Source organism: Dermacentor variabilis, chromosome 3 (assembly GCF_050947875.1).
Source record: "Dermacentor variabilis isolate Ectoservices chromosome 3, ASM5094787v1, whole genome shotgun sequence".
NCBI lineage: Eukaryota > Metazoa > Arthropoda > Arachnida > Ixodida > Ixodidae > Dermacentor > Dermacentor variabilis.
The window spans coordinates 171435616-171579794 of NC_134570.1; the positions used below are offsets into that span (position 1 = coordinate 171435616).

Below are 144179 nucleotides of genomic sequence, written 5' to 3' on the forward strand. Positions count from 1 at the left end.
AGCTGCTGGCCGTGCCGCGAGCGATGCAAGCGCTCCACGTGGTTGAGCGCCCGCCCCTCGGCACGGAGAGAGATGGGCGTCTCCCCCGCCTCGGCGAGAGTGGCGCCGCTCTGTGAAGACCGTGGGAGGCACAGGAACTGGCGTACGACGGCTCGGTGATCCGCGTCCGTCACCTTCCATTGCGTCGGCTGCAGGTCCGCCAGGGGCAGCGCGTATAGGATCCGCGCCGAGGCCACGGAATTGTAGAGGCGCAGCGCGAGGGTCGGCGAGCAGCCTTGGCCACGAGCGAGTAGGGAGCGCGCGGCGCCCGCCACCTGCGCGGCACCTTTCCGCAAGTCAGCCACTGCAGAACACCAGTTCAGCCGTCGGTCGATCACAAGGCCAAGGTAACGTACACGCTTCTCCCACGGAAGCAGCACTCCATGGAGGGTGAAGCCCGGCGTGTTGCACTGCCCCTCGTACTTTGGGTGTACGATGAGCGCCTTGGTCTTGGATGCCGAGAGGGTGAGGCCGATGCCGCTGATGTAAGCATCGACCCCATCCAGCGCGCGCTGCACACACGCACGCACCGCATAGCCGACGCTGGTGGGGCCGCTCGCAAACAACGCGATATCGTCCGCGTACACTGCGACGCGAACCTCATGCGCGGGGAGCTGGGGAATGTAGTCGGGGATGCGTGCCAGCGCGAGGTTGAACAGGAATGGGCTAAGCACACTGCCCTGCGGCACTCCTGTCACAACCGCACGCGGTCGACTGTACGCTCCCCCCACGCGCACCCGCATCGTCCGGCCGCCGAGAAACGCCGCAACGTAACTCCGCATTCGTCCGCACACTCCCAGCGCATCGAGTGCGTCCATGATGGTGGCGTGTGGCAGCCGGTCGAAGGCACTCTCAACGTCAAGGAGGATGAGGTAGCCTGCCTCGCCCCGGCGCTTCGCTGTCTCCAGCGTCGCGATGACGTCGGCCAGGCAGTCCGCAGTGGCCCGGAGTCGCCGGAAGCCGCTCTGCTCCGCCGCAAAGGTGTCGAGCGCCGCCGCAATCCACTCGAGCCGCCGCAGCGCCATGGCCTCGAGGACCTTGCCAGCCGCGGAGGTGAGCGAAACGGGCCGGTACGAAGCAGGGTTGTTGGCTGCCTTGCCAGCCTTGAGAAGCGGGACGACCACCGCCTCGTTCCACTCGTCCGGGATGCTGCCGGTCCGCCATACTCCGTTGAAGTCGTCGAGCAGCAGCAGGAGCTGTTCGCCGTCCAGGTTCCGAAGCATCTGATACGTGACGCCATCGGAACCCGGAGCTGAACGGCGCTTCCGCGACGCGAGCACTGTGCGAAGCTCACTGAGAGTGAAGTCAGTCTCGCACAGTGCCCTGATGTCCTCGAGGATCCCGGCCGTTGGGAAATACCGCTCCGGCGCAAGCAGCTCGCGCCTTGGATGCGGTTGCGGCTGCAGCACGTACGGCGCTGGTGCACGGATGGTGGGAGGCGGGCAGAAAGTCTCTGCGAGCAGCTCGGCCAGCTGCCCGTTGGTGATGCCGCGCGCCACGGCGATGGAGAGGGCGGGGCAGCGCGGCACGCGGGGCCGCAGGATCGCTCCCAGGATTCGCCACGGGCTTGATCGCACACTCGCCCGTTCCAGCGACGAGCAGAGGCTGGACCAGCTGGCGTTGCGGCGCTGCTTCGCGTGGCGACGGCATACCGCGTCGAGCCGGTTGTATAGCGTCCAATGCTCGCGTTTACCCGAGCGCAGCGCGGATGTTCAACTGTTTCATGTCGGGAACGGGCGTCCCGGCCGGCACAACACAGCGAGTCGACGCGGCTCGCGCGCACCGCGCGATGTGTTCGAAAAAGAGGCCGCCCTCAGAGACTGGCACTGTAGCACACAGTTCCCGGAATCGCGGCCAATTCACAACACTGCGCGCGTCGGTAGGAGGGCGGCGTGGCGGGGCTCGAGGTGGATTGGGTAGTGGTCGGACCCTCGCATGTCGGGGCTGCGGCGCCAGGTGTAATGGCAGCGCTCCGACACTAGCGAGAGGTCCAACACACTTCCCTCGGAACCACGACGGGTGAAAGTAACGCAGCCCGTGTTGGCTACGAGCAGAGCCGCCCGCTGGATGGCGTCAAGCAGGTCGCGGCAGCTACTGTCCGTGTGGCTTGAACCCCACGCGGTGTTGTGGGAATTAAAATCCCCGCACACAACGAGATCACCGCGCACCCGTTGCGACAGCCGGACGATCAGCTCCTTGTCCCAGCGGCCGCCGCAGCACGCGTAAACACTCGCGACGCACGTGTCGGTTGTTCCGATTCGCACGGTCACCGCCACGCACTCGACGCCCGTGCACGGCAAATCGTCCACACTCGCCACGGCTTGAGGGAGCTCAGAGCGTACATAAAGTGACGCGCGAGATCGCCCAGCCGGATGAGCAGAATCGGTACACGGAATGGCCGTGCATGACGCCTGCTCGCAGCTAGCAGCACTGTGGTAGCTGACGAAGCCTCGCAGATTGAGCTCTCCCGGGCGAACGTGGGTTTCTTGCAAAGCAAGCACGTCGCATCCGTCCGAAAGAGCCCCATCCGCCAGCTCTGGGTGACGGCGGCGCATCGAACGAACGTTCCATTGAACGATGCGCGGCCGTTGCTCCACTGGTCTGCTAGCCATGCTGGATCAGAGCGTCATGCATTTCCAGTGCTGCCACACACATGTGACGCGCTGGGGAGTCGGCAGGTACCGATTCCAGAAGTGCACGCAATGCCGACGCGAGCGTCGTTATAACGAGGTCACGTGCATCGGGTGTTGTCGCGCTGCGGGGTTGGGCAAGGCTGCTCTCGGCGACTGGCTGCGGCGCCTGCGATGTTCGTGGCTCGGTGGCGCGTTGTCCGGTAGTGGCGGCCGGCTGCTGGTTCCGTGCTGCAGGGGCACTGCTCCTCGCGAGAACCAAGGCTTGTCGGCGCGTGATGCGCGGAACGGTTCTCGCGAGTATGCTCGCCACCCGCCGCTCGAGCTGCCAGTTCGGGCAGCGTCGCTCTGTTGACTCGTGCGGGCCCCGGCAGTTAATGCAGCGGGTCCGCTTTGAAGTGCACGCGCTCGTCGCGTGCGACCCCGCGCAATGAAGACAACGAGGGTCGCGTGAGCAAGTTGCCGTGGCGTGCCCGAAGAGCCCGCATCGACCGCACTGCAACGGCCGTGGCAGCTGCGGACGTACGACGCGGCGCTGTCGGAAGAGGTGTACTTCCTCCGGGACGTCTCTGCCAGCGAAGCGGAGGGTTGCCACATCGCCGCTCCTGGTGACGGCGAGAACGGGCACCCGCGACTCGAGCCCCTCAAGTATGGAAGGCCCATCGATCGCCGGGTCCACGTTGAAGAGTGTGCCCGTGCAGGAGTCGGCGATGAGTGCCTTCGCCTTGACAGGCACGTCGCATATCACCCGGACGGCGAGTAGTGCGGAGAGGTCCGCGCCGGGCAGCGCGTCGACGGCTACGACATTCCGCCGAAGGTTCGGCCGCACTCGATGGGTGCCTGGAACACCGGCAAGAAAAGCGGCAATCGCGTCGCGCGATGCCGTAAGAAAGTGGGCCTTTCTTGCCAGTGGTCTGTAGAGGACAGTTTCCCGTCCCTCAGCGGCCGGTGCGGTGTCATCTGCTGTCGCAGGGGCGCTTGATCGTACGCCACCGGTAGCGACGGTGGTGATCGTCACCGAGCGCATGTTGCGGCGCTTACGCCATAGAGAAAGAAATTTCAACAAGCGCGGACACTCCCATAGAGCCCAGCGGCCGAATTGACTGTAGCACACCAAGCGGATGTTGTTGACTCCTTCCGGTTTCGGGCGCGCGCGTTTTGACCACCACTTGGTACACGCCGCGCCGGCTCCGCTGCTCGGCGCGGCATTCATTTTTTCTTTCTTTTCGCTTCTGCTGAGCCTCGCGTGGCCTTGGCGTGGAATCGTTTCATTATTAAGTAGAAATGATTCCGATTGACCTTTACAAGACTGCACCGAATCTGTCAGGTGCAATTTCATAAAGAAAACGAAAGACGCCTTCTGAAATGATGAAATATTTATTTTGCTCTATATAAATGCTCGTTCCGGGCTTCTGCATTCATCCAAAGTTGTGGCACCAGGTAAGCAGCAGTCGTTGCCGTACGATGCTCCACCGGATGCCATCAGCTGAAAGAAAGTACATTACAAGCATGTATCATTTTGGTATATTGACCTAACAGGAGTATTTCGCGTAGAGGCGAAACGTGCGTAAGTGGTGAATGAGCGGCATTACAGATAAATTCACTTTTACGTATATTTCGCACAAAAGACTCCTCCCAAACAATGCTACAAAATTTTCAAGCAGCCCTCCTTTCCCGGGCATTATTTCCTGCACTTCAAGTGCACAAATACACGGGTGACTGCGCGTTTCCAAAGCAACTTGGCCTCAGTCGACACGATGGTACGCCAAGTACACAAAGGTGGCTACAACACAGGCTCAGCCAGACCATGTTACACGCTCGCAGAATGCCTTCTAATCGCACTGAAGTCAGACTCGTGGGTGCATAGCCTGTTTTCAGTCGCTCAGAATACATAAATGTCATGTTCTTGAGCTCCTCCTCGTTATCTTTTACGCGTCCTGCCGGCGCATGCAACACTCCCGTGTTATCACTCTCGGCAATCGCTCGTCGCGTTTTCGAGAAGCGTGAGTACCGAAATAAGGTATATGTTGTTGCAGGGCTATAAAATGCGTCACAAACTTGTACCACTAAAATTCAGTACACGCAAAACCAACTCGCTATGGCCGGCTTGCTTTTTTGCTAACACCTTCACAACCCCAGACGCGGCGAGCAAGCCTCAAGATATCCTAAAGAGTTACCAAATAAATTACAATACTTTTTCGGGTCAGAGAATGCGTAACGAACTTCTACCAGTAAGATTCAGTACACGCGAAACTGCGGCACACAGCCGAGCTGCTTTTCGCTAACTGCGTCAATAAGCCGGGCGCGGCAACCGTGCTTCTAAATTACCCCAAATATAACGACGTTAGTTACAATAATGTTGGGGGCCACAGAATGCGCGAAAACTTGTCTGTCTTAGGCGCTACGACGTAGTACACGCATGTACACGCGCAAATGCGTCACACGGCCGAGCCGGTTTTCGCTTACTGCGTCAATAAGCCGGGTGCGGCAAGCGTGCTCCAAAACTACCGAAATAAGTTACAGTAATGTTGGCGCTCATAGAAAGCGTCGCAAACATCTCCCAGGACGAGGCATTAACTCAAATTAACTGCGCCAGGACGGCGGAGCTGTTTTTCGCTAACTGCGCCACTCGAACTAAGCCTAAATGTGCTTAAAATGCGCCGCACACTGTCAAACACAATTTCTCACCTTGCCGTAGTCCGGTAGTGCAGTGGTGCCGTGTCGAAATGCAGACGATACGCAAGAAAAGCATAGCGAAGGCCGGGAGCCCAAAAACATGGGCTATATCCAAAACAGACGGGTCGGCGAGCACGCGAGCTTCGTACGTACGACCAGCCTCGCTCAGTCCTGCGGCTTGTCTGGCGCATGACGTATGCACGCGCGTCTGGCGTGCCGCTAGCTTGTTGCTAGGCAACGAAACAAAAAGTTGCAAAGTATAAGTTCATTTACACGCAAAACTTTTTCACTTTTAGTGGGAAGGAATAAAAAAAATAAAACGTTGTCTGGAAGTTTATTTCACATTCTTTTTTTTCTGATGCTCGCGTTAACTGACGGTTGTTGTTGAAACTAGGCGTGACGTGTTTCCTGTTGCCAGTTTTTGAAGAGTGTCCCCTCTTGTTGAATTTCTTTACGCCGGCTGTGTTGTTTTTTCTTGCCAGCTGCTTCGCGCCGGGGTGAGGAGGCTCCACGGGTGGCGGCTGCTTCGCGCCGGGGCGAGGAGGCTCCGCGGGTGGAGGCGGGGCTTCGCTTCGCGTGTCCGTGACGTCATTTGGCGGCGCATGCGCTGTGGGGCAGCTCTCGGGAGCGTCGCTCGCGACCGCGTTTGTGCTCGCCTCGGCGAGGGGACCGCGGGTACCGTGGGTCCTGCGGCGCTCGAGTAAGCACGGCATCAGTGGGGATGGCGACACTTTCTCCTTGCGCGCTGGGTGATGGGGAACGGCTTCTAATAGAATCCGTGGCCACGGTCATCTGGCTGTCTTCGCTGCTGCTTGACGAGTACGAGCAGGAAGGCGGGCAGCTGCTAGAGCGGCGCGAGCTGGCAGTCTCGCCGTCGTCGACGTTGTCCGGGGCAGCACGGCCGCGTCGTCGTCGCGGCCGCAAATGAAAGACATTCGCTTCTTGGCGTGACGCAGCTCTCTGAAAAAGACGGCCGATCGGACGAGCCCGCGCACGCCGTTGTAATCGACGCCGTTCGCATCGAGGCCCGTCACGTACTGGGGACCGTTCTCCGCTCGCGAATTGCGCGGTGCGAAACAGATATTGAACGGGCGCAACGTCCAGTGCGGACACTTGGTGCGGAATCACGAGACACGAGTTATCCTCCCCCGCATCCAGATACACTCGCGAGACGAGCGATCGACCCGATCGCGGAGCGTAATTTTGAAAGAAAGACCTGCGATGGGTGTAAAGAATGTCTGCGTTAACAAACGCCAACTTGGAATAATCCCTGATAAAGTGCGTGCGCGACGCCAAGTCAGCGGCGAATGCCACCGTAGACGTCATGGCCGTCGGATTGTAAAGAGACATTGTGTGTGTATATTTGTGTGTAGTGGGAAACAATAATAATAATAAAAGAATTAAAAAAAATTGACACACACTCACGTTATTTTTCTTTTCTTTGGTCTCCCTATTTTTTTATTTCATCATTCATTCATTCATTCAATAGTGTCTACCACCACTACCTACTACTCTCCCACCGTCAAACTGCTGCCGTTGGTGCCGCTGCTTGGACATGAGACTCTCCATCAAAGGAGTGCAGATGCGCACCCAGGCAGAGGCATACCACTTGAGAATGTCGGTGGGCACCTTCTTGTCGATGTAATGATTTTGCAGGTCTCGGTTGAACACGATTCGGTTGACGTAGACGGTGGGCGCCTCGTTTCGTTTGTACTGCTCCGTCTCGTAATAATCGTAGAGCACGAGAATAAAATTAATGATGTGATCCAATTCGAACATCGTTTCGATATGAATGTGCCTCTCGTCGCGACCCATGTCCTCGCCCTCTTGATCGACGAGCATGGAGCGTCGTTTACGCATGTACTCCTGCATGCTCTTTAGTTCGCGCACCGTGCATATGCATCGCATAAACATGTTTGCCAACATGTACTAGCCGAACCCCTGGGTGACCCTGGTTTCCGTGTGGGTCATCCACTTTTGCATGTTAAGGAGGGTATACTCGTCCGAGCGAATTTTGCTGTACGGCTTGGTGCGGTGGGGCTGTGGCAGCGGCTGCTCTCGGTACCTGCTGCTGTCGTTGTGGTGGTGGTGGTAATGGTGGTGGTTGCGGCGGCGTTGCTGCGGCTGCTGCTGCTGATGATGATCGCCGCGAGAGGAATGGTAATAGTAGTAGGACGACCTGTGTCCGTAATTGCTGTTGCGATGGTGACGACGCTCGTTGTCGTAGTCGTCATCATCATCGTTTCGGTACGTCTCGTAAGACGGCACCGCCGCCGCCGCGTTGTTGTCGTCGCCCGTCGCTGCTGCTGCTGCTGCTGCTGCTCCTTGTTCGACCACGGTGCTCCAACAGCGACGGGGTGGCACCGGCGGTACCGGCTCGTCGTCGTCGTCAATGTCCAGCTCCCCGTCTTGGTGTTCTTCGTTTAACATGATAACGTCTTCTTTTTCTTCAGTAGTAGACATTTTTTTTTGGCGTGGTGTGTATGTGTGCGTATGTGAGAGAGAAAGAAATAAAGAGTGTTGTTGTTGTTGTTGTTTGTTGTTGTTAAACAGAGTTTTTCTCTCTTTTTTTTTCAAAAGCGTCTAATTAGGCGCTGGTTTAAAACGTTACGTGCTGAAACCGATCTGTTATTGGGTACATCGTCGTACCCGTCGTCGTCATCATTATCGTATTCTCCTCGTTGTTGCGCCGCTTCTATAACTTTTGTAACACTGCTTCCGAAACCCGCAATGGTACCCAATTCAGATTCGTATTGCTGTTGCTGTTGCCGCTCGGTCTCACCATCGCTCGTTAACGCACCACCGCTTTCGGCCCAGTGGTTGAGGTGCTGCTGCTGCTGCTGCTGCTGCTGGTGGTGGTGGTGGTGGTGGCGGCGACGGCTGCCACTAGCGGTGGTTGCAGTGCTGCTGCTGCTGCTGCTACTGCTGCTGCTGCTGTGGCTACTGCCGCCACTGCCGACGCCGCCGCCGCCGCTAAACACGCTACTGACCACGCTACCCTCGTCCGCGCTACCCTCGCCCAACACACTGCTGTCGCCGCTGAGTACGCTGATCGCGCTACTCGCGCTGCTACCTCCCCCACTGCTGTTGCTGCTGCTGCGGCCGCTGCTAAGCACGCTGCCTGCAGTGATGTCTGAAGGCGGTGGTGGTGGCATCGCAATCTTCTCCTCCTCGTCCTCATCCTTATTCGTAAAAACGCCCCCCAATTGCCCCGACGACGACGAGCCCTTATGAAAATTAGTGTTGAATTTTAGTAGATATTCCATTGTCGTCTTATTGCTCAATCAACAAAATTTGAGTTGAAATATCATTGTTCCACTATTGCAGATTTGTTGACCAGCATTGAAAAGTGGCCACCGTGAAACCATTGTAATTTCATTGACCAATTATTCTCTTGATATCCTATGGAATTCCCATGGACGAACAATTGTATTTCCATGAAATGTAATGTGGAATACAACAATAAGTTCATGGATTGTAAAGTGGAATGCAACAATAAGTTAATGGAGTGTAAAGTGTAATGCAACAATAAGTTTATGGATTGTAAAGTGGAATGCAGTATTAAATTTATGGATTGTAAGGTGCAATGCAACATGAAATTAACTAATGTTGATATTCGCCACTGAGGCATTGCTTGGCCTTGGGCCATTTTCAAGGTGCATTTTTTAGTTTTCCACTGCAAGGCCTCTTTTCCTGTAATGTCATGGAAAAGAAACTTACAACTTCGTGATTAGGAAAAAGCATGTGAATCATTCATTTTATAGAATATCAAAAGTTTATTGGACTTCGGGTTCCTTCAGCTCCCTCGCAAGCATGGATGACAGGCTATTCTTTATGTAGCCGAGGCTCGCTGACGGAAATTTGGAGCATGTGTAGTCTGGAAAAGATATACAGCATAAGATTACCAATGCATACAGAATTTTCAGACTTTCTAGTAAAAGAATAACACATTGAAGTCCTATGCTATGTCTAAGTGCAAGCCACACTGCTAGTGGAAGTCATAAACCCTCATCACACAGTAATTTAGCTATACGTTGTGTACTTAGCCAGGGTCTGCAGTTATCAGGTGTGCACCACGATGTTGTAAAGAGTAGAGACAGAATGAAAAAATTATGGGGTTTTACGTGCCAAAACCACTTTCTGATTATGAGGCACGCCGTAGTGGAGGACTCTGGAAATTTCGACCACCTGGGGTTCTTTAACGTGCGACAGAATGAAGATAAACATCTCAGTACTGGTGCCAAGCTCTTTGGCATGCATAAAGACAGGTCAGAGTGTTAGCAGCTATTCAGTGGAATTTTATAATTCATTTGCACGTACAGTTAAGCCTGTGTGACGAAGCCGGTAAAATCAGCCCTTTACTTCATTGCATAAAAATGTTTTTGACTGAAAATTTCACTTTTTGTGAATTTAATTTTCGCCACCGTCAAATTTTTTTACCCAAAAGAGCACGTAAACCTTATCAAATTATCGGGCAATCGGATAAAACGAATTTCAATGACAAAGAAAGTTGAAGTTTCCCCCAAAAGTGGTAGCAGTGCAAGCAACACCAAAGTATCACTCAACTACATGAAGGCTAACAGGCGTTGACATGCAGCCTTGTTGGTAAGGCACACTTAAAGGGTCCCTGAAACAGTCTAGTAAAGCATTGCACAACAAGCTGTGTAAAGAGTCTCACATTAAAGGGACCCTGAAACGAGTTTGATGATTTTGTACAAACATACTGAACCGTTCGAGTATAGGTCCTTCTGATCATTAATTGACGCATCTAAGTGCTCGGGGTAAAGCACGTAATTTATTATAAGGTTTCAAAAATTTATACCACTGCTGATCACAGCACACCACGCGACTGAATATTCAGCTGCCCTTAACCATTTGATGTAAATTGCCCTAATGATGCTAGTAGGGTGAGCTATCCGACTGGCTGCCCAGGGTGCTTCATCAATAATTTTTCTAACTTTATGTTGAACAAATGTTTGCAATAGTAGGAATGTTAGTTAATTTGTTTCTATAAAAAGAAAGTAACAAAGAATGCACACGAACAATTTCTCACTACACTTAAGCACTTCCGGCACACAGCAAGTGTCGTCTGCTTGTATTACAATATGCTCCATTTTGACGAGAGCTCCACGGGCAGTGTCAGTCTGTCTTTTCGCGAGAACCGTGATTCGCCTCTGTTGCATTGAGGGCTGCAAACGTAGCAAATGGCAATATGTCAAGCTGCAACATTGTGTCCCTCTGCAAGGCAGAAGACAAGTGGAGCGGCTGCAGCGTATCGGACTGTCGCTATCCAATTGGTGAAAGGATGTGCGAGTTTGTAGCCGTCACTTTGCACAGGAGGATTACTACTACAATAGCATTTCACGAGTCCGGTATTCAAATAAATGCAAGCACATGGAGACAGGGCCTGGCTGTTTGACTGCCGTTTCACAGGATGAGCAGAAGCGCAAACTGCATGGTGCAGTCACCTTGTGGCACAGAGCTCAACCAAACACAGTAGCAGTAACGAAGTGTATTGTTCTATGCTACTGGTGTAAATGTTTAAAATGCTTTACACTGGGTTATAGCAATATTAGCTCTTTGTTTGGCTGGTTAAGCTCTGCGCCAACAGGTGGCTAGACCGTGCAGACCAATCAGTTCACTCATGTACGTCTACGCTAAAGTTCCTTCATCAGCTTGAGTTTATACCTCCAGCCATCTGTCGAAATGCCCAGCTCACCTGTGGTTACCGGAATACCAGACACGTTCGGCGCTGCGACAGAATGCTCACAATGCATGCTGCTTCAATAGCTCTCGCTTGGGGTGGAGTACCAAACAGCTGGTGGAGAGGTTGGAGAGGCTGTGCAGGCTCGATCCTAGAGAACCAGAAGTAGACGACATGTGCCATCCTGATGCAGAGCCAGCGAAGGCAGAGCTTATATCGCCCCGATCACTTGGCAAACGAGTTGAGGAGGAAATGCATGGCTATGGAGGAGGGTAACTTGTAATCGTCCGTAGCTCTCTTAATATGCAACGCTTCACACAAATTGTGGTCTGAATGATTAACTTTAGCGGTATCCTACGTGTCTACAAAATTTGTCCGAACCGTTTCGGGGGCCCTTTAAGAGAGCTTTGGCCAATTACAAGTTACCCTCCTCCGTAGCCATGCTTTTTTTTCCAATTCGCCAGACTAAGCTCCGCCTTCGCTGGCTATGCATTGTGATGGGACATCGTGTCGTCTCCTTCCGGTTGTCTTGTAGCCGGCATACCAAGCCTCTCAAACCTCTCTGCCAGCCGCCTGTCAAAGCAGCATTTGTTGCAAGCATTCTGTTGCAGTACCAAGCGTGTCTGGTACTCCAGTAACCTGAGGCAAGCTTTCGACATTTTGACAGATAGTTGGAGGTGTAAACTAAACCATCTCCATACTACTATTGCTGTGACAAGGAGCTTTAGCGTAGACATCCGTGAGCGGCCTGATCGCTCTGTATGGTCGAGCTACCTGGTGGTGCCGAGCTTAACCAGTCAAACTAAGAGCTAATATTGTTGTAACCAAGTGCAAAACTTTTTAGACATTTAAAAAAACAACATGTTCATGATTACACTCCTGCCAAAATTTTACACCAGCAGCAAAGTAAAATACACTTCGTTACTGATATACCAGTTCTGCGTTTGGCTGAGCAATATACTACTAGATGGCTGCACTATGCCGGCCACTTCACTCGCATGTTGGCCTTGCAGAAGGACACAATGTTGCACCTGGACATGTCGCTGATTGCTACGTTGCAGTCCACAAGGCAATGACGAACCATGGTGCTTGCGAAATGACATATTAAGATCAATGCAGACCACGCAGCTTGCGTCAACACGAAGTACACTGTAACACAAGCAAATGACACTTCCTGTGTGCCAGAAGTGCTTTAGTCTAGTGATAGATTCAAGCACTTCTGGAGCATTCAGGTCCTTGAGCATTCTTTTTCTGTTAGATAATTTGTTTTATAAAAAAATAAATGTAACATTCCAACTATAGTGAACATTTGTGCACCATAAAGTTGGAAAAATTATAAATGTCGCACCCTTGGCAGCCAATCAGATAGCTTGCCCTACTGACGTCATATGGTCATTGTGCGTGACTTAGTCAGGGGTGGCTGAAAACTCAGACTGGTGCCACTGCAATAGGGAGCGATGCACATACTTCAAACCTTATAATAAATTACACAGTTTACACGGACTGCTTAAATGCTTCATTTAAGGATCAGAAGGGCCAACCCTAACTCGTTACATTTGTACAAGATCGTCAATCCATTTCAGGGTCCCGTTAAGATTGCAGGTTGAATTGTGAAGTGTGTGAGCATGCATTGTTTGTCAAGAAAAGAACTATTTTCTGAACGTGATTTACATTCATACAAAATTGTGCACCTGTTGTTAATAAGGCACTGGTTGAAGCAGGCGCTTGTACTCGTCTACTTGCTTGTCCCTGTGATCAATGTGCTCAAACAATCTTAACTAAGAAATTTCATAGTTTTACCGGCCATATAAATTGCAGGAAATATTCGCTTATCAATTAAATGAGCAAGCATCATGTCACATGTGCACACACAGGCAAACATCAGCAGATCTCACTCAATGACCGTGCCCCTACTGTAGCAACACTGCAAACAGAGGGGAGAAAATGCTATGACCTCTTCATTCAATGCGTTTCTACTACATATGCGCAAGGACTGCAGATATGCGTGGCTGTGCACTGTCAGTGTATGCACCGCCACGGCTTCACACCCTTGATAATGTTACCGTGCTGAGTTAGCTAAAGAACACGTGCAGAGGTTTATCGGCCATACACCACAATAATTGAAAAAGTGCAAATATTCGAAAGATGTCTGCATGCACTGGGGCATGATTTGTGCAGCATTTCAGCAGGTAGCATGTGCTATGAACAGTTGCTGCTTATGTTAATGTAAGGAATGAACAATGTTGAGAAGATAGCACAAAGACAATACACATGCCAAACTGCAAAAATCAAATCAGCCACGTATAGACACCAAGAGGGCTTCCCACCTATGCTGGCGCATAGACTGCAATTTGCAGTTGTACCACTAGGATTGACATACATACCAATCACAGCTTGGACACGAACAGGGTCCAAGGCCTCTTTTAGTGGTTGGTTGAGGTGCAGATTGCTTTTTCCGCCCAGGAGTATTTTGCCCCTTAATTCTTCTGCCGTGAAGACATTTCGCAAAAGAGCCCTCGCAAATTTGCCAGGGCCACTTTCACAAGCTCGGCAAAGTTTGTCGAGGGTGCCTTGCTCGACGCTTACGCCATGCCCAATGTCCACCTGGGAACATAAAAATAATCATTTGGGAGCTGTATAGCCAATTAACTTTTGCAGAGTAAGAGATTTAGAATTTGCTGGTAATGACATATCTAAAAAAAAATTAAATTGTGCTGTTTTACGTGCCAAAACCACGATCTGATTATGAGGCATGCTGTAGCAGGGGACTCCTGAATAATCTGGACCACCTAGGGTTCTTTAACGTGCACCTAAATCTAAGTACACGGGTGCTTTTGTATTTCATCCCCATCGAAATGCGGTAGCTGTGGCCGGGATTTGATCCCGCGACCTCGTGCTTAGCAGCCCAACACCATAACCACTAAGCAACCACTGCGGGTGACATATCTAGGAACAAATAGCAAAGCTTAAAGGAGAAAAACAATGTGGTAATCTGCAGCAGTTACTGACATGACTTGCAGCAGCAAGTTGTTTTCATCCAGAATCATTTTGCTTTATCATTTCTACACTTAAATAAAAAAATACAAATAACTTTCCCTATGCTTTCCTTGGCTTATCTGTTGGTTTCACATGACTGTGTTTAACAAAATCAGGCCCCTCAGTGCTCTTTGCCGTTAATTTCATAGTGAAGGTCTTGAATCAGGCAGGTTTGATGTCTTCAAGTAGCACACAAGTTTATTGGTCAGCTGCCTACTCATAAAGTTCATGTACTATGCGTCGCCATTGGCCAAAAGGATGGTCCACATCCAATGGATTGGCCTAAGTAGCGCTGGCTAACACTCCGAGGGTTACACATACATAAATACGCAAGAATCTACTAGCACAATTTGTAGTGCAGAGGTTGTAGGTTCGGCTCCCACCGGAGGCCAGTTTGGTTTTTCTGGCACTTTCATATCCATTTATCATTTCTACAAACAGCATAAAGGCAGGGGAAAAGCTCAAGTGCATAATACTCTGATGACCACCATAGCCCTCAATATCGGGTCACTTTTTTTTCTCATGGAACACCAAAGTGACATGTATCAAGTGAAATTGTGCAGTCTCATGACATTAATGTTACTGTCTGGTGATCGTGTAAGTTATCAGTGGCTTAAAAAGGTTTGAACGCTAGCTCATTGCCACAAATTCATCAAACAGTGCTAAAAAACACGGATGAGAAAGGAAGACAGGATGAGTGCTTTTTGGCAATAGTAAGTATAGGTTCAGACATGGATGCTACACAGCACATATTATATTAGGACTATACGTGATGTTTCTAGCCAGAAAGAAAAGTGCATAATTACAGTGAAGACAGTGACAAGTTTTCTCAGGGGTCAATCCTAATGTGTGCTTTCACAGACAAAATTGATCATGAAAAATGCAGCCTAGCAAAGAGAGGTCATCCTGCTCCCTCACTTTTTAAATAAACAGCAATTGCTGATGATGCACTGCTATACCGATGTGCATGTTCTTGCCTTCAACACAACTTGAAGAGACTTGGTGCTTGTAAAGAACAAGTTTAAGGATAGGGCAAAAATTCACTTTTCTGACAGTATCATTTCATGCATTTATGACGTTAGCCAAGACAGAGGATACAATAGATATATGTACCTTTGGGCAAGCAACAACGGCTCCAGCCGTCTGGTCGGCTTGGTTCTCAACTTTTCCAAGAACTCTTTTTAATCTTTTCACTAATGTGGCAGCCTCTGCAAAATAAATTGGTTACAAAATTATGGAAGCAATCACTTCTGGTTCTTCAGTATATCACAACAGACGGGTGCTTTTGGTTTTGCCAGTCAAAATGCAGCCACTGAGGCATGGCAGCATGTGAAATGAAATTGGAAATGGATAAACGCACAAGTTACCTAGAATGAACAAGCGACCACTTGCTACTTTGTTCATTTTATGGTGCTTTCTGCTGTCCCTTTCCAAGTCTTCGCGCGAGTGGATGCATGCACATTTTATTGCTTTTCTCTCATCCTTTGATCTCGTTATATATTGAGCCTGTAGTACTAAACACGAGCGTTACTGCGCCATAAGTAGAGGGTAGTGCAAACAGATTTTATGTTGATTCTTTCAGTGCTGGGATGGTACGAGCCACTTCAGTCAAGCAGAGCTGCTAATTATATCTATTTACCAGCACGTTGCTGTCTACTAATTGCCGGCTCGTCATCCTTACACAGTACTGGGCAGCATAATCACACCAACTTGTTTGATATTTAGGAGACTATAATGCAATTATTATTTTTGTTAATTATTGCATTCTGCCCAATTCTAACTAGTTTGGCACAGGTAGTCAGGTAGCAAACACGCCGGTATCAATGCAGTGCCCAATGCTGTGTAAGGGCACCAACCAGGAAATTAGCAGACAGTGACATGCGGGTAAACACATATAATCTAGCAGCTCTGCTTGACTGAAGAGGGTCATAACCACCCTAGCAATGAAGCATCACCTTGGACTAACCTCTCTTTATTGCTACAGGAGTGCCTGTATCCATGCACTCTGTCTTTGGTGCCAAGAGGCTTCTTGAAGTGATGAGATGTATTGTAAATTTCGAGACCGGTTGAAGAGCACTTGAAAATTCTTTTTTCCCCATTTAAACAAAAAATTATTCTATTAAAGCTTTTCAGTTTATTAAAAATGCAATGAGCTATCACATGAGGCAGTGTTTTGCATATTTTTTGTCCCATTCAATGTTAAATTAGCAGACCGTTACAGCTCTCTTGAGTGGTCGTCACCTGTGTGCACTGTTGTACCATATTTCATCCAAGCCTATTTTTTTTTTTTTTCACTGTACAGGTCCTGACCACTTGGCTGATGCAAGCTTTAAGCTTTTGCAGGAAAAAATAATAAATACACACCATTTTAATGCCTTTTGATGGCTTATAAAAATTCTATAAATGAAAGATAATCAGCGAATGCATTACGGTGTAAAGCTTCTTTCTCTTCACTATCCTGAAAAATTTTGGTGTGCTCTCACAACAAAGAAAAAGTGTTCTTGCCAGCGCCCTAAAAAAATTATGGGGTTTTACGTGCGAAAATCACTTTCTGATTATGAGGCACGCCGTAGTGGAGGATTCCGGAAATCTCGACCACCTGGGGTTCTTTAACGTGCACCTATATCTAAGCACACGGGTGTTTTCGCATTTTGCCCCCATCGAAATGCGGCTGCCGTGGCCGGGATTCGATCCTGCGACCTCGTGCTCAGCAGCTTAATAGCCACTGAGCAACCACGGCCGGTTTGCCAGCGCCTTTTATGACATATAGTTTGGCACTTTAGGACCAAATTCACATGGTAATAACGGAAGTAAAAACCTTTTCGTTGAAAAACATGTTCCATGAAATTAATTTTTTCTTATTTTGAAGGGTCTCCAACTTCTTTAAAAGCAATGGCAAGTGGTTAAGCACCAAGGTTAGGACAGCTGCCATGGGGTGACTGTATACACTGTAAGAAAAGTTTACACCTTTTGGAGTGCCCCTTCTACCACATAATAATAATCATCATCTGCCTTGATGTGTTTCCTTCCTTTAACGCTGCGAGCCCGGTACTTTCCAGTAACAAACGGCATGCGTGTTATCAGCATGATAGCCTTCCCGACAGGAAAGTAGCGCGCGGCGTTTACAAAAAAGGAAGAAACGCATCAAGGCAGATGACGATTATTGTTGTGTGGCAGAAGGGGCACTCCGAAGGGTGTAAGCTTTTCTTAGAGTGTATACCGTCACCCCATGGCAGCTGTCCCAACCTTGGTGCTTGACCACTTGCCATTGCTTTTAAAGAAGTTGGGGACCCTTCAAAATAAGAAAAAAATCAATTTCATGAAACATGTTGTTGTGTGGCAGAAGGGGCACTCCAAAGGGTGTAAACGTTCCCTAGGGTGTAATGTTATGGCAACATATGTTGAAAGGCTTTTTACCAGAAATGTAATCATGCTCTTCTGCCACCCGCTTCAGCCGCTCCACTTCATCTTTTAATTCTTTGTTCTCTTCTTGCAGTGCCTTTATTTGAAAAGCACAGGTGCTGCATGGGTTGATCTGAAATTAAGAAAAAGCATCTATTTTTTAAAGACAGAAGGAACAATTGGTTTAGCGGCAGCACGCACACAAAAATTATCTGCGGGCAGTGCATTTTCACAGACTTTCTTTGAAGTTATCCACATGAAACCTTTTACAAACACCACTTAATTCAATATTGCCAATGGTAGTTGACAAACTACTGAAGCACCATCAAATCAGGCCTTTGGCAATACCAGTTATTCGGTTGCTTGATTCACAAGTTATTCAAAGCCTAAAACTGGACAACCAGTGATTGGTTAGCCTGCATGGTTGTTTGATGAATAATATGTCAATGTTAGGATGTCCCAATTCTTTTTTTGTTTACTCCACACCGTTTCAATGGCAACCAACCGTTTCAAACAGTTTCAATGGCAACCTTACTTATTATTTAAATGTCTAAAGAAAAAGACAATGATCCCTTGCGTATGCTGTGTCAGGTCCTGTACATACTTGAGCGAATTTTTATTTGTACAAGGGTTGATCCAGAAATAAGGTTCCTAAAGAGCTCCAGCCACACAGGAAGGTGCGAGGCGAAATCCGGCCACACTGGTGCATGCGGCTGTTCCCCCACTCTCGATTCCCCCCAGCCGCGCTTCGCTGCACCGCTCATTCTTAACTCAGCAGCCGTACGATATGGAGGTTCTCATTGTTGATCCCGCCAAGTGCGAGATTCATTCCATAATTCGCTTTTTGCACGCCAAAGGAACTCCACCCATGGATATTCATTGTCAGTTGACAGAGGTGTATGGTGACAAGTGTATGTCCAAACACATCCGCAAGTGGGGCAGGCAGTTTAGTGCCGGTCAGAAAGAAGTCCGCAATGAAGAACGGAATCGGAAGACCGTCAGTTTCGAAGGTGGTTATTGAGATGGTCCAACGCGAAGTGCTTCAAAACAGGAGGATGACCGTCCGTGAACTTGTTGCTCAGATTCCTGGGAGTTCTTATGGTACAGTGGAAAAAGCTTTGACTGAGAAATTGGGGTATCACGAGTGCTGTGCTCGATGGGTACCGTGGCTATTGACATCAGAGCGCAAGGAGAAACCCCTTGACTGTGCTCGCCAATTTCTTCAACAGTGTCAAGATAACGAAGGGTGGTTGGACTCCATTGTTACAGGAGACAAAATGTGGGTGCATTTCACTCCCGAAATGAAACAAAAATCCAAATACTGGTGTCATCCAGTCACCAGTTGCAAAAAAGTTCAAACAAACTCCTTCTGCTGGCAAAGTCAAGACCAGTGTTTTTTGGGATCATAAGGGGATAGTGCTGAACGATTTCATGGAACGTGGGACAACAATCAACTCAGACAGTTATTGTACAACACTAAGAAGACTAGGGCAAGCTATCCAGAACTGCCTGCGAGGATGACTGGCAGCCGTTGCAATGCTGCATCACGGCAACACCCCACCTCACGTCTCCCGCCAAACCCAGGAACTTTTGACAAAGTTTGGTTTGACTGTCATGCCTCACCCACCATACAGTTCAGGCCTCACACCTAGTGATTATCACTTGTCCCCTAAGTTAAAGGAACATTTGAGTAGCCAGTGCTTCCGGAGCGACGATGAAGTCAAAGAGGTGAAACGCTTCTTCAACGGGTTGGTGGCAGAGTTCTACGACATTGGGATATAGAAATTTGACCAGTCTACAAAAATGCATAGAAAAACATGGCGATTATGTAGCAAGATAGAGCAAGGTTTGATCTTTCCAATGATGTAAATTTCTATGAGAATGAACAATGTTGTCCATTTCTAAAATTGATGGGAACCTTACTCCTGGATCAACCCTTGTATTTACTTATACAGAAAGAAGTGACGAGCATGGCCGGTATTTTGTAACGACGCCTTTTCTCGATGCCAATGTCTTTAGTGCATATCGCGTTTATGAGTGGCCTCTTTCAATGCTCCGCCCGGTACATAGCCTCGCTTGACCACTCACAAAGGCAAAAAGCACTGAAAGGCAATGTCATCGGGAAAAGGTACGGAGGAAGGAAAGCGTGGGAGAGGCGCTGGCCAACACAGTCTGTGTTGGGGGAAGTGTGGCAGAAATCGCAGCTGTTTTTCGCAATGCAGCAATGGGAATGGTACCCAAACGTAAACATTGACATAGCAACCATGCTCCAGAAGCTCTTGCTGCTGCTCTAGGCCTCTGAAAAGCGAGATAAGTTTTTTTCTACCTGTGTCTTTCTCGCAACACATTATGTTCACGAGACAAGCTGACCTCGGAGCGAGGTGTGTAAGCTTGAAAATGTTTTGGGTCTGTGAGTGCAAGTGTCAGTCAGCAACAGACACACTCAAGTAATCAAAGTGCAGGCCTTCATCATCTTCTTCAATGTGCCACGGAAGAGCACAGGATCGCGACGGCTTCACTAAAACTGTTACAAAAGTTTCATAGGCTTTGTTCTGATGCATGTCAGCAGCCCACACTTCTGGCAGCTCGTAGCAATGAAAGTTCAAAGCTTGTGCCTAACTGCTTCGGCGAGCTGATTGGAGGCACAAAGGGAGATGGCACACCAACGTGGCTGTATTTCCGGCTTCAAAAATGTGACGTCAAGGCCTCTTCTATTTTGTTTCTTTCCTCCATGGGAAAAGGCATTGCTACAAAAACCAGCCCGTGCTTGTCTTGACTAAATAGATCTGGTTAAGTACCAACCTAGCTTACATAATGAGCTTATTCGCAACCAGTCATAAATGAGGATTACTTTTTTTAATTTACAAACATCTTTTTTGGTAATAGTGTAAAGAACAGCCAGCTATGTCATCTAACCTTTCAATCTCCCTCCTGTACTATATATACAGGTTGTCCCACATAACCTGAGCCAAAGTTTTAAAAATGAAAGGCACTCTGGACGCGAGTTTAATCGAATGCATAATGTTGGCACTGGCCTAGACTTACTCAGGCTATTTTTAGTTTTCTCCTGAACTAATGGATTAGTTATGTTTAATTATTCAACTTTTTAAGTATTGGCTGCAGATGCCAAGTGTGATATGCTAAGTTGTAGAGCACCTTGAGAAACCTCTCAATAAATTGTTTCCAACACTATATATCTCATGTGCTCCTTTTTTCCGCGTTCCAATGAAAGCCCGCGAAATATGAAAAAATGGCATACGCACATTTTCTGTTGGCACATCAGGTAATGCTGCAGTAGCCTCCGACACGAGACGTGCTCTCTTTTTTTCCAGTTGTGATGGGTTCCCTGTTAAGGAAATGGTAGATGCCAATATTTGAAGAAGAAAGGAAACCGAGATGCCCAATTTTTGTTAGTCATATCACAAGAAGCCAACAAACAAAGAGACCATTTGGTAAGAGGATTGCATACGTAATGCAAGGTTGTGGGTTTGTATCCCATATGCAACCAGTTTATTCTTCATCCACTTTCATTTCCAATAATTAATCATTTGTTTAATTCATTTAATAAGTACAAGTAATTTCCCTTATGCTGTCTTTGTTCGTCGGTTTCTTATGATATGATTATTTAAAGAAGTATTTCATTAATGCATGTAGATATTAGCTGCCCAACGAAATGCCACTGAGATAAAAAAAATAATCAATATCTTTCAACAATAGCGCAACCAAGTGTTTGTTGTTAAAGGCACCTGTGCTAACAATAGTATTTCCATGTTATCAAATGAGCTAAAAAAAAGAAAATTACTTAACCACACTTTCATAAAGTTTTGGTAACCGCTCTAGAGCGCGCGCGCAAACACACACACACACACACAAATGCATGCATGCATGCACTCACAACAAATGCCAAAAAAGGACAACCACCCTTCCTTCCCTCCCTATCGCACAAAGGGGGTCCCTTGTTTGGTGTGTGTATGCGTGAGTGCATGCACGTATGCGAGTGTTTTCGTTGCTCTGGAGCTGTTGCCATGCCTACCGAGGCAATCAGAATCAATGTCGTGTTGCGGCAGTTTTGCAGAGATGTTTAAATAAAATTGACGTCTAAGAAATTTTCTTATTTTACCTAAAAGGCGTTCTCCAGGCCTAATATGGCTGATTAGTACATTTTCTTCCGGTCTTCATCAGCGGGAAATATATGCCGGACACGTCGCGAAGCTCGATCGTCATATTGATGTCTTTCAAAGACTACCTACTGTCAACTTTTTCTGTGTATGTGTCAGTGCGAAGGAGTCTATGTGGTAATGCGCAATTTGCATGTTCTTACCATAAGCAACAAGTGTCTAAGGGAGCACAATCATTAAGAGAGCACAAATTAACTCAAATGAAAGAATGTTATGCGACGTTGAAATATCGGCGAATTTCTGACTGGTGTTGCAGAAGTCGCGGTAGCCTTGCCGAAATATCGAGCAGAATGACTGATAGCCGGGCACGCTAGCACGAATTTATGGCTAGGCTGTGTTACATCGCGTTGCTCGGGCATACGTATGAAAAATATCAAGGTCTAGCACAGAAACTGGTCGTGTCGATCATATTCGCTACGTTCTTTTTTTCCCCGTATCTTAGCGATCGACCGATGGTACGTGCAGCACGCTACACCGGCAACCTGTACAGCGCATAAACTTTTCCGAGACAGGTTCCGTGCAACGTGGATGAATCCAGCAGGCCTTAAGTTGGGACAGCCGTAAAAAACACGAGATGTACTCACCGAAGGCAAGAAGTACAGCCGGGGCCGGTGGCGCTCCTTCTTTCCAACTCGCGCGCTGGACGCTTCCTCTTAACTGTTTGATCGACCCTTGCTGTGATAGCAGACGGAAGGCCACATCCGTGGCCTTCACATCCGCGTCCTTGCGGATGCATCCGCATCCGCGTCAAACCGTTCCTTGCCACCGCACGGATACAGACGGGACGAACACTCGACGACGTCCGCCGTTTCCGCTTTGACTTTAAATTCCATGACCAAGCAGCGATCCAGAACGGCTTCGCAGCCGCGCACGTAGACTTCCAGCGTTAGGTCCGCCTTTGTTTTTCTCGATTTGAGCGCCTTCATAAACACGGCGTTCCTGTTGCAGCAAAACACTTGCAGCCTGGAAACCTTGGTCCGTCTGATCAGGCGAGTCAGAACGTTAATGTGCAGGGCCCTTTTCGGCAACAGGACGTACGGGATGGACGATTCTTGAAGGACGGACACAAACACTATCCTCTCGTAGTGTCCGTTCTCCATGTCGCTCAAATCCAAACATTGCAGATGCGTCCCGTTGAGATTGAGCAATGCGGTGACGAGCCGGTCTCTCATTTTGTTCACGTCGTCGTTGGGCAGCCAGTCTGTGATGGAGAGTTTGGCCAGGGGCTTCTCTCTCGGCAACAGCAGGCTTTCCACATACAGGACCATGCTATCGAACGTCTGCTCGTTAGAAGCGCGAAACGTGACCCGTTCCAAGTTTGGATTGGCAATCAGGCTCTCTGCGATGGCGGTAGACGATCGTCGCATGACGCACATGCCGCTGAGGTCGACTTCTCTGACGTGGCGCAGCGTTTTGGTCACGAACAAGGACAGTTTACTTTCTAGCCGAGTGTTTTTCTTCATACACTTTGACGGAAGGGTCATCTCGTCTTTCATTATCAACCGAGTGAGGTTGTCAAACGACATAAACAGATGAATTCCTTGCCTGAACGGATCCTCGTATCCGCAGTCGAACTCCAAGTCGGTCACCCGGTTGCACCCACCCTCACAGATGGAGTTGCAGAGGTTCGAGTCGACTAAAATTGAAGTCGTCACTTGAAGTTTGGTCACGCAGCAACCGCCGTGTTGTTGCAGGATCCGCAGCAACAGGTAGGCAGAGTCCGTTAGTGGGTCTGTTCTTCTGTAATACGAATACCTGTGGCGGTACACGATGCAGTTGTCTGCCGTCTTGAGCAAGTGGAACGAGTCTCCAACTCCATCGAAGACGCGCGCTATCCTCACTCGGAGAGGATGTAGCTGCGGGGACAAGTCCGGCACGGCTAACCGAAACTCGGTGCAATCGGTCGGAACCATTGCCGCGGCGATGGCCCGTGTGGTTGTAACTGCACGCGTTGCATATTATTTATATACATGCGTGTCGTCCGCCCTCCTTTCCTGTTTTTTTCTTCTCTCTTCTAACCACCACCCTCCTCATCCGGCTTCCTCTCGTCTCGCGCGTTTCCTTTCGCTCGTTACCCAATCCCACCCCGTTTTTCTTATTATTCTTACATCCTCTCGCTCGCTCTCTACCATTACGGAAGGATGCGCCGGCTCGGCAACTCAATAACACACGCACACACCCACAGTTTTTTGTTCTCTTTTTTTCCTCTCTCTTCCTCCGTCTCATTATTTCTAGGAGGAAGGATTGGCATTTATTATTCACATATATATATACACAGAGAGAGAAAGAAATAAAAAAATATAATATATATTATATACAGCAAGCATATGATACACACAGACTCAAAAAAAAGAAGTCATGATTAATAGTCTTTAACGCCGGGTAGCACAACGAATGGCCTGGCGGCCGCCACCGCTCTCTTCTTCTTCTGTTCGTTTATTTTTATTTCTTGTCCAAAATTGACCGGTGGTTGCTGCACGTCAAACACGCTGAGAAACCTGGCGACGTGTGCCCAACACTGCTCGTTGAGTTGAGTTATGTGCAACTTGCCTCCGTCGTCGTTGCGCCGCTCCGCATTATTCTTCACCACGCCGGCCGCTCGCATGAACCAATCGAGCGTGTAATTCCCGACGCGCCTCTTTGCGAGTTTTGCGATTTCTCTGCGCCGCTTGGAACCGTGGTGGAAGTAGTCGTGCGAGCACTCGTAGTCCCGCACCGCCCAAGCCCGATCGCCGAGCTTGTCCAGCGCTCGCTCCACGCCGCTCAGCGTCGGATATTTCAAGAGCACTTGCATGGCAGATTCGGCTCGCTGGAGCATCAACACGTGCTCGTCGTATCGGCGCCACGCTCGCAGGAGCGACTCTCTGTCGTGCCACAACGATCGAGTGATCACGTGCGAGTGTTTGCACGGCACGCTGATCGGCACGGGGTAAGGCAATGCCGCCACGCGGTCGATGAAGGCTGCCACTTGATTTTGGCGCAGATAAATCTCTATCACGTCGACCATGCTGTTCGCAGCGCAAATCAGATTGCTCGCCACGGTAAGTCGATCCATGACTTCCACCGGATCCAGGACGGTTTCCTCGTTAAGCGTGGCCATGTGCACCGCAACGTTCTGTTCGAAAACCGTGTGCATGCACACGCAGGTGGCTCGGTATCGGTTCCCTCTCAGCGGAGACACGATGACGCGACGCAGCAACACCGGTTGTCGTCGTCCGTCGTCGTTCGGCGTCAGCAGGCGGTCGACGATGACTTGCGCCGCGGCACTGTTTCCCGGGGCCATGGTGCTCATGAGCAGTCGACGCGACTTGTGGCGGTAGAGTAAGATGTCGGAATAGGTCCTGGCCTCCGGGTCGATCGTTCGCTTCTCCTTTGCGTTGAGCACGACGATCTCGTCGTTGTCCTGCAGTATGCGCTGGTCCATGAAGCACGGATTCAGTTGCGTTCCGGTGATGAGGGTCCACTTGCTTATGGTGTTCCAATGCATCATCATCTGGATGCCGTACTCTTTCCTCGTCACGACAATTTGGGTGCTCTTGACGTTATTTTCGCCCTCGGTAGAAATCACTTCGGCACCGACGCCGAACACCTTGGTGTTCGTTTCGTTTGTCGACACGAAACCTTCGGGCCATCGCACGTGCGAACGGTTCTTGTTCACGACGATTCTGGTGTTTCCAGTGTCCTCGACGCTCACTCCGTAATCGTCCACCGCGAGGCGAGCACCGCCGACGCGACCCGCGAGCACGATCGACGTGCCGCCGCTCATACCGTTGTTCACGTAGATGCGAGTGCTGCTGCTGCTGTTGAGTGGACTGTGGCTGCTGTCGTTGTCTTCTCCTTCTCCGAATCCGCCGTTTTCGGTAGAATCCGAGGCGATGTCGTAGTCGAAGCCGTCGGCGTGATGAACCACCTCGTACTGCGGATGGGGCACCCGCATCTCAAAGTTTGGGGCGGCGCGCATCTGAGAGCGGCACGTAATGCCGCTGCCGTCCTTCTTCATGGACATGGTCACCGTGAAGTCGCGGTCCAATTCAAAGGACGAAGCCAGGGTGAGGTGGAGCGTCGCGCCGCTGAGCACGACGCCGTTCATGGGCGGCCTGCATACGGTGACGTCGATGTCGGTCATGTCCACGCAAACGTGAATCTCGGAGATGGTCGTCTTGGCCATGCACTCGGCCACCCAGAAACACTCGGTGACGCTTTCCACGGGAGGCAGCCTGAATTCCACGATGTTGGAACTCTGCAGCATGTGTGCGATCAGATACGAGTGGTCTCGAACGTCGGTGCGACTCATGTCCACGCAGCGCACGTTTTCGCGCTTCAGACCGAGCAACATCTGGCGCACGCGGTAGTCGTAAAACGAAGTGCCCGCGTCGTATCTGTCTCTGATCGCCAGCACGTCCAGGTATTTGGTGGCGCAGGTGCCGTTGGCGATGTGCTCTACGAACAGTATGATCATGGGCAGCAGGTCGCCGTTCATCAGACTGAACGTCAGGTGTCGCAGGTTTGGATTCTTGGAGAGTCCGTCGTAAATGAGCAGGTTGGGCGAGTAGGGCGCGGTGCACATTCCGCTGAGGTCCGCTTCTCGCACCCAGGAAAGCGTGGTCTGCCAGAAAGAGAGGTAGTGCAAGTCGTCCCGTCGTCGTATCACGGCGTCGCTTATGACGATGCGAGACAGTCGCCCGAAGGCCGAGATCAGCATCATCGCGTTGCCGAACGGGTCCTTGCAATCGCACGCAAACTCCAAGTCTGGCACGTTGTTGGGTCGTATGGTGGTCATCTGTATGCAGAACTGATCGCACAGAAGCATCGGAACCGTTATCTGAAACTTTCCAATGCAACAGCCTGCGTGTCGGCGCATGACTCCCAGCAGCAGTGCGTAGTCCCGGGATAAGATTTTGTAGTGAGGATACATCTTGTGCCACGTGGTTCGATCCACTGCGAAAGAGTCTGCGATTCGGAGTACGTGCACGGTGTCAAACGCCGCCAGCCTCACTCCCAGGTGACATAGTCGGTCGGATATCGGTGACAAGTGCTCGCGAAACTCTCGGCAATCCACCGGCACCGGCATCTCTCTCTCTTTCTATGTTCGGTGCGCGACTAACTCCTCCGTCGCGTCGCCCCGCCGCCGAGTTATTTGTTACTTATATTCTCGAAGCGAGGAGGAGAAATAAAAAAAAGGAGAGGAGGAGGAGAGGGCAAGGCGCTCCTTCTTTCTTTTCTGTCAGTCTACCTCTATATATATACAATACACACCCCTTTTTTTTCCACCCCCCCTTCCTTCTCCTGTTTACTCCAGTGACACACACACCTAACTTCACCCTATTATCATCATTGGGGCGTGACACTAACGTCCATCAATCAACGACGGCGCGTATGTAAACAGACTGGATGCTTTCGACTACTGTGTGTGTGGAATGAGGTAGGGGGCAATTGGTAACATTTTTTTTATTTCCGACAACAGAAAGGGTGGGGGGGGGGTTAATTTACCGTTGGCATATTTTTTTTCTCTATCCTCTCTGATCGAGAGGAGTGGGGAGGAGCAGCAGCTCAATCAACCATCACTCAATTGTAACGAGAGAGAAATAGAAATATCAACCAAGGCCAGAGCCATTGGGAAATGAGAAGGTGTAATTGTCAGTGTCACTGTCAATGACAACAAAAGTAGAGTGACCTAGAATTTGAGAGTGCCCGGAACGAGGTTCCAAAAGTGAAGCCAAACGACCGTAACGCCGCTGGGGGCGCTGCGATCGGTAGCACTCACGCGGCCTGGTGCAGAGGTAGAATGTCTGCTTCCCACGCAAAAGACCTGGGTTCGAATCTCAGCAAGGCGTAGTATTTTAGAGCGCAGCTCTTTGGCGTCCGTTCCTGGGTTTCGCGTCGTCGTCGGCCTCGTAACCAGCTCCGCCCCCCTTTCATCCCCCCAGCGCTAGCAGCGACCGACTGATACCGCTGGATGCCGCTGACGCCGCTAGAGAGTCAAGATAACGTGACTGCATAGAACACCGTCGCCGCCATGCAGAAAGAGGAGGAAAGGGTCCCCCCCCTGTATCGGCGTCAGCGGCATCAGTCAGTCGCTGCTATCTCTTCCCTCCTCCCTTTATCGTGTTGTCCGCTTGCTGCGCGCGCTTCTGCCCCCATCGTTTGCCGCTGGGTGTACACGCCGCCCCCCACCCCCCTCTTCCTGCGAGTCTCCGGTTGTCAAAGCGCCGGCTCGAACTTAATTCCTTTCTTCGCTCTTCCTCCAATGCAACCCCTGTGCGGTGGCAATCAGAGAGCCAGATCGGTGGCGGCGGATCTGTATATGTGCACCGCCCGAGCCGAAATTGCCGCTGCCGTTCGCCCTGTGCGGTGGCAATCAGAGAGCCAGATCGGTGGCGGCGGATCTGTATATGTGCACCGCCCGAGCCGAAATTGCCGCTGCCGTTCGCCACTGCGAAATTATCTGCCAGTTCTTTCTGAGCCATGAGCGAGACGACCGATGGAAGTCCTCCGTCTGCTGCTGCGGCTGCTGCTGCTAAACGAGCTGCCAGAGCAGAGGCCCAGCGACGTCGCCGTCAGAATCCAGAGGTGCGTGCCGCCGAAGCAGAAGCTTACCGTCGCCGCCGTCGAGATGATCCAGGAGTACGGGAAATATAAAAAAAAAATTCTGTGATAGCGCATACATGTGTTGCTCGATTTCTTTGCCTCAATCTATCGAAAAGGTGAAACAGCTTATTTGCTGCGCTCAAATTTCGCATTAGGAAGTAACGTAATCGTCGGTAATTTTTCTCTTTTTTTTTAATACCTCATGCGTTGATGTTTATATTATCTATACGGCTGCTTAATTCTTGCTTCCGTTGCCATCTAATGCAACAAAGAGCCAACCATAACATGCAGGAATAACAAAATAATTTTTTTTAACGTTGAACGATAATTACTGTAGCGCCACCTCACGGGAATGGACAAAACTATCTCAAATAAAACATAGCCTCCGAGACCCGTACGCATACACAAGCCTGCCGACGCCGGCTCCATAGAGTTTCCTACAAAATTACTAGAGGGAACTCTGGCGCTAGTGTCTACGTGAGCTACAATGGGAGCGGTTGTCCCAGCATGGGAATTATGGATTTGCCTAAACTTCGTCCTTTTTGGCTTCAAACGGCTTTGTGACTTAGTAAACTCGTCATTTTCAACAGTTTATTGCGTAATAAATAATTAAATAAACATTAAAATTGCCCGACTGCAGGATTCGAACACAGGGACTCTAGTACAGAAGCCTGATATTGAAACCATTAAGCCACGGATGCATGTATCGACAAGCGAATGAAACGCACTTATGAATTTATCGCGGGCATGCCAGTGCTTTGAGACGCTTGGTGCGTTTCGATTTGGGCACATAAACAAGCTCAATCATTGCAACTAATAGCAATTGTACGCGTTCCCCGGCGTCTTCTACACTTCGAAGAATATAGATTGCGCTGAAATATACGACAATAAGATTTATATAGCGTAATATACAAAGTCACAAGAACGTCTGAATCCACAAGCACGAAGATCAGACAAATCCATGTACTTCCCATCATTCCCATGGTAGGACAACGACTGCAGCGCCAGAGTTCCCTCTAGTAATTTTGTAGGAAACTCTATGGCAGGCTCGACGGGCTCCGCTTGCTTCGCTGGCTGTGCTACCCGAAGCCATCGACGCAAAAGGGAGAAACGGGCTGTAGTAGCCGACGTTCGGTGACCGCGAAACGGCGCAGGTTCGAATACCACTAAAGAAGCGATATTGTGCCTGTGCTTTCATTCTTGCCAACTGTAAACAAAACTGTGGACATGGTAGTTTTCATTAGCAAAGTGCATGTAAATGAGATCTATACGTAGAGCTAGGTTTAATTAAATAACAAGAGAAGACTACATTTCTTGAACAACCTTCTTTATTGGCGTAATACTTTGTCTTTTCAAGATATTTACCGGAGTGAATGCTTCTTGCATACCATCAGCGATGGGAGACTTCTCTTGGGGTGCATACAGTGTATGTACGTATGAGAACGCGCGTTGACGCAGCATATGAAGTGGCTGTTGAAAGCACTGCGGTGGATGCAAGAATGAGCGCTCTAAGCAGAGAGACCGGAAACTTCAGCATATCAAGAGACAGGCATGGATGAAGAAGTTAAGCAAGCGGAAAACAGGCTGGAAATGTTTCGCCGGTGCTTGATGTGTTGCCAAAGGTCAATATATAGTTGATTCGTGTCCCCGCGCACAGGCGCGCGTGTGGTTGAGAGCGTGTCCCAAAGAGAATGAATTAGCGCAGTCTGAATGGAAAGAAATCGCGATCAAATGAATGGAAAGCTGGCGCGCAACTAGAAACACTGCCGACGGAGCTCAAGGAAACAGACATTTGCTTTATCTGCATTTGCGTCAGACTTGTACGTAACTAGTTACACTTAAGTAATTAATTGTAGTAATTAATTATAATCAATGAAATTTCTGGTAAATTTGTAATTTCATGATTACTTTGTATATACTTAGTAAATCTCACTGTAAATTAATAATCAATAGTAAAGAGTCATTTTACTGACAAGACAAGCTAGCTCTGACATGTGACGCGACATTGAGAATTAGCCTGAGCAAATTTGCCGGGAAATGCAGTAGAATTCAGACCTAGAGCGTGCGCATCTGCCTCTCGGATGTGAATGTTCAGGTACGGAAACCCGGGAGCTCATGAAGTATTTGTTTCCTCATCTGAACACTCTACCAGATATTCAACCGATGTTGGTGAGCGACGATCGAACACTTGTATAGGATATGTCGCCTAATTAAATTATACCCGGAAATCGCATAAGGGCGAGTTTTGTCAACGTTTCTTTGGGCTAACCAGGCGCGTCTTTTCTAAGTCACATCAGCAATGAAGCGCTACCATTCATTGATTGGAATCGAGATGCTGGATCCAGTATAACGATCAATCTTGTGCGTAAGTTATCCCTTCATTACAACTTTACCGCCCTGCCTTCCCGTGCGCACATCGAATGAGTTTTCAACGTCGCTGTACATGCCTTCACTACAAAAACAAGAAACGATGACCGGCGAAATTTTCGAAAATCAATATTGCTAAGTTACCCAATGTGTGTCAATGAGCCGCAGAGGACGCACTGAAACTGGCAAGCCAGCTGGTCGGTTTGTTTAGTATATAATAAAAGTTCGAAGGAAAGTAGTGTAGAGGCAATCAATTGTGACACGTGTGCTCATTTATCCTTATCTCGGAGACTGCATTTCACCCGCTAACAAATTAATGTTGTCGCTCAGCGTTAGACGCGCCTGCGCGAAGTCGAACTTACACGAATGTTAGCGTGGATTCTATCTGCTGTGCGTGTTCTCGCCAAGCCTTGTATAAGCAGACTGCATGCGCGACACGAATTGTGTAGCACTTTTTGGAAGGCACGTGGACACCAGCAATTACGGCCTTAATTTTCGACGCGTCATATGTAAAAGCCGACGCGCTTGACTCGCAGATTAGATTTCGATGATCGCCGAATGTGCTCACCGCTGTCTTTGTGCTTTGAGTGCCACTTGTTTTGCTGGGCACAGGTTCGCCCAATAAAGCATTAATGTTTTGATGTCAGGATTTTTGAGTATATGTTATTATACGTCGTCACGACAACGCGACATTATTTTGAGTAATTCCTCAATAACTTTTGTGGGGCCGTAATTGGTAACCGCGATCAATACCATTTTCGAATGAAGTAATTGTGATCGATGAATTTTCTTCTGGGATATGTGCAAGTCTGATTTGCATACTGCATGAATTAATGATATAGAGCCAGGGCTGGCTCAATTATGAGCACCTGCTCTGCTTTCTCTCTTGCGCCGATCTACGCCTAGACGGTCGTGCACGGTTCAAGGCTTTGACGTAGAAGCGCAACCTCGTTAGCAGATAGAAACCCATGATCCGCTCAGTCAGCTGAACGCAGTGGTCTTCACACCCCACTAGCTTGACTTTGTTGCCTTTTAGAATTTCCACCAAATCAAGAATACTGTTGTAGTGCACGCGGCGTGCGCTAAAACAGTCTGTGAACGTGTCCTCCAAAAAGGCTATAAATTCAAACAAACTTGACGACGGGTACAAAAGGCCACCGTAATCGCACTGCAGGGTGAGCTCGGCGACGGTGCTGCCTGCGTCTTCTTGAGAAACGAGCAAGTGCCTTTCACAAGCGGTACACTTCACTGGCAAGACGCATTTTCGTGCCACATACCCGCCGATGTAGTGCACCAGCCTGCGGTCACTCCTGGCTGAGATATAAGCTGCATGGTCGTTCTCGTCTTCTAACAAATCGTTGAGCAGTTCTTCGTTGCCTACAAATGGAATGCTTGCAAGTTCATGTGCGATGCTCGGCTTCTGAGGCGAGGATCGAGGGCGCATTTTGGGAGACAAGAGAGCTTGAACCGTGTTGGGCCCTACATTGCCCTTGTCTGGCGAGCGCAGAAGGTTGGAGAAGCTGATGCAGGACATTGTGTCTAGGAACTGCTGCGGTGTAGGGTGGTCATTATTGCCGCTGCACTGCCGCACTATACCAAAAGTGCTCTCCAGCGGGTCTTGGTTGAGCCTGGAAGTCATAAGGTATTTGTAACCTATTTTCAAAGTCAGGTACTCTAACAGCAGCAGTGCGCTTTTGATCGTGACCCGTAAACCTGCTGCTGTTGACTGACTCATGAAGCCCCGTGTTCCTTTCGTGTGTGTCTCCCACTCAGTCACGTACGCAAGGAAGGCAGTCGACGGCGGTTGAGTTCATCCGTAACGCACTTCTGGGGTGCCGAGACGACATAATGGTAATGATGCTGTGGACCATCCTGCATATATAAAAGAGAAAGAAAATATTAAAAAAAGATGCATCGCGTTATTGTTCTTTTTTTTAATTTGTGCCGTTACTACGCGTGGTCTAATTTTCTAAAATAACGCACAATGCATAGATACTGCCTGCAATGCGCGGAACCACGTGTTTCATTCCATTATTTAGTTTCACGACCATCTCGTATAATTTCGTTCTAGAAAAATACATACACCGTAATTTGTACACAGATGATCAAAGGCGCGGAAAGTTGCAAAATTGCCACAAAATAAACCCAGCAACTATAAAATGAGACAGAATGTGTGTAAACAAAATTGCCCTTTCACTCGATGAACGCGATGCTTCTGGACACGCCGCTCTACTTTCGAAACTGCGTATATTCAGGCGTGCTAACAAGCGCAGCCAGCTCGTTCCCGGTCAATGCGGGAGGGGAACGAAAGGTCTTGGCGATGAGGTGTCCGCGGTGCCTACCATAACACTGCGCAGTTCTAATGGTTAGATTCAGCCGGCTGAAGTGTCCAAGTGGAAGCACTGCAGGGTGACGTACTGAATAAAATGCCTTAGCGACCGCCTGCACTTGCCTGTCGTCCCTTATGACAACAAGCAGGGCTCTGTAAAGTGATACACGTCGAGACCTTACAGACTTGTTAATTGCGATATGTGCGCTACACTCACACTACAGCATACGCTCGTCCGAGTGCCTTGTGTAAAAACCCAGCTCGGCGCCATCTACACGATTCCGTTCGTTTTCCTATCTTAGCTATCACCTCGTTCGCTTTGCCCTTGTGGCCACCTCTAATACTGGGCAAACTCACTCAAAAAACCGCAGCGTTGGCTCTATGCAACTGCCCGTTCCTTGCTCCACATCTTGCTGGAAAAAACGCAGGCCACGGATTACTTGGCGACCGAACAGCTGGTAGGCGTACGTGACGCGCATTTTCTCGAAGTTGTTTGGGTTCAGGTGGGCCTCGCGTGTCCCATGCATCACGCGAAGTGTCACGGCGCTTCCATCCATGGCGTAGACATTTTTGACGGTGTCTAAGGATACCTGAAACGAAAAAAAAAAAAGTATATTACTTGATTAATGTTGCCCTGTATTGACGAAAAGTGCATAGCCAAGCGATAAAGTGACAAAAATAGCAAGATTCATTTGAGTACTTGTGCGCCATTTGTTTTGTCAGAGGCCATTTCATGACATATGTGAGTTATGTATGCTTTTAATTTTTTGAGTGGACTCTTCGGGACACTTGAAACACTAAATGAGGGGCACAAGCGGCAATTTTCAACTAAATTAAGTTTACTTCAAGACGCTGTTACGGTGTTACGTAGAAAACGTACCAGGCCATCAGGAGTCTCAAAGTCGTGACAGAGCAGGTTGTTGCGCAGACACTTCACCAAGTGCGGAAAGTCTGAAAGGAAATGGAGGTAGCGACTAGCGTCTTTCGGATGCCTCATTCTGCACTTAGTAGAGGCTGAAGTCGCTCCAATTCCCAGCACTTTCCGCATCTTGCGGTTCCACGTGGCACCGTCGCACGTCACGAAGTCAAGGAAAGGGCCTGCATCTTCTGCGAGTAATACGGCCTCGACCAGCAGCTTTGCAAGCAACTCGCCTTTCACGTTTCCATGTGTTGCGAACACTGCAAGAACCTGCGTCCACTTGCCTGTGAATGGCGCAAACATAATTACCATGCCGTGGTCGCATGGCTCATATTTTTCTCTTGGCGGTGTAAACCGGCCCAGGTCTACCAAACCTTCAATTGTGGCTGCAGATGTGACTGACAAGTGCTCCGACAATTTCAGTTCGTCGACTAGAAGGCCTCCGTGCCTCTTAAAGGAGTCCATCCCTCTGGTTTGTTCTTTCAGGGCCCTGAGGACTCTTGTGCAAAAACCGAAGCCTGTCTTATACGAGCTTAAATATTTCCTTAAAGTATCTTCACTAGGTAAAACTAGAATTTTGTTCTTCCTCATGTAGTTGTACAGCTTTGGGCTCTTCATCTTCATGAGCAGACACTCTAGAATCCAATCCTGTGTGAATTCCATGCCCCGGGTGCTTTTTCGCTTGGAAGCACGGAAAAAATGGAGTGCTGCTTCTCTTTGCTTTTGAGGCATGCCTTCAATACTTTCTTCAAACGTGGCTTGCTTCACCCCTTTACACTGTTTCGTCATCGCCTGCAGCTTTTCTTTCAGGTTCGATAGTCTAGTTTTTAGTCGCCGGTGCTGCTGTCTCAAGTTCTTCTGTTGGCGGTAGCGACTGCGTTTTGTAGCGCCGGAACGGCTCAGCTCATACTTCCTCCTCATGATGGACAGCCTTCCTTTGGCACACGGTCGGCATTTTCCACCTGCAAATCATTACCAGTAATGAACCTTAGTATACCTTATTGTCATTAACAGAATATATTCAACCCGCCGTTGTTGCTCAGTGGCTATGGTACGTGTTGGGCTGCTGAGCACGAGGTCGCGGCATCGAATCCCAGCCACGGCGGCCGCATTTCAATGGGGGCGAAATGCGAAAGCGCCCGTGTACTTAGACGTAGGTGCAAGTTAAAGAACCCCAGGTGGTCGAAATTTACGGAGTCCTCCACTACGGCGTGCCTCGTAATCAGAAAGTGGTTTTGGCGCGTACAACCCCATAATTTTTTTTCAATAATATTTTCCTCCGCAATTCCTGCTTATTTGTGTGTTAAAACATTAACGTTAAGACAAAGGCGCACATTCCTCATGGCTGCTGATTGCACAACCTACTTGGACTAGACAACGCACGCGTAGTTTCTCGCTTTCTGGATAACGTACGCACGTACAAGTGTGTGCGTGACTGGCTACAATTTATCGCTTTAATGGAATATGTATATAGTGTATTATTTTGCTCAAGCATCCAATATTCATGCGTGTGGCCCGACACTTTCTACTCCTGTGGAAAACCAGAACAAACTAATGCAAATAAAAGCACACATTAATAATGCTGTAAGTTTCGCTATGTTTGCGCTTCCGGTTGCTCAACCACATATATTTTATCGAAGTATGCGCGCACTCCTTTATTTAGAGACCCTTCTCCATCTGACTCGTATGCAATCGGCTCACCTTTGTCAGGTACCGTGCACTGGCAGCTTGTACTGTGGAAGACTTCTCCACGGCACCTGAGATTGAGATCGAGACCTGAGGCTGTAATCCTGACATGGCTTTCAGCAAGCTCATTCTTCCCTGTGGCGCCTCGGCAAACTGACATTGCATCAACTTTCTTTATATGTTCTTCCGCATCTGCCAGGGAAAGACCTTTCCTTTCATCGTAAAGAATGCCGTTAATGTGTGTCCGGCACAGCAGTGCCGGACACACATACGTCCTCATACGTCAGGAATACAACTCGTTCATGATATATTTCTGCTGGTGGTGCCAGTCTAGAGGTCACGTAGAACACACCACCAACGTTCGGGAACTGAAGAACTGTCCATCTGGATGTTGAAGGCGTCATCAGAGACAGGAGGGTCGGCGTGTTTTTTTGGTCATTGCTGTCTACACAGTCTATCTCCAGATTACCGTCATTCATGGAGTGATCTGCTTTGTTATACTTCATTAGCAGATTTTCCGTAAGGCTCGAAGCGCTGGATGTCCTTTTTCTCTTTTCGCACTGGGCCGTTGATGGCTCACGGGTCTCTTGAGTGTCATCCAAGGTTGCTGTGCCGAACAGTTTGGTGTGATCAGGATGCGTCGGCTGCTTGGTATCTTCCCCTCCATCGCCCTGCAGTCGATGCCCTGCGCTGACTCCGACAGGCACCGCTCCAACGGCTAGCTTTGGCCGCTCACGGGGCAGCCTGACTTCTTTGCCGTGTATGGTGTGGACAAAGTCTCGGATAACATGACGTGGCTCGAAATGTGCCTCGCACACCGCACTCATGATTGTCAAGCTTCCTTTGCGCAGTTGCAAGTTGTCTTCCCATTTCTCTCTCAGGGTAGGGCTCTTAGGGACAACAAACAGGGAACGTTTCCGATCTTCGGATACTCTCCTGGAGTTTGCCGCGCACCCGGGAACAGAGCAGAAGTTCCGCCTCTTTGGTTTCATTGCCTGGAAATATGTATAAAACTTATCACTGTCGTGTACACTGCAAGCGAAGAGGCTTGAGTTAAATACCCAGTAAATAGTGGCAAACGCTCGATCGAAAACAATCTGTTCAATCTGCTCCAGATCATACAAAATTGGCAATTAGGGCTCACAAGGATATATATATATATATATATATATATATATATATATATATATATATATATATATATATATATATATATATATATATATATAGGCGAATGCACGCATGTTTTCATCTAGGTGAAATATTATGGCTATTAAAGAAACAACGAAGTAGCACATATTTCTCCACGTTTGTTACACTCTCACTGATCTGCTATCGTATCACTTTAACTGCCCTAACAATGTTTTTCTGACACTTCTCACAACATAATTGCATACAATATATAACCAGTACATTCGCAATACATACTACGCAACTCCGATGGTAGGTATTTATTAGTATTAAGTAAAAAAAGTAAATAAATTAGTAGGTAGCTAGGTAAATAACTAAATAAATAAATAAGTAAATAAATATTTTCTACCAAATCTTAGCGGAAGGTGGTTACCGTCTGGGTTTAATTGAGGGATTACCACAGTCATGCAAGTGCTACCGAAATGTAAAGCTTCTTGGAGTTATACATATTGCTCCTAGGACACAAACCACACGAGACATTTACTGGGCTAGCTGTGCAACACAACGGGCAAAAGGCTACGGTAGAGCAATATATCTTAATACCAAACAGGAAAAAAATATATTAAATGTTTGCTTATGCTCATTTGGAACACTAAATGGTCCGAATTGCACTGATCTACTTAAGATAATGTAATCACTTGCACGGCTATTGCCATGTTCTGCCCACCTTCAAGTAAACGTACATTATAGCTCATATATAAAGCATCGTCAACGAGCACACCTTTCCCTGTTCTTTCGAAACACTTCGTCACGTTCGCAAACACCTAATTTAACCTGCAAAGTTTTAGAAAGCTATCGTACTCACGTTAAACAATTCCGTGTTTGAACGTTACCGACAACGGTGGAGCCGTGTGTTGCTATCTGTCATATTCGATGTCACATACTACAAAATATGCTACAACACTTTATTGTGGTTAGCGCTTTTCTAATTCAGCATGTTATAATTACGAGTTCCACTTACCTCTTTAGGGGGCAAGCTGGATCTGTGAACATTAAAAGCACAGCAAGCGGAGGAGCCTTGGACGCCTTTTTCTGTTTCGCTGCCGTTGAAATCGAAGCAGACGGCAAAAAGATGAAAAAAGTGCGCCTACAACGAGGCGGCCGTTGACGAATAATTAACACACATAAATTAATTTCCATAATTTATTTTACTTTGCTTCAGCTGTAACATAGAGTAAAGAAATAGTACATTTTTGTTTTCTTTATTTCTTTTCTCAAACGCCTGTTTCGCAGAGAATTTTACATGACGTCTGCGCACAATCGCACGAGTGTCGCCGCTCCTAGCAGACGACAAGTCAAGAGCGCGCAATGATCGCACGGCGGAGCCCGTCGAGCCGGAGTCGGCAGGCTTGTGTATGCGTACGGGTCTCGGAGGCTATGTTTTATTTGAGATAGTTTTGTCCATTCCCGTGAGGTGGCGCTGCAGTAATTATCGTTCAACGTTAAAAAAAATTTTGTTATTATTCCTGCATGTTATGGTTGGCTCTTTGTTGCATTAGATGGCAACGGAAGCAAGAATTAAGCAGCCGTGTAGATAATATAAACATCAACGCATGAAGTATTAAAAAAAAAGAGAAAAACACTACCCCTTGCTGAGATTCGAACCCAGGTCTTTTGCGCGGGAAGCACACATTCTACCTCGGCACCACGCCGCGTGAGTGCTACCGATCGCAGCGCCCCCAGCGGCGTTACGGTCGTTTGGCTTCACTTTGAATGCATTGAAAGAGCGGCCGTTCCGGACACTCTCCATGTTCTAGTACACTCTACTATTGCTGTTGTTGCTATTGTAGTTGTCGCAACGCTCGGCATTGCTGCCAATCTTCTTCTACTTTTTTCGACCGCAACGCTGCAAGCAGGATTCCCGTTAGACGAAGAAGAAATAAGAAGAGGAACAAGAAAAAGAAGAAGAGAAATAATAATAAAAAAAGAGAGAAGAGCCTTGAATAATAAAAAAAGAAAGATTTTTTATTAATCTTTCAAAAAAAGTTGTTGTTGTTGTTGTTGGTTCTCGGAGGTGCTTGCTGCTTGTATTTGTGTTGCCTTGTTGGTTGCTGTTGCCTGCTTGGTTGCTTCTTCACAGAGACACGAACATGTCGTTGTTGCTGGCGCCGCCACTGCCGCTGCCGCTCTTGTGCAGCAGATGACGGCGCTTCTTGACCTCGTCGCCGCTGCTGCCGCTATCGTCACCGTCTCTTTTTTTTATTCCTCCATCTCTGCTGCGGTGCCTCTTGACGCTGCCGTCGCTCTCGGCACCATCGTCGTCCTCGCCGTCGTTTCCTTCTTCGGCTGATGCTGCTGTGGCTGATGCTGCTGCGGCTGCTGCTGCTGGTGGTGATGCTGCTACGATGCGCACAATGTCAAAGTTGTTTGTTCTCACCATGTCGATGATGTCGCCCGCCACGTCGACCACCTGCACCACAAACGGTTTCCTTGAGGTCGTCCAGACGTCCTTCAGGTGCCACCGCAGTTCTCCCGCGACCATCTCCCGACCCCAGCGCATGATCGTGTCGGCAGACACGCGTTTTCTGGGAGTCTCGCCGGCCATAAACTTGCGCGCCCGGTAGGCCGCGAGCAAGTCGTCGAGGCGGCCGACGCGTTCGTATCGCCGGTCTATGGTGATGCAACTCGGGTGCGCCCCAAACTCGTAACCCTCCACTCTGCGGGACACGGAGTAGCCCCAGCGGACGTCGGGATCTTGGACCGTTTGGACGATGAGGTCGTCGATCGCCCGATCGTTCGTGGCAAGCATGCCAAGGGTGGAGTGCGACACGTAGCGCATGTTACCGGTGAAGGCAATCTTGAGCCTCCACCCTGTAGCAACGAGGCACAAGTTGCCGTCGTCGTCCGTGTTGAGCCTGGCGGAGCGCACCCGCCTCCCGATCCATGTGCGCGCCATGCGCATCCACTCGGCGGCCGTCGCATGCAGCTCTGCGCGCAGCTCGTCCACAATGTCTGCCTCCTCGCTGTAGTCGATCGCCAATGCCAAGTGAGACGGGTACACCTTGCCCATGACTATCCATCCGTCGGGACGAACGCACCTCTCGCACCTCCTGGTGCGAGAGGAGGTATAGTGGGCGAGGAGGGTCGACTCGCAGTGCCCTCTTGGACGCCTGCAGTCCAAGAGGGCACTGCAGGCGTCGTTGTCTGTGGTGCAAAGTTAGAGACACCGGAAAAGCCGAGGCTGAAAATGTCCATCATTGTAGGGGCAGCCAGGTGCAGGTGGCGACCGGAATGCAGCTACAGGGAGGATGGGAACGAGAGAGGATGTCAGGGTCTTGACGTACTAGAACCACTTGTGAGGCCAAGACTGAACAAGCTGCCAAGCGCTTTATTCTAAAAAGGAAATGCGCCAGCTCAAGCCTGAAGAAGCAGAAGATCAGGGATGATGATGGCTGTGTACGTATGAAAACAAAGAACATTAATAGTGCTTACAATATACAATTACTGCTTTCAGCAGTGGAGCTGGATAAAGAAAGGTATGCCTCTTTTACAGGTACCAGAGAAGCTGGAAGCTAGGTTAAAAAAAAGCTATATAACATAAACGCTGCCACATAATGGGGCTGTACTATATATACAGTAGCTTATAGCAGGGGGACCACAGAAAACATACATTGGTCAAGCAGCTTGGAAAAAAAAATCTTGTTGACAGGCTTTGGTAGCTGCCACCTGGTTGCTCAAAGATAATATCATTTATCAAAACATAGGCCAGCCTTTCAGAGGTTTTTTATGCCTGTTAAGATAACTTCTATACCACCATCAGTTGTGACCAGTTAGCTCCCAAATAGTGAAAAGGGATGCAATGTCATTCTTACATTCTTGCATAAGAAATAAATAAAAATAAATCCTACAGGTGCCTGCGTTGAGCACAGCTCTGGTTGGTGCAGCTTTGGCATAGTCTGTCTCATCTATAGCATGGATGTAACAGTTGTAAGAAAAAGGCACAGACAGGAAAAGAGAAATAGTGCAAAAACAAGACAAGAACACAAGGAGCAACAAACACTAGTCCTTCAATGTGTGCCATCCTCTGTTATCTTGTTGCACTATTACTCCTTGGTGAGCTGCAACAGGAGGGTCAAAAGCAACAAAGTTCACGATGGTCAAGGCCGTGGGTGATTTCTACTCTTCATTAGACGAAGTGCTGGACCTTAAAGTGCTCACCGTGGGTCCCTGCACAAGTGGTGATGTCCAGATAAGCGCATGCAGGAATGCGAGGGGTAATGTGTCCAGCACATCTCTCTGGGCCTAAGAGTAAAGACCAGCCATGGCCTCAACAGTTGTGAACAACCAGCCAGAGCCTTCAGGTCCAAAATTTCACTTTAATGCGCATTCTCATGCCACACCAAGCATGTGCGAGCCATGATAAGGTGCAGCTTTATTGCCTTCAACCTTCATGTTGTGGCTCACCACACTTTCATTTGTTTGCAGCTCACTGCCGCTGTACATTGCCAATTTTTTGCATCAAGTGCTTGCGGACCATCTTCATCCTCTGTCTGACACCTGCTTTGGCACATCACCCATTTAGATAGCGAACAAAGCTTCATAGAAAGTGAAATAAGCTCATAAAAGAAACAGAACTAAGCACAGTTCTTTATTACTTCATGTGTACATTTAGAAGTCACTGAAGTGCAATATGTCGGCAAAGACAAATTTGATTTGCAGGGAACTTATTACGGGCCTTGAACACAAATTGATTTCATATAAGAAAATAACTACTCTATAATTGTTCTGCATAATGCTGTTGTTCCCTTGCATGGTCATGGGTAATAGTGCTGTGCTTAAATACTTTATATTTACTATGAAGCATTTATATAACATAGTACATCACTGGCAGTATTTGTAATTGCTGTTTTACTCAATATGACTTGCAATGCAAGTGCACTGTAACACGTGGTCATAATGAGCATATTAATAAACTTATAACTCATGAGAAATAGACATATGGCTATCTGAGTTCAGCAAGGTGCTGCACTTCAGTAATGCACTTGTTATGGCAACTTGTGTTCTGCAAAATTATGCTAGAACACTTAGCAACAGCAAAATACGGAACGCAGTTGCCACACAAGTACTGTCTGCTGAGAGACAAGTATGCGGCCTGTAGGGTGAGCAGCTCAGCAACAAAGAACGCCAAGCAGAAAGTCAGAGGCTGAAATAATCTCATGGGTGGCGGCAGTGGAAAAGAAACCTGCCATGAGTAACTACTTAAGAGGAAAAAGAAATCGGGAAAGGAACAATTTACGATAAAAGGAAGCTCCTTACTTATTGAAGCAAGACCAGGATGCCTTAGAATGTGTAGTTATATAGCAACGTACACCAACGAGGTAATGACATCTTAGTTGAAATCAAGAAAAAGAAATGAGCATGGGCAGGACATGTAATGAGGTAAGATAACTGATGGTCATTAAGGGTTACGGACTGGATTCCAAGGGAAGGGAAGCGCAGCAGGGGACAGCAGAAAGTTAGGTGGGCGGATGAGATTAAGAAGTTTGCAGGAACAACATGGCCACAATTAGTACATCACCGGAGTAGTTGGAGAAGTATGGAAGAGGCCTTTGCCCTGCAGTGGGCGTAACCAAACTGATGGTGATGACGATAACACCAACGAAGAAGCACATGCCTGCTGCAGTAAAGCTAGAGAAACAATGGGATATGTTTTATTAGAATGTGAAGATGTCTGTCCAGCTGTCGGTTAGGCTCCTCTGGCCTCCTTGAAGCCCTTATGTTCCAGGATTGCAGGTGGAAAGTAAACATGTCTGCAATAGAGATTAGTAAGAGGCGATTGGTGGTTTGGTGGCAGAAAAGTAGGGAGACCACAAACAACGGAGGCGCACAAAAGCAAAGTTCCCAGTAGTGGTTCAGGAAGTTTAATGCGGGAATTTGTGTGTGTGTATCTCGAAAAAAAATACATAGGACATAAGGCAAAATAAGACAAGCTTGGTCGTGCAACCCCCCACCTGTTTGAAAGGGGAAGCTCATAGCATCCATCTATCCATCCAGTAGCTGCTGGCAGAATTTTTTGCAATGCCCGTATTGCACTCACACTGTGTATTGGTTGCCTTTCGTGGGTGTAAACTATGTTAACATTCACGAACAATATTGCCCTTTCACATTATTCACCTGTAACGCTGGACAACCTCCAACTGCGGCATCAGCACGAATCTTATGCCAGTAAAATAATCCAGCCATAATGCAAGCATTCTTCGATAAAACGTGCTTTGAAGATACATTTTCATTGAAATTGTTACAAATTCAAAATGATGTCCACATATACGATTTATCAACGTAGTAGCCCGAAGTCCAGCTTGATGGTACCTTTCGTCAATATTTTATTTTCATTGCTCCGAAATTACCGTGCGTCAAAATGCGAGGCATTTATAATGTCTCTTACTATGGCAGTGACTCCCTATTCAAAAATGCTATTTTCTAATAGTTTCCATCAAATAGAACTGTGGAACGGGACTCCGTCCATTCCAGATCCAGTTTGTGCCCGTTTGATCAGGAGGACTATTCAGTCCTGTCCTGTTTATCCCAGGCCTGTTTGATCTTGTTGAGTCCCGTTCCGTTTACCCCTGTTTGGACCTCTCTATTCCTCCATTTGGGCCAGTTTCGTATAGTATGGTTTCATGTTTAAAATAATTTGCTCTTTGAGCCTATTTGGTCCATTTATGGATTTGCAATCAGCTCGAAGACAGGTAGATCTGCAATATGTTTACTCTAAGGATGTCACTGTCACATACATTCGAACCCACTTATAAGAATAAAGTGCCACGAAAATTTCATTCTTATAACAGATAGTTGGCATAACCGGGCTGCATGAAAAAATCTAAATAGGGGGATGCCAGAGCTGCTGTGAAAAAACTATAATGGCGGATAGTCCAGAGCCCCTTCCCACCACCTTCCTCCATCTGGCTGCTGATTGTGTTCACTCGTTTAACTGCTTGCTTGGTGCTCCGATCATGTGTACAAGCTCTGGCTGTCTGTCAAAGAATGGCACTGCTATAACAACTGCAAAGAGGGGTCATGGGCGGCAAGTGATATGCGAGCTCTGCCGAGGCATCGCTTTAGTGGCGCCAAAAGGCGCCTTTTAAGAATTTGCTGATCCCATGCACTGTGGGGCACGATCCCACGCACAAGTGGTGCAGGCCAGACATCAGCTCTGCCATCCCCCTATTTAGGTTTTTTTCATGCAGCCCGGTTATACCAACTATCACTTATAACAATGAAATTTTCGTGGCACTTGATGATTCTTATAAGTGGGTTCGAATGTATGTGACAGTGACATTCTTAGACATTCTTTGCCTGCACCACTCGTGCTTGTTTTTCTTGCTCAGCGGGTAACGAAGCAGCTGATCGATATGCATTGAAGGCAGCACACAAAGACATTACAAACACAACACTCCCATATAGAGATAGCATCCGCGCAATTAGAAAAGCCTTAACGGTAAAATGGCAACGCGAATGGGACCGTTGTACCGACAACAAGCTACATCTCACGAAACCCGTAGTTGGGGAGTGGAAGTCATGCTACCATCAGGAGCGGTTCATCGAAGTAGTTTTATGCCGACTACGCATCGGGCACACACACCTCACACACAATTACCTACTTAGGAAAGAAGATACACCAACATGCGAGAAATGTCAACAGCCACTAACAGTTATACACATATTACTCACATGCACGCAGATTGAAACACATAGACGAACACTTTTGCACAAATTATACCGGGTGTCCCAGCTAACTTGAACCAAGGGTTTAAAAATGAAATATTGGGGTCAGGAGAGTGAAACTACCTGCATATTGGTGACAGGCATTTGGCGCACCACAGGAAATTTTTTGTATTGCAATTACTTAACTAGTAATTAAAATAATTTTTTTTAAATTTTTAATATTGACTTTAGACACTAAGTGTGATTCGCAAAGTTGGAGAGCACTTTCAGAAACCCCCATTCCATTATTCGCCATAAAGAAAACCTTACGTGTACCTCTTTTTTCGAGCTCGAAAGAAAGCCCGCGAAATACAAAAAAAACCACGTGACGAGCGCATTCGCGCGCCGCGATCGTGCTGCTCTCAACCGTGCTTTCAGTGAACGAAATCAGCTCCGGTATTCATTCGGCGGCCCCGTTTCAGAGGCAGGCCGATATCTTGGTGGTGGTTTCTTCGGCCGTGTCAGCCAGTTCGCGCGTGACGGTGTAAATTGCAGCGAGTGCGCTGCGCTTTGCAGTCGCGATAAAGACTGCCAAGCTCGAAGTTTTCAAATGAGAGGAGTTTTATTTGCCAGTTGCAAAGAAAATAAAAGTGGCGGTTTATGGCTTGGCTGTGCGGCGATGACAGCCGTGGCATGCGGTTGTCCTGACTCCATTTCATTTCGGTTTCTTACCAATTATAAAAAGTGCTCGAATAGGTCACCTTGTGCGACGATACAGCTATGGCATCTTGTAACCAAATCAGCCGTTGCATTTCGTATGACAGCCTCAGGCATGTTTAAACAGACTTCCGTTATTTTGTCTTTAAGGTCTTGCGGTGTGGAAGTTGGTGTGCTGTACACCTTGTCCTTGATATGACCCCACAAAAAGTAGTCCAGAGGTGTCATATCAGGAGACCTGGCTGGCCAGTTCACGGGACCTAGTCGTCCTATCCATTTCTGCGGGAACGCTGCGTCGAGCCAGGTCCGAGCCTTGGCGCTGCTGTGCGCGGGGGCGCCATCGTGTTGAAACCACACATTTGTGGCCCTGGCGAGCGGTAGATCCGAAAGGAAGTCGTCAACGGGTCCTCTGAGGATATCATTGGTGTAGCGATCTGCTGTCAGCGTCTGGTCGAAAAACACAGGCCCGATCAAACTACCGTCGAAAAGTCCACACCAAACACTAAATGACCACTGGTACTGGTGCTGCGTCTGTAAAACCCAGTAGGGATTTGAATCGCTCCAGTAATGAGCATTGTGCAGGTTCACCTGTGAATTGCGCGAAAAACTAGCTTCGTCACTCCATATCACTTTGTTCAAAAAATCCGGGTCGTCCTGCATCTTTATCAGAATCCAATTAGCAAAATCGGTCCTGTTTTGGAAGTCCCGTGGCAACAGATTTTGATGAAGCTGTACGTGGTACGGATGCAGGCGGTGTTTGCGCAGTATTCGCCAAACTGATGACCTGGAGACTCCGGTATCCTCGCTCACGCTGCGCACGCTTGCTTGGGGTTCCAGAGCGAACAGCGATAAAATATGCGTCTCGAAGTCCTCGTCAAAAACAGGTGCTCTGTGTCGTGTGGACGTAAAACTGCCCATCCGTCGCAGCGTCTCGAAGGCACGCAGGATCGTTACTGAACTTGGCCGCCTGCCTGGGTGCCATTGTTGCATAAGGTCTGCAGCGCGCCTTCTGTTCCCATGACATGCACCTAGAGCCAGAACCATGTCTGCTTTCTCTTCATTTGTAAACGGCATGTCTGCAGTGCTAGTAATCACTACACCAAAGATTCAGTCTCGCATGAGAGTGGCATAAGAAGAGCACACGACAAACTGTGCTTCACCGCTGCTTCCAGCTTTCAAAATCCTCATTAGGAAACTGCAACACACAGCCGCCAACACCTCGCGGCGAAGCATTATTCCCTGTATTTCTCTTTTGCTTCTGAGTGACAAAGCAGACTCGCCATCTCAGTATCTTATCAGATTGGGACTAAGTCGTCGTCGCCGGGTGCCAACTAGCTGACGCGGACGAAAAACCCCCGCCAAGATATCGGCCTGCCGCTGCAACGGGGCCGTCGAATAAAGGCCGGAGCTGATTTCGTTCACTGAAAGCACGGTTGAGAGCAGCACGATCGCGACGCGCAAATGTGCTCGTCACGTGATTTTTTTTGTATTTCGCGGGCTTTCTTTCGAGCTCGGAAAAAGAGGTACACGTAAGGTTTTCTTTATGGCGAATAATGGAATGCGGGTTTCTGAAAGTGCTCTCCAACTTTGCGAATCACATTTAGTGTCTAAAGTCAATATTAAAAAATTTAAAAAAATTATCTTAATTACTAGTTAAGTAATTGCGATACAAAAAATTTCCCGTGGTGCGCCAAATGCCTATCACCAATATGCAGTTAGTTTCACTCTCCTGACTCCAATATTTCATTTTTAAACCCTTGGTTCAAGTTAGCTGGGACACCCGGTATAAACTACACATACCGTTACACCCTGCTCTAATTTTAGGTGATGATCCGCTAGTCCCATTATGTGACGTCCGTAAATTTCTAGAAGACACTGGATTTTTACATAAAATATAGGTTCTTAACATAGTCTTTCACTTTATAAACTGTATTTTAGAACACCTCGTGTTTGGCGCAGCATAGCCTTAGCCGCTTTTGCGCCATTAAACCCCCATTTAACTAACCAATTTTCTTGCTCAGCTAGATGCTTTTGCGAGCCTCTGTCTCCTCGGCACTAAGTGCGCGCTTCGGCACCATTCTGGGAGCAGCGCAGTTAGTGCAGTCTTTTCGTGTTCAAAGAGGTGTAAGGGCAATGAGAGAGAGGCACGCAGCGGCTGTTGGGCCACTGTGCAACACTCAAATTTCTTTTTTTTTCCTTCAAGGATTTCACGTTTTACTGCCATATTTACACGACTGCAAATCGACTCGAATGTAGGTCGACCCCCCCACAATCACATGCCTCAAAAAAAAAGTGCGTCTGCATTTCACACAAGAGAAATTTATTGACGTGATTGATGACTACTCGTCCTCACTGGTGCTGCTGCCGTCATAGCTGCTGCGGTCCCACAGCACTTCGTCATCAAGTGTGAGTCCACATTTGGCGAACGACCGCACCACAACACCGCGCGGGCGTTGCCCACACAGAGAGGACCCACCCGCACACAGTAGCCAAGGAGGTGCTCTTCACACGCCCGCTTGGGGTAAGGTTGGGGTTCCCTCTGGATATCCAGTCGTTGTATTCGCGGCGCAGCAGGTCCTTAAAAGGCTTGTTGACCCCCACGTCGAGAGGCTCAAGCTGCCCTGTCAAGCCACCGGGGATTACAAGCAGGTCAGTGTGCTCCTTGTGAAGCACCGCTTTCACCTTGTCGGTGAGGTGGCCCCGGAAAGAGTCCAACACTTGCAGGTTGCGGATGTCTCTCTTGAGGGATGCCCCAGGCCTCAGGAGCCACACCAGACGGTACCATTCCACTACCATATCAATCGTCATAAATCCGTTTGCATTCACCCGTACCACAATGCCTTTGGGAAGTACTTCTTTAGGCATCGTCTTCCTCTTAAACACGATTTACGGGCGAAGCTTGGTGCCATCCGCCAAGCATGACAACATGACCGTAAAATGCAGCTTTTCGTTGCCCGTTGTTAGTACGTTTACATCGCGTACTCCCTTAACACTCACTGTTGTGTTACTGGTCATATCAAAGTATACGGGAGTCTGGTCGGCATTGCCAATCTGGCTGAGCAAATACCGTCGGAAGTTGTGAAGTTTTAGGAAGTGCCCATGGAAGGCAAGGACCTTATACTCGTATGCTGCCGGCAACTTCTGGCACACGCTGGTGCGTCTACGTAGGGAGAAGCCAGCCCTCTTCATAAATTTGGAGGCCCAGGCCCTGCTAGCTTTGAAGTGAGTCCTCAGTATCCCTGCTTCCGAAGCGAAGACACGGGCTTGTTGCGTGATCATTTCCCACATGACCAACAGTGATCAATCGCGTAGATCAGTCACGTACACCGCAAGCTTAGTCTCCGGCTCCAGAAAGCGTCCGGACTTAGGCCCGCGAAAATCGCGGCACTCGGAGTTGCATGAAAAAATTCCCACGCGCTGAAGCCACCACTGCCGCACGACACGTTCACTCACTCCAAACTTGCGTCCTGCAGCAGAGTTGTTAGTTTCCTCGGCATGGAGGATAGCAGCCCATTTGAATGCTGCTGTGAACGAGCGCCGGCAGTTCTTTGGGGCACTCATGACAGGCATGACGATTCGACACAACAGAAGCAGAGAAATTACAATCACGTGGCCGTCGAAAAAAAAAATCGTATCTCAAAGAGAAGCTCTTCCATTAACTACTAATACCCCTCAAAGGGTGACTTTTCCATCAATGATTGATGCTCCCATAAGAGCCTTGCGCTCGCGGTGCACGCAGTAAATGTTTCTTTAAAGAAAAAAAAGAAAAGCTTCTATTCAAGCTCATGAAATAACCATACGCTGTGGGTTGAGTGTGAAACTTTATTCGCAAGAACAACACATTCGCTGCGAAATGACGACCATCCAAGCAACCGGAAGCGGCCACTGCCACACTGCGCGATACCAAAACAAACTACATGGGACTGACGAAAGCGGCCGCATGCGATGTCCTTTACCCCATGAGTATGTTACTCAGATTCAAGGAGTGTTCTGTTGGTCTCTAATAATAAAATAAGTATTAGCGAATTGCTCGATTCAATTCGCGGTGCTAACATAGCCACGATCATATAACATTGTTCAATACATTTCTGAACTCAATGGTGGGAGGTTTGTCGCTTTATGTACGGTGGCCAATGGGCACAGATTGGGAGTGCCAACTTTGAAAGTGGGCATCGCCTGTATTGACATCAAAATGCATGCAATACGGTAAATTAATGCGCTATGCTTCTACCGTAACCATGGAAACGTAGGTACAAAGTTGTAACCACGCCGTAGCATCCTTGATTTCTCGTTTCTCTTGCCGTTACTAGTGGTTCATGGTTCGGTTTCGATTCTAAGTCGCCCCCCAACATTGGATTGTCAAATTTGATAAAATGGGTCGACCTACAATCGTGTAAATACGGTACCTTTCCGCACAGACACCCAGCTGCCAGACTTCATTATAACTGATAATGCGGCATCGAGGCATTGTAATAAGCAGGTTATTTTACCATGGAAAACATACTAAAGGTGTAGCAGCTTCTCATTGTTATAACCGATATATCGTTATAAGTGCGTTCGACTTTATGCACTCATCAAAAAGTTTGCACCCTTTGAGACTTACCTTGACCTGCAACAATAATTCTCATCTGCCTTGCTTGCATTTCCTTACTTGAAAACTCGACACTCGCTACTTTCCCTTCGAGAATGCTGTGTCACACTGATAACATGCAAGCCATTTGTGACTTGGAAGTACTGGGCTTACGGTGTTAAAGAAAGAAAAGAAAGACGACAGTTATTGTAGGACAAAATACAATCCAAGACATTTGAACTTTTAATGAGTGTAGATTTGCCCAGTATGTTGCTTGACACCAAGATGAGCATAACTTTTGGCATAAATTGATTAGCAGAATCCGCGCTGATGAATGAGTTTTGTATCACCTGAGTGTATTCACTACGTATGACCTACGAGAGTATGCACCCTGAAAAAAATTGGTTTCTCATTTTCATATTTACTGTAATCAAGTGTAATTCTTGTAAGTGTACCACATGCACTATCACTTGCACTGACCTTATTGCAGTGCTGTGTTGCTGCAATTGTTTGCTCACATGTATACAGTAAAGCGTAATTTTGTGGTGCAAAATGTCAGGTGACATAATGGCTTGCACTTGTAAATGAAAGAGATAAGTATACTTTACATAGGTATTTTGTACACCCATTTCAGCTTTTATTAATACTGAAGTCCTTTGCTTTAAGCAAAAGCATGTCGTGCATCTCAGAAGCATTGTTTATTGGACCTTCTAATGGTACTTCGATTCACCCTGTCTGCTGACAGAAGACCATTGGAATGTGTTGGTTGTGTGAGAGCTTACAGGACACCTGAAAAAGTAAACAAATGCCAAAAATTTCTTTTCACTAATACAATAGGTTAACATATAGGCAAAACTGTTTCACACAGATAACAATGGTTTAGCATTAAAAACATGAGAATACTGAACAAATCTTATTAAAAAATAACTGATTTCCTGCAATGCTTCTGATTCCTAAATAAACGTACATTACTGTGGTAAAATAAGCTGCCACAATTAGCAGGCCTTTGGCGAAACTGCTCGAATCCTGAAAAATGTACTCAACCGGCAATACTGCCCGAGGGTCGAGATTTTCTAGCGATGTCTTTTGCTCGATTACTTGCGACTCAACCACCATTTTTGTCTGGTCTATCCTACTGATAATGCAGCTGAAGCAGCACATGACCACTGACAAAGTGTGATAAAAAACATCGGAAAAGACATTGCTAGAAAATCACGGCCGTGAACTGGTTAGTTAAGCACTTGCCAGAAACATACCAAACATTCGTGCAGCTACCATAACGTGTGGCAGATCCACATAGAAACACAGAGCACAGCGAGAAAGCAAGCTGATGACTCTGCATACACGTGAGCATGCATGTTGACGAGGGCACATGTACCCTCGCATGCTTTGTCAGGGGTCAAAGGAACACTACCCCCAGATTATTAATGAGAGTGCAGCCGGTCGTGAACATTGGAGGTACGAGTTATGTAGAATGAAGCAGAATTTACTACAAACTTGCGGTCTTGTCGCTTTTTGCTAGGGGTGTGCAAATATTCGAAACTTTCGAATAACGAATCGAATAGTGTTTTACTTGATTCGGCCTTCAAATCGAATAGCCACTACGTATTTGTAAATGGGAATATTTTTCAGATACCTTTAGAATATTTCAAATATGAACTGCACCCGCTTAAGTAAAAGTATGGTAAATTTTCACCTCTGCAGAGATACTATACACATAAAATGTGAGAACTCGTAGCCTGCCCTACTAGACATCTCTTGGGTAGCCGCATGGTAACGGCTATATACAGCAATCATTTGCACTCTCTGAAGAGTCCTGTGCATGTGAAGAAATTGTTTGCTCCTAATTCATTTGTGTTTTAATGCGTAAGCATAATTTGGCAAGTACCCCAGCAAGATCTGTCACGCGAAAAGCGTAATGCCGTGTATCTGCACAAAAATGCATTATTTACGAAGTTAGGACATTTGATCATTATAATAATGTAAATATGGATGATTGGTAGTTTTATGAGCAATAAAGAACAATAGAACACCCCCCCCCCCCAAAGAAGATGTCGCAGGCCTGCGCAGCACACACAGCACAGTCACAGTGTAAGCTGGAGGAGCAGCTACATAGAAATTCAATTTTCGGCACTACTCAGTGCAGGTCTTCGCGGCAAAGTATCTTCACATCGTCTTCTCGAGAATGATCTGTACTTTCCACTTGGTGTCAACGACGAGCTGCGGCTTGTCCTGCTATCTGCACAGCGGCCTGCTGAGCCCGATGTTGCTTGGGGTGCTATTCTGCAAGAGTCCACCCAGTGGACAAATCCACTTCTGCCTGACATCATCAGAGCGCATTCTGTTGTTCTGAACATCAGCGGGTGCTCACGTCATCAGAAGGGAATGCGAACTTGCACAAAAATGAACTGGAAGACCTCATACACGAAGAACATAGTGCCTGGTGCATCCTGGAAGTCACCCGTAACAATATAAATCGAATAAAATGCCGTTTAGCCGTTTGCTGTTAGTTTCTGTTGTGGTTTATCGAGTGAAGATGGGAAACGAGCTTGGCCGGGTGGCTTGTAACAATATAATGCGTCTAAAAACCTTATTTGCATCATCTTTGTATACAGTAGAGCGGCGTTTCACTTTTTTCCGGTATTGTAATGGCTGCAATTGTTAGTGTGTCACTAGAGGGCCACTTTAGCGAACCGAAATGCAAAATGGCAGCTGTTTCAAATGTATGAAACAGCTGACCACACATTGTCGGCTACCGAGCATCCCCGTAAACTGACGGCAACAGTATGTCAAGTTGACAGTTACTGTTATGGTGCATTCTCTAACACTAGTCTTGAAACTGAAATGCAAAATGACAGCCTCTACGCTTGCAACGAATAGCTGATGCAGGATCGTCGGCTACTGAGCATGGGTAATCTCTGTAAGCAGGCAGCCGCAGTATGTCTTGTTGATGGTTGCTGTCTCGGTGCATTCTCCGATCATACTGCTGAAATTGTTCTCAGTGATCGTGCACCAGGCGATGTATGACTGGTCGTCACGACTGCAATGCTTCAAGAGAACATACCACACCGACAACAAGAGTACCACACCGACAACTGCATTGTCTGCTGTGTCGACGAAATATGACATGCAACGGTAAGTTGCGGCATTGAACAGATGGCAGTGATGTTGACTGCGCATAATAATCTTCATGCAGGCACACAAGTTGAAGAAGAGTATACTGCAAAGCAGTTATTCACATTGCTTAATAAAAGAGTCCAGTGGCGGTCTGTACGTTTTCCTGAATATTTTCTACTCGTCTGCGATCCAGCTTCCAGATCACCGTGTTTGTCCATCACAACGCCATTGCACCATGGGACATTGGTCCCCATATAAACCATCAGCAACAAGAAATTATAGTAAGCTTTATGGAAAATAATCCACGCTTAGTTAAACCATGGGGAGATCGGGACGCAAAATTCACCGCTAAAGAAAAAAAAACGCATATGTCGGAAGAGCTCGCAAACTTGCTGAATGATGCCGGGCCTCCCACAAAGCCTGTGGTGCAGTGGCGTTGTTGCTGGAATAAATTCATCAATCGTGCCAGGGCTGATGCAGGCCACCTCTCCGCTGAGATGAAGTAAGTAAAAGAGGTGTACATGCTTTACGGTAACGTCTGTTTCGAGTCTTTACACAAACCACATTGCAGGTCTACTGGCGGTGGGCTTCTCCGGGGTGTGAAGGGCTGAGGGCTCGCCTTGCTTGGCCCAGTGAGCACCATACCGGAGAGACCTGCGCCTTTCATGAGCAGCGACTGCGAAGTGAGAATTTGCTTTATTTGTATTCCTTTAGAAAGACCGGGATTGGGAGTCGGAAACTGTCACCTGTCCTGATGTCTTGTGCAACAAAGCAGCAAGGAAGGGCTATAATCAGATATTGTAAATAAAACTTGTAGGCAATAAACAATGCTGGACCACTAGTTGACATTGCAAATGAAGGCTTTGGAGGCAGTGCTGTACCTAAAAGAGCAAAGCCTTACTGCATTGCAAAATATGCTTCACCTTTTGTAGCTATTGTGACCTGTGTCTGCTTCTTTTATTCTTAACAATTTGTGTTTCATAAACACAGTGACTTGCAGCAGCACCTCAGCTTTGGCTCAAGCATTGCAACCAGGCAACAGGAACGGTACCTTGTGTCTGTCCAGCGACACTGCAGGAAGCAGAAGTGCTGTCAGCCGTAAGTGTGTGATGTATGAACGTAATTGTGACCTCAAGCGAAAAATGTGCATGCAATCTCAACGTAGCAGTAATAGTGAAATAGAAGTTCCTCGCGCTGGTCACAATGGATGAAAGGCACCTTGCTGTACTTTATGCATGTCAAGTGAAAAAAGAAAGGAAACCACACAGAGAAGATATACTCAAGAGAGGTGCTACTACCAACTGATTTTTATTGCTGCTTGGTCAGTACCAGTGTATACTCAGAGACACAGCAAGGCAAAAAAAAGTAAGCGTGAAAACCCTGCAGATCACCAAATAAGCTAACGTGGCATTTCGTGTACATGTTGACATTTGTTTTTCTAGCTAGGAACCTATATGTCATGACACATTTCAATTATGCAAAGGTACTATGTGTACCGTAAGTGCACAGTCAATGTGTACTGGTTAATTGTATGATAAAAAATACAGTAACCTTCATAGCGGTGTTGTGATGAAGACTATGCAAAACCTCTTTCTTTAACTCAGAACACTTTAGATTGAATGTAATGCCCTGAAATAAAAAATGTAATCATTACAATAATGAAAAAGCTGAAAAATGTAATGCGACATTTTAAAATTTTCACAGTTCGGCAGCAGTGCACTACTGAGTCACGTCTAAATTTTGCCTCTGCTTTTGCAGCCGGAAACCGGACTCGACCAACATGCTATCGCCCCTTCTGACGTCTGCAGTGCCGCGTGTGTCTACACCACAACAGTGATCAGGATCACGTGGCCGGAGCTACTCTTCTGCGACTGCGCAAGGGTCGGACGAGCGCCAGACCACAGCTTAAAACCATCAACGGAGCGAACACCTGTTACAGTTCGGCAGCAGTGCACTACGGAGCCACGTCTAAATTTTGCCTCTGCTTTTGCAGGTGAGCGGAAGTCCTTATTTAGTCAATAAGTCATAGAATTTGTGCACTTCTGCTGAACCTATCAGCTTTCTTGTACTTGTCTGATTCTTGTTGCTGGTGTTGTTAGTGCATTGACGTGCACTTTTGTTGTGCAATGTCGAAAGAGGCTAAGGTTATCGAAGATTTGAGGCGGGAGCTCAGGGCAGACTTGAGGAGCATAAAAGATAAGTTTCAAGAGATCACTGAGCTGAAAACAGAAATACAGCAGGTCCTAAATCTAAACCAGGATCTTCGCGCTGAGAATTCCAAGCTATCATACAGAATTGAGGAACTGGAACAGTATCAACGTTCAAATAACATTGAGATAACGGGCATTCCACTTGAAGGCGAACCATTAGTCGTTGTGAGGCAAATCGGTGAGCTGATTAAGGAAGAGGTCTCAGAGGCTGATATCGACATCTGCCACCGAGTGCCTACTGCTCGACATGATGAAACAAATATCATTATTCGGTTTGTCCGCAGAACCAAGAGGAATGCCTTTCTTAGCAAAGCTAAAAAAAGCAGAATGGGTACAATGACACTAGGCTTTCAGTCGTCCTCAAAGGTGTTCATAAACGAACACCTCACACGGTATGGCAAACGACTTCTTGGTGCCGCAGTATGAAAGGAAGAAGGAATTGAGATGGCGGTTCACATGGACGGCTGGCGTCAAGGTGTTCGTACGCAAGGATGAAAATTCGCCAGCTGTTTGAATCGCCAGTATGGAAGACATTGATAAGATGACAATGTGAGCGACATGGCTTGCTTTTTTTTTTTTACAATTAGTTTCACTGTATGAACTGCACATATTATGATGTTCAGTCTTTCAATAAATTAGTGTCTCATACCAGTGAACTGCTAAAAATGTTTCACCTAAACGTGCGGAGCATAAAAAACAAAGAGGACAAACTGAATTGCTTATTTGCTTCAATCGCCCACAATTTTGACATCTTATTGTATTGTGAAACATGGCTATGGTGTCTCGAAAGGGGAGGTGTGATGACCGGCCAGGAAAAACTGGCCCCCGTTCGTGTGAATGCCGCAGAGCGGCGCTGTCGTCAGGGGCGCCGGCAGCGCGCGTGGCCGTCCTCTGCGTGTGGAGAGAGAATGCTGTAGTGGAAACGCATTTGACTGATTTTTAGAAATTTTAGCTGATACTGCAGTCCTTTAGACATCGCAAAGATTGTATTGCGCTACGGTTAACATGCTGTTTTCGAATACGGGGTAACACAACAGAGTTTTCTGCTGGCAGAAAGCGAGGAGGCATTTTTGAAATTCCACATTAAAGCCACTAAATCAGCAAGGAACTTATCTATCGTATAATGCTCTTTGCACAAGTTATGTGCAATCGTTTTTTTTTTTTTCTCTGTGGTCAACGCGATAACTGCTAGGATCACCCGGGATGTTTATTCTTGCCACAAGGTTTTTTTTTGTTGTTGTTGTGGGCGTTATTACGTACGAAAGCATTTAAGTTCGTTTACACCTACCAAATCAGCATTAAATCATGACATACCTTGTAGTGCAACGTCCTGGAGTCATCTCATTCTCACTGCACTTCAAAAACCAGATAAACAAAAGCAACATGTTTCTGGACAAGCAAATTTTGTTGCATAAAGCAGCTTGTACTTCACCAATTCTGCTGCTTGTTTCACATCACACAAGGCTTTCTTCTTATGCCTTTTTTTCTCATTCATTTCCTGGTTGAAGCTCTTCAAAAGAAAGTGAATTCTGGTAAGGCAGAAGAACCTGACCTCTGATTTTGTAAGTTCCAGCCGATGTTCCCCACAACCAATTTGTGGCACATTTGTGCTCACTTTCTCGAGTATGCTGAAAGCAGCTTTAGAATGCAGACGCGTTCTGCTAAATTCATACGTTAGCCTGATTTCAAGAGCTTGAATCAGACGATACACTGACTCCGACGGGTAGAGAAACCCACCCAAGTTCCACTCTTTGGAGGCATCCCTGCATCCAGGGATAGTCTCTCGGCACAAGGCAGGCATCCCTGCATGCTGCACAGCTAGTTGAGAGAACACGCTTCCTGACCACGTAGCCTTCAATGTAGTACACCAATCGAGCATCGCTTCGTTTTTCAACATAGTCCGCATGGTCCACGATCACTTCAACAGCCTCCATGGGGAATACATCATCCTGCTTCTCATTTTTCAGGAGTGCATCTTACTCGTACTTCAGCTGTAGAGCATTGTTTGTGTTTGTACCACGTGTTTTAAAAGCAGTAAGGTATAGCCGCCCAAATCTTTAACTAGCTCGCGCAAGCGGTAACTTGCTGTGCGCCAACACCTAACAAATGATAATACTATCTTCACGAGCTTTGTGAGCATGAGTTACTATCGATTGTTTTGCAAGTTCATTCTGTCGTAGCGTGCTGGAAAGGAGAAAAAAACAGCATTTAGATGAGCTAGCCAAAGATTTGGCCGGCTATACATACGTTAACATGCTAGAACTACTTTCCTTGCGAAAAAGTGCTTTGCGCAAGCAGCTGAATTCTCCTGCAGCGGTTTGTCGGCCCTTGGAATGGCACGCGCCCACTTCAAAAACAGTCTTGGCAAGTAGGCGCACGGAAAAGGGACACTTTTTCTGAACAAGATATGTAACCGGAATCGCACCCTGGCACGAAGCAACACCTCTGAGTTTTTTTCTTTGAAGTTGAAGGCATCTTCGTCAGCCCACAGCAGTCATAAATAAGCAGCACACGCAACAATCTGCAGCAAAACAAACCGTGAAAATCCGACGCCCAAGCGCTGTCTAGCCGTACCGGTTGCCTTCTCTCCGCCGTCTCCGCGGAAATGCTGATGGCGCCCCGGGCGGCAGCGCTCTATATTGCCCTAGCGGCAGTCACGCACAATGGGATCACCCCTCTCTATGGGAAGGGTGCCGTGGTCATCACACCTCCCCTTTCTAGCCACCATAACGTGGCTTACTGTGAATGATAACCCCCGTACTGTGAAAATTACACATACCATGGGTTAGTAAGAACAAAGTGTAGAGGCGGTGGCATGGCTGTCTATGTTAAACAGTGCCTTGTACGTGAGGTAATTACAGCATTTTCCCTTTAACGAACAATGTAGAATGTGTAATGGTACGCTTAGAATATGTCACAGTTGTGGTTATGTATCGCCCACTGTTGGGAAACAAACTGACGTTCTTTAATTTCCTAGAACAGGCACTACATTTCCTGAGCCATTCGTCCTCCCCCTTTATCATAATGGGTGACGTAAATATAGATATGTTGTCGGACGACATATCATCTAGACAGTTTGCTGGTGTCATCAATTCGTTCATGTACACAAACGTAATCTCGGAACCCACGAGGCTAACGGCGCAAACAGCTACCTTGCTTGATATATGCATAATCAATGTTCACCCAACTGACTGCCTTATGGGACTGTTATCCACTGATATAAGTGATCATCTGCCTGTATTTTGTTTCATTCCTTACGCGCAAAAATGAGGGGAAGGAGGAGAAAAAACACAGATTCGCAGTTCCCACGCAGGTGCATTAGAAAATTTTCGTGCTCTGATCCTATCAACAAACTGGTCCATCTGTATTTGAAAACAAGATCTAAATGCAGCCTACGAATTGTTCTTTCATAAAATGATTACGTGCTACGACCTAGCATTTCCGTTGGAATTGTGCAATCAGAGGAGCAAGAAAATAGGAAAACCCTTGATAAATGCGGCTTTGCTAAAAATGATAACAAGAAAAAACAAAATGTATCACTTGTTCGTAAAATGCAGGAGTGTGCAATTGTTGACTGATTACAAAAAATACAGAAATAAGGTCAACAGTGAATTAAAGCAAGCAAAAGGTAAGTACTATGAACGGTTATTTGCTAAAATAAAAAATGACCCTAGGAAAGTTCGGAATGAAGTTATAGACTTAACATCTACGAAAAGACAGAACACGGAGATAAACATCAAGACAGCCACTGGCATGCTGACAGGCAGAGAAGCAGCAGCTGCTCTGAATAAATATTTTGTCTCCAGTACCCAGTATCCCGACGGGGGAACCCACGGCTACATCTATAGTGAATAAATTCAGTCTTACTAACTCAGTGATACTTACACCTGTTACACCTGCTGAAGTTGTGCAGCTGCTGTTTAAAGTAACAAACAACGTCTCTGCTGGGTATGATGATGTGAAACTAGTACCAATGAAATATAGTGCCGATATAATTGCACCTGTCATTGTTCACATCATAAACAGAATGTTTGAAAGCGGTATATTTCCTGATTCTCTAAATATAGCACGTGTATGCCCTATTTACAAAGGAGATGATAAACATTTTATGACAAATTGCCGGCCGATATCTGTCTTACCTGTTCTATCCAAGGTGTTCGAGAGTGCCCTGAATGTTAGACTACAAAAATTTTTCAGTAAATATAGTGTAATTAGTGACATGCAGTATGGATTCCAAAAAAATAAATATTGTGAAGCAGCTCTTCTTAATATCAAACATAAAATAATAACAAATATTGAAAATAGAATGTACACATTAGGTTTATTTGTAGACTTAAGGAAAGCCTTTGATTCTGTATGCCATATTTTATTAATTAGCAAATTGGAACAGTGTGGTGTACGAGGTATCGTATTGAAACTTTTACGACATTACTTAACCAATCGCTATCAATATATCAGTATAAATAATGACTTTTCATCTTACGTGGAAATCGTAACGGGTGTTCCACAAGGATCAATACTTGGACCTCTTCTGTTTATAATATATATTAATGATCTGTGTGACATCCCCGAGTCTCCTGAATTAGTTATGTATGCAGACGATACTTATTCTTTAAAGCTGCTACTATAACAGAGCTCGAAATTAAGGTTAACAATTACCTGAAGCAACTCTCTTGCTGGTTACAACATAATAATCTACAAATGAATTCCTACAAAACAAAATATATGATATTTGCTCCTACTAAAAACCACGTAACTGCAATGCGGCTATTCTTTTTGAAGATAGGCTGATAGAGCAGGTGAAATGTCAAAAATTTCTGGGTGTGTGATTCCAAGAGGATTTGGCCTGGAACATGCACATCGACAAACTTGCTATCGAACTAAGCAGAACTGTTGGTTGCTTATACAGACTGAGTACTCTGGTTCCTCCATAGTTGAAAAGTTCATTATACTATGCACTCTTTTATTCTAGATTAGCCTACTGCATATTAATTTGGGGCACATCGCAAAATAATTATAACAAATTGATAATGCTACAAAAAATTACCGACGATTACGTTACTTCCTAATGCGAAATTTGAGCGCAGCAAATAAGCTGTTTCACCTTTTGGATAGATTGAGGCAAAGAAATCGAGCAACACATGTATGCGCTATCACATAATTTTTTTTTTATTTTTCACACGTATTCCTTTAACAAAGACTCCACTAACAGTTCTTGACAGTCATGAAGGAAGCTTTGTGGTCGGAGAAATAGACTGATATATGTTCGACTTGGTACACCAATGCTTGATTCTCAAAGACGAGATCTATACAAGTGCCTCGCGAGGTTGTCACAGCCGTGGGGGAAGCAGAGGCTAAGCGCCGCCGCCGAGAAGACCCTGCCGTTCGCGCCGCCGAAGCGGAGGCTCATCGCCGCCGTCGAGAGCAACCAGCAGTAAGCGAGGCTGAAGCAGAAGCTCATCGCCGCCGCCGAAGCGGAGGCTCATCGCCGCCGTCGAGAGCAACCAGCAGTAAGCGGAAGCGGAGGGGGGCGGCGTGTACACCCAGCGGCAAACGATGGGGGCAGAAGCGCGCGCAGCAAGCGGACAACACGATAAAGGGAGGAGGGAAGAGATAGCAGCGACTGACTGATGCCGCTGACGGCGATAGTAAGTCAACCCCAGCTATCCGCCACACAAGAACAGGGGGGGGGACCCTTTCCTCCTCTTTCTGCATGGCGGCGACGGTGTTCTATGCAGTCACGTTATCTTGACTCTCTAGCGGCGTCAGCGGCATCCAGCGGTATCAGTCGGTCGCTGCTAGCGCTGGGGGGATGAAAGGGGGGCGGAGCTGGTTACGAGGCCGACGACGACGCCGACGACGACGCGAAACCCAGGAACGGACGCCAAAGAGCTGCGCTCTAAAAAGAGTCTTACGTGCATTCGAGGGATATTATGGCCCTGTACAAAACTTTAGAACCGCACCATTTTTTATGAAACATTCTACGTTAAAGGCAAACCAGGTGTATCACTACAAGTTGCTGCAATACATTAAACAAAACAAATCTCGGCACATCTTGAATATACCCACCAATCCACATTACAGCCTTCGACAACATAACATGAGAGCACCAAAAAATAACAACCAATTACGGAACACAACTAGTCAGTTACCAGGCACCTTCACTACTAAATCGCCTACGTGATTGAAGATGAAATTATAGAATATTTGAATAACTCATTAAAAAATTTTCTCATTCTGAACAATATTGAGTTTGTCTGATTAGAACCGCAGTATAAATTCAGTCTTTTGTTTCTTTTGTTTTCTAGTTGTGGTTGGTCTGAAACAAAATGCATCGTACTTTGAGTATCCTGTGGGTTTCTCATATTTCTTGTATACATGTTTCGTTTCACGAAAATAATATTCTGTCTCGCGACTCTCCGGTTGATTTCAGTATGTGTGTATGATACATGTTGCTGCGTACGGCCTGTGTGCCGAATTGTTGTGGGAGCAGAAGCCTCCGTCAGGCCACATGGCCTTTAGCTTCTGCTTCCTTTCTGTTGTAAACGGGAGAAATAAACTCATTCATTGTCATTCATTCATTCTCAAAAGTGCAAGCTCTACATTACTCCAAAATTTAATGTTTCCTCTCGCCTGCAGTGACACTGATATGAACGTGTTACACAGTTTAGTTTGCTTTGTTCTTTATTTGGCTCAATGTTATGATAGTGTCCACTAAAGGATGCCTGAGAGCGAAAGAGGATTGGCCACAGGTGGTACAAAACATGTAAACCTCAGTATCCTATTTCATAAGAATATTGTAGGGACGTGCAAACACAATGTAGTTCTTGCATGGTGGTGGAATATCATTATGAATGCTTCCTAAATGGCTAGCGTGAATTTGCTGTCACCTTGGCTTTTATAGCATTGATGTTCACCAAATAGCCCGCCGCTGAAATATGTATAAGAGAGCAAACAGTGTACAGTCAACGACTGAATTTTCGGACGCCCAAATTTTCGGACATGCCTGATATTTCGGACGTCTTCGCGGCACCGCCACGAGCCCCACAGAATCAATGTATAAAGAAATCTGAAATTTCGTACGCTCAAACCCCCCGCCGTCCAATCTTCCGGACTTTTTGACGCGATGGACGGTCCTTTGGCTCCTCGCGCAGCGCCCTTGCGAAGGAAATCGACTTGCAGCTGAAGCATATCACCACTTTGAACCACAACTAGCCGAATCTAGCCGTCACACACCGATTTTGTCTGGCCACGCTGGCTATGTTCATCGCCGCCCTTCCGCTTCCGGCGGAGTTTCCGGAGCGGCGCCATTTCGTTTGTTTGCGCCGGCCACGCGGATACGCGGAGGAAGGAAACTCCTTCCTCCCTTCCTCCGTTTCCTTCCTCCATGGCCGGCCACGTTTTGGCTAGCGTGGTGTGTGGTAGTGCTGTTGTGTCAAGTGTGCTCTGCGACGCTAGGCCTAGGTGCTTCGACGCTCGTTAGCGAACTTCACTGTTCGCAACTTGAGGATTTCGCTTGCCTTCGATGGCCCCCACTCCGTCTTCATCGTCCTCGCCGATGGAATCGAAGCGCGGAAAGCAGTACCGTCAGTTAACGATGGAGAAGAAAGCTTCCATTATTAAGCAAGTCGTGAGCGGCCGATTGCAGGCTGGCGTGAGCAAGGAGTTCGGCGCCCATGGACGACATGATCAACGACCTCTGCTCTGCTGGGGTTTCCATACCCCCGGAAATAACTTTTGAACAGTTTGTTGACGCTGACAACGAGCTCGACTTCTGTGCAGAACTGACTGACGAGGAAATAGTCCGTCAGGTTGTGGGGGATTCAGAAGACTCCGATGTTGAAAATGAGGAGCCAATGCCTGCGCCGCCTACAAGCGGGGAGTTCACGCGAGCACTGTTGACTCTTTCATCGGTGTACAGTGCTGACATGACCCTTGCTCAAATCGAGGCAAATATGATCGCATGCAACCGGAACGCCGTCCAAACAACAATCAACAAGTTCTTCAAGCCACTGCAGCAATAACACCTGCTGCCCGACGATGCACATGCACATAATAAACCGGCAGTCGGCTGCATACAGAGTTTTTGAACGCCTCTTTTGATAGCCGCTTCACTGATGCTTTGGCAGGGTTTCGGAAGCCTGGCACTTCACCCTTTACCTCTAGATCCGAGAAAAAAAAGAAAAAGGGTGCGTTTTTTCCATGCATTCATATTTTCGGACTGCCTGAATTTTCGGACGTTTTTACGTTCCCTAGAGGGTCCGAAAAATCGGTCGTTGACTGTAGTAGTAACATAGTAGCAATGTTGTAGGGAGGCGCTCTGTCCCATTGTTCTCTCTTGTGTGCTGTGTGTGGTTTTTGGTGCCTTAAAAATTTAGTATAATGTAGTACTAGATCTTGTAACGAACTTGTTGCATGCAGTGAATTACTGGGTTATATGTTATGCATGGTTATGGTTATGCATGGCAGCATAATATGGAGGTAGCGAACATTTTCCTCCTTGCTCTACAAGGTGTTATACAGTCGACTCCCGTTAATACGAAGTTCACGGGGACCGCAAAAAACTTCAAATTAAACGAACTTCCAATTAAGCATAAAACACAAAAAACAGCACTTTATTTGTGGCGAAATCGAGTATTTTCTCTAAGAAAAATAGTTGGTCATCTTGCTTTGCTTTTTCTTGCCGAATCGCGCTGCTTAAAGCAAGTTCTGCAGGCTGTAGATGTGGCGGAACGCTTCTTCCGCGTTACCTTCAGCGGCAAAGAAGCGCTCCGCGAGAGCAAGGCCCGCAGCTACATCGGCCGCCTTAGGTTGCGGCTCGCCTTCAACGTCATCGTCGCTTTCCTGGGTCGCTTCCTGGGGCCGAATAATCTCTACAATTTCGCTATCCGTCAGCGCACCGCACGTTTCGACCGCCTTGTCTACGGCGACGTAATCTTCAAAATTGACGTCCCCGAGAGCATCACCAAAATCAGTGCCGTTAAGCTCGCTTGTTGACGCTTCCTCCGCTGAAATTTCAGAGGCATCCTCCGAAGAAGCTGCCACAAAACCGCAAGCCCTGAAGCAGTTTGCAATTGTTTCTTGCTTCACACGATCCCATGCTCGCGCCAACATGTGGATGGCACTAAGCAGGCTCACCTCGTACTTTGTGGAGCTATCCATACACAAAATCATGCGCTCGAGGAGGTGCCGCCTGTACAGGACTTTAACATTCTTGATGATGCTTGGTCCATTGGCTGCAAAACAGCCGTTGTGTTTGCAGGCAAAAATGCGAGGCGTATTGCACTCAAGGCTGGCACATTCACGTGAGCACTGCAGTCATCGACAAGGAACAACACCTTGCGGTTCGAAGCAGCAAACTTGCGGTCCAATTTGCTTATCCAGCTCTTGAAGATTTCGGCCGTCATCCACGCTTTTTTGTTCGCCTCATAGTCCACAGGCAGCGTCTTCACGCCTTTAAAACATCTTGGCTTCGCGGCTTTCCCGATCACATGTAACCGACATCGTTCCGTGCCAGTCATGTTTGCCGCGATCAGCACCGACACTCTCTCCTTGCTGCGTTTGCCCCCAGCACATTCGTCGTCCTTGAATGTCAGGGTCTTCTCTGGTAGAAGCCGATAGAAGAGTGCAGTCTCATCTGCAATGAAGATGTCTTCCGGTCTGTATTCGGCGAGATATTCACGCAGCTTTTCGTCCGTCCACGTGGCGCATGTTTCCTGGTTAACGGACGCCTTTTCTCCACACACGCTCTTGAAAACCAGGTCATGGCGATCTTTAAAGCGCGTCAGCCATCCATCTGACGAAACGAAGTCATCAATCCCCAACATTGCTGCAAGCGTTCGGGCTTTCATCGCAACGATGTCTCCGCTGAGAGGAAGTTTGTTGCTCCTGGCCTCCCTAATCCAAACCAGCAGAGTCTTCTCCAACTCTGGGTAAGCGCCGGTGCGCATTCGCTTCCGAGAAGTCTTGAACTTGTTGTTCTCAATAGGTGTGCATCGATGGCAGCGTACAAAGAGATAACAAACACAACACTTCCATACAAAGATAGCATCCGTGCGATTAGAAAAGCCTTAACGTCAAAATGGCAACGCGAATGGGACCGTTGTGCCAACAAGCTACATCTCACTAAACCCATAGTTGGCGAGTGGAAGTCATGTTATCATAAGGAGCGGTTCGTCGAAGTAGTTTTATGCTGACTACGCATTGGAAACACACACCTCACACACGATTATTTACTTACAAAAATGTCAAGAGCCATTTACAGTTATGCACATATTACTGACGTGTACACATATTGAAACACAGACGAGCACGTTTGCACAAATTATATCAACTACACATACCTTTACACCCTACTCTATTCTAGGTGATGATCCGCTAGTCCTATTATGTGACATCCGTAAATTTCTAGACGAGACTGCATTCTTACATGAATTATATATTATTAAGCGGGGATGTGGTGATTAAGGGGGGAGTTGAGCCATGATCGAAAAATTTTTACTTTTGGAGATACCAACCTGAAACTTTTCAAAAGTATGTAGTTTTGCATGCCGATTTCAAATATGCAGTCAGATTTAATCTCTGATATATATCACATTTTATGCTGATTACTCTGTGTGATTATGAAAACAATAGAAAAAGAACTGCTACATAGAAATAGTTAAAACTTATATAGGCATGTTTCTGGAAGCCTAAGGTTTGAAATAACACTTGTTTCATCATTTTCTTTTCACTTGGTACAAAGTTATGAAAGTTCGAATTTTCTAGTCGATAACTGAAAACTGCCTTTTTGTGATAGCTACAGAATTTCAAGATGTTCCGAGTCAACTATTAGTTGCACTGTGCTGTTATTGCAAACATGACACATATAGGACTGAAATAAAACAAGAATGATCAAAATCTATTGAGTAGATGTGAAGCCACACCTCTCACAAAATTTGAGAGTACCAGAATTTTGTTTTCGAGAAAAATGCAAACATCTAATTGCAATGACATGCAAGGGTTTATTGAGGAGGAAAGCTTTGAATTATACATTGTGAAGGCTTAGAAAGCCCCAGGGCAATAGTCTTCATCGGGTTTTCCATGTTGCCTTCTCTTCACGGAAGTCTGGAAAGCTGCCGAGGCAGCACGCTTTTTCTCGGACTTCACAGCACGAAACCTATCTTTCTCAGCAGCTCTAGAGCTACCTTTGGCACTTTGTTCCAACTGCAGCTCCCTCAATATGCTGGAGCTGGCATGCTGTGTGCCATGGTTGAAACGCATGACAGCTTCTGCTACAGCATTCTGCACTGCAAAAAGGGACACATTCTTGTCTTTAGGTGCAAGGCTCCAGATGAGGGAGTGAAGGGCCTCGTTAGAATTCTGAGTTTTGCCACGTTGGCATCGCTGCAAAAGGCTTTTGTCAGCAAGACGCTCGTACACGGGAAGCAATGCCTGGCACACATTTGGAGGCAGATTGTGCCTGTGTTTGGGAGGGAGCTCATTTCTGGATATGGCTGCATTGTGTTTGCACCAGGATTCAGCACCACTTGGACAGAGGGTGTGGTTGTGCCTTTTATCATTTGATGTTACCTGATGATAGGTTGCCATGACTGCCCTCTGCATCCTGTCAATATCTCCTACATTTGACTTCAGTGCCCATCCATAGTAGTTAGTCAGCTTTGAAATGAGGTCTCCAGTGAGCCGACCCTTGCCACCGATGCGCTCATCAGACTTTTTTGAAACGAGGTTTCGAAGTGCTGTGCCCATTCGTTTCTGGACGTGGTTGACACAGTCCTCCTTCTCAACTGAAATAAATCCATACACTTGGGCCTCTTGTACAGTGAGGTACGACCTGCTGTCACCATCGGACAGCATTGTGGTGTACCTCAGGCCATGGCAAGAAAGTGACATTTGAAACAAAACGAGGGCTGCCTCAGCCTCCATTTGGCCTGCTTTGCTTGTAGTGCTTCTCTGGCACTCAAGTTTTTCCTTCCATTGAGGATACTCTTGGCTGTCAGGTGCTGTTGCACATTGACATCCAAGGCAGAAGTTGGACAAAACAACATAATCAAGCACATATCCAGAAAAAAGTTCGATTACTGCGGCAACTCCAGTGTGAGAGGAGTGCCCTCGCGTGTGCCAGGTTCCATCGAAGCTTACCGCAATGTTCCCTGGATTTCCAAAGTTCATTTGCCCATAGAGGTCTTTCACTCTCTTAGCGCACTCATCCAAGCTCTTGCTGCATGCTCGTGTTGCCGCCGGATTCAGTTTCTGTTTCAGGTAGTCCTGATAGGTCTTTTTATGAAGGCCTCTGTGCGACACTCCCAGATTTGCGAAAATGTCGTTTAGGGCTGCTTGTGCCAGTCCGGTGCTTTGAACAGCACGCACGGCGAGCAAATTTATCTCGAAAGGCTTGCAATTTGCCTGGAACTGCCCTGCGACCCGAGGCGAGCTCCATTCAGCACCAATTTCACCACAGTTGATGCACTGCATTCTTAGTTTTGCAGCTAGTCCGTACTCACGATCATCCTTCGCAATTTTCACGACCCCGCGACACGTCCGGCACGCAGCAGAATGCAGCAAACTGTTCACTGCATCGAGGTCCACTATCGTGAACGCCGTCGACGAAACGCCCGGCGCACTAGGCGTTGTTGCGAGAAGTTCCGTTTTATACCTCGTTGCCGAAACAGATGCCAGCTCAGCCGTTCTCTCCGCCGCTCGCTGCGTCAGAACATCGCACTCTTTGCTTGACAAGAAGTGCGTGTCCACTCTTGTCCGTTCCGGTTGCAAGTTGAAGCTCGTCGAAATCGCCACTCCGGGAACTGTCGAGGCAGCCGCCGCACTCGCTGAACCGCGTTCAGGCGTTCGTGGCAAGTCCGAGGCCGCCGCACTTGCCGAACCGCATTTTGCTGTTACTGGGCGCTCTGGCGTTCGCGGAGAGTCCGCGATGGTTGCCACTGAAGATGTAGGCACTTTGCGGCACATTTCTTCCGCTTTTTGCCGAATTTGTGCACGGTGTGAAACTTCCGAGGCATCACGATGACCTACGCCTTGTCAAGATGGCGCCGCCCGTGTTTCGGCATGAAGTCGGTGGAGTCAGCCGCCGACCAATCAGATGCGGCCGTTTGAATTCGCGCCACGCAGGAACCAATGAAATAGCTCTGTGCTGCTTTCCTCTTTTGCCTTGTATTTTGTTTGCAGGGTAGTCTGGGATGCCTTGGTTTGGCGGGAAAGCTAATGTGACCATATTCTATAGAACCCAAAGTGGGACGCGGGGGGGGAGGTAGGCAGGTAGGCAGGCACGAAGAGACCATTCAATCATACATTTTTATTTCAAACACGCAAAAGCCATTTTCGTTTTTCTAAATCAACCCGTGCGAAAAGTTTCTCCTTCTTTAATACTTCTGGCTGGAACGTATTTTCTTTAGCAAATGTTCCTTTTTGCAGAGATGCGCAAAGTATTGCTCGCACGTCATGCGTACATTTACCTTTAGCACAAGCATGGCTTTTAGTGTCGCCACTTTAATCTGCGTCTTCTCTGCGGTCCATATCTTGTTTATGAGAGAAAACACCCTCTCTACTGCTGTATTTGTACCTGGCAGGCACATGCAATATTCCAGCACGGTCATCAAGTTCTCACAAGGCACATCATTCTTCTCGAAGTGCCCGAGAATCTCCACCCAGCGGTCCCCAACAGATATTTTCTGCGCCTTCCATTCCTTAATTTTTTCAGCGGTCACATAATGTGAAACATTATTGATTTCATCAAACATGGCATTCTCATCAACAGTGACATGATTGAACTCTGCAGTTACGAGTTCTACAGTTACCTGCACGTCATCCCAGCATGGGGGTGACCCAAGCGAGACCCATAGAAGGCTTCTGATTTCATCAAACTGCTGGCACCATCGGTCGAGGTATACACGCAAGTTGCAGAAAACTTCACCACAGTATTCACAACCTGTTCTCTTCGAACTTGTCCGTGTTCTTCGAGCTCTGTTGCCCTTGAGCGCACACTTGATGGCAGAAATGATTGCTCAAATCTTTCTTGCACTTTGGTCTGCAGCTGGCTTAAGGCACTGTACACTTCCACAGCTGTCTTCGTGTCTCCTTCAATTTGGAGTACAGTAGCTTCAAACATAGCAGCTTGACTATGCAGAAAATAGAGCCAGAGCTTTCCACATGGGTCTTCGAAAAACGACTTGATGAGAGACGGACACTTGTCTATGGACAAAAAATATGCCTTTAAAGCTGGATAGAGCTTTAGGACCCTCTCAACAGCTGGCATCAATGCCAATCACCTGCTCTTGCTATAGCCCAGAAGCTGCTGGTACTCCACTGATGCAAAATCACAAAACTCTTTGAAAGACTCCATCCTCACCCTGTAAATGTAAAAATACGAGTAGATTTTCACCATCACGGCCTCAATATACAATGGTAGGCAATCGGCAGTAGTCTGAACGGTGTTGTGCACTATGTGCGCAGCGCAGCCAATTCCGAGGATATTGTGATCCATAGAATCTTGCAATCTCGAGAACACATTGTTCTTCCCGTTTCGCGCAGCACCGCCAAAGTTGCAATTTGCGTTGTCGGCACTGAAAGCAACCAGCTTTGATGCGACTTGGTTGACTTCGAGTGCGTCCATTATGTACTGGCTCACCATTGCCGAAGTCTGACCTGGCAAGGTGTTAATCTCAAGGAGCTTCGTCTGCACTCCTGCAGCAGCGGTGAAATAGCGCACCATTATTGGGAGCACCTTCAAATCCTTGTGGTTGGAAGCATCACAGAACACTGAGATAAATTTAGCCTCCTGCAGGTCTGTCTTCAATTCTTCCTCTGCAGACGGGGCAAGCACGTTCAAAGCAATCGCTTCTGCCTTTGTGCGAGCACAGGAAAATTTTTCATTTAACAATTTCTGCATAAGCTTTGAAGTGCAATCCATTGATCGGAAACTATGGTTGTGAGCGATTGTGTGGAAGGCGAATACACCCTCTGATGCAGCAAGTTGGAGCTCCTTTTCCCCGGCACGTTCCTGTCTGAAGAACCAGGTTACTGCACTGGAACTAGCAGCCGCCGACACACACTGCTTGTGCTTGACAGAGCTGATGTGTTTTACTACATCCGAACGTCCACCGTGAGCGACTGAAAAGTCTGCCCCACATGCATCACAGCGCACATCCGCCTCTGACTTAGTTTTCTTGATGAAGGAATGCTCTTTTCCCAGCTGTTCTGTGAATTTGCACTTGCGTTTGGGCATTGTCGCCGCCAACACGACGAAACAAGTCGAAAACCCAAAAACAAAGCTGACAAAGCCACTTCGAGGCGCCGTCAACCATGCCATCAACAAATTGGGACAGTTGACTTTGATTATGGCTGCGGCTCGCTGGACAACGCAAGCCTCCGAGCTAGCACGGAAGCAAGCCTTGTCCGGCCTATCCAATATCCAGCTAGCCATGCAAGCAGACGAGAGTTTGGGGAGGCCACGGTCAGGCAGTGCTGCCGTACTGTGATGGATAGAGCGGATAAAGCCACTAGTGATGGAGACAAGGTATCTTTTTAGGCCGTTCCGAAAACATACGACTTGGAAAGCAGAAAAAGGAAAAAATACACTTGCTCGCATTGCTCGCACCGCCCATGTTTCAAAGGAGATGATCCTGAGAGCTATTTATCAACCAACGCTTCGTTCGGGAAAGCCAAAGCGGGACAACGGGACCATGGCTGCAAAAGCGGGACTGTCCCGCCTAAATCGGGACGTCTGGTCACTTTAGGGAAAGCAAGCCGAAAAGATGCTCCTTCGAATGAGACTAAGATGGCCGCGATCTGCCGCGGGGTTTTGAAATCGCGGACGCTTGAAAACGGGTGATTTTCGCGCTTTGCTTGCGCGCGATCCTCGTCGTTTGAGTTATATTATAGCCAATATTACAGTTATAAAACGTTTTCAGGGGCTGAATTTTCCATAATAGATGCAGGAAAGTGTAAGAAATCCAAAAATAATTAAATTGAAAAATCGGTTTTTTCGCGATTTTTTTCGTCTCCAAGACCCGGCTCCCCCCTTAAAAGTTATCATTACTTATTTATGCACCAAACTTGATAAAAATTGGCAGTTTGTTCTCCTGATTATAAAAACGTAGCTATTTTTTCTGTAGGTTCATTATGTCGTTACATAATTAAGAAAACAATGTCTTTTACAATGTCTTTTGTTCTTACTACAATAGACAAATAACAGCTGCAGAAAGCACAAGCTTCCCAACATAGGAAGAACTTTTATGATTGGATAAATATTTCCTACTTTATAGTGCATTAACTCCATTGTTTTGAACATGGCCATGAGTCACACAAAAAACAAATTTTAAAAACTTTAAACAAAGAAACTTGAAAAACTGCTTCCTATCCCTATTGAAAAAATATGTATGATAATTGAACGAGAACTTCTCTACGCTATTATTGCTTCTACGATATCGTAGTCTCTACGATATCGTATGTCACATGTGTACGAGAGGACATCGTCACTGAACGAGATTCTCGTATGGCTACAGTAAGCGAGATCGTTCTCGCATGGCTACGCTCAACGATATCGTTCTCGTTTGTGTATGCTACATGAAAATGTTCTCATTCAGCTATGCAAAAGACGCTATTCTTATTTAGCTACATTGTACAAGTGTTCTCATTTGTGTTGAACGAGTTCTTTTGTTCATGCAATATTTCTGATGAAGTTGCACACACTAACATCGTCTGCCAACATTGCAGCGAGTGAATTTCAATCGCACGTACGTGAGTCGGGCAATGAGCCAGCTCCGAGACAAAGAGGACACTTTTTAGGGCACGCAGCACAAACCATCTTTATTTTGCGTCACGCAGCATGGTGGCCAGGTGCTTGTTAAAGTCCTTGAGCCTCCTTGCCTCTGTGTCCACAGAGCTCGGATGCTTCGCCACGAAGTGCTCGTATGACTCTGCACAAAAAATGCAAACAAAGCATGCCCTGTTAGATTCCACAAGCCATTGGAACTGACATGCACAGTAGGTGGCTCCACTGCGTAACTGATTGGGCTAGTTCTGGCACGATATTGAGTGTAAAGCGTGACCCCCGCCCCCCCATCTCACAGAGAAACCGCAAAAATAGAACACGGAGGCTTACGAGTTTTTTACCAACGTAAATTGATATTTCAACATTAACCACAGCAGTTGAAAGCAAGCGCTCGTCCTCGCATTGTCTTGCTCCCATCTCTGTGAAATGTTCATGTTTTACAAACAATATAAATGGCTGCAGAATTGCAATAAAAGACCACAGAAATAGTCTAATACATTTCCACACATATTTTACATTAAATTATCAAGTATATACCAGCTCATGCAAGTGACTACACAAATTACACAGCTTTTCGCTACCGCACCGCGGAATATGCACATGGAAAACACTGCATAGATGCCAGTGCAGAACTATTAATAGGAAAGATTAATGCACCTATAATACCACTAAAGAAACTAAGTGATAGTTTTTGTTAGCAAGAGCGCATCACTAAATATGCACATACAGCTATGCATGCCCCTGATGTGTAGATGTAAACTATGTCGGCCCATATAAGAAGATCACCTCAATACAACCCCATCTTACCGACAGCCCATTCTATTCGTGCAGAAATAGCACCATGTGATAGGCATTGCTCCTTTAACTTCAAAACACTTCGCAATCATTATGAAAACATGAGCTAGCAGGACAGGGTCTACTTACTTCGAACTGCACCAAGTTTCTCTGGTGTTAATGCTGGCTTTGCCTCGCCACCTTCCTTTAGTTTCCGCATACATATTTTGCCCGTGACACTCCTGCCGACCAATTCATGTGGCTGCCACAGGCAACGGGCAACCTCCCTGGCAAATGTGCTGTCAGTCTTTGCTTGATTGACCCACGTCCACTTGTCGGCACAAATAAATAACCCATTTCCAATGTGAACCTACAAAAGATAAAAATTGCAAGAGATTAATTACTGAAATACAAAAGAGCATATGTACTCTCAGAAAAAGTCTCTGTTCTTGAAATAATGGATAAAAAAGGTAACAGTTATTAAGGAAAAGTAGATTGCCAAACACAGTGATGGCACTCAAGGATAAAACCAAGATATATGCAAAAGGTTCAAAGTTTACGCCCTGACTGTAGGAAGCCCTAGTCGATGAAGCTTCACTGATAATGGCCTAGGGACAACAATTCTACCTCGGAGGATTCACCACATTTAATCCCACAGTCAGCGACAAGCACCTTTTGTACGGGATATACTAGTTTTTATTTAGACTTGAGAAAAAGTCTAGGGAAGCAGATGGGAAGAGTAGAAAACCACAGTAAAATTAAGTTATTGCACGCTTAAGGAGCTGCTTGTCCCAGAGCTAGCAATCTTACCCTTGAGGCTGAAAACAGTTCTTGCAGTACCCCAGTGAGCTCAAATTACACATGCGGTGAAAGAAGGGGTGTAATACAGTAAAACCTCATTCATTCAAATTTCACAGGACTGGAACTAAATTCTGAATTAACCAAATGTTGAATTGTTAAGAGTATGAAAAGAAAAAAAAAAACAAATGTTCACGCCAACACACTTTTATACTGAATCAATCCGCAAATCCTGTTTCTACTTCACATATAAGCAGTGCAGGAGCTGCAGATGTCATTTCGCGACTGATCATACTGCTCGCAGCGGCAAGGGCCTTGAGGAAGTACTTTCTTTGCAGTGCAGTCATAGCACAAGACTTGGCCGCATCTTTGTCGGAGGCATGCTATTCACTACCACATGTCCATCCCGATAATTTTTTCACCACTGAGCTGGCTGTAACAGATTGTACAACAATCTCAATGTAACTGACTGATTGGATGCAAGCCTGGCCACAGTACAATCACTATCCTCGATAGCCACCATGTTTGTGAGACTGCATGCATTGCACCAAGTCACAATGAAACTACTACTTGTCACAACAGCTGCGAACGAAACCGTGGTCATGATCATCACGACTACAGAGGGCAATTATGCAGTTCTGAAGGCAGGTGGCCAATGCAGTGTCATGCAAGGCAGCTAGCTAATGCGAGAATAAAGACACAACAAGGTATGACACATTTTGGCATCCCTGTACAATTTCCCCCAATGACAAGGCAATGTTGACTTGCTGTGTCATTTCAGTTGGACACTGGCACTGCTTTTGCTCTTTTGCATTGCACAATAGTCGCACACCTTGCTCAGAGCCCGAGTCATTAGGCAATACCTAATGTCACGTGCAGTGCTGAACTAATTGAATAGAAGTACTCATCCTCTGGAGGAAAAAAGAAATGTCTTATAATGCAGAAAGGATGACAGGACAGAAAGGGCACTGGTCTTCAACTGGTTTCATGGCATTGAAAAAAAAAAGCTTCTAAATCTTACACAATAGCATAAGCAACTATTCAACACATGGTACTTGCGCCAGACCACATTCCACGCACATGTAGGATATAACCGTTAGCATGGGTTTTTCTTTATTGGGTAGCGCAACAGATGCAGGACTTAAACTATTATCAGATATCTTTTATGCAATGAGCTTCCTGCAACATTCTGCATTACTCTATTATTTTTTCTCTCCAGAACGTATGCTGCCAGTTCCTTATGGTATAGTGACAAGGGCACAATGTAAACGCACCTGTCTACTAAGTACTTAATATGAACAGCTTCTATTGCACCACATGTCAGCTGCTGTCCGGCCCTGCCCCGATACTGCACTGGTCAAACAAAGGTGCAACCACACTTTCTACAATGGCACGCTACTGACTAACTGCCAAATTTCTTTACATTGTTATGCTCCCATAGCCAATCATTCAGGCATCATCCTGTTTGTCCTACATAGAGAATCTAAAGCACTGTAGGTGTAATTGCCTGATGATGCACGAGGCACAATCAACAAACTTATTTTCACGCCTTTTTTCGCAGTGGAGTTTGGCATCATCATTTGGGTTAGTCATCCAGCATACCCTTGCTAGCTTGTTAGGTGCAGAGAATACTAGTCGTACATTCAATCGCTGGCCAATCTTTTTCGAGTTGTGTGACAACTTATGTATTTAATAAAAAGAAAAGCCTCGCAGTTGAAAAACAATTTGTCCTGGTCTGGAACTCGAACCCGGGACCACTGCCTTTCCGGGGCACCCGCTCTACCATCCGAGCTAACCAAGCGGCTAGCAGATGGCAGGGCGAAGTCAAATTTGTTGACAACTCGAAGCAAAGGCAAGAGTTTGACCTAATAGTTCTACAGAAACCCGCAAGTTGGAGAGAAGTAATGAATAAAGGGTAAAGCTGACATCCAACCGTTCATAGCAATTGCCAAGATATTCTTGCAGAAAAAAAGGGGTTGATTAGCAGCCGAGAAAATTTAAACCAAACTTGATTTTTGCTCTCTTTTCTCATACTGAATGTTGCCTACAGTCGTGGCTGCGAATGATTTGCGGTTGCGGATTATCAATGCCTTGGCACACCCCTATTTACCTTGCGGTTTTCTGCAGAATTATTAGGTCAAACTCTTGCCTTTAATTGCTTCGAGGTGTCAACAAATTCGACTTCGCCCTGCCACCTGCTAGCCGCCAGGTTAGCTCAGATGGTAGAGCGGCTGCCCCGGAAAGGCAGTGGTCCCGGGTTTGAGTCCCGGACCAGGACAAATTGTTTTTTAACTGCGAGGCTTTTCTTTTTATTAAATACATAAGTTATCACACAACTCAAAAAAGATTGGCCAGCGATTGAATGTACAACTAGTATTCTCTGTACCTAACAAGCTAGCAAGGCTATTCTGGATGACTAACCTGAATGCTGTTGCCAAACACCACTGCGTCATCTGCCACTTACACCTGCAATGCTTTAGATCTTATGTAGGACAAACAGGATGATGCCTGAATGATTGGCTACGGGAGCATAATAACAGTGTAAAGAAATTTGGCAGTGAGTCACTGGGCCAATATTGTAGAAAGTGTGGTTGCACATTCGTTTGACCAGTGCAGTATCGTGGGCAGAGCCAGACAACAGCTGACATGCGAGGTAATAGAAGCTGTTCATACTCTGTACTTAGCAGACAGGTGCGTCAGCACTACGTCCCTGTCACCATCCCATAAAGAACTTGCTTAATTAAAAAGTGATGTTTGCGTGCTGTCATTTACAGGATGTCACACCACTGTGGATGTGTGGAGAGTCCATAAAAGGACATCTTCCTTTCCAAAATAAGCAGTTGGAAGTTGGCACCATATGTGGTAGTCATTTATCTGTCCCTGCATTTTAACCGATATTGAGGCTCCAAGTACGAGACCAACTAGCCTGAATCAAGGCCTTGGCACACTACTTAGTAAACATGGTAAGAACTCCTGAGGTGCCTTATCATACTACAGTAATACCGTGTTAACTCAAACTCTCATATCTAAAAAAAAAAATCAGCTGTGGAAATTTTCCAAGGCATCGAACTATTTTTGGACCAAATAGCGGATACCTCAAAATCTTCACTAGGAGTGGAACAAGAACTCTGCCGCAGGACCGTTAAACAAGCTTCACGCAAGACTGCTGCACCTACCACAAAGTGGACACCTTCCTAGGATGTGAACTCAGAACCTAGTGGCATAACAACTTTGTCAAGCAACCATGTAGCACATCATGTGATGGGAGAGACATGAGCAGAGTCAGGCCCGGCAAAATAGCATGCTTGACACAGTTCGTTGTGTTCGCTTTGTGCAACGCATGCAATTTACCATCAGAGGTCCGATTTCCATTTTACCTTTATTCTACACAATGCTTGCGGCACTGAATTTTAGTCCATACAGAATAGAATAAAAACCCATGTGCAGCATGCGTTTCGGTATGCCCTGCTTGCATATAGCGCATACTTGTGAATGCTCATGTTGCTTTCTGTGGCAGGGTTCCCTGTAAGTCTGTGCTACGTGTGTTGCATAGTAGAAAGTGACATGAGCATTTACAAGTGTGTGCTATGCAACCAGGATGTACCGGTGATAGGTGAATTTACTGACACCGAAATCGCTGGGATGGCTACAAACGGAAGGGGCGGTGAAGGCAATGATAATGAAAGACCTAAAAAGGCGCCGACATCTGCTGAAACAAGAAACGTGCTTCACTTGCTGCGAAATAAAGTTAAATGCAGCGTCGGGAACGATCAGCTCGTGCGATGTGTGAAGCGGCTCGAGGACGCTTTTCTAGGTCCAGGAGCTACCACGAAGCAGACCAGCCCTATGCACTTTTCATGCACAGAATAAGACTGCAGTGCCACAAAATGGAGCTGATTGATATCTCTGGCATGTTTTTATTTATTTCTTTGAAACCTTTATGTTTAGCTGTTGTTGAAAAGCTTGTCAGTAGCAGTAAATTTTTTAAAACGAACTCAACTTTTCACTGCAATTTCCACGACTGATTATCTGGAAAATTCACTTGTCTCAAAATTTTTTCCAGATTTTACTACTTTCAGTTAACAAGGTATTATTGTACATAAGTACTCTCATAAACCATTGCTCATAGACGATTGATGTCGACTTTTTCTGCTCACACAGCAATGCACCACTGCTAGCAGAGCATTCGTTTTAATAGACGAATAAAACAATTGTAGGAGTGGTACATTCCCAGAAATACGAATTTTAGTGGAATAATGACAATCTTTATATGCACTGCGAATGAACTTGAAATACTAGCACGTCAGCACCTGTTATTTTTTCAGAACACTGCTGTACTGGCTGCTTTGACAACTGCATACACTAAGCTCCACAGTTAGTACCGAGTAAAGTACTCGGCACATAATCTCGTTTATAATGACATAAACTAGTTTGATTCAGATAAGCAAACACAGCTTGCCTTTCCACCAACTGGTGTGAAGAGTGGAGCTTCCACACCCAGCTCTGCAGGTGCTGGGACTGGCCCCTGAAATAAAAGCAGCACACCTATGTGGTTAGCCAACCTACCTTTCCTAGTTTTTCTGTTTTACACAAAAAATATCAAACCTGACATTAGAAAGAATACCCTACAGAAGACTGCATACAATAAGCATGCATAATCAGTGAATGTGATTATACCTCATTTCCACATTGCTTGTGCATCAAGCACGTGCTATAAGACTAGCCAGCATCGCCACAGGCAAAAAGTAAACTACAAACTACGTAAGCAGAACCTATCTGGAGATACATTAAAAGTTTTCTTTCTTTTTATAAATGGTTCTTCAATGCTATAAACACAAATTTTCCCACGCCAAACAAGTTCATTAGTGTAGCATTCAATTAACACAGTCAAACCTCAGGATAGCAAAAGCCTGAGACAATATTCTGGCCACAATGAAATAAGGTTTTCAGCTGTTGGAGAATTGTGAAACAATCCCCAAGCTTTGTTTTGATTTTTGAGGGCTTTCCTAGATTCGTCATTCCACCATGGGTTGCGACGATTCTTTGCCAGTCCGTTAAATTGTTTAATACATTTTGTTGCAGCATCAATAACACAATCAGTTAGGTATGCCACAGCATCATCTACGTTAAAATCAGAATTGTCATCACCGCCTAAATATGCGAGTTCTCGAAAAAGTTCCCAGTTTGCTGATTCGAGGTTCCATCAAGGAAAATGCGGACAGCATGCATCTGGTTTTGTTACCTTTAATGTAATTGGGAAGTAGTCACTCCCATAGGGGTTCTTCAGAACATACCACTCCAGGTACGGAAACAGTGAGCTCGAAACTATGCCCAAGTCTATGGACGAGTATATTTTATGTGTAACAGTGTAGTATGTTGGTTCTGTTTTGTTCAATAAGCATGCACCTGAAGAAAACAAAATTTTCTATCGGGCGCCCACACGCATCCGCACGTGTTGCCCCACATGGGCCTATGTGCATTTAGATCACCACGACTATATATGGTGGAGGAAGTTCATCGATCAAGCTGTGAAACTCTGCTTTAGTAAGTTGACAGGAAGGGGAGACGTACATCAAACTAACCGTGATTAGGTGACCAAATAGCACAGCTCGTAATGCAACTGCCTCGAGGGGGGTTCAGATTTATTTGCCGACATTCAACGCCCTTATAGACTATTACGGCTACACGCCCCGAGAAGGTGAGTGCATCATCACGGTCTTTGCGGAAAGTGGCATATTGCCTTAGAAAGTTGGTCTGCATTAATTTTAGGTGTGCTTCTTGTACACACGGCACCTTTGGAGTGAATTTGCGGAGGAGTTCTTTAACATCGTCAAGGTTGTGAAGAAGTCCGCTCACGTTCCATTGTAATATTTGCGTATCCATATGGGAACGAGGTTAGTGCTGTGTGTCTAACAAGAAAAGTTAGGTTACAGGGCCCTTTGCCGGTCCCATAATGCGATGTTTCTCTGTTATGGAACGGTCAAGATTCTCGCCGCTCCTAAGGCGCTGGTGGTGCCGTTTGACTAAGTGTTGTGTCCATCGCCTCCTGCGAGACGCTGGACACCGGCTCTTGAGAGCGATTTGTTTGTCGAGAAAGCCTCTTCTCAAGTGATGAGGCCTTTGAGGCCACCAGCCCAGAGGTCGATGGCCCCTTCATCTCGGACGGTGGAACAGCGCCAGCTGCAACCGCCCAGGGGGCAGGTGACGGCACTGCCGGCTCACTGTGTATGGGCCGGACAGCCGCTGGAGGCAGATGTGGCACTGCCCCGACGCGCCACTTTGGCAAGAAGGATACATGCCTGCGTGCCTCTTTAAACGAAATATGCTCTTTGATTTTGACTGCCATTATTTCTTTTCCTTTTTTCCAAGATGGGCAGGACCGCGAGTACGCAGGGTGCTCCCCTTCACAATTCAGTGTGCAGTGTTCGCGCATGACTCGGACGGATGTTCATGGTCGCTGCCATTTGGCACAGGTTATTCAGCCATAGCAGTTCTGGGAACTGTGGCCGAACCTTTCACATTTAAAGCATCGGAGGAAATTTGGTGTATATGGCCTGACCCTGATCTTCACATAGCCTGCCTCGATTGTTTCAGGCAGAACACCTGAGCCAAATGTGAGAATAAGATTCTTAGTCTGTATTTCTTTACCATCGCACCTCATCTTGATTCGTTTTACACTGATCACATTCTGGTCACCCCAGCCTTCAAGTAGTTCAGCCTCTGCCAGATCAATCAGGTCACTGTCAAATACAACACCACGGCTGGTGTTCATGGTGCGATGCGGCGTCACATTCACTGGAACGTCACCAAAAGACAAGATTCGGCAGCCTTTCATATTGATTTTTATCTCGGAGTTCTAAAAGAAGATCTCCACTTGGAAGTTTGGAAAGTTTATAGCCTTGACCAAGAACATCGGTTATTGATTTCGACACCAGAAAAGGAGATCATTCTCACTGACATTGCGGTGTTCTCGGAATGTATGACATGGAATTTGGTAAAGTTGTCACTATGTTGGCCATAGAAGCTAAATACTTCTTCGGTGCGCGCTCGTTTATGAGGGCGATCAGCAAGTGGGGGAAAAGAACATGCCATAAATATATGCGGAAATTCGGCAGCCCCGCCAACCACCCACCTCCATATGAAGCCCAACAAGGGGATGCTGCAAGACCGTGAAAAACACGTCCTGCAGGCGCCAGCTGTACGACACTACTATAACCAAATCTGTTATAACCAAGGTTGGCTATCCCACACAAGGTTAACCCTTGCTGTCTGGAAAAAGTGGAAGTAAAAGGAAGCCAAGAGGAAACAGTGAAGATCGAAAAGCAAGAGAAAGACGAAGATTAGAGAGGAGGATAGGAAAGGGCAACTACCGATTTCTCCCGGGTGGGTCAGCCTGGGGTTGGCGTCTACGTGAAGCAGAGGCCAAAGAGGTGCGTACTGTGCCTTCTGAGCAGGAGGCAGACAGCTCTATCCGCATAGCACGATTCTCATAATGAGTTGGCACAAACTAGTATACAAAGTACGATTCGAAAATTCAAGCAGACCAACTGCAAGTGCATTCATGGCAATATTAGTTCTTCAGTATGACACAATGTTTAACAAGAGGAAATAAACACTTCGTTAGGCTTTGTCTAGCAAGCATAGAGGCTTAGCAGGTGCAAATTATCAGGATAAATCTATACACTCACATGGGTGGAAGGCACATGGCTGGCTACCTGGCTGCCTGCCACCTCTTCTCGAGGCCCAAGGACGCAGCTGGGCTTTGCCGACTCGCAATGAGCTGGCAGTGCCTCATCCATTGGGGCAGTGCCGAGATCCAAATCCTGAACACAAATAGCAAGTTGATAGCACATCATAGCAACGAGTACCTCAAGGGTGTACAATGGATGCAGGTTAGAGAACAAATACAACTGAGCAATACAGTGTGGCAGCCCATGCAGAACACCAAAAAATAATCATGCAGATCCAAGACACACTGGAGTCAACGTGAAGCAAAGTCTTAGTGACATGCTTAATGAAGTGCTATAAAAGTAAAGGTGCATATAATAGTCTTTACTTTCACCCTGTGGGACCTGTAATTTTAATTATGCAATGTTTATGTTCGTTCACCATAAACATATGTGCGGAAGTGTCTCATGCAATTTCTTTTTCTTTATGCACTGCATTGCTCACAGGTTATGCCATATTGCAAATGCCAAACAAAGCAGATGCAGATACATATTGTGAGATGTCTACTGCATGCAGCGATGCAACAATGACAAAAGCAACATCATGATGTTTGTATGGCCCACATCTAGCTAAATTTAATAATTCTGTACCCCCTTGGGTCACAGTGGCACATGCCGAATGCCTAAACCCAAGGTGCATGCCACTGGATATAACATGTTATTCCATTAAGAGATCAGTGTGATTTAAAAATACCTTCAAGTCATCATTATACCCACATCTTAAATAGCAACTTTCTTTTTATCCAGAATATAGCATGCTAACTGGCATTAGTGAGTCTGAAAGCATACAGAGCTATGTCAGCCCAAGTGCTGGAGCCTGCAATCTTTGCACATAAACCTTCATATACATATCCACAATCATACCTACAAAGATACCACAGCAGCAGCAACCATGCCAAACACAGGCTTAGGAAAAGGGGAAATAGAAAAATATAGGAAAAAAGCTTAGCTTCAAGAAAAAAGTGCTCGCAATCCAAAACAGCTAAAGACAATGTTCACTAGGTCATTTTATTCTGATAAAAATTAACAAGACAGTGCTTTCGCCCACTCACTTCAGCATCCGCTCTTTCAGATAAAGTGGCGAAAGCAACAATATCATTTATAGTCCCGTGGCTGCTACATTAGGCTTGCAAAGTACAAACTAAATGCGTACAAATCTGTCTTCGTTCTGGCTGTTCAGATTTCCAGATCTTAATTTTTCACAGCCCCATGCAAAACACACTAGCTGGGCTTTCATGTATTGTGTATACATACCTCATACAGCGTGGTAGACTCTTGCTGCTGATGGACTGCCATTCGGGGGTTTTCCTGAATGAAATTATCCTGAAATCCAGGAACCAACCACATTGCAATTACCACCACACATCAATTCTTTAAATGTGTAGGCCACAGACTTATCAGCATTAGCACATGAACTATAAAGAAGCTATGCGAAGTGTCTAAGAGCAATGGCAAAGTTCTTTTTGAGCCCTTTTCTGAAATTAAACAGGGCCTAACCCGCCACCTTCCTTGCCAATGGCTCAAAACGCATAGATCTGGACCGAGAAGCAAGAAGCGTGCTTGTCAGCTATTACTTGAACATATGTCTGGGCTAGAAAAAACGATTGCTTGGGAGCAGAATGTAGGAATGATGCAGCACAACAGGAAAGAGAAACATCAAACACTGATTGTTCATTTGGTTGCTGCATGGGGACAACCTGAAGTGTGTGCATTCTTCAGTCTAAATTCAAAGCAAGCTTACCCAATATTTGAAGCTTTAAACCACGTAAAAATTTGTGTCACACTACATGGTGCTCTTCAGCTGAATGCATAAGGTCATCTTGCTGGCGGAAATACTACGACCCATATGTTGCCTCATGTGTGACAACTGTGCAACACTGCAGAGCACTACATGCTGTCACTACTGTTGAGAACTAGTAAAGCCCCAGAAACTTGTAGTGAATTATTATACTATTGCATATTGCTGCGCTGGAAGAAAAACACCAGCTTTTTAATTTGTATAGGTCAAAATGTTCACAAGTATACCAACTCGTACTTGCTCCACGCTTATTTCACAGGCATAGGAGGGTGCTAGTGAGTAACGATAGGTGCAAGGATGTGTGTATGAATGGGAGTGTTAACAAGCTTGAGGGGACGTATGAATAACAGCGAGTGCTGATAAACACGACTATGAATGAAATTTGGTGGCAGCGAGTTTCAGTGAATGAGAGTATAATAGGTGGCTGTCCACAAGTGCGAGTGAATGTAATGTGAGTGAATGGTTGTGGATGCAAGAATTATCATGACTGGGTACCATTAAGTGTCTATGCAAGCAACTGCAAATGCCACATGATACTGTATACCATTTGTTATTGCACTATGCGGGAATAGATTTTCTTTCTTTCATGAATGCAAGTGCCAATGACTGCGAGTGAGTGCATAGCCTCCAAATATATAGGCGAGCAAGTATGAGCTAGTATCTGCTTTTTCTGCCTATGGCTGTTTAATGCAAAGGAGATATAATAACCTGGCCTTTGGACGTGAATCCCATAGATTATGAGAAAAGCCATGTAAAGGGCTCCAGATACTTTTTTAAAACCTCAGGTTCGTCAATGTACACATAAATAGATGCATGAGCTGTTTTGAATTCTGGCTTCATTGGATTGTGGCTCACAACACTGATAATTATTTCATTTTACTTTGTGCTCTGTAGTAGGACGTCGCAGTGGCTGAACCACAGTGGTGGATATAACTTTAGCTAAATTTGAAACGGAAGTAACAGCTAGTGCTACAGGCACTTTCCTGTGTAGTATATTTTTTCTCCCTTGTTGTTAGTGCTGTTATGTTTATTTGACAACGAATGCCAATTCACTCAATTTGCCACTCTGCTAATTATACTGCTACTGCATTGAAACATAACCCTTAATGAAAGTTTACACATTATTTCTTGCACTGCGAAATAATTTTTATTTCAGAAAACAACTGTAATGATCTCGTCGCTGAGAAATCTACACTGCAGACATATTAGCAGGATTCCATGCATTGCACAATAATGCTACCTAGTGCTCACCAGTGATACAGAAGCTAGACTGTACACAAGCAGGAAAGTGCAAAGAAGCAAAGAAAAGCTCATCCACAGTAACTAGTATATAGCCATAAGTGCAGTATTATGAGCGCTAACATGCATGAAATGTGCATAGCGCATAACAAAGCCGTACATATGCAAACTAGAAATGCTGTTGAGTAACACACACTCCCCATTCCTTGGTTTGATTACCTTAAATTATAATTCAGCATAAAATATACGACACCAAAGCTCAATACCATCAAGTTTACACTTGCATTTCGTGGTAAGTTAGATATGTTTTAAAGCTGACTACATAAATAATGAGCAATGCATAATGCATAGTCATTTCTAACAAATAAATATACCAATGCCAATGAAGTTCTCACCTCACATGGCTTCATGGGAGCTTCCCACACTGTTTCCTGCACATCATCGCTGCAAACATTTGCAGCACAACCCTAAAGGGCAATTGAACAGTACAGTTATCAGAAGTCCATTTACATTTTCTCCAATAGGCACTGGTAAAAGAGTAAGGACATTAAGGCTTGTAGGGTTTTGTTTTTGACACAACAAAGCTTTGCTGCAAATTAAAAGGTTTAGCTGCTTTAGACAAATTGCTGTAGCTATTAGATTACCACGTGCTTAGAGATATGCATTGATAATTGTGCAGTTAAATGCATGGAGGAAGGAAAGATATAGGAGGGAGCATTACGTCAGGCAGCCAGCCTTGGCAAGCGAACGCTCCATGAAGCCACAGTGGTGGCCCAACATGTGACCTCTTTGGTCGAGATCTGCTAAGACGTTTGGTTCCCAGTAACTATGCCAATATTTATTCGGTGCACGCTTGTTCAGCTGCCTTGCCGTGGCTCTGCCTGCAGAGTGGGAACACTAAAACCAGCCGCAAACTTAGGCATGCGACCACAGGTTGGGTCACCAGGTTGGCTTCAATCGTGTTGCGGTACGCTCCCACCTATCCTTTTCCTTCCTCCATGGTTAAAGGTAAACAGGCTAAAGTTTTGCAAAATGTGAGATCAGTGCATGAGCAATACAGAAGTGTCATTTATTAGTTGTTTATTAGGATGCAGCTAGACTCGTGTACTCAGATCGACAAATATTATTTTGCTGCTGCTTAGATGAGAAATTCTATATCAAGTACTATGGGTGCAAATTATGTGAGCTGCCAAAGAAATGTCATGATAGAAGTGTGATTGCGGCAGCAAAAGGTTAAACTAGATCATCAAGTAATCAAATTTATAAATCTGTCCATGGGAAACAGTGCCTGACTTGATTTGACATTTCAAAATCATGAACTTTTGCTCCCCATAAAATATCAACATGCCACATTACATACCTGTGAAGGCAGCCTTGCCGCACGAACTTCTTTTCTTAGTGCCTCAATTATGGAGGCCTCCATGGAATCTGCATGGTGCACATTTACATAAACACAATCATAATTGTCACATAAATGTCCACACATAGCACAATCAATTCCACTGACTAGCATTAATCTAAAACCTTAGCTTGCATGCTGAGGCATTTTACTACGCCATTCATGCACAAGGACTGACAGCACGCTTGTGAGGCGACACAGAATACTGCAAAAATAAATTTCTAAACAAAGTGACACAGTCATTTAAAAATAAATTATTGCTCACTCATCCTCTCCTCGAGTAAGCTGTGGAGTTTCTGGTTTTGCTGCCGCTCTTCAATCCTCTGCTGCTCGGATATTCTTAATTTGTTTTTGAGTGCTGCAATTTCATTTTCCGCTTTCTTCAGCATCTTCCGGGGCACCAGCTCATCTTCACTGCTGGAGTCCGTATCTCCAGCAGCAGATTTTTTCTGAAGGATCTTCTGCATTCTTGATTTTTTGGCAGTTTCCAGTCGGCGCCGCTTTTCCTTTGTTGGTACATCCTAGTAATAATGTAAATGGCAAGAGGAAAATGAAGTTGCATGATATTTGTTTCGGCAAACTTTGCAATTGTTAAAGCATTATTATCATTATTATTACCTTGAGGGCTGGCTTCTGCTTGTGCCGATATCTCTCACTTGATTCTTCAAACACGTCCATAGGAACAGGCTTGTGCTGCTTTGACATCCGGAAAATCAGATCAGCTTTGCCACCTGAAGGATAATTTAAACACAATGCTGATTACAATAAAATATGGCATTTGTGATGGTCATCGCAGTTACCGATTAAAAAGCAATAATAATGACACATGTAGAGACATTAGGCGCTAAATATAACTGAGGGATTCTACAAGACATACAGAAAAGGAAAAGTAACAAGCGGAAGCAGTAAGTGCCCCAAAACAAGCACACTACAGCATGGGCACTTTGTTGCTTCACATCACATCCGTTAACATGTTGCGTGCTAACGTGTGTTAATTAACACAGGTTAAGTCTTGATGCAGCAGGTTTCCGTTCTTTTGAACACATGTCGCACGTGTCAAATGAGAAACAGAGTCTGTTGAGCAAAAATTTTCGGTAGAGTCGGCAATGAGGCCCAATTTCAGACCAAGAAACGCGTGGCGAGCACCTACAAGGCTACATTTTTTTTCAGTTATTTTCCCATTTCCTTTATCAATGACATATAAGCCGCCTATGTTATAACCACGATCGCACAGTGAGTTGTATGCTAAGATAGGCCGCGATTATGTGACAATGCCTTACGCCGATTCTATGCCACTCTAGCGCGGTCGGAACGTCACTATGACCACTGATGCTGCGAGAAGGAATAACGTTGGAAAAGTCATCGCCATAACATCGCAGCACTAATCTCATCGATCAGGACTCGTTACGATAACTGGACCCAATAAAGGAACGCGCACACAGCGCTGTGTGCATGCTTCATTTAGCGACATAGAGGCTGCATGAAATGCAGCGCAAAGCACCGCGATCTGCACCTGTTACTATAATCTCAGGTGCTTCCCTGAGGCCTCCGTTTGCCTGTTACATGTGCCCTCCTGGAGAAGTACTTGTGAAAAATGCAATATATCGACTCAACGAAAAAAAAAAAAAAAAGCACCCAGCTACGAGAAAAGCCCCCCGCGACATCTACAACACCAGTCACAACTTTGCCCTGCAATCGACCCCCGCGAAGCAAATGAAGTGTTGAAAGTTGATATATACTCACATCCCAACACCATGATGTTGCCGGAGTAGTACCCTTCGTCGCCTTCGAAGCCTTTTCCGCTTTCTCTCCAATAAATGCGCTTGTTGCAGGCCAAATCGTTCATGTCGTTGGGACTGTAATCCTTTATGAGGCTTACAGAGACGATCGCCTTGCCTCCGTCCTCATACTCCACATACGCGTGCGTCGGCGCTGACATTTCCAAGGACAAAGTACACTAACACAAAGAAATAAATACGAGGCCTACAAAAGTACGAAAAGTAATCAAAAAAGTGGCACAACTATATAATTAAAGATGAAGGAACTATACACTGAATACACACATACAAATAAAGTAATATAAGCACTTACAGAGAAAACTTAAAAGAAAAAATAATCACGGCACTACACTTAAATTAAGCTATATATAGATACAGTAATAAAGATATAAAAGATAATATAAAAGAGATATAAAAAGAGATATAGAAAAAGGAAATATGAATATATAGGAATAGGAATATAAGAATGAAAAAAAAACTTGGCGTATGCAGAAATATGGCGAGGAAAGCAGCGACGATAGCAGGAGCTAGGGTAGCAGGGCTTTGTACAAAGACGTACACGCGCTTTTATAGTCTTGTATGGCTTGTAGTAAATATGCATAGACTGCTGACACCGTATACGAATTTATGGAGGTACTGAATGTGTGTGCTCTGTGTTGCTACATGGCAGTGGAGAAAAGAAAAACTAAAAAACGTTTATGCACAACACATGTCGGCCATGCCGTATTCTCAGTTCCGTCGTGTGCAGGCCGCAAAAGCATAGCCTTTGAGATCTAATACCAATTGAAATTGTCGATGCGCCATGGATTCAATACTACCTATTTGCAATATGCTTAAGTAACCATTTAAATATCGCGTTATCTTATCCTGATAATACCTTTTTGAGGATCCTCAGCGCCGAATTTGACGTCTATGACGTGTTTCTGACTCCCGCAACCGCTTCCGCCTTCTGCTGCAAGAAACAGCATGGCCTTCAAGATCAATGTTTATTACGTTGATGAGCACATTGCTGGGCCGTGGATTTGGACACCACCTGTCATTAATATTGAATCTCCACCCTCACGCGAACCGATTCGCGGAACATAAAGATCTGTTCGTGTCTCACGTGCTTAGGTGTGATAACCTGAATAACCGCAGTGTACGTTATGAACCAAATTTTCGATACGTTTCTTTCCTCCTGTGGTGCATGTGGCCTGCATTTAGTTGCGTGTGCCTGGTACATCGTCAGGGTATTTTTGTCACAGAAGTGATTGAACTTAGAGCCGGAGTAATAACTCAGGCCTGAGCTGTTAGCAGTTAAAAAATACGGCCAGTATATATTGGTCAAAAAGAAAAAAAAAAGGTCGTTACTATTTTTATAAGTACTGATACCATTTAAATGTGGCTGATGGTAAGACGTAACAAGTGTCCCAAAGGGGCACTCAAGGTTTATTTACTATTAGGTCCATCATATCTTTCTACCTGCAGCTGTCCCTCTCTTTTTAGCGCAACTCCAAGCTCACGTGATACATCATATACAAAAAATTAGAGAGAGGGGAAAGGAAAGGAGGGAAGAAATACTTTAAACTTCAATTAAGCATCTTGCCTTCGGTATGCGCACGCATGCTTTCAACACATCATGATAATTCTACACTCGAGAGCAAAAGTGCATAGACGACGGTATTAGCAAAAAGATTTATCGTTTAGCACAGCTAGCGCGCGCCGTGCGACGCAATCGTCTCAATGAATTACATTAGTCGAACAGGCACCTTCATTTCAGCCTGCATGCCAAGCTACCAAGAAATGGGGCAGAAATCGGGCAAATGTACGATATGACTATCAAAGTATTCGATTAGCCGAAACGCATCTGTGACGCGGGTACCTGCAGCCGGGCTCCTCTAGCTCTCTCGCTTCCTCATGGACACGTTGTGCCTTCTGGCGTCGCCGCCGTGAAGTACGCGCAAGCCCACAGACATGTAAACAGTCACAAAAGTTGGCATCGAACAGGTTCATTGAAGAGCGGCATAGAATCATTGCACATGCTCACTGGAACGGGCCACCATTTTCAGGCTGCACTATCTTCGGCATCGGTGGATATTCTTGGTGGGTCGATAGCTAGATAGCCTGAAATACTACTGTTCTGACGGGGCCAAGAATGCTGTTCGCATTAATATTCATATTAAACGTTCTCTGCGTCTGGGCTACTTGCTTACGACTGTACCTTAATACGCATCAGCCCATCGAAAATATTGATTTCACGTGACCCTAAGGGTATACATTTTTCACAGGTATATAAGCCGTCCTCGGCATGCGCACTTTCTATAAAAAAGTGAAGGGCACTTGAGTCGATTGAACAGCCAAAGCCCTGTAAATAATGTAATGCAGTGAATCAACGTTATCTATTGTATCGTCGCATTGAACTATTGACCGTGTAATTCGCGCGAGACGCAATTAAATCACACAGTACCTGCCGCTGTGGCGATAGGTGTGTATGTTTAGATGGCTATTGTTGTCTGAAGCTATAGTTGAGGCTGAAAGGGTCCGCCCGGCCACATCAGATAGAAAATGTGTATCGCACATAGCCGACTGTACTGTGACTTTTCCTCTGCTCATAAGCTGGGATATGTCTCGGTGAAATGTGTGTGTGGGGAAGATACACCCAACGTAGGAAAGTATATAATAATCGTATCGACGTCGTGCGTGAAGAACTAAGCGCGCACAACGTATCCAAACTCTCAGCGGTAAAAGATACGCCAAACATAACAGCTAGCAGTCCCAAATCTTCGATGCGCACAGCTTCACAAATAACCAAACACATTTACAAAACTCCTAGTAAAGTTAGTTCGTGATGTCAGTCGGAAAACGCGACTGCCAAATTCATAATAACTTTCATGCACTACAAAATTTTGCACTATTTATCGTAACAAAATATTGACAAACATCCTTAAGAATATTTTGGTGTATATAATGCAGGTATTTGTGTCAGGAATGTATCAACGTTTTCGAACATTATATATATATATATATATATATATATATATATATATATGTGTGTGTGTGTGTGTGTGCGTGTGCGTGTGCGCGCGCGCGCGCGCGCGTGTGTGTGTGTGTGTGTGTGTGTGTGTGTGTGTGTGCAGGCTCAGCGAAACACTCGAAACGAATGCAAAGGTGCAGACGCGGTGTAGGCGTTGTGCTATGTCTGACGAATGTGCACGGTGTGCGTAAGTTTGAGAGGTCCTAAACTGGAGGTATGATCGGTTTCTGGGGCGTAAATGCACACCACAGTTGCGGAGACACATCAGACGCGCGTAAGCGGGGTTTTAACGGTGCTCGTACTCGTCTGCTGCGTCGTCTGCTGCGCCGCTGCTTTGCACCTGCACCAAGTCGGCACCGACCGTGGAGCGGGTGCAGCAAAATCACGAACCAGCCCTGCACCTTTCCTGCACTTTTTCAAACGAACGTCGTGGTTCTGCGGGCGTCATTGCTGCACCGCTGAACGAATGGCAGGGTGCACTGGTTCAAGTGGTGAAGGCGCTGGCATCGAGGCACCCTAGTGACGGCGAATCGAACGTACCAATCGGGGCCACGTGACTACATTCCGAAGAGTGAATCTTGGCGGTGAGTGCACGCGTATCCTGACAGGTGCTTTGTTCTGCGGTTGTGTACGCTTTCATTTGCTTAGCTTTTTTTACTACGTACCGTGGTCTCTTCGCGCCTATCAATGGAGCCTCCCGCTCGGAAGAGGAAAATGTACCTCCACGATGGCCAACCTTTTCAGGTTCCCTCATCGACACGCCGCTATAGGTTGCGTCACATGTCACAGCCGGTTGCGCAAGGGCATGCTTCGAACATTGCCGAACCTGATCTCTCCTGCTCGTTTGACGACTGTCCGCTACTTTCAGACGATGAAATCGGCGCATCGTCAGCTGGCCGTCAGACTGACAATGCATGCCCGGCCCCAGACGAAGGCAACGAAAGCGGGCAATCCGACCCAGTACCGCCGATAGACGTTGCCCAAGCGCTCGCAACGGCTCTGCGCGAGTATGGCACGGGCACCCTTCCTGGATCCACAACAACAAAAGCTGCTGCAGTCGTAATGATTCTAGCTTTTGTTGTTGCGCATGGGCTGCCTTGGGACACCGTGGACGGGTTGTTGCGTCTCATCGAAGCATTGTTTGGATTTCAAGGTGACATGCTGCCTCGAAGCAAGTATCTACTCAGGAAGTTGTGGAATCCAACGATGCATACGGCCGTGAATCGCCATTACTACTGCAACATTTGCGGAAGCCAACTAGAGCAGCTAAGTTCAGAGACAATGCGCTGTCAAGCATGCCAAGCAGATATGAAAGTCTCGCTATTGAATAACGCAGGTTGCTTTTTCAGCATCTTGAACATCAAGCAGCAAATTGGTCAGTCAATAGCAAAGTTTAAGGACCTTCTGTTCGCTCGGAAGAGGAAAATGTACCTCCACGATGGCCAACCTTTTCAGGTTCCCTCATCGACACGCCGCTATAGGTTGCGTCACATGTCACAGCCGGTTGCGCAAGGGCATGCTTCGAACATTGCCGAACCTGATCTCTCCTGCTCGTTTGACGACTGTCCGCTACTTTCAGACGATGAAATCGGCGCATCGTCAGCTGGCCGTCAGACTGACAATGCATGCCCGGCCCCAGACGAAGGCAACGAAAGCGGGCAATCCGACCCAGTACCGCCGATAGACGTTGCAAATAGAGCAAGGATTGCAATGCGATTCAGTGAGTGACATCACCAGTGGTGCCTTTTACAAGAGTCTTAGACAGAGTGGCAAGATATCCCACAAGGACTTGACGCTCACATTCAACACTGACGGAAGCCCTGTTTATAAATCGTCGAAAGCGTCTGTGTGGCCCATCCAGTTCACTATAAATGAACTTCCGCCAGGTGTGCGCCGCCAAAGCCCTGTTCTGGCTGGATTGTGGTTTGGCCACAAACATCCAGACATGATGCTGTTTATGGAAAAATTTGTGGAGGCATTGCAGGCTGTTGGAACTGTTGTGTGGCAGCATGGAACAGAAACGGTTAGATCAAAAGTTCATTCCATCTGCTGTTCAGTTGATGCACCAGCCCGTGCAGCAGTGACAAACCAGACACAGTTCAATGGAAGGTTCGGCTGCTGCTGGTGCCTGACCTGTGCAGAACAAATCGAAGGTATGGCGTTTTTCACATTGCTCATGAATTATTAGCTGTCTCTGATTCAGATGTGCCCGCTAATTGAGTGACCATACGCCATTTCGTCATAAGGATGTGTTGGAAAATGTCTTGCCACGATAACTAGTCTTAGACTCAAACATTGCAGATCAAAGTTGTTTTCACGTTGGCTTCTATAATGTTTTACTTTGTGTGATGATACCTTCTAAGCATACTTGCGACTTCCTTGCATTGGGTTTTCTTCTTAAGCTAGTTTATGGAATGCGCAAGTTCTGTCCATGTTTTGACAGTGCGGTGCATGCTCTGCATTATGTTGTGTTTTACAGCATCCATAGAGGAGTGGTGTGTAAGTTCTCTCTGCTCCGGCGTTCACCTATTTGAAGTGCAACTGCTATGCTACAACTTTATAGTGGGGGGACACAGTGCTGCATTGTCGATTTACACTGTGGGCAATAGCTTGTAACAAAAGGTAGCACAGTACAGAGGCAGTAGCATTTAGTGTATTGATTAAACCGATCTATTGGGCTTACTTTATAGGTACTGACGGGCTAGTTGGGTACCCATGATTTTGGTGAAGCAGTGCACTTGGAAAAGGACTGCTCCTGGACATTTGGACATACATCAGTGCATGTGTGTGTCTTCATAATTCATTTTCGTGAAAATGTGTTTTTTCCCAAGTGCGCTGATTCACCAAAGTCATGTCAAGTGGGCTGTATATAGGTCAGTGGCATGTTTGCACTGAGGCCTTTTGGCGACTTAGAGCATGCTAAAATCTTTTTGTTCAGGCTGTTCTTGGTGCAGTGCAACGTGATGAACTAGAAATCTACTGAAGCAAGGTGTGAGGCTGGGCTAGTTATTAATCCATGATGTGCCCGGTGTGACAGCATACAAAGGACGGAAAGGCACGATGGAGACAAGTACACGATGAACAAATTGGCTGGCACTTTCCTGCAAGCATTCTATATTGATGCAGATTCTTGCTGGAATAAAAAGAACATATGCTTCACATTTCTGTGCACATATTTGTTGAAAGTACTGAATTGCTTGCAGTTGACAACATAGCTTTCATGTCACTACCTGTTACTGTTTAACTTGTGAAGGGCCATGAGATGCATAAGGTGCTGCATCGCATTAATGTAAATGTCAGGCAACCTACTACATTGTACCCTACAAAGCACCAATATGTCACTATGAGCACACTTGTAATAAACATTGTGGGATTTCCTATAAATGTTTGTATTTTTAGGTGTATGTAAAAAAATTTATGGGCATTTCCTTCATTGCAGGTACTCCTCGTTACATCCAAACGGACTTTGCACTGAGAACAGAAGAAGGGGTCCTGAGAGACATGAAGCTTGCCCTTGAGCTGAATGTGCCAGTGAATGGCATCAAGGGTCCATCGCCCCTGATAAACCTTAATTTGTTCAATCCAGTGTTGAGCCAGGCAGTTGACTACATGCACTGTGTGCTGCTTGGAGTGACAAGGCAGCTTACCGAGTTTTGGCTGGACAGTGCAAACTCCCAGGAGCCGTTCTACATCGGTATGTACCTGTGCTCACTTGTTAAAGTGGAGTAATTGAATTCTATATTTTGTTCAGATAAGTCAATTTTGAAGGGAAATAACAATTTGCTCTTGCAGTGCATGTGACAAGAGTATGCCTGATAACATCCATGATTTAGCTGGTACTGATGTTACATACATACAAACATTTCTTTTTTTTTTAGAAATATTACATATCCTGCGCACAAGTCAGAATACTTATGTAATGCAATGCGCTTGCCATGCTCTAAATTGCAGGAAAAAAAAAGAAGGGGCAATCAACCATTCCAGTATACTGGGGAGTGCCGAGCATTGTGAAAAATATCCCACTAAAACTTGCAATTGGTCCAGTGTGGATACCTGCCTGGAAATAGCACTGAAAAGGAAATGTTTACACACTACAGTAGGAATGCCTTTATGTAAGAAGTACACGTAACCGAAATTGACAGATTTGGCCGAGCTGGGTTGAACTAGTTATAAAACAGCTGATTGCTGAGTTGTCGGCTAGTTATTTCAACAGAAAAGACACAATCCAAAATTTTTGTTAGTACTTTTTTAATTTCACGTGATATTCTGTGACTTGCATGTTCTAAGACCTATGGTAAGCATGTGGCTTAAAGAAACTTGAACACGTCATTGCAGTATTACCAGGGTCTGCATGTTCATCATCATTAACGTCTCTGTTTTTGTCGATTAGTATAATGCTTGCATTCTTCTAGTTTTCTGGGACCCTTGCAGTCGATAGTCACCTCATATAAAGAGCTGCCAGTTTTCCAAGCGTTATGTCTCCTCCATCTTTGATTAAATCGACTGTTATTCCATCTTCTCCTGCTGCGCTCTCTTGCTTGTTTCACGTCTTGTAACGCCCTTCTCAGCTCATCGCAAGTTATAGGAGTTTCTGTATTCTGTTCTTTACTGTTTTGAATGGAGTTCTCCCGAGTCCTCTGGGCACTGTACGGGTCAGTACAGAATTCTTCCACTGCCTTTACTATACCTTCAAGATTGCTGATGGTATTACCCTGTTCATTTTTTAGTGCATACATCTTGGTTTGTCCTTTGCCAAGTTTCCTTCTCCCCCGCAGGGGCGTCTGCGTAAGCAGGCGTTTGGTGTGTTGCGACACCACGTACCTGAGCACACGAGGGTTGGACCCTCCCGCGTGTAGCCGTGCGCGGCTTAGCCGTGTCTGGGGAAAAGGGGATCCTGGGGGTTGAGCCGATGCTGGGTGTCTGGACCTTTAAGGCCCCCCGGCGGAGGCAACACACCTCTTCGGCCTCGGCTTCACATAGACGGCACCTCCAGGCTGACCCACCTGGAGGACATCGGCAGTCGCCTTTTCCTGTCTCTCCCTCCTCGAATCTTCGTCTTTATCTCTCACTTTTTGACCTTTCCTGTCTCCTTCTCTCTTCTTTTTACTTCCTTCTTCTTGGCGGCAAGGGTTAACCCTGTGTGGCTATCCAACCTTGGGTACACCATATTTGGTTATAGTGGCGGCGTACGGCTGGCGTCGTGCAGACTTGCATGCAAGCTCTGCCGCGTCCCCTCGTTGGGCTCCGTGGTGGGTGGTCGGCGCTGTTGCCGAATTTTTATATATTTCATGGAAACTTCTTTTCCCAAACTTCCTGATCGCCCTCAGAAACGAGGGCGCACCGAAGATCTCTTCCAATTTTTCGGACGACAAGTCCACAACTTTCCGCGATTCCATGTGATTCACTCAGAAAAGCCAGACAAACTAGTGCGATCCATTTCACCGTTCCTTGTATCCAAGTCTTTGACCGAAGTTTTCGGTACAGGATATAAGGTGTCGAGAATGTCAAGTGGGGATCTCCTTTTGGAGCTCCAAAACCAGAAGCAGTATGAGAAGCTGCCGAAACTTGTGTCATTTGGAGAGACCCAAGTAACAGTAACCCCGCACCGTACCATGAACACAAGCCGCGGTGTTGTCTCAGACGATGACTTGCTGGAGCTCACTGAGGATGAACTCTTGGAGGGGTTCAGTGATCAGAATGTTATCAATGTTAAAAGAATTAAGATCAGGCGTGACAGCAAAGAAATCAAAACCAAACACCTTATACTGACTTTCGGCTCAAGTATTCTGCCCGAATCTGTAGAGGCCGGGTACATCAAGCTCCGTGTTAGGCCATATGTCCCAAATCCCCTTAGATGTTTCAAATGCCAACGCTTCGGCCACAGTTCGCAGAGCTGCCGAGGCCGTCAAACCTGTGCGAAGTGCAGTGCCCACGAGCATAATTCTGAAGCTTGCAAGAACACTCCCCATTGTGTAAACTGTGAAGGCGAGCACGCCGCATACTCGCGGTCGTGCCCGTCATGGAAAAAAGAGAAAGACATAGTCACAATCAAAGTTAAGGAAAACATATCGTTCAAAGAGGCACGCAGGCGGGTGTCCTTCCTGCCAAAGAACACCTTTGCCGAAGTGGCGCGTCAGGGGGCAGCGCCACAACGGTCTCCGGCGGCTGTCCGACCCACAGGCAGTGAGTCGGCAGTTACGCCATCTGCCCCCACGGTGGTTGCAGCTAGCGCTGCTCCGCCTACTCAGCAAACGGGGCCATCGACCCCGAAGGTGGGCGCAGCTGAGGTTGCCCCAACCTCCCCGGCCCCTTCCAGCGCTGGCAACAGCCGGCGCAGCCAAATCCCGCAGGGTGCCCCATCGACCTCCGGGCTGGTGGGCGCAGGGGTCTTGCCCTCCAAGGCAGGACTCTCCCTTGTAACTTCTCGCTCGCAAGAGCACGTGTCCGGCGCCTCACAAGAGGCAATGGACACTACACCTATCCCGAAGGCGCACCAAACGCCTAAGGAGCGTCGAGACTCCCTCGAACGCTCCAGAAAGGGCAGAACTCCCGTTACAGGGCCTCGAAAGAGCTCTGTAACCTAACGCAACACCTCCCTTTCCATACACACAGCACTTCTTTCCTTCCAATGTGGCTACACAAATAATTCAATGGAATGTCAGAGGTCTCCTTAGGAACCTTGATGACGTACAAGAGCTTATCCAAAAACACAATCCAAAAGTGCTGTGTCTACAGGAAACACACTTAACACCACAACACACAAACTTTCTCCGACCGTATGTCAAGTTCCGCAAAGATCGCGATGATGCTGTCGTATCATCAGGCGGTGTTGCCATTTTAATTCATAAAAGTATCTCCTGTCAGCGTTTACAGCTACAAACGCCCCTCGAAGCAGTGGCGGTTCGAGCTGTCCTTCTAAATAAACTCGTCACCATTTGCTCCCTTTACGTACCCCCAAACTACAAATTAACGAAACATGAATTCCAATCCTTTATAGATCAATTGGCAGAACCTTATGTTGTTCTTGGCGATTTCAATGCGCACAGCTCCCTCTGGGGCGATTCTCGTATAGATGCGCGAGGTCGTCTTGTTGAACAGTTCCTTCTTTCTTCTGGTGCGTGCCTTCTGAATAAGAAGAAACTCACATATTACTGTCTTGCAAACAATACCTTTTCTTCAATTGATCTGAGCATAGTCTCCCCGTCCATACTGCCTGAACTCGAATGGGAAGTTGCGAACAATCCTTACGGAAGCGACCATTTCCCCATAGTATTAAGAACACTTAAAGAAGACGAATATCCACCACAGGCTCCTAGGTGGAAGACTGACACAGCAGATTGGGAGAAATTCCGAACCTTAACTAGCATATCATGGGATGACATGTCCGCGTTAGGAATTGATGCTGCTGTGGAATATTTTACAGCCTTCATAATAGATGCCGCAACTAAATGTATATCACAAGTAAATGGATTGGCATGTAAACGGCGTGTCCCGTGGTGGAACGACGATTGCAGGATCGCTCGTAAGAAACAAAACAAAGCGTGGGGGTTGCTACGCGCCTCCCCCACTGCGGAGAATCTTATCAATTTTAAACAAGTAAAATCCCAAGGCAGGCGAACCCGCCGACAGGCCAGAAGAGAGAGTTGGCAGAAGTTTTTATCTGGTATCAACTCCTATACAGATGAGGCCAAAGTCTGGAACAGGGTTAATAGGATAAAAGGGCGACAAACATATTCACTTCCTTTGGTGAACACACAAGGTGAAACACTGAAAGATCAGGCAGACTCACTTGGAGAACACTTTGAGAGCGTGTCGAGTTCAAACCATTATTCGCAATCCTTTTTGAAATACAAACAAATAGAAGAATGTAAGCCAATAATACGAAAATCCAGACAGAATGAACCTTATAACCAGCCGTTCAGTATTGCTGAGTTGAGAGCTGCCTTGACCACATGCAAAAGTTCTGCACCGGGACCTGATAGAGTCATGTACGAAATGATCAGAAACTTACATACTGACACACAACTTACACTTCTCACACTTTTCAACACTATTTGGGCTGCGGGATACCTCCCATCCACATGGAAAGAAGCAATTGTGGTCCCTGTTCTTAAGCAGGGTAAAGACCCTTCCTTGGCGGCAAGTTACCGCCCGATAGCTCTTACAAATTGTCTTTGTAAGCTTTTTGAAAAAATGGTTAACCGCAGACTTGTACATTTCCTGGAACTCAACAATATGCTCGATCCCTTTCAGTGTGGCTTCAGAAAAGGGCGGTCCACAACCGATCACCTTGTGCGCATTGAGGGAAACATTCGCGACGCCTTTCTACATAAACAATATTTCTTATCCGTATTCCTCGATATGGAGAAGGCGTACGACACTACGTGGCGCTATGGAATCTTGAGGGACTTGTCGGGAATTGGCATCCGTGGCAATATGCTCGTACTAATAGAAAGCTATTTGTCCAACCGTACATTCCGCGTGAAAGTCGGCAATGTATTGTCGCGACCTTTTATACAGGAAACTGGTGTACCTCAAGGAGGTGTACTTAGCTGCACGCTCTTCATCGTGAAAATGAACACCCTTCGTGCTTCATTACCGCCAGCCATTTCTTATTCTGTTTACGTAGACGACATACAGATAGGTTTCAAATCCTGCAACCTTACAGTATGTGAGAGGCAAGTTCAACAGGGCTTGAACAAAGTGTCCAAATGGGCAGAAGAAAATGGATTTAAAGTTAACCCCAACAAAAGTTCGTGTGTGCTTTTCACAAGAAAGAGAGGCCTCATTGCAGAACCCAGTATCGAAATGTATGGTCAGCAAATTCCTGTGAACAAAGAACACAAGTTCTTAGGCATCATACTTGATTCGAAATTAACTTTTATCCCACACATAAAGTACCTCAAGGTCAAATGCTTAAAAACAATGAACTTACTTAAAGGGGTTGAGACACCAAATTTTGAGGCTATAAAAAGCATGTTGAAGGCTGCTTCCGTATGCAAGGACACCCAGAACGAGGTATTGGACGCTGCAAACATTTCAAAATAATTTTAATTGAGCTCCAAAGAGTCATTAAAAACTCCTTCTCGTAGTCGAGACCCATCGCTAGCGCGGCAGTTACTACGTCACAGAGGAGGAACGAAAATATTGACGTCATAGCACACAAGCACAAAAATGTGACGTATGATGAGTAGCGATGAAATGCCGATTACGGAGCCTGCTGAGCCGAGCAACCGAGCATAGCCTCCACTACGACCGAGCTACAGGCATATAGAAATCCTTTCTTAATGCAAAGAAGGGGTAAGGCGTCCAGACACGGACACAAGAGGAGAGAAGTGGACAACACGAACGCCGCACGCCGGCCCGCGAACGGCAAACTGCGTGCGGCGAGTTGCCCTGCGGACGGGCCTTTACACGTTTGAGCGTAACACTAGCCGGCCGACTCCGAAAGGGACCCAGGATATGCGGCGTTCGTGTTGTCTGCTTCTCTCCTCGCATAGTCGCGTAGTTCGGCAGCTCGGAGCGGACTCTCCTTCGCTTGGCCTTTCCACGTTACCGGCCCGTCCACGTTACCGGCACGGAAACTCGTCGCACTCCGTTTGCCGTTCGCGGGCCCCCGTGCGACGGCGGTTTTGCTCGCGAACGGCGAGATTTCCTTGCCGTAGAGAGGACGGGCCCGAGACCCATTTGTGCGGCAGCCGTACGGCGAAGCGGCCAATCAGCGACCGAGGAGTGGTCGCTCTGGCATCGACGGCAGCTTCACCGCCTCGGATCGTTCGGCGCCGCCGATATCGTCGCTAGGCCTTTTCCGGTTCACTTCAAAGCTAAAGCTTACAGCGCTTCGGAATGAATCACCGACTCTCACAAGCCGCAATATTTTCTTACCGTTGTTGTCGCTCTTCGCAATAATTATAATAATCGCGACATGCACTTCGAATCGCCAGTGGTTGACCTCTGCTGGCAGAGCACGCGTATGCGCGAGCAGACGACGCAGCATAGTTTTACGTCACTATTTTTTGTGGGCCACGTGACCAAGACATGTTGCGTTTCCTCCTCTGTGACGTCATAGCATCCCCCGGAGCCCAGAAACCGAAACCGAAATCGCTCGGTATAATAATGCTATTATTAAATTATTTATCGGATATATATGAATCCCGCTGTGTGTATCGTGCTCCCTGAAGCATGACGCAACGTTTAAATCGACAAACGCATGAACGAAAATTTTGATGTCTCCACCCCTTTAAAGTGTTATCCCACACTACATGGGGCAGCGACAGGAAATGCTTAATGAATCTTTACAAGAGCCTCATTCGATCACGCTTGGACTACGGTGCAGTGATCTATCATTCTGCTGCCCCCAGCGCGCTAAAGATGCTAGATCCGGTCCACCATCTAGGAATCCGACTGGCAACTGGAGCTTTCAGAACAAGTCCTGTTGAAAGCTTATATGCAGAATCAAATGAGTGGTCACTTCATCTGCAGAGAACATACATCAGCCAAACATATTTTTTGAAAGTCCACTCTAATCCTCAACATCCATGTTTTAATACCATTAACGATACGACATATGCTACACTCTTTCATAATCGTCCCTCCGTAAGACAGCCTTTCTCGCTGCGTGTGAGGGAGCTTAGTGATGAAATGCGTGTCCCAATCCTTGAGCTTCGCCCAATGCATCCAGCCCAGCTGCTACCTCCTTGGGAGTGGCAGCTGATACAATGTGATATATCCTTCATGCAAGTTACAAAACACGCTCCAGAGATTGAAATCCAAATGCATTTCCGGGAACTCCAGCACAAATACTCCTGCACGGAGTTCTACACAGACGCATCGAAGTCACACGACGGGGTGTCCTATGCAGCCGTCGGTCCATCCTTCTCGGAAACCGATGTACTGCATCCGGAAACTAGTATCTTTACGGCTGAGGCTTACGCACTGCTGTCGGTCGTAAAGCATATAAATAAATCAAAACTCCAGAAATCAGTTATATATACGGACTCCCTTAGTGTTGTGAAGGCCTTGATGTCTTTCTGTAGCCACGAAAATCCGGTAATTAATGAACTCTACTCCGTACTGTGTAAAGCGTATACAGGAAACCTGCATGTCATCATATGCTGGGTGCCAGGTCATAGGGGCATCGAAGGCAATGTTCTGGCGGACCAGATGGCCACGTCAGTTGCATCGTATTCTGTTAATTCCACCGCCGCAGTCCCTGTGACAGATCTGAAGCCCTTCTTACGGAGGAAACTACGGAACCACTGGCAACGCCTATGGGACGCGGAAACAAATAATAAGCTCCATGTGATAAAGCCACTGTTAGGATTCTGGCCCTCCGTAGCAAAATCACGCCGGACAGATGTCCTATTCTGTCGTCTAAGGATAGGACACACATTCGGCACACACAACTTTTTACTCACCGGAAACGAGCCTCCAACCTGTGGTAGATGCGGGGAGAGGCTGACCGTTCTCCACGTCCTTCTGGAGTGTCGGAAAGCCGAATCTGAAAGAAAGAAACATTTTCCCCTAGCATACCGGCAGCACATCCCCCTTCATCCAGTATTGTTACTCGGCCCAGAACCACTGTTTGACACCAACGCAGTCCTGGGCTTCCTGAAAGATGTCGTAATACATATTATTAGCCCCACACACTCGTAGCGTCTCCTCTCTTTAGAGGATGCCGCTGCGATAGCTGTTTCATATAGCACATGCCTCTAGGCCCTTGTGCTTCAAGGGCTCTGGCGAGGCAGTGGTGCTACAGGTAATTTCACCATCCTATATATTTTCTGTATTGCATCGCTCTTTCACGATGAATTTTATTGCACATTGAACACGTCATTTGTCATCGACATAATCTTATTACAGATATATTTTACGCACTCTAGAGCGACAATTTTTTAAGGCCCCTATACAGCCAATTTTCATTAACCCCATAGAACTCATAACTACATTGCAAACTTATCACCACTGCCTTGGCGCTCTTTGGCCAAACTTGGCCCTTGCGCCAAAAAACACTACATATCATCATCATCAAGTTTCCTTCTCACTCATTTCAGGCTGTGTCCGTTTTTTACGGCTTCTTCAGTCTTTCTCATGTTATAGTAAAGACTATCACTTATTTTCGCCTTGATCAGTTTTTACAGTTCCGCGAATTCTACCTTATATCTTGAATTCGACACTTTCATTCTTTGTTGTTTCTTTATTAGGTCCTTTGTTACTTGGGAGAGCTTGCCTACTGGTTTCCTTGGTGCCTTGCCTCCCACTTCAATTGCTGCCTCTGAAGCCAGCCCAGTTATGGTTTCATTCATTACCTCTATGTCAGCGTCTCTCTGTTCTAAGGCTGCATATTTGTTTGCAAGTACCAGCCTGAATTTGTCTGCTTTTACCCTTACTGCCTCTAGGTTGACCTGTTTCTTCTTGACCAATTTTGCTCTTTCTCTCTTCAAATTGAGGTGAATCCTAGCCCTTTCTAACCTATGGCCACAGCACTTTATTCTACCTATCACTTCTACATCCTGCACTATGCTGGGATCGGCAGACAGTATGAAATCAATCTCACTTCTTGTTTCACTATTACGGCTTTTCCAGGTTCACTTTTTATTGCTACGCTTCCTTAAAAAGGTGTTCATTATTCGAAGCTTATTCCTTTCTGTGAATTCTGCCAGCATCTGTCCTCTAGCATTCCTAGAACCGATGCCATAGTTTCCAATTGCCTGTTCCCCAGCCTGCTTTTTCCCCATTTTTGCATTGAAGTTGTCGATTACTGCAGTATACCGAGTTTGCACTTTTCTCATGGCTAATTCATCTTCATAAAACCGATCTACTTCATCATGATCGTGACTGGATGTTGGAGCATAGGCTTGTACTGCAACCCTCTCATTAATGCTGTAGAATTCATCAATGTTGCCTGCCATGACCTTATGGATTAGGAATCCTACCCCGTATTGCTTCTTATCTGGGAGACCTCTATAGCAGACGACATGGCCGTTATTCAGCAATGTATACGCGTCACCAGTTCTAGTCTCACTAAGGCCGATGATATCCCAAACAATATGTGACAGTTCCTCAAAGAGTCCTACTAAGCTAGCCTCACTAGACAGAGTCCGGCTGTGAAAGGTTGACAGGGTCATTTTCCATTGGCGGCCTGTCCAGACCCAGAGATGCTTAGCACCCTCTGCTGCGTTGACCGCCGCATTGGTCAGGTGCTCCGTAGCTGCTGGGGACTGAGGCCCATGGGTTATTTGTAGGAATCATAAGGGAGGGGGTGGCCAAATACTGTACCAGAGAGGCCAATTCCGGTTCTGGTGAGGGAGTGTCTTTGCCTAAGCTTAGTGTGCCTTCCTAATTTGGTTGTCCCTGGATGAGTATAGTCCCACTCGCTCTCTGCATCTTTTGCCAGTGTCAGGCATCACTGCAAGCCTCTGGATGTCATATAACTGTAAAGGCAATGTGCTTCTCTGTGCATTAAGAAAATTGATGATAGTATAGGTTTCATATCACAGCAGCCAACATTGGCTATAATGCACCAAGCACTAATAAATGTCATTTTAGTAATGCCTAATGCTTGGATTGCTATAAATATTTGTGGCCTTGCCACAGCTACCATACTATGCGGAGTCTGTAGTTTTTTTATGTGTTTGTGTCCACATGGCATTGCGTGAAAACTAGGGTATTACTAAGGCATGGTTAACATCTAGTCTTGGTACTTGAGAAACTGGGCATATGATTTCACTATTCCCAACCATTGCAGGTATTGTAATCGGTGAGGCAAACATCCTCTTCATGGCATAGATGGAATTTGTGGTAGTAACTACGGCTAATTTTTGTGCAGGTGCTCCTTCAACTATAGCCAAGCTGGATAAACGTCTCCTGAGTATTTGCCCACCCCACTGCTTCACACGGCTGCCACGGTCCTTGGCAGACAGGTGCTTCTGGAAGGCGAGCGAGTGGAAGAACTGGCTGCTCTACTACTCTCTGCCAACAGTACTCGGAGTGCTGCCACCGCGGTTCTGGAGGCACATGTCAATGCTGGCCGAAGCCATTTTCACTCTGCTCAAGAGTGAAATTTCACCAACTGATCTTCAATGTGCAGGTAAATTGTTTACTTGCAGTTAGACTATCTTGCTTCTATTTTTAAGAGTATTTACCACTCAGCCTGTTATTACCATTCTTCTGCTGCCAGTGTTCCCTTGTCATAGTCGTTAGCTGGTCCTTCATCAAACCTGCAGCCCCCAGCGACAGCTGTTAAGTGTTAAGGCAAAAAAATACTGCATGGCCATTTGGTCACAAGTCTGCTTCAGACCAAAGTTAGGGATGTCATTATTAGAAATAGGTAAACGAAAATCGAAATTTTCGAGAGCATTGTTTAGGGTAATTTTATGATGTGAATGTTATTTTAGTATACACATTACATACTTACTGTACACAAACTGAAAAGCCAAAGAGCAACAATGTGCACACCTTTGGTTAGAGCAGAGGCGCAGAGACTACTCTGTCCCCTACACAACCTTTTGCGCATCATTAAAGCATCACATAGTACGTGCCTTAGCCAATCAGTTCTGTGGAACCTTGCTAGGTGGTCATTTTCCATCTTAGCTAACCACTATACTTGCAGGCTGAAGTAATCAGCAAGCCCAAAGCGACACTGATTATGGCAAAGGCTTGGATTTGTCAATGAATTCAACCTTGTTCTGCAATATAGCCTTCTGATTCGCTCAGATAGCAGAGTGAAAGGCCCTAAAAGTGCCTGTCCCTGGATCGAGTCTTGTAAAACAAATGCATCCTCTAGTGCAAAGCTTTTCTCCTGACACTACTTTTCTTTCATGACTTATACAGCATGCTATATACCACTGTGGCAGGTGCATTTGTGATCGTCCATTCACTCTGCATATTCCCCTCGATGTCCCTGTACCCAGCAGTGCACCCAGTGAAAAAGTGCTCCCGCAGCCTCGTTTGCACGATTTTCTGGCAGCTGTGTTTTGTCTGGTATTTGAGGTCGCACACATGTGGGAGCATTGTGCACACACTCTAACTTCTATAGGAGGGTAAACAAGAGTCAGAAAAGACTTATATCTGGTCCTGCACTACAATAGGTTGCATTTTATGTGCTCTGAACTGCATTTGTTTTGTTCCACTGCTGCACTTCTGAAGCTGTGCAACACCAACTATCCTAATTTTGTGCACTGCTGGTTTCTTCTGGTAGCCATAGCTTCTGAAATTTATGAAGCCTTTAATTAGACTGTCTGAGTCATTACAATTTCACTCTCATTGACAACCATGGCAACATTTTCTTTTTTTTTTTTTTGCTGTGAATGCTAAAACAAAATGCGATGCAGGAAGATAAAACACTCAATCTGTGCACATTTCATAGGTATGCTTGATTGTGGCGTGAAATACATTTCATGAAAAGGGACAGAGAAAGGACGATAGTGAAGCGGCCAACAGGGGTGGATGTTTTCTGAAGTTGAGTATTGGACTGCAGTTATCATGTGACTATTGTAGATACATCCCCAGACACCATAATAGATGCTCAAGCTATGTCAGAGTGTATTTATTCTGTGTCCCCCATTATGTAAAGTTTTACTCTTGATACATGGGGATGCTCTAATTTAAACCTTGTTAGAGACACACGTTAAGCGGATGAAAGTATTGGAGATGTGATAATTTACATGTGCATTGACAAGCTTACTCAAAGCTTTCTTTCAACAATACTCTTACATGAAACAATTATTTTTTCTAGGTCACCTGCTTGAATCATTTGTGTGCAGAGCTGCAGACCTCTATGGGACTCGCTTCATGACTTTTAATGTCCACCAGCTTCGCCATCTGACGTCAAGCGTGAAGCATCTGGGTCCCCTTTGGGCAAACTCAGCGTTTCCCTTCGAAACAGGGAATGGGAAGCTGACAAAGATGGTAAAGGCAGCAAAAGGAGCTCCGACACAAATACTGGAGAGAGTCACTCTGGAAGGAGAGCTGGAGCTTGCGCTGCATTTGCTTTCTCTTCCGCATGATGTGGTGAGGTTTTGCGAAAGACTGCTTGGCGATGTTCCTGTTAAGAAAGTGACTCGAATTGATAATGTATGCTTATTTGGAGCACCAGTTACAGCTATGTTGTCCGAGCGGGAACTGCAATCTGTGCAAAATTTCTTGGACACAACATCTGCTGTAATTGAGGAATATTCAAGAATGAGCTTTGAAGGCACAATTATACACAGCCAGCAGTATAGAAAAGCAAAGAAAAGTGACTGTTCTGTCGTTGCAAGCCATGATGGGAAATTTTTTATAGTTTCCCATATATTGCATGTAATTGACGGCATTTCTGGCGTGGTTCTCTTGCTTTGTCAGAAACTGGCAATTGGTGAAAATGCTGATGGTTTTCCTCCTCACATCAAAGAGTGTTTTTTGTCACCTGTTGACACTTGTGTTGTTTTAAAGCCTGCTTCTGTTGCAATGCCGGCTTTGTTTATAGACTTTGAGGCTGAAAGCAAGCAGTATGTATGTGCATTGCCCAACATTGTAGAACGGGATTGAACTGAAGTACGAAAACAAAAGTCTCTGCGTCACTGTATTTATGGAAATCTAACTAGCACGTTTTTTCTGAGAAACTGCGTTCAAAAATAACCTGAACTTATATAAAACAAAAGCTGCGTATATGGCTACCAGCGTTTGTGGCATTGTGGAAAGCTCGGTATCTGCAAGAACGCTCGCTGCCGCATACTTTGACAAGTCAGATGCAGAGTTGCATATAATCTGAATTAACTTCTGGGGTGTTACGTGCCAAAACTATGATCTCATTATGAGGTGCGCTGTAGTGAGGGACTCTGAATTAATTTTTACCACTCGGGTATATTCAACGTGCCCCGAATATGCAGCACATGGGCGTGTTTGCAATCCACCCTATCAAAATGTGGCTGCTGCGACCTCGTGCTTAGCAGCACAGCACCACAGCCCTTGAAAGTCAGTATTCTCTCTAGAAGTGATTGCTTGAGATTACCACCCCTGTGTGCTTGGTATCTGTGGCCAATAAAGGCCAAACTTCAATGATAATGCATCACTTTCATTACGAAAGCTCATATATAAAAAAAAATTCCCTTTGGTGAAGGTAACTTCTACATGTCTCGTATTCTGATCCTGAACGTTTAGGGCATGCTATATTTTTCTATTATAAATCTGGCGAGTTGCATTCATACATAATTTTATTTTGTTACTTTAATCTCGTGAAAATTGAGTGGGTTAGAATCCCATAAGTACAGTGTCAGTATGGGTCTGCGTTTTCGAAGTTTATCTTGGAACAAATTCACATCTTTTGTTTATTCCACAATGAAGTTATAGTTGCTCATTCTGGCATGCACTATTTATTTGACTGAATGAACATACTCTGATGGGAGCCATGGCGTACATAGCACCGATGTCTTCCACTCACTTTTTTCTCTGCCTACACTGGCTGGCCTTGTTTGTTTAATTTAATCTTTTTTCTACATTCCATGGGTGTACCACTAAGTTGCCTTTCAATATGGTGATCTACTGTAGTAGTTGAGATGGTGACACGCATTACTCACTGCTTTCCAGGTCCACTTGCATAAACAGTAGGACATTCTTTAGTTCGGTGTGTGACGAAGGTGCTGGTGAAAGAGACTCGCAGGCTTTTGCAGAAAGACTATTACACAAGTGTACCCTCATAGTGTGACTAGTCTTCCCTCGTGTGAAGCTGAGAATATTGTCGTAAGTAGAGCCTGCCGGACGATATCAGTGAGCATTAGAGTTGGTACACATAGAGTGCCAAGGCAATGGATGTGTAGCTACGCGGCGTCATACAATCGTTGCAGACCACGTGTGTCATTGTATGACTTCTCATTCTAACGATGTCAAAGTGCCGTCAGTGGTCCTGAATAATCTTTGCTCAATCTCCAAATCTTTCCTTCAACAGTGAGGTGGCATGCACACAGCATGTTTCAAGTGCGTGCAAACAAGAGACTGCTGCTGCGACATCACCAGCCAGAAAACACTTTAGGTAGTCAAATTTGGCGGAACATATGTCAAATCAGTTGAGGTGAATAGTTGGGTCAAATTGTTCTCAGAAGCCTGTCCACTCATTGATGTCCCCTTGAATGTGGACATATGTAGAGGTAGCAATCGAGGTCCTACGAATCTGGCTGTTGTCTCGTTTCTAGGCAATATGACTGCCTTGTGCGCTTGAAGTTTGTGATTGTATGCTTTGTGCTCATTTTATATAGATGATTTGGCAATGAAGCTTGGCAAGCACGCTGGTTCCTTCATTGCTGTGTTCTACTGTGGCTGTATACTGCTCTTTGAGCTGTTTGGTCGGAGTAAATTCCTCAAACTGGGCTTTACTCTGCGAAAGCAGAGACGAGCTTGCATTGCTGAATGTTTGGCAATGTCGATGTTAGGAGAATGAAGTAGGATTGGGCTTCCTGAATGATCCTATTAGTCTGCGCTCATCATGCAGATTGCTTGCCCTTAAATCAATCAATCTGGATAGTGTCGAAGCTAGCTGATGTCCTTGCACCTGTGCTGATCTTCACATCCATGATCATTTCATTCCTCATTGCCAGAGTAGAGTTGTAACCTTGCAGAAATTGAAGAATAGACTGTGGCAGTCTAAGCTTACCGTATTTACTCAAATCTAAACGGCCCTTTATTGTAAAAAAAACAGAAAGAAAACTTACCTCAAATGCAAGCAGAATTAAAGAAAAGGCCCTTTTAATTGACAGAAAAGCATGATTTTTATTATATAAGTGTGCGTACCATAGGCACGTCCTAAGTTCACTTGTCATCCACAACATCGCTGTCCTCTTCTTTGCTCACTTCTTCCCAAAGGGCATCGTCCTCACTTCAGTCCAGCGTGTTAGAAATGCAGCATTTTCGGAATGCTCTGGTGATCATTTCAGCTGGAATTTCATCCCATGCCACTGCAAACCAGGGCATCTATTCTGCAATGATCACTTTGGTGATACCATTGTCTTCATGTGACGTAATGCTCAAACAGCCAATCAGCTCATCCGATTTTTCTCAACCAGCCAATCAGTGTGCAATTGAGGGTGATACTACAGTTGAACCCACTTATAAAGATATCGGTTAGGACAACAAAAAGCTGCTACACTGTCAACTTTTGTATGTTTTGTATGGGGAAATAACCTGCTTTCTACAGTGGCCCCATGCCGCATTATCAGTTATAACGATGAATTCTGGCTGCTGAATGTCCGTGCTGAAAGGTAATGGAATCTGAAATCCTTGAAAAGAAAAAAAGTGAAATGCTAGCCGCTGCATGCTTGCCCGCCACTGCAACTGCCGCCGCGCGCTTCTCTCCATGAGAGATTCACACCAGCCTCGCGCATCTCTCCCGTCGCCCTTCCACCCCTCCGAACAAGAATGGGCTGCGGCCATAGCTCTGTGCCTCGCCACTCTCCAAAACGCAAATGGACCACGCCAACTACACTGCCAGCACTGCTCCCAGATTGCTCGCTGGGCCATCTCTATGGCTCGGTCCTCACTGTTGGTTCTTTATTCTATGTTCCTCATTCTGCCCAGTTCTGCTAATGGATTAAGTCACTCGTGCTTGTCTGTTTGTTTCATCGAAGCCATTCCTGGCCATGTTGTTTCTCAGCCTTGTATGAGTTGCTGCCGAAATGGAAGATGGCTGATCTGCCCGCTGATCATCAGCAATGCACTATGTTGCTGGCGAAAAGAAGGCACACTGCTATAGATTTGGAAACCAAATGCTTCTAACTGTTGAGGCGATCGTCACGAACGTGCATCGGATAGTGACAGTGACGGCCACGACAGCAGCGCTGACACTGTAGGGCAGGCTGCTTCAAATCGTCTTCACCCAGTCTATCGTGGCGCTGTTCATCGAACTTTTCTCGTGAACGTGCGCAACAACATTCCTGGGGAACTTTTATTTGGCCAGTAGTGTGTTGTGTCCGTCCATCAACAAAACAGCACAGCATTGCTCTTTTTCACTTCTTCCCATAACCTGCTGTCCTAAGCTTGATCTCTTTCACTCTTCGTTTACTGTGTATATATGCCATGGGCATGTCGAAGAACACAGGTGTCTGGTCAGTGTTTGCAATCTGCTCCAGTTGATAGCTCTTTTGCCGCCATTTTTCGATGGCGTAGTACTGGAATGCCATGAGCTTTTCCTCAGAATTCGCTGGCTAGTTTCTGGCACACGAAAGCCAGTCGTCTGAGGCTGAAGCCGAAACATTTCATGAAACGCGTTACCCAGCCTTTGCTGCGCTTGAAATTGGTTTGTGTGATACCCCTAGCATTGGTGACCTCCCTTGCCTTTGCCTGTATAATCCCCATCATTATGTGCATTCCTGCTTCTCTCTGTTCCCTAATGAATACGCCGTATCTTCCACCTCATGGTGTTGACTCCTCTGTGGTCCGGTGAAACCCATGCGGGCTGCACTGCAGTTTGAAAGCTTGTTCCATTTCCGCCACCGTAGCATGTTCTTTTCGTCCATGCCGAACTCGTGCTGTACTTGGAGGTTGGAGGTTTTCTCCATGTGTAAAACGACCTTTTGCCATTAGCCTGTAGTGTAGTGGCACCACTTGGTCAGTGCCACCACAGTGGCTGGCACGAGGCTACAGCGCAACACTTGAAAAAAATTTGGACAACCTGCTCTGAACAATCGCTTCCAGAAAACACAATGGCGCACGCATATGCTGCTACAAGTCTGTGACTGTGAGGTGGCGATAGGTATGTGGCAGTTGCAGCTAAACCACAGACTCAAATCTAAGCCGACCCCTTGCTTCCGTACTTCATTTTCTTTTTAGAAGTATCGACCAGTAATTACGGTATTACAATTACACTGCACATAAGTTAGTACACTTGTTTTTCCTGTCCCATATTTGTAGCACATTGTGTTGGAAACATGAACCAACTAGCCAATTTAAATATTTAACTTTTATGCTACCTGCATTTGTAGGTCTCAGTATCTGTACATGAGAATGTTAAATTTACATGTATAGTGAAACCTTGTTAAACCGTATTTGGCCGGAGCCTGGAAAAAGTATGTATTAAACGGTAGTACTGCTAAACTGAAATAGTGTTAGGTTGCTCACTTACCTGTCAAAAACGGAAGTCAGAGAGAGTGCAATAAAAGGGCAAAAAACATGCAGTATTATCCATTTTGCACGACAAAAGTCTGTTATATTCGTTTGATGCCGCGGCAGCCTAGCAGCGACGACAGCAGCATCAAACTCCTTTAAGCTCGGCAAACACTCGCATGAGGCTGACGTAATGCGCATCTTCTGCCACTGTCGGGCCTGAATCGCCCGTGCTGTCGTTTTCTGTGTCGTCCTCATCACTGTCGTTAGGGGACACTTCAGCAATAACAGAGGCAACGATGGTGAAAAGACAAACCTCAAAAAGTTTAACTTCGTAGCCAACGTCTTTTCGCGGTCCCAGCAGCACTGCCGAGCATCTTCTCCTTTGCATTCCAAATGCCACATACCATATTGAACGGTAGATCCTTCTCGCGTGCCAGCGCCAACTTTGTGCCACGTTCGGTAGCATAAACAAATTCCAATTTTTCATTTGTGCTGAGCACCTGGTTTTTGTCCAAACTTTGGCATGACGCAAGTCCTAGCTTGCACGATGCCACAACACTATCTGGCTCGGCACCGCAATAATGTTGATGTTAGTGTGGCTTCACCCTTCCAAGCGGCTTCTGCGTTCGTGCTTTGAGGCCGTTCTGATCTCAGGCTCATTCTGCCTGGCTGACCTACCGCCGTGATTGTGCTAGGAAAAGTGCAAACACTATGTGTTAACCAATATGTACGCAATAAACTGGAACGGTTTATGCGAATACAAAACAGATTATATTGAATAGCCGCTGAGTTGGGGACTTCACTTTACTACGTTTAAAATGAAACTGCTGTTTAAGCAGGTACAGTTTAGCGATGTCTTACTGTATTCTTGTACAGTAAGTCACTGCAACATAGTGTTTGTAGTATGAATTAACTCATCAATAGTTAGCCTTTTTGTATCTTGTTTCGTAATCCACATTGGGAAAACTTATTGCTGTTTCTGACGATGAGCCGTCACACTTATAAGCCATTATATTTGGAGAAATACTTTGATGGCCGATAATTAAATCCTCTTTCCGGAAGAGGTGCACCAGTATAGTTCTGTTGCGTATGGAAATCTGAAATCACAGCTACTGCCTGCACTAGTTTGAAGGAATTCAGACCATAAGGTACATGTTGTCCACTGATAAGCACGTAGTACTGTAAATTCTTAATAACACTGCACTGAGCTTATGTATGTAAGCTATGCATTAGGAGACATGTAATGTCCTTAGTTGAACTAGTGCAGGGGTGTTTTTGCTGTAGAATATATCGGCCAGATCGGTAGTTAATATTCTACATATTGGAACCCAGATCATGGCAGTGAATCACAATTTTTCAGGTATTACGACAATAACAAGATTGAGCATGTGCTGTTGAAGCAAAATTCTAGGGACCATGGGAATGGTGGCCAAACTGCACGGCTGAGCCCTCCAGTGGTGGCGTACCTTTGTCTGAAACTTCTGTACTGTCCAAGTGCATCATTTTTACGCAAAGCTTTCTTTGGCTTTTGCAAGGGATGTTTGCTCAGTCAGTTTTTTTCTGAGTATACTTGGCAAGTTTCTTGCTGAGTAAACTAGCCAATGCTTGATGCATTCTTAGTAAACTGGGCTGGTCCCGGAGATGATGCGGTCTGAACTAGGCCAATTCTGGAAACTGTAATGTGTTGTTGCTTGAGTCGCATAGAGTTTCCACAGTTGTGTGGGCATTTTTGGTGGCAGAGCAATTTTAAAGTTGAGCATATGAAGAAAACCTGCATTGTGGAAATTTGTGGCATTTGCACCTGTGTCATGGGACTGAAGCACATTTTTAAAACTTGTGCTATGCTGAAGACATAGTACATAACGCAGTTACCCGCGCATTAACACTAAGTCAATTGGCTCAAGTTTTCTGTGATGAGAGAATGCGAACAGTTCCTTGTATGTACAGTGTCATACCTGGTGGTAATACATAACTACATACTAAATGGTAAAAGTGTTAACTTGCAACTACAAATTTGCATGTTACACGTTGGCTGCCACCAACAAAGAAATGCGACCCCACAGTAAAGGTTGGGTGGAATATGCACTTAGCTTTCTTTCTTGGGAAACATAGGCAATGCCAAACAATGTTTGAGAACTTTGGTTGAAGAGCACAGCCAAAGAGTAGACAATGTATCGACCTGTCCAGCTTTCCCCAGTTCACATGTGTGCGTATTTGCAATTTGTGTAAAATACCATACGTCCTGGAACATGCACTAAAGAGAACGCAAAGCCGCTGGGGACATGATACAGAAAAGAAATAATGAAAACCACATACGATTATATGAAAAAGAAAAAGGTAAAACCCATGATGGGGATACAGGAATTGCCGTTCTTCAATATCAATGAGTGTACATAGAGCGCAGCGGTGCTGTTTGACCACCAGTTCAATGGTTCATACAATTTTGCTCTCAATCCATGCACACAACTGCTTATTTGTGCTCAAGTATTAATGCGGAATAATCTGTGGTCTTCACTAGTCTCTTTAACGCCACTTGCTTGGGTCGCAGATTGCTATGAACAGTTTTTATATCCAGCACAAACCTTAATTGTTCTCAATGAAGTGATTGAATGTAACCATTCTGTTTTTACAAATAAATGCATTGTATAATGCAGCTTGTTAAATGACATATATGTAATGCAAATGCCTTGTTGTAAAAGAAGTAGTGTGTACTCCAGCTGCCCACTTATTTTTCCTGGCACCTCATGGACAAAAGGTTAACAAAAGGTGCAATGCTGCAGGACAGCACCTTTTGTTAACCTTTTGTCTATGAGGTACTTCATGTTGCTTCAAAGCAAGTGTCATCTACAGAGAACCTGACACAGTGCATGTGCTGTCTGAAGCGGGACAGATACAAAGTTGAAGGAATGTGAAACAGTGACCTTTTCACTGAAAAGCACAATTTCTTATGCTTATTGTGTGTTTATTAGGCGAGCTCTTACAAACTGGCTCACATGCACCAATACTCATTCTCGTGAACTTGCACTGTACTGATTTTTTATCACCATAAGGATTATGAAACTTCTTTGTTGTGTCAAGCTTTTTCAGAACTATTTCGCTAATCCCAAGGTACAATATGTGTTCTCACTCACAACCAATTCTGTCCATTCTATCTGGAGGCATTGATGCAAGGAATGACTGCCAAAGTCATTTTTCACACTGTTTATAATTGCTGTACACTGGGCATGTGCACTTCCATCGTGAAACACTACGGTGATATTGTACAACGCATTAAGTCCATGAATATCCCTGACTTACATCTCTGATGCAAGCAATATTATTAGGATGTGACAAAGTGCATGCGTCTTCTCTCACTGATCAAACTGCCTGCAATAAACTCCTTTGCCAACTCGTCCTTGTTTGAAGTGTTTCCAATGCGCTATAATCACATTGCCAGATTCTTTTATTGTGTGCACAAACATGTAGCATTTTATTATAAAACTTTGATGGTACCCGACTCTTATATTGCATTAAAATCTTAGGCAGATCTACTCTGAACAAGGGATTCATTCTCTTGATAGCTTTTGACAATATCATTGTGCTATATGCAGTGCTTATTGGTTGGTTGAGGAATGCGTTATGCAAAGGCATAACGCATTCATAAGGCATAACGCATGTATTGCCATAAGCGTTCATCCGAGACTATGTCCCCAAGTGAAAATCATTGCATCAAAAGTACAGACACCTGCTTTGATGGGGCTGTATGTGTTCATTGCATGAAATTCCAGAAGTTAACTCTGAACATCTCGTTTGCTCTGGTAAATATGTGTCACAATGGTTCAGTGTCATACAGCACATTGATCATGCTCTTGCATGTACTACAAACAACTCATCATAAATCTCGCTGTCATTGATGAGCTTTTGTATGCACTACGACTTAAGTGCACATACTTTGTATGCAATTCGTAGTCATCCTCAAAGATCATGTTGCTCATACGACTACAGTGCGTACACATCGCATGCCACCTCGCACACCTCATACATAATCTCGTCAGGTCTACGCAGCACATCGCACACGTCATACAAGCTCTACACATTCTTATCGCACACGTCATACAAGCTCTACGCATTCTTATCGTACATCGCATAAATCTCGTGCACTTCTCTACGCATTCTTATCGCACATCGCATACATCTCGTGCACTTCGTAAAAGTCTGCGTAGCACATCGTAGAGATCTCGCTCATCTTCTACGAGAAGTCGTTCAATATGCATAGCATATCGTTCATTTCTCGTCAAATCTGTGCGACATGCATACATCTCGTTCAATTTCTCATACAATTTTTTCAATAGGGATGTTTGGTGCTCCAAACATCTAGCTTCATGCTGCAAAAATATTGATAGTATATATATGATAGCTATTGATATATCAAAGTAAATGTCTTGCTGGGTGTGCAAAATTAGTATTTCGAGAAAATCAAGAAAACAAATAAATGTCACGTAATTGTGAAGAGTCACAAATGTGTGCCCATACACATTCCCAAAACATTATTAGGCTCCTGGGGCATAGTCACTTTGGGCATTAGTACCTCTGTTGCTGTTTTTGAATGAGCACTACACATTTTCTGCTGAGACACGCTTGTTTTCGGATGCAGCTGATCGGCGCCGGTCTTTTTCCTCCATGCGCTTCATACACTTTTGGCCAGAGTTTCTTGCAAAATGCTTGCCGAGGTTCTCCTGCTGCCAGCATTGAATTTGATCACTGCTTCCGCCTATGCAGCCTCAACGCTGAAGAGTGATGCGTGCCGCTCCTTCAGTGCGAGCGCCCATATTAGCGAGTGCAGGCTTTTGTTGTTGTTCTGTGTTTCTGGCAACGTTAAAGCAACATCTTGTCAGAGAGCCGTTGGTAGATTGGCAGTAACGCCTTGCTTACATGAGTAGGTAAATTATAGCGGTGCTTCGGCACAGGTTGGCCTTTGGCCTTTGCAGCATTTTGCCGGCACCAGGAATCGGGACCTTCTGGACAAAGGCTATGATTTGAGATGACATCATTTGATGTTACGTGGTAGTAGCTTGCCATCACGACCTTCTCCATGGCTTCAATGTCGCCAGTGCGGGACTTCAGAGCCCATTCATAATAAGAGCTCAATTTGTTGACCAAATCTCCAGACAACCTTCCTCTTCCACCAAGTGGTTCTGAGCCAGGCCCCTTATGCTTTCACAGGGCATTACCTAGTGCTGTCCGCATCCTCTTATGGACATGGTTGACAAAGTCCTCTTTGTCAACTTCTATAAAGCCATATAGTTTGGCCTCCTTTAGGGCCAAGAAAGTATGGCTGTCACCGTCTGACAGCACAGTTGTGTATCTTAGGCTGTACTTTTCCAGCGATTTTTTGAATAAAATGATGCCAGCCTCCACCCCCATTTCACCAGCCTTCTTATCCGTATTTTTCTGACATTCATGACTGGCTTTCCATTCTTCGTATGAAGGGTCACCAACTTTTGGTCCATGCTGACAACCGGCATAAAAGCTGCTCAGCACAACATACTCCAGGACAAGTCCCGTAAAAAGTGCAGTCGCCAATGAGCGAACTGTGCCCGCGAGTCATCCAAGACCCGTCGTATGATACAGCAACGTTGCCCGGGTTGCCGAAGTTTAAAGCTGCTGGACCGTCTTCGCGCATTCTGTTGTAAGTGTCTCAGCTGCCCGTGTCGTGGCAGGCGTCAACTTCGTTTTGACGTACCCCGGCCACGTTTTCGTATGCAGTCCGTGGTGCGATATATTCATTGTTGCGAAAATATCATTGAATGCAGTTTGCTGATTGCCGGTGCTTTGCATCGCGCGTGCAGCCAGAATGTTAACGGTAAACGGATTCATTTTCCGAGTCCCATTCACACGCGGTGAGTTCCACGCTGACGCTTTGTCGCCGCATCTCGAGCATATGAGCACCAGACTTACTGCAAGGCCATATTTGTGCTCCTTCCGGCTGATTTTCGCGCTACCGCCGCATATATTACAATTCATATGCTCCAGCAGTGCATTCAACGATTCCAGGCACACCACGGGGAAAACAGTATCGTCAAGTGGGCTGACCGCGACATCGCCAGCGGACAAGATCTCCGACTTACGGCTCACTGCTGCGGTTGATGCGAGCTCTTGAAGTTTCTCGTCGGATCTCCTGTCGATTAGCTCCAAATCTGAAGGCGTCAGCATAACGGTGTCACGATGGACGCGGCTGGCGTTTTCGTCGCATCACCTAGGCCTAGCACTTGGTCGGCTCCATCAGTTCTGTCGCACTGCACGACGGAACTGCACTTCATCAGTTCCGTCGCACTGCACGACACAGCCACACAAGTGTTGCGTCTCAGAGGCAGTAAACTGCTAGCTGCAGCTCAAACACAGCAAACAAGCAAAACTGGGAGTACACACAGCCACACAGGTGTTGAGTCCCAGAGGCAGTAATCTGCTAGCTGCAGCCGAAGCATAGCAAATGAGCAAAACTGGGAGTAACTGTAGTCCCACCACATGGAGCACACTGACGCAGATGCCACACCATGCAGGAAGTACGCTCCTTGTGCAGAGCTTTTTAGTTGTCCAGTGCGTGACGTTGCGCGCGACGGCAAGCTCGCTGAATGTGTAGCAAATGTGCATTGCGATTGATGCCATAAAGTGCAATTCGCCTGTCCCGTGTAGCCTTTCCCTTTGTGTACAACGTTCTGCTGTCATCACTTGGCAAGACGTCTTCTTGGGCGTCGGCGTCAAGAAGCGGCTCGCTGGCGTCGAGACATACGTTATGCAGCACTGCACAAGCTGCGGCAATCCTTTCGGCTACAGCGGGGCAATACTGCAGCGCATGATAATGCTGCAAGCAGTGGAACCGGCTCTTTATAAGGCCGATGCAGCGCTCCACCACAGACCTCATCGACGCGTGAGCCTGGTTGAAACGGCCCTCCGGAGACGACAGCGCCAGATGCCCCGGAGCCGGCGTGATGAGCCAAGGCTCCAGTGGGTATGCACTGTCGCCTGTAGAATAAATGCAGCGCAGAAATTGTGCCAAATTCATTACAGACATAGGCTGTGGGTCATAAGTGCATTTATATGCATTTCTGTACTCGCCAAGGAAAAACTCCTCCGTGGACGATGTTGTTGGTGAAACTGCTCTGCAGGGCTGAGCCACGCCACACGTATGCATCGTGACGCGAGCATCCGAAGCGTGGGTCGATGGCCAGCACTCTCATGTTAGAGTCGCACACCTGTCAATTGTAGTGCATCAGTAAATCGCGATAGCGACTTGGAATTTTATATGTATATATATCATGAGTATAATAGGTATAGCGTGCTTACCACCATGGTGTTCAGCGCGTAATATGCCTTCCGGCACCAGTAGGTCTGCTTCTCGGCTGGGGCCAGGTCTGGGCCGGTTATCGCGATGTAAGTGCCGCCCACGCATGCGACGAAGTCGGAGATGATGCTGCTCCACAAGAAACCTTGCTTGACTAGTGCTATCTCCGATCTCGTACGCGGAAACGACACCCAGCGCTGTTTGGTACTGACACGGGTGATTGCTTCCGATATGGCGCAAACGCAGCGGCTGACAGACAGCTGGGAAAGCGATATGGTGGCTTCGCTATCGACAGCCGTTTGGAAGCCACCAGTAGCATAAAACTCAAGGGTGCAAATCACGTGATCTTGAACGATGGGGCCCTTCTCTCTTGCGCGCCAGGTCGTCGGATAACTGCTCGCACAGCCACATTGCCGTTGCTTTCAAAAAGGCGAAAGTGGCTCTGAAAAGACTCGTCCAACATGGCGAACGGGTCCCATTGTTCTCGAAGACTCCTCTCTCATCCGTTTTCGAAAAGCAAGAAAAGAAGGCTCGCATCCATGGTTGTGCTGCAGTCTATTCAAAACACAGGAATCGCAGAAAGATCTGTTGATGCGCTGTGGCTGTTTGAATCATGTGTACGTGCCAAAGCATGTTCAGTTATCACACGAAACGTGAAGAGCAAGTGTAACACCATTGATGTCAATCTGATGTTTCAGAAAGGAACCGGAATCTAGGTGCGCCCGTCGTCATCGTCATTCGTAGGCCTCCAGCCAGTCAGCGGCGGCCGAAATGGATGGTCTACGAAGCGGACTCTTGCAGAATAGCCCTCCTGGTTCCAGCCACGCGTAGCTCTACGAATTGCTTCTCGATGTTCGTCCCTTGCGAGGAGGCGCCATAACGTGTACCGAAAAGTAAACACAGGTATCCAGACTACGTGGCACACATGTCACATCCCTTGACCCATGGCACGGTACATTGCTGTTGATGGTGAGAAATAGTCACCTAGCCTGCTACATCCACGCAGCATGCAACTGCTACATAGCGGGACACCTTGTAGAACATAATGGAGCTGCAATGCAACGTTCGTACGTATTGATGCTACGTGGCGCGCAATTCAAATGGCACATTACGATGGCAATGCTGATGATGATCATCATCATCATTTAATGGTGTTGCCTTTCAAACCGGATGGTGAAAACAGTCGCCTAGCCTGCTTGAATTAATCAGGTATGTCATTCATGTTTTTAATTACATCAATAGTTATACATCCCCATAATCTTCCTTCCTCAAGGCTACTCTATCTACCTTGTGTTGCTACCTATGCAGCTGCTACATGGCGTGCCACCTGGTGTAATAATATGCAACTGCAATGCAAAGGGCGCACATACAGACGCTACGCGGTGCAAATCTCATTGCAAGGCAACTGGCACGATACGATGCTAATGATCATGATTTCTTGGCATCCTCTTCGAAATGCAGCGGTGACAGTCACCTAGCCAGCTTGATTTTATCAGGTACATGATGTATATTTTTTCTAGCATTCTTGTATACATCTCCTCAAACTTCTTTTCCTTCCTCAGACCTTCTTTAACTGCCTTATACGGCTACATGCGCCCCTGCTACATGGCGTTCTACCTGGTGTAACAGTATGCAAGTGCAATGCAATAGGTGCATGTATCGACGCTACGCGGCACGCATGTCATATCGCATGTCTCCTCACGTGCTGTTTATAGGGTATTTTTCCGCTGCATGCTAGCAAGCGCTGGCGTGGCTCAGTGGTAGAGTAGCTGATTCCCACACAGCAGGCCCGGATTCGATCCCGGTGGGAACTGTCTTTCTCATTCCTGGCGATAGCTGCTACAGACACCGGCGGCTGCAGTGGCAGACACCATCACCACCCGAAATGGCTGTTGGAATGAGCCCATAACAGCTTACGTTGCAAAAACTGATTGGAGAGAACTTGACCAGTGTGACACGTTACCCATAGGGATACATAGGACTCCATGGAAAATGCATGGAGAAGCCTATACCTATGGTAGGGGTGGGCCAACTAAAGTTTGAGGGTGGCTATCTGTAATGTGAGGCTGGACCAACTTGAAATTTGGACGTGGGCCAACTTTCTTGGGTGTTGCCCAACTTACATTTGAGGTTGGCCAACTTGAAATTTACAGGTAGGTCAACTTCAAATTTGGGGGTTGGCCACATTGGAAGTTGGTGATGGCCCAACTGAAATTTCCCCGCAGGGGCGTCTGCGTGAGCAGGCGTTTGGTGTGTTGCGACACCACGTACCCGAGCACACGAGGGTTGGACCCTCCCGCGTGTAGCCGTGCGCGGCTTAGCCGTGTCTGGGGAAAAGGGGATCCTGGGGGTTGAGCCGATGCTGGGTGTCTGGACCTTTAAGGCCCCCCGGCGGAGGCAACACACCTCTTCGGCCTCGGCTTCACATAGACGGCACCTCCAGGCTGACCCACCTGGAGGACATCGGCAGTCGCCTTTTCCTGTCTCTCCCTCCTCGAATCTTCGTCTTTATCTCTCACTTTTTGACCTTTCCTGTCTCCTTCTCTCTTCTTTTTACTTCCTTTCTCCTGGCGGCAAGGGTTAACCCTGTGTGGCTATCCAACCTTGGGTACACCATATTCGGTTATAGTGACGGCGTACGACTGGCGTCGTGCAGACTTGTACGCAAGCTCTGCCGCGTCCCCTCGTTGGGCTCCGTGGTGGGCGGTCGGCGCTGTTGCCGAATGCATACATTTTTTCATGGAAACTTCTTTCCCCTCCCTTACTGATCGCCCTCAGAAACGAGGGCGCACCGAAGATGTCTTCAAGTTTTTTGGACGCGAAACCCAGAACTTTCCCCACTTCCATGTTATTCATTCCGAAAAGCCAAACAAAGCAGTGCGAAACATCTCACCATTCCTTGTTTCAAAGTCCCTAACTGATATTTTTGGTCGAGGATGGCAAGCGGCGACCTTCTCTTGGAGCTCCGTGATGTAAAACAGTATGAGAAACTACCGCAACTAGTGTCATTTGGAGAGACCCCCATAACAGTAACCCCGCACCGTACAATGAATACCACCCGCGGCGTTGTGTCAGACGATGACTTGCTTGAGCTGACCGAAGCAGAACTCCTGGAGGGCTTCAGTGAGCAAAATGTTATCAATGTTAGAAGAATAAAGATCAGGCGAGATGGTAAAGAGATTCAGACGAAGCACTTAATAATCACCTTTGGTTCAAGTTTCTTGCCCGAGTCAATCGAGGCAGGGTATATCAAGCTCCGTGTCCGGCCGTTCGTGCCAAACCCACTCCGTTGTTTCAAATGCCAGCGCTTCGGCCACAGCTCGCAGAGCTGCCGAGGTCGCCAAACTTGTGCTAAATGCAGTGCCCAAGAACACACCACTGAAACTTGTGAGAACGCTCTCCACTGTGTAAACTGTGATGGGGAGCACGCCGCGTACTCGCGGTCGTGCCCATCCTGGAAAAAAGAAAAGGAAATAGTAACAGTTAAAGTAAAAGAAAATATAAGTTTCAAAGAGGCACGCAGGCGGGTATCTTACCTGCCCAAGAAAACATTTGCCGATGTGGCGCGTAAGGGGGCAGCGTCACAACGGCCTCCGGCGGCTGTCCGACCCACAGGCAGTGAGTCGGCAGTTACGCCATCTGCCCCCGCGGCGGTTGCAGCTAGCGCTGCTCCGTCAACCGAGGAGAAGGGACCATCGACCACGAAGGTGGGCGCAGCCGAGGCTGCCTCAACCTCCCAGGTCCCTTCCAGCGCTGGCAACGGCCGGCGCAGCCAAATTCCCCAGGGAGCCCCATCGACCTCCGGGCTGGTGGGCGCAGGGGTCTTGCCCTCCAAGGCGGGACCCTCGCTGGTAACTTCCCGCTCGCAAGAGCACGTGTCCGGCGCCTCGCAAGAGGCAATGGACACCACACATGTCCTCAAGGCGCAACAAACGCCTAAGGAGCGGCGAGGCTCCCTCGAACGCTCCAGAAAGGGCAGAACTCCCGTTACAGGGCCTCGAAAGAGCTCTGTAACCTAAGGCATTACCTCCGTTTCCGTAAACACAGCACAAATTTTTCTTTAAATATGGATACACAAATCATCCAATGGAATGTCAGAGGTCTTCTCAGGAATCTCGATGATGTGCAAGAGATTATACACAAACACAATCCAAAAGTGCTGTGTCTACAGGAAACACACCTAAAAACACAACACACAAACTTTCTCCGACAGTATGTTACTTTTCGCAAAGATCGCGATGATGCAATCGCATCATCGGGAGGTGTTGCAATTGTAATCCAAAAGAGCATAGCATGTCAACATTTACAGCTACGAACGGCCCTTGAAGCGGTGGCGGTTCGAATAGTTTTGCTAAACAAACTTATCACTATTTGCTCGATTTATATACCCCCACAATACAAACTAAGCAAACATGAATTTCAGTCCTTCATAGATGAATTGCCAGAACCTTATGTTGTTCTTGGCGATTTCAATGCACACAGCACCTTGTGGGGAGACTCTCGTATCGATGCGCGAGGTCGTCTCGTTGAACAGTTCCTTTTCTCTTCTGGAGCGTGCCTTCTAAATAAGAAAAAGCAGGCGTTTGGTGTGTTGCGACACCACGTACCCGAGCACACGAGGGTTGGACCCTCCCGCGTGTAGCCGTGCGCGGCTTAGCCGTGTCTGGGGAAAAGGGGATCCTGGGGGTTGAGCCGATGCTGGGTGCTCGGACCTTTAAGGCCCCCCGGCGGAGGCAGCACACCTCTTCGGCCTCGGCTTCACATAGACGGCACCTGCAGACTGACCCACCTGGAGGAAATCGGCAGTCGCCTTTTCCTGTCTTTCTCTTCCTACAACCTTCGTCTTTCCCTTACTTTCCACCTTTCCTGTCTCCTTCTCTCTTCTATTTACTTCCTTCTTCTTGGCGGCAAGGGTTAACCTTGTGTGAGTAGCCAACCTTGGTTATGTCATATTGGGTTATAGTGGCAACGTACAGCTGGCGTTTGCAGGCCCTGTTTTTCAGGCCCTGCAGCGTCCCCTTGTTGGACTCCATGGTGGGTGGCTGGCGTTGCTGCCGAAAACTACATGTCCACTCATGGCTACCTCTTTCCCTCCACTACCTAATCGCCCTCAGAAAAGAGGGCGCACCGATGAAGTCTTCCAATTTTTTGGCCGCCAAAAAGAATCCTTCCCGCGTTTCCATGTCATCCACTCTGCAAAACCAGATAAACCAGTAAGAACTATCTCACCCTTCCTTGTTTCCAAGTCACTGACTGAAGCCTTTGGTCCTGGATATAAGGCGTCGAGGATGTCGAGCGGCGATCTCCTCTTGGAGCTCCGCGATCAAAAACAATATGATAAATTGTCAACACTAGTGTCATTTGGGGAAACCGAAATAATTATAACCCCGCACCGCACGATGAACACCACCCGTGGTGTTGTCTCTGACGATGACTTAATGGAGCTCACTGAGGCTGAACTCTTGGAGGGCTTCAGTGACCAGAATGTTATCAATGTTAAACGAATTAAGATGAGGAGAGATGGAAAAGAGATCAAGACGAAACACCTGATACTGACTTTCGGCTCAAGTGTCCTTCCCGAGTCCATCGAGGCTGGTTATATCAAACTTCGTGTTCGGCCATACGTTCACAATCCTCTCAGATGCTTTAAGTGCCAACGTTTCGGCCACAGTTCACAGAACTGTCGAGGCCGGCTGACTTGTGCCAAGTGCAGTGACAACGAACATTCCTCCGAAACGTGCCAAAACACTCCACATTGTGTCAACTGTGATGGCGAGCATGCCGCGTACTCGCGCGCCTGCCCGTCCTGGAAAAGAGAAAAAGAGATTGTGACAATCAAAGTCAAAGAAAACATATCTTTCAAAGAGGCACGTAGGCGGGTGTCATACCTGTCTAAAATCAGCTTTGCCGATGTGGCGCGTAAGGGGGCAGCGTCACAACGGCCTCCGGCGGCTGTCCGACCCACAAGCAGTGAGTCGGCAGTTACGCCATCTGCCCCTGCGGCGGTTGCAGCTAGCGCTGCTCCGTCAACACTGCAAGGGGGACCATCAACCCCGAAGGTGGGCGCAGCCGAGGCTGCCCCAACCACCCCGGCCCCTTCCAGCGCTGGCAACAGCCGGTGCAGCCAAATCCCGCAGAATGCCCCATCGACCTCCGGGCTGGTGGGCGCAGGGGTCTTGCCCTCCAAGGCAGGACTCTCCCTTGTAACTTCTCGCTCGCAAGAGCACGTGTCCGGCGCCTCAAAAGAGGCAATGGACACTACACCTGTCCTCAAGGCGCACCAAACGCCTAAGGAGCGTCCAGGCTCCCTCGAACGCTCCAGAAAGGGCAGAACCCCTGTTACAGGGCCTCGAAAGAGCTCTGTAACCTAAGGCATCACCTCCCTTTCTATTGACACATCACTTATTTACTTCCAATATGGCTACACAAATAATTCAATGGAATGTCAGAGGTCTTTTTAGGAACCTTGATGACTTACAAGAGCTTATCCAAAAACACAGTCCAAAAGTGCTGTGTCTACAGGAAACACACTTAACACCACAACACACAAACTTTCTCCGACCGTATGTCAAGTTCCGCAAAGATCGCGATGATGCTTTCGTATCATCAGGCGGTGTTGCCATTCTTATTCATAAAAGTATTTCCTGTCAGCGTTTACAGCTACAAACGCCCCTTGAAGCAGTGGCGGTTCGAGCTGTTTTTCTCAATAAACTCGTCACCATTTGCTCGCTTTACATACCCCCACACTACAAATTAACGAAACATGAATTCCAATCGTTTATAGACCAATTGCCAGAACCTTATGCTGTTCTTGGCGATTTCAATGCGCACAGCTCCCTGTGGGGCGACTCTCGTATAGATGCTCGAGGACGACTTGTCGAACAATTCCTTTTCTCTTCTGGTGCGTGCATTTTAAATAAGAACGAACCCACTTATTACTGTCTTGCAAACAATACCTTTTCTTCAATCGATCTGAGCATAGTTTCCCCGTCCATACTGCCTGAACTCGAATGGGAAGTTACGAACAATCCCTACGGAAGCGATCACTTCCCCATACTATTAAGAACACTTAAAGAAAATGAATATCCACCACAGGCTCCTAGGTGGAAGGTTAACACAGCAGACTGGAAGAAATTCCGAAACTTAACTAGTATATCATGGGATGACATGTCTTCTTTAGAAATCGATGCTCCTGTAGAGTACTTCACAGCCTTCATAATAGATGCCGCATCTAAATGCATACGTGAAGTAAGTGGTTCGGCATGCAAACGGCATGTCCCGTGGTGGAACGATGAATGCAGAATCGCACGTAAGAATCAGAACAAAGCGTGGGGGTTGCTACGCGCTTCCCCCACTGCAGAAAATCTTGTCAACTTTAGGAAAATAAAGTCCCAAGGCAGGAGAACCCGCCGACAGGCTAGAAGAGAAAGTTGGGAGAAGTTTTTATCGAGTATAAACTCTTATACAGATGAGTTGAAAGTATGGAACAAGGTAAATAGAATTAGAGGGCGACAAACATATTCACTCCCTCTGGTAAATACACAGGGCGATACACTGCAAGATCAGGCAGACTCACTTGGGGAGCACTTTGAGCAAGTGTCGAGCTCAACGCACTATTCCCAATCCTTTCTTAAACATAAAGAAATAGTAGAGCGTAAGCCAATTATACGAAAGTCCAAGCAGAATGAACCGTATAACCGGCCTTTCGGTATTGCCGAGTTGAGAGCTGCCTTCAACACATGTAAAAGCACTGCACCGGGACCTGACAGAGTCATGTATGACATGATCAGACACATACATACTGACGCACAAGTTACACTTCTTACACTTTTCAATACTATTTTGGCTTCAGGATACCTCCCATCCACATGGAAAGAAGCGATTGTAGTTCCTGTTCTAAAGCAGGGAAAAGACCCTTCTCTAGCATCAAGTTATCGTCCAATAGCTCTAACTAATTGTCTGTGTAAGCTTTTTGAAAAAATGATAAATCGCAGACTTATACATTTCCTTGAGCTCAACATTATGTTCGATCCTTATCAGTGTGGATTCAGAGAAGGGCGGTCGACAACCGATCATCTGGTGCGCATTGAAGGAAATATCCGCGATGCATTTGTACATGGGCAGTATTTCCTATCGGTATTCCTTGACATGGAAAAAGCGTATGACACGGCATGGCGTTACGGGATGTTGCGAGACCTGTCGGAGATGGGCATCCGTGGAAACATGCTGAACATAATTGAAAGCTATTTGTCGGATCGTAGCTTCCGCGTGAAAGTCGGCAACGTATTGTCGCGACCTTTTATACAGGAAACAGGCGTACCCCAGGGAGGAGTACTCAGTTGCACTCTCTTTATCGTTAAAATGAACACACTTCGTCCTTCACTGCCAGCGGCCATTTTTTATTCCGTCTACTTAGATGATATACAGATAGGTTTCAAATCTTGCAACCTTACTGTGTGTGAAAGACAGGTACAGCAGGGCCTAAACAAGGTGTCCAAGTGGGCAGACCAAAATGGATTTAAAATCAACCCGCACAAAAGCTCTTGTGTTCTCTTCACAAGAAAGAGAGGCCTGGTACCTGATCCCTGTGTAGAACTGGGTGGACAACAAATTCCCTTCAAGAAAGAGCACAAATTTCTAGGTGTTATTCTCGACTCCAGGCTCACTTTCATTTCACACATAAAATATCTTAAAGAAACATGTCTAAAAACCATGAACTTACTTAAAGTTCTATCCCACACTACATGGGGTAGCGACAGCAGGTGTCTCATAAATCTTTACAGGAGCCTAGTTAGATCACGATTAGATTATGGTGCCGTAGTATATCAGTCTGCTGCACCGAGTGCGCTAAAAATGTTAGACCCCGTTCATCATCTGGGTATCCGCCTGGCCACTGGCGCATTTAGAACAAGCCCGGTGGAAAGTCTATATGCAGAGTCAGACGAATGGTCACTACATTTTCAGAGAACGTACATCAGCTTTATTTATTTTCTCAATGTGCGCTCCAATAAAGAACATCCGTGTTTCAAGACTGTTAATGACTTAACGTGTCAAACACTTTTTAATAATAAACCCTCCATGAGACTTCCTTTCTCACTGCGTGCAAGAGAACTTAGCACGGAAATGGATGTCCCTGTTCTTGAACATCGACTAATGCCTCCAACTAAGCTATTACCGCCCTGGGAGTGGCAGGTGATAGACTGTGACGTATCCTTTGTAGAGGTCACAAAACACGCACCCGACATCGAAATCGCTATGCACTTCCGCGAACTTCAATCGAAGTACAGGTGCTCCGAATTCTACACAGACGCGTCTAAATCACATGCTGGTGTATCTTATGCTGCTGTTGGTCCCTCTCTTTCTATATCTGACTTACTGAACCCGCAAACAAGTATCTTCACTGCAGAAGCTTATGCAGTACTGTCTGCAGTAAGACATATACGGAAATTAAAACTCGACAGAGCAATTGTATACACAGACTCGCTAAGTCTCGTAAAAGCGTTAATTTCATTACAAAAGCTTAAAAATCCTGTATTCATTGAACTTTACTCCCTCTTATGCAGTATTTATATATCACATATACATGTAGTAATATGCTGGGTACCTGGCCATAGAGGTATCGAGGGTAATGTACTGGCTGATAAAATGGCCACATCACTCACATCACTAAACACTTTTTCTGCAGCTGCTGTCCCGGTGACAGATCTGAAGCCTTTCTTGCGTAAGAAACTGCGACAACACTGGCAACGCATGTGGAACGCAGAAACAAACAATAAACTTCACGTTATAAAGCCAGAGCTAGGTTTTTGGCCCTCCCCAACAAAATCACGGCGAACAGATGTCTTATTCTGCCGCCTCAGAATAGGGCACACATTTGGTACACACAATTTTCTTCTTACTGGAAATGAACCGCCAATCTGTGGTCGATGTGGTGAGAGGCTGACCGTCCTCCACGTCCTCTTGGAGTGTCGCGAAGCCGAACCTGAAAGAAAGAAGCATTTTCCTCTTGCATATCGTCATTGCATACCTCTTCACCCAGCTATGTTTCTTGGTAAAGAACCATTTTTCAACACCAAAGCAGTCCTGAATTTTTTAAATGAGGTTGTCCTACATGTTATGAGCCCAATAAATTCGTAGCGCATCCTCTCTCCAGAGGATGCCGCTGTGATAGCTGTTTTATATAGCACATGCCTCCAGGCCCTTGTGTCTCAAGGGCTCTAACGAGGCCATGGTGCTCTAGTTAATTTTAGAAGCCTATGCATTTTTTTTAATCGTATCATTATTTTACAATGCACCGTAATGCTCACAGTACACGTCATTTGTCACCGCCATAATTTTATTAAACGTACATTTTACGCACTTTACAGTGACTATATTTTAGGCCCCTTTACAGCCACGTCACATCAACTTCACAGAATTCACAACTCCACTGCGAAATCACTAACACTTGCATGGCGCTCTTTGGCCATACCTGGCCCTTGCGCCAATAAAACCCACACACATTCATTCATTCTAAATAAGAAAGAACCCACATATTACTCTCTTGCGAACAGAACCTTTTCGTCAATAGATCTTAGTATAGTTTCCGCCTCTTTACTGCTCGAACTCGAATGGGAAATTACGAGAAACCCTTACGGGAGCGATCACTTCCCCGTATTGCTAAGAACATCTAAAGAAAATGAACTTCCTCCACGAGCTCCTAGGTGGAAGATAGATACAGCCGACTGGGAGAAATTTCGAACTCTCACTAAGATCTCATGGGCCGAAATGTCTTCTTTAGAAATTGATGCGGCTGTGGAATATCTTACATCATTCATAATAGATGCCGCATCAAAATGCATATCCGAAGTGAGTGGTCTGGCATGCAAACGACGTGTGCCGTGGTGGAACAGCGAATGTAGGATCGCCCGTAAGAATCAGAACAAGGCGTGGGGGTTGCTACGCGCTTCTCCCACTGCAGAGAATCTTATGAACTTTAAAAAAATAAAGTCCCAAGGCAGGCGAACCCGCCGACAGGCCAGAAGAGAAAGCTGGCACAAGTTTTTATCAAGTATTAACTCGTTTAGGGATGAGGCCAAAGCCTGGAACAGAGTAAATAGGATTAGAGGGCGGCAAACACATTCACTCCCCCTGGTAAACACACAGGGAGATACACTGCAAGAACAGGCCGACTCCCTTGGGGAATATTTTGAGAGCGTGTCAAGTCCAACAAATTATACCCAATCCTTCCTAAAATATAAACAAATAGAAGAATGCAAGCCACTCATCAATAAATGCCGACAGAATGAACCGTACAATTGCCCTTTTAGTGCTGCCGAGTTGAAAGCTGCCTTGAGCGCATGCAAGAGTTCCGCACCAGGATCTGATAGAATCATGTATGAAATGCTCAAAAACTTACACAATGACAGGCAACTTACACTACTCACACTTTTCAACACCATCTGGGATGCAGGGTACCTTCCAACCGCCTGGAAGGAACCCATTGTAGTCCCTGTTTTGAAACAAGGCAAAGACCCTTCCTCAGTGGCAAGTTACCGCCCGATAGCCCTCACAAGTTGCATTTGTAAGGTGTTCGAAAAAATGATAAATCGGCGACTCATTCATTTCCTTGAACAGAGCAAAATGCTTGATCCTTATCAGTGCGGCTTCCGAGAAGGGCGCTCCACAACCGATCATCTCGTGCGTGTTGAAGGGAATATCCGGGATGCATTTATACATAAACAGTTCTTCCTATCGATATTTCTCGATATGGAAAAGGCGTATGACACAACGTGGCGTTACGGAATCTTAAGAGACCTGTCAGAAATGGGCATCCACAGTAATATGTTTAATATAATAAAAAGCTATCTGTCAAATCGTACCTTCCGGGTAAAAGTCGGCAATGCACTCTCACGTCCTTTTACGCAAGAAACGGGTGTACCCCAAGGAGGCGTGCTCAGCTGCACGCTATTTATCGTGAAGATGAACACGCTTCGTGCTTCACTACCACCCGCCATCTTTTACTCTGTCTACGTGGACGACATTCAAATAGCTTTCAAATCTTGTAACCTCGCAGTCTGCGAGAGACAGGTACAGCATGGCCTGAACAAAGTGTCAATGTGGGCAGACAAGAATGGGTTTAAGATCAATCCTAACAAAAGCTCTTGTGTTCTTTTTACAAGAAAGAGAGGACTTATCCCAGATCCTTGCATAGAACTGCGTGGACAACAGATACCTGTAAACAAAGAACACAAATTTCTAGGTGTCATACTTGACTACAGACTCACTTTCGTCCCCCACATTAAACATCTTAAAGAAAAATGTCTGAAAACAATGAACATAATGAAACTTCTGTCCCAGACTACGTGGGGTAGTGACAGGAAATGTTTAATGAATCTATATAAAAGCCTCATTCGATCGCGACTAGACTATGGTGCCGTGATTTATCACTCTGCCGCCCCGAGCGCACTAAAGATGCTAGACCCAGTGCACCATCTAGGAATCAGACTGGCCACTGGCGCTTTCAGAACGAGTCCCATACAAAGTTTATATGTAGAATCAAATGAGTGGTCACTTCATCTGCAGAGAACATACATCAGCCATACATATTTTCTGAAAGTCCACTCAAATCCTCAGCATCCCTGTTTTAATACCATTAATGACATGACATATGCTACACTCTTTCGCAATCGTCCCTCCGTAAGACAGCCTTTCTCGCTGCGTGTGAGGGAGCTTAGTGAAGAAATGCACGTTCCACTCCTCGAGCTCCGCCTAATGCATCCAGCGAAGCTGCTACCTCCTTGGGAGTGGCAGCTCATACAATGTGATATATCTTTCGTGGAAGTCACAAAGCATGCTCCCGAGATTGAAATCCTAACGCATTTCCGGGAACTCGAGCACAAATACTCCTGCACGGAGTTCTACACAGACGCATCAAAGTCACACGACGGGGTGTCCTATGCAGCCGTCGGTCCATCCTTCTCGGAATCCGACGTACTGCATCCGGAAACTAGCATCTTTACGGCTGAGGCCTACGCACTCCTGTCGGCCGTAAAACATATAAATAAATCACAACTCCCGAAATCAGTTATATATACGGACTCCCTCAGTGTTGTGAAGGCCTTGATGTCTTTCCGTAATCACAAAAATCCAGTATTTAATGAACTCTACTCCGCACTGTGCAAATCATATTTATCTAACCAACATGTGATCATATGCTGGGTGCCTGGACATAGGGGCATCGAGGGAAACGTTCTAGCCGACCAGATGGCCACATCAATCTCATTGCATGCAGTTAACTCTACTGCTTCGGTCCCTGTCACAGACCTGAAGCCTTTCTTAAGAAGGAAACTACGAAACCACTGGCAACGCATGTGGGACGAAGAAATAAATAATAAACTGCATGTAATAAAGCCACAATTAGGTTTCTGGCCTCCTGTAACAAAATCCCGCCGGACAGATGTCCTATTCTGCCGTCTAAGAATAGGACACACTTTTGGCACACATAACTTTTTACTCACGGGAAACGAGCCTCCAACCTGTGGTAGATGCGGGGAAAGGCTGACCGTCCTCCACGTCCTACTGGAGTGTCGGGAAGCCGAATCCGAAAGAAAAAAACATTTTCTCTTAGCATACCGCCACCACATCCCCCTTCATCCTGTTATGTTACTAGGTCCAGAAACACTCTTTGACACCAGCGCCGTCCTAGGTTTTTTGAAAGATGTTGTGTTGCATGTTATTAACCCCACACGTTCGTAGCGCTTCCTCTTTCCAGAGGATGCCGCTGCGACAATTATTTTGAATAGCACATGCCTCTAGGCCCTTGTGGTTCAAGGGCTCGGGTGAGGCAGTAGTGCTGTAGCCAATTTAACATCTCGCATATTTTAAAGAATGCATCATTCTTTTACGATGGATTTTAATGTTCATAGTCATCGCCATAATTTTATAGAACGTAGATTTTACGCACTTTACAGCCACTATTTTTAGGCCACTTTACAGCAAAATCACATCTTTCATAATACATCGTTAACGCTACCACTTGTCATGGCGCTCTTTGGCCAAACCTGGCCCTTGCGCCACAAAATAACACACATCATCATCATCAACTGAAATTTGGGAAACAGTAAATGCCAAGCCACAAGCCAAAGAATGCTTACACATTTGTAGAAAATGCTCCAAATTTTTGTAGAATTTTTTAATAAACAAGATTGATAATGTACTATGTAATGACAGATACTTGCTAACATTGAGAATACTAGGATGTGAATATTTTATAATTACTGTGATAACAGCTATTCAATTCCTTTCTGGTACTATTTGATTTCTATTCGATTCGGTCTCAAAAATCTCTATTCTTTGCACACCCTTACTTTTTCGCGATATGGGAGGTGCACAAAAAGTATGGAAACCTTTCGGTGATTACACTTTCCCTACACTTTCACCGCCAGAATTTTGAAACATCCGTTGCACAGCGCAGAAGCATTTTGAGGCAAGAGGTGAAATATTACAGTACATGGACTTGACACCAAGCCAGGAAAAAATTTCCAGATATGAGAGTGAGTTAACAAGGGTTTACTGTATAATCCAGCATTCTCCACTGCAGCTTGCCTCATAATCATATGGTTATCATATTGTAGTTCTAGCATGTAAAACCCGAGAATTTAGTTTTTTTAAAGCAAATAGTACATGCATCGGGTCAAATGCTAATATAGATAAGTTGACAGCAGCTACATTTACAAAAAACATCATACTTTCCATAAGAAGTCAAATGGTTTGATTTACTAATGCCAAGATTATTGCCATTAGTTTTCAATGTTCTAGTTTGCTTTACCTTCTTTATTTCTAACCAAAAAAATTTATGTGCAGCGTACATCCATGCTGCCGACTACATGTAAAGAAATTGGCACAATTCCTTGAAGTAAAAGGTACATGGTATTTCAATCAATAGAACAAGTTTGCGATGCGATTGTTAGCCTATGCAAATGGGTTTCAAAGTTCTTGACTCCATTTATTACTGGGCCAGTCCACTAGTCGCATGGGGGCCCCTTTCATCACTTTTGGCCACAATATTATGTAGCTAAAGACACTAACCTGCGTTTGCAACTTTTAATGCATTCTGTTTCATATTGACGAAATTGTGGTAACTGACCAAGTCAAGGCAAAAAGAAGCTCAAGTTCTGGAGCAGAGACAGATTCCTGGGCTACACCATGGCATGTAAGCTCATGGGCCTTTCTTTTACTTCAGAACAAGCTGACTGAAGGCATGTTCCATGGCACGGATCACTCTCACGAGGATCAGGTGAAGCAGCCTGCAGTGTTGGAAGTTCAGTCCTTTGCATGGAGTGGCAGTTTCAGGTTACTGGGCTTGCAGAAATAGAAGCTGAAGATAACTTCTTGGTTTGTGTTAGCTCTTTTGGTTTTAATTATGTTACGCTTTCTTGTGAGTGTCTGAACAGGTGGTCCCTTAGCGTCACCGTGAGGTTGATATGGAGCTGTACGACCCGGAAGGCATTAACAATGGCCTGCTCTAGTTAGCACTTTTGAAGAAAGCGTCAGTTTCTAAGGCCTTGATTTCGTGTCAGCGTTCTTGAACTCGTGCTTCTAGTAATTTTTTCCAGCTGGCTGAATTATCCTGAGGGCCCACACGGAAGCTACAGATGTGTTCGAGTGTACACTTTTCGGGATAAGGTTCTTTGCTTTGCAACTTTGGTTGAAGAAAAGGTGGCACTTACAGCTAGCTATTTTAGACATCTTGATTGTTTTGTCACTTCATCAGGGACCACACCTTCATTATCATGTTACCTGACTAGCTGAATTTTCGTCACACCTTTGGCAAGGTCTCCTACAGACAATCTAACCACGGCTCACTGGTTTGTCTTGCTCGCATCCAGAATAGCCACCTGTAAGTGCCACCTTTCCTTCAACCAAACTTGCCAGAGATTGGTAGTGTCAGTATGGGGCCTCAATATAATTGGGCAGAGAAACTACTGACAGCGTGACTACAAGTATGCCAACAGAAAATCAAGGGCTTGGTAAGCGATGCATTCTTTGCAAAGTACCAACTACTGTTGGTCATTGATCAGGAGTTCCCGGCCCCGCAGGGGCGTCTGCGTCAGCAGGCGTTTGGTGTGTTGCGACACCACGTACCCGAGCACACGAGGGTTGGACCCTCCCGCGTGTAGCCGTGCGCGGCTTAGCCGTGTCCGGGGAAAAGGGGATCCTGGGGGTTGAGCCAATGCCGGGTGTTTGGACCTTTACGGCCCCTCGGCGGCGGCAACACACCCCTTTGGCCTCGGCTTCACGTAGACGGCACCCCCGGACTGACCCACCCGGGGGAAATCGGTAGTTGCCTTTTCCTGTCTCTCTCTCCCTCTAATCTTCGCCTTTCTCTTACTTTTCATCTTTCCTGTCTTCTCCTAGCTTCCGCTTACTTCCAATTTTTCCAGGCAGCAAGGGTTAACCTTGTGTGAATAACCAACCTAGGTTATCTCATATTTGGTTATAGTGACAACGTAAAGCTGGCGTTTGCAGGACCTGTTTTTACAGTCCCTGTAACGTCCCCTTGTAGGGCTCCGTGGTGGGTGGCTGGCGTTGTTGCCGAAAATTCAATTCCTTTATGGCTAGCTCCTTCCCTCCGCTTCCTGATCGCCCTCACAAAAGAGGGCGCACCGATGAAGTTTTCCAGTTCCTTGGACGACAAAGACAAAACTTCCCACTTTACCATGTGATCCACTCAGAAAAATCAGAAAAACAAGTACGAAACATTTCCCCTTTTCTAGTTTCAAAGTCCTTAACTGATGTCCTTGGTCCAGGCTACAAGGTATCAAGGCTGGCAAGTGGTGATCTCCTGTTAGAGCTTCATGATCAGAAACAGTACGATAAGTTGCCCAGTCTAGTATCATTTGGAGATGTTCCATTAACAGTGACTCCACACCGCACTCTCAACACCACCCGCGGCGTTGTCTCGGATGACGATTTGCTCCAGCTGACAGAGGCTGAGCTCCTGGAGGGCTTCAGTGATCAGAATGTTGTCAATGTGAGAAGAATTAAGATAAGAAGGGATGGAAAAGAAATTCAAACAAAGCACCTGATACTCACATTCGGTTCAAGTAGTCTGCCCGAGTCTGTAGAGGCCGGGTACATCAAGCTCCGTGTCAGACCATATGTGCCAAATCCTCTAAGATGCTTCAAATGCCAGCGTTTTGGCCACAGCTCGCAGAGCTGCCGAGGCCGCCAAACATGCGCCAAATGCAGTGCCCTTGAACACGCCACTGAAGCTTGTGCGAACACTCTCCACTGTGTAAACTGTGATGGGGAGCACGCCGCGTACTCGCGGTCGTGCCCATCGTGGAAAAAAGAAAAGGAAATTGTAACAATAAAAGTAAAGGAAAATATAAGTTTCAAGGAGGCACGTAGGCGGGTATCGTACCTGCCCAGGAAAACCTTTGCCGATGTGGCGCGTCAGGGGGCAGCGTCACAACGGCCTCCGGCGGCTGTCCGACCCACAGTCAGTGAGTCGGCAGTCACGCCATCTGCCCCCACGGTGGTTGCAGCTAGCGCTGCTCCGCCAACCGAGCAGACGGAGCCATCGACCCCGAAGGTGGGCGCAGCCGAGGCTGCCCCAACCGTCGAGGCCCCCTCCAGCGCTGGCAACGGCCAGCGCAACCAAATCCCTCAGGGTGCCCCATCGACCTCCGGGCTGGTGGGCGCAGGGGTCTTGCCCTCCAAGGCGGGACTCCCTGTGAAAACCTCTCGCTCACAAGAGCGCTTGTCCGGCGTCTCACAGGAGGCAATGGACACTACACCTGTCCCCAAGGCGCACCAAACGCCTAAGGAGCGTCGAGACTCGCTCGAACGCTTCAGAAAGAACAAAACCCCTATTACAGGGCCTCGAAAGGGCTCTGTAATATAAGGCATCCACTCCATTTCCGTAAACACAGCACCAATTTACCTTAAACATGGATACACAAATCATTCAATGGAACATCAGAGGTCTCCTTAGAAACCTTGATGATTTGCAAGAACTCATACACAAACACAATCCAAAAGTGCTGTGTTTACAGGAAACACACCTAAAATCAAAACACACAAACTTTCTCCGACAGTATATAACTTTTCGCAAAGATCGCGATGATGCTATCGCATCATCGGGAGGTGTAGCTATAGTTATCCACAAAAGCATTGCGTGTCAACATTTACAGCTCCAAACGCCTCTTGAAGCAGTGGCAGTTCGAGCTGTCCTCCTAAACAAACTCATCACCATTAGCTCGCTTTACGTACCCCCACACTACAAATTAAACAAACATGAATTCCAGTCATTTATAGACGAATTGCCAGAACCTTATGTTGTTCTTGGCGATCTCAACGCGCACAGCTCCCTGTGGGGTGACTGTCGTATAGATGCGCGAGGTCGTCTTGTTGAACAGTTCCTTTTTTCTTCTGGTGCGTGCCTTTTGAATAAGAAGAAACCCACTTATTACTGTCTTGCAAATAATACCTTTTCTTCAATTGATCTCAGCATAGTTTCCCCGTCTATACTGCCTGAACTGGAGTGGGAAGTTGCGAACAATCCTTACGGAAGCGACCACTTCCCCATACTATTAAGAACACTTAAAGAAAACGAATATCTACCACAGGCTCCTAGGTGGCAGGTCGACACAGCCGACTGGGAGAAATTCCGAACCATAACTAGCATATCATGGGATGACATGTCCTCGTTACAAATTGATGCTGCTGTGGATTACCTTACAGCTTTTATTATAGATGCCGCATCTAAATGCATACGTGAAGTAAGTGGCTCGGCATGCAAACGGCATGTCCCGTGGTGGAACGATGAATGTAGAGTCGCACGTAGGAATCAAAACAAAGCGTGGGGGTTGCTACGCGCTTCGCCCACTGCAGAGAATCTCGTTAACTTTAAGAAAGTTAAGTCTCAAGGCAGGAGAACCCGCCGACAGGCCAGAAGAGAGAGCTGGCAAAAGTTTTTATCGAACATCAACTCGTTCACAGATGAGGCGAAAGTCTGGAACCGCGTAAATAGAATTAGAGGGAGACAAACATATTCACTCCCTCTGGTAAACACACAGGGTGATACGCTGCAACATCAGGCAGACTCACTTGGGGAGCACTTTGAGAGTGTGTCAAGTTCAAAACATTATTCGAAATCCTTCCTGAAATATAAGCAAATAGAAGAATGTAAGCCACTCAAAAGAAAATGTCCACAGAGTGAATCCTACAACTGCCCATTCAGTATTGCTGAGTTGAAAGGTGCCTTGAGCTCATGCAAGAGCTCTGCACCCGGATCTGACAGAATCATGTATGAAATGCTCAAAAACTTACACGATGACACGCAAGTTACACTACTCACACTTTTCAACACCATCTGGGATGCAGGGTACCTTCCAACCGCATGGAAGGAAGCTATTGTGGTCCCTGTTTTGAAACAAGGTAAAGACCCTTCCTCAGTGGCAAGTTACCGCCCGATAGCCCTCACAAGTTGCCTTTGTAAGGTATTTGAAAAAATGATTAATCGGCGACTGATCCATTTCCTTGAAATGAGCAAAATGCTTGATCCTTATCAATGCGGCTTTCGAGAAGGGCGGTCCACAACCGATCATCTCGTACGTGTTGAAGCAAATATTCGGGAGGCATTCATACATAAACAGTTCTTCCTATCGATATTTCTCGATATGGAAAAGGCCTATGACACAACGTGGCGTTACGGAATCTTAAGAGACCTGTCAGAAATGGGCATCCACGGTAATATGCTTAACATAATGGAAAGCTATCTGTCAAATCGTACGTTCCGGGTAAAAGTAGGCAATGCACTCTCACGTCCTTTTACGCAAGAAACGGGTGTACCCCAAGGAGGCGTGCTCAGCTGCACGCTCTTCATCGTGAAGATGAACACGCTTCGCGCTTCATTACCTCAGGCCATCTTTTACTCTGTCTACGTGGACGACATTCAGATAGCTTTCAAATCCTGTAACCTCGCAGTGTGCGAGAGACAGGTACAGCATGGCCTGAACAAAGTCTCAATGTGGGCAGACAGGAATGGCTTTAAGATCAATCCTAACAAAAGCACTTGCGTTCTTTTTACAAGAAAGAGAGGAATGATCCCAGACCCTTGCTTAGAACTGGGTGGACAACAAATACCTGTAAACAAAGAACACAAATTTCTAGGTGTCATACTTGACTACAGACTCACTTTCGTCCCCCACATTAAACATCTTAAAGAAAAATGTCTAAAAACGATGAACATAATGAAACTCCTATCCCAGAGTACATGGGGTAGTGACAGGATGTCTTTATTGAAACTCTATAAAAGCCTCATTCGTTCACGCCTAGACTATGGTGCCGTGATTTATCACTCTGCCGCCCCGAGCGCGCTAAAGATGCTGGACCCTGTTCACCATCTGGGTATCCGTTTAGCCACAGGAGCTTTCAGAACGAGTCCCGTACAAAGCTTATATGCAGAATCGAATGAGTGGTCACTTCATATCCAGAGAACATACATCAGCCAAACATATTTTTTGAAAGTCCACTCTAATCCTGAACATCCCTGTTTTAACACCATTAACGACATGACATATGCTACACTGTTTCGTAATCGTCCTTCCGTAAGACAGCCTTTCTCGCTGCGTGTGAGGGAGCTTAGTCATGAAATGCATGTTCCACTTCTCGAACTTCGCCTAATGCATCCAGCCAAGCTGCTACCTCCTTGGAAGTGGCAGTTGATACAATGCGATACATCTTTCATGGAAGTTACAAAAAACGCCCCAGAGATTGCAATCCAAATGCATTTCCGGGAACTCCAGCACAAATACTCCTGTACGGAGTTCTACACAGACGCATCGAAGTCACACGACGGGGTGTCCTATGCAGCCTTCGGTACATCCTTCTCGGAATCCGACGTACTGCATCCGGAAACTAGTATCTTTACGGCTGAGGCCTACGCAATATTGTCGACCGTGAAGCATATAAGGAAAACAAAACTCAGAAAATCAGTTATTTTTACGGACTCCCTAAGTGTTGTGAAGGCTTTGATATCGTTCTGTAAGCGCAAAAATCCTGTTTTAATTGAACTCTATTCCGTGTTATGTAAAGCATATGTATCTAACCAGCATGTGATTATATGCTGGGTGCCTGGACATAGGGGCATCGAGGGAAACGTTCTAGCCGATCAGATGGCCACATCAACTTCATTTCATGCAGTTAATCCTACTGCTTCGGTCCCTGTCACAGACCTGAAGCCTTTCTTAAGAAGGAAACTACGAAACTACTGGCAACACATGTGGGACGAAGAAATAAACAACAAACTGCATGTAATAAAGCCACAATTAGGTTTCTGGCCTCCTGTAACAAAATCCCGCCGGACAGATGTCCTATTCTGCCGTCTAAGAATAGGACACACTTTTGGCACACATAACTTTTTACTCACAGGAAACGAGCCTCCAACCTGTGGTAGATGCGGGGAGAGGCTGACCGTCCTCCACGTCCTCCTGGAGTGTCGGGAAGCTGAATATGAAAGAAAGAAACATTTTCCTTTAGCATACCGGCATCATATCCCCCTTCATCCCGCAATGCTACTCGGCCCAGAACCTTTATTTGACACCAACGCCGTCCTAAGTTTTCTGAAAGATGTTGTCTTGCATGTTTTTAGCCCCACATGTTCGTAGCGGGTCCTCTCTTCAGAGGATGCCGCTGCGATATCTCTTTAGTATAGCACATGCCTCTAGGCCCTTGTCTTTCAAGGGCTCTGTCGAGGCAGCAGTGCTGCAAGTAATTTTACGATCTTATATATTTTATAATTTGCATCATTCTTCTACGATGGATTTTAATCTTTATAGTATTCGTCATAAGTCATCGCCATAATTTTATAGCACGAACATTTTACGCACTTTACAGCGAATATTTTTAGGCCACTTTACAGCCAAGTCACATCTTCCATAATACATCTTCAACATTACCACGTGTCATGGCGCTCTTTGGCCAAACCTGGCCCTTGCGCCACAAAACACAACACATCATCATCATCATCATCAGGAGTTCCCGGATGTTTAATTCTATGACAACTTCATGGCATTTCTAGGGAAGCACCTGTGCACACAGTTGCAAGAAAAAGAAGCTTGATGTCCCAAAACAAATATGCCCATTCAAACCATGGAACTTACATTTAACTTGTCTTCCTACAACAGCACTGAGCCTAAAAGTGCTGTTTTGCATGAGGGAACAAACATCAACACTGGTGCCTTGCCCAATACGAGTCATCTGTGCCATGGAAGGTGTCGGCAGTCAGCTTCCTTCCAAACATGAGGCTCGCACTTGCACTGTCATTAGGCTGTACATATCGCAGAAGCACAGCTCATAAGCTTGCCTGCCTTAGTGTGAATAAGGATCCCCTATGGGCTCCAAAGCCCATCGAACAAACGACCCCAAACCAACAAACTAAGCTTGCTCTGTGCCAAGAAAAGTAGCCTTGCATAGGCTTTTCCCACAGTTCTTTCTTGGCACCAAACAAGCTTAACATATTTTGCAATTCCGCTGTTGAGGTACGAGCTCTCCATATCATATTATCATATTACCTGTTACCACTGGCGCCTCAATGTCGTGGCACTAACTCAGATGTCGAGATCAGCGTTAATCAGCAACATAGCACGATCTGCTTTCACTTTCTCTCCAGGCCTGGTCATACCTATGGCAGCATTAAAACAAGTGAGTTTAGTGTCACAAAAGAAACAATATAAAAAGTGGCACTCAAGGAAGCAAGCTTCATTAGCCATAAATAGGCATAAAATGCAGATATTGTGCCCATAGATAACTCCACTTTGAACAGCAAAGCATGCAAAGAAAGATGGGATATATGAGCTATGTGAAAAATAATTATCGAAAGCCTCTCTTTTTGCCTCCCTCTCCCCCTCATGCATACATAGATGGCTGTCTGGCTGAGTAGACTGGGCTGATCCAAGATATAGTGTAAGCAAAGGTTGCCACTTAGTGGGTCGATCCTGATACCATTGGACGACATGCAGTCTTAGAATGGTTTTAATGTGTTCTTTAATGCTGGCCATCGTGCAGGCACTGCAACACTACAGCACCCACGAGCCTAATAGCATTACCCTATCAGGTAAACCAATAATTGTCCCCAGAAGCACAACTCAGCATGTCTACCAGGAGGCCATCATTACAATTTGACAACCATCCATCTATAGCTTCAGCCCAATTTTCATCACCATAGTACAAGCTTTAAGCATCTGCACAAGCTTAATGCACCAGGCCTCCATAAAGAATACCACAATAGCTTCCTGCCCAATTCAGCCTTTAAAATAAACACTAGCAAGTCTTGTACCACATGTAGAACAAATGAAATTGTTCTGGAATTGAATACGCCTTTTTAATACATGCAAAAGTCACCAGTGCTAGAGCTTGCATATGTGCATTTTCTAGATAAAAAACACCAAGCACAAGAGTTCAAGCTTGGGCAGGTTAGTGACGGTTCATCATATTAATGGTCCTCACAGTGAACAGACGCCGAGGAAGTAAGCAAGAGACAGAGAGGGAAAGAGCACTGTGCGCTTTCGCTCTCTATCTGACCGTTAGTTCCTTGGTATGTGAGCACTGTGAATACCATTGAAAGAAGCATAGAGACTAGATAATAGACAGACACGATGAGCGAGAAACATGCCTTCCAATGCAGCACATCTTTGTGCAACGCAATTTTCTACCAACATCCTAATGGCTCGTTCACACTGAGGAAGCCGGCATCTACAGTGAATGAAATTCTCCTGTTGCCGAAAATAGCGTAGTTCACACTGCTTGCGCACCGTGCCGCAGGAACGACATACAGCGCCATCTGCCCCATTAAGTTCTCACCTCTAAGCAAGTGCGGGATATCCCATATGTTCGCGCAGCTCGAAATTGTGCATGTCTCCGCTCGCGTCGAGTGTGTGTTAATTTTGCGCGTCTCCACCATTGCTCGGAAAAGCAATGATGAACCCTGAGCAAGAAGAGGCAGTACTGCTAGGCCTGTTGGCAAGCACCTTTCTGGCGATGCATGACGCGCAGAAGCATTCGCCGAAAAGACAGCGGCAGCGGCGTTGGTGGGTCGTCCAGCTCTGCAAGAGCGCGAACAGTTTGGTCATGCCACGAAACTGCTGCCCCTCCTGCGAGATCGTAACATAGAGTACTACAGAGGGTAAGTTGAGATGTATTGTTATTCGTGACAACATTCAATCACGTGCAGTTGAATACTTGATGTCGTGTAGTGCTATACGCAATGTGTTTTTGTATTCCTAGGTCGTTCCTGCGGCACGGTGCGCAAGCAGTGTGAACTACGCTATTTTCGGCAACAGGAGAATTCCAGTGACTCGTCCACGTACTTTCGACACGCTCGTGCAGCTCGTCGGGCCCCACGTTCGGAAGAAAGATACGAATTTCCGAAAAGCAATCAGTCCCGAGCACCGGGTTGCGCAAACTGTCAGGTAAGATGTCGAAAACATGTACATGCAACTGTTGAGGACGTTTTGGCTCACTGAGAATTGTGTAACGGAAAACATGCATTCTAGATTTTTCGAGTGCTTTCAGTCAACATGCCTCAGTGTCTGCTTGGAATTGCGTTAACTAAATACGATTCACTTGGTGCTGTGAACGGCATTTATGTATGTGAATATATTGAGCAGATATTGTCAAAAGCGTGGTTGTCATAAGCAGCATTTCCTTAACATGGGCGCCACTTCTGTTGTTTCATGGCGCCTGAGAATAAATGTTTATCTTGCCACGTTAGTATTAATTGTAACGTTAAAAAAGTTGTCCTAAATACCGCAATAAATTATATATTCGTACGTCCAGCCACATCACATTTTATTTATTTGGCTTTGAGCAAAATGCAACCGATGTCATAACCACAGAACAGGCTAAGCAATGTGCAATACAATGTACTTGTAAAGATGTTAGTGGCTTCCCTTGAACATGCAGATTTCCCCATTTAGATAACCTTGCACTCATATGGAATTGTGCACACTCTCTGAATTTGTTTATTTTTTTTATTCAGATGAGTGGCTATGGGTAAACGCCATGTTATTACATGGTCTTCAGTGCATGTACTTTATTTGTGATAGCATGTACATAACTGATATGTCATGTCTGCAATGGTTGCTTTCATTGATGTGGCTCTCACTCACAGAATAGGGTTAGGCATTCTCATCTCATGTACCTTCATCCTTCAGATTGCAAGTGATTTCGAGGAGCGGTGGAATATGCCCCACTGCGTGAGTGCAATTGATGGAAAACATGTTGCCATCGAATGTCCTTCCAAATCGGGAAGTGAGGACCGCAACTACAAAAATTTTTTTCAGTAAATCTCTGCTTGCCATCAGCGACGCCTGCTACAGGTACTGGAACATAATTGATGCGTTGCTGGTACTAAAATTAATCATGGTCAGCACAACCTGGTACAATTATGCTCATTGTGACATAGAGTTCAACAGCATACTGA

The 144179-nt window shown here is 46.3% G+C and overlaps 2 protein-coding genes and 1 long non-coding RNA gene across 3 annotated transcripts; 1 reads left to right on the top strand and 2 right to left on the bottom strand.

Moving 5' to 3' along the window:
* Positions 1–4027: 4027 nt before the first annotated feature.
* Positions 4028–5514, bottom strand: LOC142574323 (uncharacterized). The gene is made up of 2 exons (XR_012826497.1): positions 5358–5514; positions 4028–4155 (listed from the first exon to the last, which is right to left on the bottom strand). It is a non-coding gene; the product is annotated as an uncharacterized LOC142574323 (long non-coding RNA).
* A 42691-nt stretch (positions 5515–48205) lies between these two features.
* Positions 48206–114781, top strand: LOC142574901 (uncharacterized). The gene is made up of 6 exons (XM_075683896.1): positions 48206–48260; positions 53794–53891; positions 54552–54786; positions 93755–94009; positions 104144–104404; positions 106052–114781. Exons 1-6 carry the CDS (start codon positions 48206–48208, stop codon positions 106840–106842), a joined length of 1695 nt encoding a protein of 564 aa, XP_075540011.1. The 3' UTR covers positions 106843–114781.
* On the bottom strand, positions 71825–87463 carry LOC142573834 (uncharacterized). Its single transcript, XM_075683072.1, has 10 exons — positions 87268–87463; positions 86143–86255; positions 85790–86045; positions 85486–85553; positions 84521–84592; positions 82343–82411; positions 81050–81184; positions 77821–77886; positions 72714–72933; positions 71825–71934 (listed from the first exon to the last, which is right to left on the bottom strand). Exons 1-10 carry the CDS (start codon positions 87461–87463, stop codon positions 71825–71827), a joined length of 1305 nt encoding a protein of 434 aa, XP_075539187.1.
* Positions 114782–144179: the final 29398 nt, after the last annotated feature.

What these genes read in the sequence shown, in the direction of transcription:
- LOC142573834 (XM_075683072.1), bottom strand. Translation starts at nt 87,463, where the DNA reads ATGTCAGCGCCGACGCACGCGTATGTGGAGTATGAGGACGGAGGCAAG. An exon ending in CAACATCATGGTGTTGGGAT is followed by an intron (nt 86,256 to 87,267) that starts GTGAGTATATAT and finishes ATTATCCTTCAG; the next exon opens with GTGGCAAAGCTGATCTGATT. An exon ending in CGGCAAGGCTGCCTTCACAG is followed by an intron (nt 84,593 to 85,485) that starts GTATGTAATGTG and finishes ATTGCCCTTTAG; the next exon opens with GGTTGTGCTGCAAATGTTTG.
- LOC142574901 (XM_075683896.1), top strand. Translation starts at nt 48,206, where the DNA reads ATGGAAGGCAAGGACCTTATACTCGTATGCTGCCGGCAACTTCTGGCA. An exon ending in GCAACTTCTGGCACACGCTG is followed by an intron (nt 48,261 to 53,793) that starts GTGCGTCTACGT and finishes AGTGACTTGCAG; the next exon opens with CAGCACCTCAGCTTTGGCTC. An exon ending in AAGCAGAAGTGCTGTCAGCC is followed by an intron (nt 53,892 to 54,551) that starts GTAAGTGTGTGA and finishes CTGCTTTTGCAG; the next exon opens with CCGGAAACCGGACTCGACCA.